Source organism: Numenius arquata, chromosome 12 (genome assembly GCF_964106895.1).
Source record: "Numenius arquata chromosome 12, bNumArq3.hap1.1, whole genome shotgun sequence".
Lineage (NCBI taxonomy): Eukaryota > Metazoa > Chordata > Aves > Charadriiformes > Scolopacidae > Numenius > Numenius arquata.
In genome coordinates, this window is record NC_133587.1 from 15,984,060 (window position 1) to 16,087,051 (window position 102,992).

Consider the following 102,992-nt stretch of genomic DNA (forward strand, 5'->3'; position numbering starts at 1 on the left):
TTCTTCATTCTCATTTATTCTGAGGAAATACGTGTATATTCACGAACAGGGTGAAAAAATTAGTAATACCATAAAGGTTATAGAAGAACAAAGGTGTGATATGAAGTGTGTGTGGTGTGATATGAAGCCTTATCCCCAGAACAGCCACCCAAGATGTTCTCCGCATCTCCATAGTGCTTCTCACAGCAAACAGCCTGAGGCCCAGCTCTTAAATATTAGCCAAACTCCGCTCTTCCCTAATACCTTTAGGAACTTCACATCAAAGGGAGAAGAAAGGGGCTCACACTGAGCATCTCCATGTTAGGTATGAGAAAACTTCCACAGTGAAAGACTGGAATGAGCTTCACATGGGAACTGGGAATCCCCTTATGGAAATTTTTAGGTGCAGGTCAGAGAAACATGCACCAGAGAGGTCTAAGTACATTCAGAGAAGAAGTGGAGGATGGTCTAGATGATCTTTTTAGCTAAATACCTGCAGGATTTGCAAGTGTCTGTAATTAATTATGCCAATCAAGGAATAATAAAACCACCCAGAATCAAAGTCTCAGTCTCTCCCATAGCCTAGAACACCTAGGTGAGGGCAAACCTTTTAAAACCAGCAAATCAGCTGAGCATCACAGCCGGCCTGGGACATTTTGACAATGCTTTGTCATGTAAACATCACAGTTACTCAAAACTGAATTTCTGAGGGTAGATAAATAGCCAGTTTTGACAAGGTGGGTTTCTGAGACCAGCACGGAATTGCTGGGGAAAATACAGAGCCTTTGTCCCACCCTTCTCGTGGGGAACAGCAGGTGACCGACGCTGGGGTACTTCTGTGCAATACTAGTCTTTGCCCTGATTAAGGGATTTTAATCAGAATTTTTCACACCAAGGGCAGTCATTGCAATTATGCTAGAGAGGCCTCTGCCTCTCTTCCAGTCTTTCTTGTGGCACTTTATATCACTAATTAGCAGTTCACTGAATCAGACAGTCAATTTCTGCCCTGCTAAATATTTCATTATCAGGTGTCCCAGTCTCCCAGTTGATAATATTCAACTCTTCCATTGCAATTCTTCCTTTCTTACATACACTGCAAATAGGCTGTGGTCTTGAGAACCAGTTAAGTCAGTAGAGGCCACCTTAGACTGGATCAAAATAGCAGTAAGAATAAGATAAAAATTCCCAAGCTGGTTTACACTTGCTAAACGGAATCAAAATTGCTAAAATGAAATGCTAGGCACAACTTGAATCTGTCAGTTGTTTGAAGAGCTTTTGCCAATCCACTTGATTTTGGTGTAGTATTTTAACACTGAAGAAATGCCTGTGTGATTTTAACCCCAGCCCTTCACTGCCAGTTCCCTCCTGATTTTGGGCTAAGTAAATCACAGTCCTTTGTTGTCTCCATGCTGGGTAATGAGGGGATTTGGAGCCTTATCCTGTCTTCACATATCTGGATAACAGGTGGATGTGGAATTTTCCTCTGTGAGTTTTTTCAAGTCTGGATAAGCTTCCCACTCACCCTTTGTGTTCGGATGCTTGCTGGACTGAGGCTTTAATGAATAGGCTACAACTGTATCCCCCTTCCTACTCTGCACAGCGCTTGACTTAGCAAAATGAAGCTTTGCAATCCACCACAACACCCTTAACCTAGACACAGCGTGCTCTAGAAAAGCTTATACTCTGCAGAGCCCAAGTGCTACCACAGCCACGGGAAGGACTCCTCCTTTCAACAAGTAGTAATTTTATCTGCTTAGTTCTATTGTCAAACTGTGTCCTCACTTCATCCACCAGCCCCATCCAGCCAGGCAGACAGGAGCAAAGGGAGGCCTTTCCCACCCCCTGTACGGACACAGCACCCAGGACTGCTCAGCATGGGCCCTGTCACCAGAAGCCACCATTTCTGCTGGCATCAGGCCTTTCCTCCACCACCCCTGTCCAAAAGAGAGGACTTTGTGGGTAGATCATAGAGAGTCATCTCTCCACCCAGCTTTCGTTTGCTTTCTGCACCCTGCTTCTCTGCCTTCAGTGCACAGCAGTCCTATATTCCTTCTTGGTCACACTTAAAAAATGGCAAACATCACCTATTTGGAGGATTCTGCAGTTCCTCACTCCCTCCCTTCTACACTCCTGCCCTCCCCTAAACCCCAAGTCTGTGCTTCTTGCTGCCTCCATGCACCGGTGCCTGACTGGTATTGCCTCTCGCTCTCCACACACACACTCATCCAGCCCCACCACTGCTGTTCTCCAGTGTGTTTTACCACATCCAGGGAAGGAAATTTCTCTGTCCCTCTTTGTTTTCTGTTTTTCCTTCACTTACACTGCTCTACACTACTTTCTCTCAGCCTGGAATTTGTGGCCCCTTATCTCCTCCAGCCTCTTGGAATGGCAAACTCGAGGCCAGCTGCCAGGCCTGCAAGAGAGAAAACGGGATTGAGGCCAAAGCAGGAGGCCCTTTAAATATAATCTTATAAATAAATTAATTAGTATAATAAAAGATGTGAAACATTTTATAATTCATTATATAAATTAAATATCATCATATCCTTTCTGATTCTTCTTTCCTGTTCAGTCAGTTGCCAACACACCTAAGGCCATCACTAATGTTCCCCTGCGTGTTTTAGCGCATTCACGGAAGCAAGCTTCTCTGTCATTGTTGATGGCCTCGGATGGAAGAACACCAGCAGTTAGACAGGAACCTTGCTGCCCTGTCTCTGGGACTTCTTGCTGGTTAAAATGCTCCCGCAGGAGCAGTTCCACACAGAAGATTCATTATGACTGAGGAGAGACTCACGCAGTCATGGAGCTGCCCACTGAGCAGAGCTGGATGGTAGGAACCTGAGGACAGCAATTCGGGTCACACCAACCCCATGGATGTTCCAGGCTGGGGGCAGAGTGGCTGGAGCTGCCTGGCAGAAAAGGACCTGGCAGTGTTGGTCGACTCTCGGCTGAACATGAGCCAGCAGTGTGCTCAGGTGGCCAAGAAGGCCAACAGAATCCTGGCCTGTGTCAGGAGCAGTGTGGTGAGTAGGACTGGGGCAGTGACCATCCCCCTGTACTGGGCACTGGGGAGGCCCATCTCTAGGGCTGTGTCCCGTTTTGGGCCCCTCACCACAAAAAAGACCTTGAGGTGCTGGAGCGTGTCCAGAGAAGGGCAACGGAGCTGGTGAGGGGTCTGGAGCACAAGTCTTGTGAGGAGCGACTGAGGGAGCTGGGGGTGTTCAGCCTGGAGAAAAGGAGGCTGAGGGGAGACCTTCTCGCTCTCTACAACTCCCTGAAAGGAGGGTGTAGCCAGGGGGGGTCGGTCTCCTCTCCCAAGTCACAAGTGATGGGACAAGAGGAAATGGCCCCAAGTTGCTCCAGGGGAGGTTCAGATTGGATATTAGGAACAATTTCTACACTGAAAAGGTTATGAAGCCTTGGAATGGGCTGCCCAGGGAAGCGGTTGAGGCACCATCCCTGGAGAGATTTAAAAGCTGGGTTGACATAGTGCTTAGAGACATAGTTTAGTGATGGTTTTTATCAGAGTTAGGCTGATGGTTGGACTCGATGATCTTTAAAGGTCCCTTCCAACCTGGACAATTCTATGATTCTGTGATTGTTTACACAAAGGGGAGCAAATTGCCAGTGCTCTGACTGAGGAAATTCCCTTAGGGTTGAAACTGAAATTCAGATCCACCTGCAATTCTTCTGTCTCTATGTTCCCGTTGGAGGCAGTCTGACATGCTGTTCTGTGCATACAAGGTAGCTGTGTTCAGCCAGACCAACGTGAAAGGGACTTAGTGTCACACAGAGAATGACAGAGCAGTGACAGGCAGAGGAATCCTAGGTAAGATGGTTAATTTTCTCCAACTGAAATGTGCCAAAATCCTCCTGTGCATCATTAGGTAAGACTAACACAAACCCAGGTGAGTGTCAGGAGCTGGCACACTCAGTGTATTTAACAGACACACAGCTCCGAGTTAGAAAGTGTCTGCTCTGGTGGAGAGACCACTATGCACCACTGTGAGACTCCTCTGCTATGGACAAAAGGCTTTCCTCTACAACTATACACTGTAGGGGTTCTCGAGCTACATTTTTAATGATTCTAACTCATTAATGGCAAAGAGAGGGCTTCAGAGAAGCTTAATTGTTCTCCATCGCCTTCTCACAAAAAATGTGCTGGCATGAATGGTATTTAATATTGCTTTGAGTCTAACACAAGGAGGCCAGCTCAGCAGAGCTAGCTCTAACCTTCCTCCCCAGAATTCGCCATAGACACAAAACCGAAACGAAATGTAGCATATTCCTCACATAGATCTACAGTTCCCCGTGTTGTTCAACACCCAGCCCCATGTCAAAACAATTCATTCATTAAACACATTGTCAGATACTGTTAAACTTATTCCAGCAGATAGCTGTGGTGAGTCAGAACATCTTGGAATAGACCAACTGCAGGCACAAGGACCTGGGATGCCTGTGGAAGAGAAGTCCAAGCAGGTGATTCCATTGGCCCCCTGAGGCCTGACATTTAAGAACATATGAAAAGATTTCTATGGACTACTGTGGAGTTTCAGGGCCATTAAAGCAGCTGCTACTGCCCTCTTGAGAAGCTGACATCCCAGTAAATACGCTGGGAAAGAGAGGGATAGAATATTATAGTTCCCCAAGCCCTTTAAGCCAGCCCTGCTGCTGACAAGCGCAGCCTCGCTCTCTTCCCCAGCTGCTCTTGCTCACATCTGCACCAGCCTCCTGTGTACCAGGACTAACATTTGTGAGGTGACGTGGATGGGAACCAGATTAAGGCTAACCTGGCAAAACAAGCCAGCTCATTTCAACCCGTCGGGCTGCTGCTCAGGTTCACTCCGCAGCCTCATGAAAGCTGGTGCCAGCAGAAGCAAGGAGTAGGGAATACGCACCAGGGACAGGTGGGATTGCTCCTGGCAGCAAGGTGCTGGCTGCGTGGCCTGTGGGGACGCTCGCATGGGGGGATCTGCCATGTTCTCCTGGTATTACCCCCGCAAAGTCCCTGCACTGGCACCTCACACAGGTGCTGGCACCTCACACAGACGCTGCCTCCTGCTTTGGACACCCAGAACGGCCAGATCAACCTCACGCAGAGGAAACTATCTCTGCTTTCGTGCTGCTCTCTCTGCTGCCAAGCAGCAATGAAAGCATGGCCACCCCCCTGCCATGGGCCGGGCCTTCCATAGGAGAGGCCCAACAACGAGGGGCAGACAGGGATTCGCCACCTTCCTCCCTTCCAAACCGAACCACAACCCCAAACTGAACCCTGAGAGGCATCCTCCTCTCCTTCCTACACCTCACGACGCCGCTTCCCCCCGGCGGCAGGGCCCCTCAACCGCGATCTCCCGCCCCGGGCCGGCAAGCGGGGTCGGCGCTCCAATTCTCTCCGCGTCCCTGTCGCCTCAGGCCCGCGCACGCGCAGCGGGCGGGGCGGAAGGGGCGGGGCCGGGCGCGCCGCCCCGCCGGAAGCGGCGCCGAGGACCCATGGCGGCGCTGGTGCGGGCCGTGGTGAGTGAAGGCGGTGGCTGGGGTCGCCTTCTCCGCCCCGGGAACACGAGCGGCGTGTGTGCGGCCGGGCGCGTCCCCGCGGGGTTGTCTCGGCGCCATCCCTGCGGTGGCTGTCCCGTCCCCTCCTGCCGGTTCCTGCGGCCCGGCCTCAGCTGCGGCTGAGGCGGTGTGTGAGAACCGCGGGGGGGTCCGCGGCACCCACCGGCTGTTCCCACCTCCCCGTGGCCCCCTTCCCCAGCAGCAGTCTCTGGTGAAGAAACGGGTCGAGCTTCTCCTTCAGAGTTTGTGTTTGCATGAGAATTATGAAAGCTCTAGTCCTCCCGACTGGAGCTTGAGAAATTATTATTTTTTCAGCCTGGTACTTCTCTTGCTGCTTTGGGCACAGTGTGTGTGTCCTTGGCGGGTAGGGGTTGCCATTCTTGGAGATTCCCATCTCACCTTAGAGGTGTTTGGTGGCAAGGATAATACAAAGATTCCAGTTTCTGTGTTAAGTGGAAGAGATTGGGTTCCTGTGAATGAATGAGGATGAATTACTAATGATGCAACTCCCTCTTTCTTATGCGTTTGTGTACTTTTTTTTTCTTTCTGTTAGCCTTTAAAGTCTTTGCAGTAGAGTACCACTTTTTAGCACGTGGTTCAGAAGTTTGTGCCTGGGTCTGATATTCTGTCACAACGTAAATACAAAGGATGGCCAGCACTGCGAGGTGGAGGTGGATTCATCAGGAAGATGAAAGGCCTTTAGTCAGAGGGCAATACCAATTTATGAAATTAATCCACTGTGTTCTTGGAACTGATGTCTCAGGGTGTGGTTTTTACAAGCAGGGTGAGCCCTGTCCTTTCTCCTCTCAAGGTGAGAGCAATTGAGAGCGAAGCTGCTGGAGAGCAACGGAAACTCCATGAGCTGGAGTTCCTGCTTCCTCCTCCTGTTCCTGCTCTTTCTCCTTGCTCATGTCTTTGCACTGCTGCCTAACCTTGTCGTCTCCAGCATTTTTCTTGGCCCCTCCAAAAGCTGGAGCAGTGGAACTGTGGCAACAAAAAAATAGTTTCCTGCAGTTTTAATGCGTTAAAAAGGCAAGCATTAGCAAAAAGGGAGGGGGAAGCCAGGCAGGAGGGGAGCAGGGAGGTGGGAGAGGAGCAGTGAGTCACCAGATGGGTTCAGCTCTCTGGGAGCTGTACCCCAGGGTGCCGTTTGCAATGAAAACCTGCTTCCAGAAGGTGAAGGACTTGTCTCCTGGCTTACCTGTTCCTGGGCAGCTCCTCCTCTCCCGGCTGTGTCTGGCATTCCTGTGGCAAAGTAAGCTGATCCAGCTTTTCAGCCTGGCCAGGAAACTTTCTGTTTGGAAGGGAAGAGATGTAGTTGTTTGCCATTTTTGTGATCTGAAGTGCTTTATAATCAGAGAAGCACCTGAACTGCAGAGTGCTGGGAGTACAGTTGGGAGGCTGGGGACTTCTGACAGCAGCAACGTGCTTCAGCTCAAGCTTTGCTGAACCTTGGCATTTCCCAGCATCTGCTTTTGCATTAGAATTTAATAGTTGCCTCATTGCATGAAAATAAGTGTTCTAACTTTCAGTGTCTCTTCTTTGTACTGGAAATAAACGAAATTTTTTTTTTTTCTTCTGTCTTCAAGCCTTCTCAGGAGCTCACAGCTTTTGATAGTCCTGATTACTGTCCAAACATTTCAGCTGTGCTAGTTAATACTGCTGTTATGATAAAGCTGTTCGTTACCTAAGAAAAGATCTTGTTGAACAGTTTGTCTGGTACCTAAGGGTCTCCTAATGGTTGCCTGGAGGATTTAGAAGACCATGGTGATATTCTTTCATCCATATCTTGACCAGTCAGCTGGCTGCAGAAGGTGCTTGCGCTGTCTACAGACTATTCCTGAGGTATCCTGCCCAGGTCATGCTTGGTACATTTTCTTTCAGCCAAATGGAAAAGTAAAAGTAGCACTTGAAAGGAAGGTTCTGTTCTGCAAGCAGTGATGCTGCCTCAGGGAAGATTCTGTAGCTCATCGTGTTCTGTTTCTGTTTCTTTGCTGCTTTCTGCTGTTGCCTTTTCTTTATTACTCGGTTGTTTATCACATCTCACCTTTTAAGTGTGTGTATGCTTATTTTATGTTTTCATAGGACAGTTAGAGTTGGAAGGGACCTTAAAGATCATCGAGTTCCAACCCCCTGCCCTGGGCAGGGACACCTCCCACCAGACCAGGCCAGTTTTGTTGTAGTAGTGCTTTTCAACAGCTGTAAAGCCCAGTATATTCAAGCTGTAGGACATACCATAACTTAGGCATGTTTTCCTTATTATCACAAAGGAAGAAGCCTCAAAAATTTTTGCCTTGGCATCTTGTAGTAATTATTTATAAAAAATGGTGAATTTTCTTTCTCACTGAAGTGTTTGTTAAACTGTTTATGTCAGAGCATTGGGTTACCTCAAGAAGTACTTTGTGGTACTCAGCTGAAATGTCTTTTTGAATAGAAGTGTATCATTTTCATAATTTTATTTGCTGGGTAGTGATGTTACGGAGGAAGAGCAGAAACTAAGTAGTCTCGCTACAGCAGAAGTGGGAAGGTGTAGTAGTAGTGCACACTAATCACATTTGCTATGGAAGTGCATCTCTCCCCTCGCAGGGGACCCAAGTCAGTCCCCTTAGATTAAAAACACTAAGGTCTGTGAGGAGTTGCAAAGGGACAGCCTGAGGGGACAATACGCTGCACCTGAGGGACAGCGGTGACTGTGCAGGTACAGGGAATGGGGAACAGGAGCTCAAGTGGGATTTGCATCTGTTCCTCCTAATTGTTGGGCAGATCTGCTGGTCTCAGAGTAGTCCTTTCACTGGGCACCCCTAAGGAGAGCTGGGCTGCTCACCCCGTCAGGTATTTATACAAATTCCTGAGATTTCTCTGGACTCATCTTTTCTCAAAGCTAGACCTCGCCTCATATGTTGGATGCTTCAATCTCTTAATCATCTTTATGGTCCTTTGAAAATGAAGCTATTTTTATTAGAAAAAAGCATATCCATTCTAATGTTATATACATTATTTCCAGTATTAATGTAGAACATGTATGAAGGAGGCAAATACTGTACTAACTGGGATTTTTGCAGAAGATAAAAAGTGCAAAGAAAGCGCAGGCAAAGAAAACCCTTCCTCTTTTCCATATTACCTGCCATTTTCATTACAGAAAATAATTCTCTACACCGAAATTTTCTGGGACAATATGTGCTTTTGAAATACAAAAATTCTTAGCTGTGCCTGAGTAAAGTAAGACAAAGATACCTAAACCCTGGGAGTTGGATGAGGGCTTTTTAGAGATTGCTCAGTTAATTGAAGAATGCTTCTTAAGTATTTGAGTTTATTGTATAGATAGAAAACCATGGTATAGTGTTATGATATAGACAGCCCTCCATTTCCTTTGACTGATCTGTTTCTGTCATCAAACTGGGGTTCTGTGCTTGTATTGGAGAGCAAGATTTTTTTTTTTTAATCAAAATTTATCCTTCTGTCAAGTGTGAGTTGGGAGTTTAATCTGAGGATTGTTGTATAATTGAATAAAGCTTGTGGATGCAGGAGGACATTGAACAGTTTCTGAATATTCAGGTCCTTTTCTTCATTGCTGGTCTCTCTGTTCCAGAGCTGCCAGACTGGAGTAACTCAGTGGACAGCAGCATGCGGTGGGTTATTACAGACAACCGCAGGCCAGGGCCAGTGCGGACGGATGCTTGGTGGTATTTTCCAGGTAGGATATCAGGTTTTTAAATAAAGAGGCTTCCAAAAGTGGTGTCTTCACTGTCTGTGTATTGTTGAAATATCAAGGCAACTTAAAAGCTTTCTGCTGCTCTAAGGGACAGCACCCAGTCTTTATTGCACAGTTGTTTTCGTTCCAGTTGTGTAGTCTTTTAATGGATCCAAATGATCTGTCGTGAGTAGATTAAATGCAGAAGTCCAAATGTAAGTGTCATTTTTTCCAAAGCAGCTATTACAAGCTAGTCACGATTTCATGTAATTTCCAGCACTTTATTTTCTAGAACAACTCCACCATAGAGTAGCCTTGGACTTTCTGGTGCTGCTAGTACAGTGACCTGGCATAGCACGACTTCAAGTGGTGGTGTTTGAGTGGGAAGCACTGCTTTGCAGCTTTCCTTCCAGTTCTGGAATAGCATGCAGTGTCAGATTGCGTCTATCCATAGTAAATTAACTAGAATATCATATAGTAGCAGTTAATAAAGAAGTGAAAAATGTGTAGGAAATGAGAATAGATGCACGCTATCTGAATAGAATTAGAGTATATCCCTTGCTGTTTCCGTCTCGCATACAGTGAAACGAGAGGAGATTAAGCCTCTTCTTTGTCCTGCTGTAGATTAGAGCTTCTATCAGAGAGCTGTGATTTACAGAATTAGAAACTTACCTGTAAGCCCTTTGGCTTGGATGTCTTTTCTCAGCTAAGACCTTCCAGTCCTGAGAAAATTGCCTGTGCTTCTGTGACACACCGTACTGTTCAAGCACCAGTCCATACCAAGTGACATATGGTGTGGGGAGCAGAGGGCAATGTGCAGTTGTGAAGCTGATTGATAAAGTTGGGCCTACTCTGAGCCACCAGTAAATTCAGTAGACTTCTGGGGATGACTACTCTGAACAAACCAACATATTTACTTTGAGTTTATTCGTGAACGAGTTACTGCTAATCTGGGTGTGCTGGGAGGCAACAATAGGTGTTCTGTTCAGCGTGCAGCTTCTTACCTGGACATCCCACTCACTCCTATGTGATAGTTTTCTCTGTGCAGTAGCTCTGTAACACAAATCACGTGCTGTGGAGTTACAGTGGTTGTAGTGATAGCTTTTACCCTCTAATTTGTTTTGCTCAAGTCCTGGCCACAAAGACAATTGAATGGAATATAAAGTTGTAGACAAAAATAGCACAAACTGTTTCTCTGCAAGGCCAGGAAAAAGAATTACTCTCTATTAAGAGACAAACCCCATAATTAGAAGTAGTGTGTGAGAAAATCAAAGCAGATGGTCTGTGGTTTTTGAGAACGGAGTGCTCTGCCAGTCCATTCAGTACATTTACACAACACTAGAAAATAGGTGGTGTGGAGCATTAAGCATGGACAACCAGTCTGTTTGTAATGGTTATGATTATAAATATGTGCTTTTTGTGATATAAATTTGTCAGGATTTTACTGAACTGTAACTGACTTGGAAGCAAACTATGTAATTGGTGTAAAGTTGAGTGTTTACTAGTCAACAGTGTCTTCATTTTTTCTTTTTTTCTTTTATTGTTTTTCCTAGAGACACAAGGCTGTCCAGTTCCCACTGTCTAAGTCCTGTGGTGGGTTGATTCAAGCCAATGGAGCCATTACGCAGCAAAACAGATCCTTTTACAACACAAATAAGGTTAGAAGAGTTTGATGTTTTTATTGTTGAAGGGCACATTGTGCTGGGGTTTATACAGACAACAGGTAACAAAACACTTATCAAAACATGTAGGAGATGATTCAACTTTTTATACGTTTTATTATAGTGTGAACAATGTGTCCAATCATTGGGGAGGTGCTCTCTGTTCCTCTCCAGGAAGCAAAGCGCTGGTGTAGGAGGGTGCAGTCACAGCTGGGTTATCTGGGGAGAAGGTTCCCATGATGATAAGCCTTAGGGCTTCTTTCCAGCAAGGGAAGAAACTGAGTGAAGCACGGTAGTTACTGGGGTGGGGGGAAGATGTTTCTTTCTTACCTTTAAAAAGGGAACCACAGAAGTTGCCCGAACACATCAGAAGTGAGAAGATGTTTCCTGGTGCTTTAGCTAGGGAATAATGTTTAACGAGAGTTTTGCTATCTGCTAAACACTCTACTAATAATGACTAATGATTGTGTGATAATTTATTTTCTGTTCATCTGTACTACTTTGTTAATTTGTTGTCTCTACATCTCTTACATTTATAGTCTTTTGTCTTGGAATAGAAATTTTCTGGAGCATGAATCATCTCCATAAGATTAATTTAACACTCAATCCAAGGGAGTGAGCGTCTCTCAACTAATAAATATCCTGATCCTCCTCTTGTTAACACAGTGTGAAGAAAATGGCAAAACGGAATGTGTGCATGAGAAATGAGAGGGCAAAAAGAAAAGGAAAGTTAGGGATTGATGGGTAAAACTTGGATAAAAGCACCGATCCCAGTTTATGATGTGCCTAATTGTGTATTTTGCTGGTGTAGAGTTCAAGGTAAATACTAAGAAGCATTTTAAATTGGTTATTTTGACATGGATAGGAAAAATGAAAGAAAACAAGATGTGTGGAAAGAAGGAACCTCTGGCTGCTGTTTACATCTAGTTCTTAGCTAGAAATTTTCCATTTTAGTCAATTTTTCACTGTTTTTCAGCTGGTGAGGTGAACCAAACATTTTGCATATTTTTTAAGCTTTCCCTATGTATTTTCTAGATCTGATTTTATACATGCTTATGGGACTGTTTAATTGCATTTGGCTGCAGTTCCAGCATTGGCAGGCTGAACCGTGTAGCTCTATCCGTAGGTTGAACCAAACACTCACTGCTTAGATCCCCTCTACATGTCCTGAGCCAGTCCAGGCAGACCTGCAGAAGAATGAAGTAAAATCATGGCATTTCTTAGAAAAAGACTGTTTTCCAGGCAATCACTTTTTTGGCTATGAGCTACCAATAGTTGAATCGGAATAATTTTGTTTTTTAACTTAACTTCTGCATAATGAAAAATCCATACTGAGGGAGACTTCATAATGCATTTGTAGATAAGAGGCACGTAGTAAAACGAATGTGCCTAGATTCACTAGGGGTTTATTATGATCTGAATTCCTGTGGAGGAGATGAAAGTTGATAGAGTGAGTTTGGTATGACAGTGGTTGTTGGGACACAGGTTCTGTATTGAGTATGTTCCATCATTGCCTGGCTGGAGGGGGCTTATCTTATGATGTAAGGGTAGGTGTCATTTTTAGTGTAGAGGAGGATTGCATGGGGTAATCTTGATGAGAAAGTACTAAAATTTGTTTTAAATATTCACATACATATCGGTAGACTCACTGTGCCCCTCAGATGTGGCAGAGGGTGGGGGAGAGGCTTTTGTTCTGGATGATAACAGGGGGCTCAGTGAACAGGTTTAATGGCCACCATTCAAAGCAAGGATGTGAGTAGTAAAGGAGGTCCTGGTGGGTGTTACGCTGTCTTACGAGGAGACTGATAGATACTAAAATAGCTCTGAGCATGTTTCTTCCTATATACTGGAATACTGGGCATGATGGGGTTCAAGACATGAATAGCCATCTATAGATAGTACACGAATGCAGAACATTTCATCTCAAATACTTGTGTGTGGATATATGTAGGGATTGATCATGTCTCAATGCTACAATTGTTGTCACCTTTACAGTTAGTTTTTAATTAAGCATGGCAACTTGTGCAGGATACGTGTCTGTATTCTAATATGTATTTATTTAGCATTCATGTCATTTAAATAATTACAATACTACTGTTAGGAAAGCAATAGAGAGTACAGCCAGAATGATCAAAAGGCTATTTTAGGACCCTTCTAAACTAAGGAGAGCTAACTGATGGGCATGTGTATGATACTGGTCTATAAATGTCATAAAAGATACCGAAAAAGGGGATAGGAAGTGGTTGGTTGTGGTTTCTCATAGGAATATTGGGAGCATCCAATGAAATGTCAAGGTTGGATTTAAAACAGGCGCAAGGGATTTTTTTTTTACATTGGTAAACTGTGAAACTCAGGTACCACAGCTCTGTGTTATGGAGGTGAAGTAGTTTCAAACACTGGGGTACTGAAAGCATATCCAGTTCCTTAAAAATGAAGGTGTGGATGCATTTTCCAGTGCAGGAGTGACTGTCAGAGGCTGGGCGGATTCCCAGGCGCCCGCGCTCTGTCCCCCCCTGTATTTCTCAGCTTTTGTGTCTCGTCCCAAGTGTTTGCTACTGGTCCTCGTTGGAGATGACATCCTGGTCTGTGTTCTGGCCACGTATGGCAGTCCTTGCGTTGTTAAATTGCTTCCCTACTAAGAAAATTCTTTCTTTAGTATGTTCATGCACTAGGAGGAAGTGTGTAGGGTAAAATTCCAGCAACGTAAAGCAATTTAACATTTCTTTGGTCAGGGAACTTTGTCTCAGACTATAATGGCTCTCAGCTGTATTCCTTGAGTATATGGAGGAGATTCACGTGTGTGAGATTTTGGTTAGAGGGGTTAAAAGTTAATTTGTTGGTAACAAAATGTTTACACTGCATACTTAATTCATTAGAAATTATTTGCTGGAGTACACATGGTAATTACTGCTGGCTGATTGCTTCTGCCAAGATGCTTCCAGGTAGAATGCCACGAAGACTTCTTATCAGTCCAGCGGTGTTTAAAGTGTGTAGTTAATCTGGAAGAGAACATTTATCTTCACAGTTGCAGACACTGCAAATCATTGAAGATTAAATACTTTCCTGATCTAGATTTTCTGCAAGTGCCATTTAGAGTAACTGGAAGCGGAATAACCATCTGGGGGAACTTTTCAGTAAGAACAGTGAGTTCCTGTAGCTTCATTTGTTTTAAGAAGGAGCTGATTGGTTTATCGAGTATATAATAACTCTAGAACTCTAGTATATAATAACTCTTACCTCCTGTAAGAGTAAGAGAGGCAATGTGAAAGGTTAGCTTTACTTAAATCACAAACAAATCATAGGAAGTATCTGCAAAAGATGGAAGCCCAAGTAAAGGCACACAGCTAGAAAGAAATATGGGAATCCACAATGGGAGCTGTATTCTGGAAAGCAGGTTTCTGCACAAACCATTTGAGTCTGAGCTTCCAATGGGATGCTTTTATCAAAACAGTTGTGCTGTGTTTGCATTCATAAACAGAAGAATGTCATGTAGGAAAAACAGTGTCATATTTTGCAGAGAAAACATAAATATGTGTTTGTTTTGTTCAACAAAGAGTAAACAAAAACCCTAAAATTCTCTATTAACTTTGTAGCTTTTTTTAACTGAAATGATTTGTCAGATTTAATTGCTAAGGCTGAAATATGCAATATTTCAATTTTACAGCATCTTTCTGCAAAAGATTCCTTGCAGCCATCTGAAGAGAAAGTGGGTGCTTTCACGAGGATAATAGAAGCGTTGGGTTTCACAGGGCCACTGAAGTATAGCAGATGGGTAAGGCATTCATTTAATTATTCTTTTGGTTGGTTGATACTTTGAGTTCTAAACAGCAAATGAAAAAAACCTCACTTTTTTTTCTTATGATAGGAGCAGTACTTAATGGAGAAGTTCTAATTATTACCCATGTGAATTCTTGTTTTGTGATGTGAAGAATGATATTCCATAGCTTGACCCATCTATGCATTGCCATCATTGACATAAGTGGGAACGTTCTATTTGGTTTGTAGAGTCTTAAGCCTTCTTGAATTTCTTCAGATATCTTATTTTTCACTTCATTTATGCACCGAAGAACACAATAGCAGCCTTAGTCAAACTCCCATGTAGACCATCACACTTTACTCAAATTTCCACCATCATCTGGTCTCTAACAATAACTGATCGCAGTTATCTAGAAAGAATTTAAATACAGAAAAAGCATATTATGATACTTGTCTCATAGAATCATAGAATAGTTAGAGTTGGAAGGGACCTTAAGGATCATCGAGTTCCAACCCCCCTGCTCCTCCAGCCTTAAAACATGTGTCTGTTTCAGGACTTCCTGCATGAAACTATGCATTTTTCTGTAGTATCTATGGATGGATTTTTCTTCTGTGAATTTGTCTGGTTGCACTTTGAACTCTTGTAATTTTATCACATCCACAACATTCAGTATCAGGGAGTTCCACAGCTTAAGTAGCCACTGAGGGAAGAAGAACAGTTGTTTTCAGTTGATGTCTTTTAATTTTGTGCTTTAAAAAAAAAAAAAAGGTGATTATTCTTTCCTTGGAGTGTATGTTCGCATTCTCCCTTCCCCTGATGATTTTATAGACTCATATATTCCATAATATCTTGGGCTTTCTCTGGACTGAGGAGACTTGGTCTGACTTGTTTCCGTTACTGAGGCTCTTTCGTGTTTTGATTTGTGTTGCCCTTCTCTGAAGCTCTTCCAGTGTTCTCCATCGCTGTGACAGGAGGGTCTCTCTCCCAGCCGGGCAGTAGTGCGATACCTTGTGGTTGCTGTTTGACTTGCTGGTCAGTGGTAGCACTAGGGCAGTCACAAATAGTTCCCCCTCTTCTTGTTTTTTAAATAGTCCTTTCATAAAGTAGTTGTTAACATTGACGAAATGAGAGCAGTTCTGTCAGAGACACCTTCAGTCCTTATGCAGAAGGAAAAAGAGATGAAATTCATGATTTCTTTGCTCTGAACTAAGTACGCAGGATAAAGGAGTGAGAAGAAAAGGCAGCTTGAAGGAAGGGTTGAGCCCAGCTCTGCAGGAATTTAAACCTACACGGTGCTTTGATTATCTGCAAAGCAGAGTGGAGCTCTGCCGAGACTGATCTGACACTTGCTGATTGCACCTTGCTCCTCAGAGAGAAAATGTAAAGGAAAGATAACTGGCACTTAAGGGGGTCAGGTATTTTGGTTAAAATCAGTTGCTTTTAATCAGGTGATGCTAAACCTGGTGAGAGGGTAGTTTCTCTCCCATGTGGATACATATTGTTGTAATAAAGATTCTTGTTAGCTCTAAGTGTTGATTCAGCGTTCTCCTTAATTGCTGCTCTTTACTGCCTGCTTTTGGCTGGGGAGCTTGGGTTTGGAGAGAGTTATTTTTGTGGTTAGGGCCCAAGAGACCTGAGTTCATTTTTGGCCTTGCCAGTGCTCCCTCTGAGATCCTAGGGAAGTTCCTTAATATTTCTCTGCTTTTTTCCATTTTCTTCTCCCTTCCCCCACACCTCTTCTACACCCTAAAATTTCCATGATTAAATTTCACCAGTTTCTCTTGTGTTACCTGCCTTATTTAAGGGCTGGATTGCAGGGACTGTTCTTTACAATATGTTTTTAATGTCTAGAAATGCCTGGTCTGGGTCATTGGCTTTCACTGGAGAGATCTGTACTCCCAGGCCAGGCAGCATTTCCTTTAAAAAGGAAACTTTCAGAACTCCAGTAAGCAATGTTAATTGTTGTACTGCAAGAAGTTTTGATGTATACTTGATTTTTGACAGAAACCTGAGACTATTGAATAAAAAAACGAATGTCTGGTGTTTGCTCAGCAGGGGGTCAGCTGCAACTTCCTTAGTTTTCTTTTGGTTGGAGGAGACACAAATAATTACTTTGGTAATTTGAAGTGCAGTTTGACAGGCATAGTGCTCCTCTCTGTAATATAGTGAGCACTGTGATGATCCCTGGTATGCATCACTAAAAATAAAAAAAATAAAAAAAATAAATAAAAAAAAAAAACCACCCAAACCCAGTTCTGCCTCCTGGCTTAGGTAAGGGAGTAGGCTCTGGAGTTTTCAAATTCTTTTCTTTTTCTCCCCTTGATGTTAGTAACCAGGAATGGCTGACAGCTCTTCTCTTTAACATCTTTGCTCTCAGTTACTGTGCTCTTTGAAGCTTCAGCACATTTATCTTTCTTACGGATGTAGCACTGAAGGTGTTTCTGGTGCAAAGGCAGGCCAAGAACAAAATTAGAACAAAATTAGAAGTGCCAAAGCACCTGAATGTACCTCATGTCATTCATCATTTGGGATTCCTTTCTCACTTCTGAAGCTTAGTTGGTCAATTTTCATTTTCCTAGGAAAAAAAGATATTTTTAGGACATGTCTGGTATGTCACTTCTTTAATCCTTAAATTATCCAAAGCGCTTTGAGTGGTATACATCAGTTAAAGTTATTGGAGGAAACCTGGAATTGTGAATTGAGATCTTTGGAGTCTCTGTAAGGAAAGTAATTTCATTTATTTTCCTGTAATGACAGTATTATATTAAACTTGATTTGGAAGGGTAATCAAGAAGCTATTTAACAATAAAGCCATTTACTAATTATTTTTATTGCCTCAAGGTATGATTGATTATACTTGTGTCATTCCTGGGAGATACAATAGCTTAATGTGCTCCTGAAAATCTCAAGTGGTGGTGATTCTGAAAGAAGTCTTTTTGGGAAATGATAGTGTATGTATTTAACAAAAATAGTAGTGTTTGCCATCTCTCATGAAGAATAAGTACTGTCTTTTCTTTTTCTTTAGAAAATTAAGGTAGCGGCGTTGCGCATGTACACATGCTGTGTGGAGAAAACCGACTACGAGGAATTTTTTAACAGTAAGTAATGGACTTGATGGTATCTGGACTACTGCCCTGAGGAAAGAACTTCTGATGAAAATTCATTAGATATAATTATATCAATAAATATGACAGCAAAAAGACTTGTCAGACCCTACAGCGTGCAGTCAACTGGAAGCTGACTGTACTGCAGCACTCCCTGAAGCTCTGCAAGTAGTGAGGGTTCAAGGGCAGACTCTGGAGTGGGATTGTTACATCTTGCAATGGAGAAGAAGAACAAGGGTGGGATAGGTAAACCCCAGAATATCCTGGACTTTGAAGGATATTGGCTTTTTTATTACTAAGGGTGGGATAAACTAAGAATCCACATATCACTTCCCTCTTTACTGTGGTCAGATGGCTTCTTTGTCCTACCTTGTTCCATGACCAGTTGTGAGACTGTCTGCTGTAACTGGGATGCAGTTATGAGAACCATACCTGTCCACTGATGCACAACTCTTACTATACAGGGTCAGTTAGATCACGGGGCCCTACCTGTCTCCCTTCCTCATGGCTGGGGCAGCTTTGGCTGGAACATAGAAGCGTTCTGCGTTTCGCTGACCATGACAGCATTAAATCAGGACACATCCCTTGACTGAGTAGAGAGTATGACTAGAGCAGAGACACTAGACTTAAAGTCCCTCCTTTAAGTATATGGGAATAATATTGGCTTGAATTGGGATGGCTTTTGCATGTTGTACACAGTTTTTTAGCTATTAGCTAAAAAAAAAATCTGTCATTGCTTTTATTAGTATCAAATCTGGCTGGTGAATGGGGAAGATGTGGCTTTGAGACTTACCTAAGCCTCAATAATAATTTATTCTTATGTGGATTATTTCCTCTGTCAGTGTGATTTAGCTGTGGTACACCCATTGTCTGGATCTGGCCTGTCACCTGAAATTCTGAGCTACCAAATTAGGGCTTTACAATGCACCAGCACAAGTTGGGGCTGCTGCCACCTCTGGAGAGATCAGCTGAAGGGACATCTTTGTGTGTTCATCTAGTGCAGAGCTTATTGAGGTTGGTTTGGTACATGGTGGTGCTGCTGCAAGATTTTCCAGAGGTTTTCAGAAGGTTTTCCAAAACTGTGATGTGGTTTCAGCGGCTGCAGCAGGGAGGGAACTCTCTGAGCAGTAGGATTCATCGTTAGCGATCAAAAAAAAATTTAGAAGCTCATTTTTCCTGTGCACACCTCTCCCCAGCTGTGTGCCCTCTCAGGCTTTCTCAGTTAAGTTCTCTTCTGTTTGTCATATTTGCCTCTCAAATAGAGGCTTTGCTATTTTTAACTGGTGTTTCACTATCTCTGCTTAACAGGTTAATTGTACAAAGGTATCTGAATGTTGTCCTACATTAAAATCTAAAGGAATTTCAAAACACCTGTGAAAAAGATACTGGCACAAATTTTCAGGCTCAATAATGAGTAAAATGACTTCAGTGGTATTCTTGATACTGTCTTACTGTTTTAAAGAGAAAATTCCCCGAGCTCCCCCTCACTTTAAACACATCACAGACAGCAGGCAGCTTTTCCTTCAAGTTTCTCCATTTTCTCCCAAATGTGCACTGGCAGCCCAGAAAGCCAACTGCATCCTGGGCTGCATCAAGAGAAGTGTGGCCAGCAGGTCGCGAGAGGTGATTCTACCCCTCTACTCTGCGCTCGTGAGACCCCACCTGGAATACTGTGTCCAGCTTTGGAGTCTTCAACACAGGAAGGACATGGACCTGTTGGAACGGGTCCAGCGGAGGGCCACGAAGATGATCAGAGGGATGGAGCACTTCCCCTGTGAAGACAGGCTGAGAGAGCTGGAGTTGTTCAGCCTGGAGAAGAGAAGGCTTCGGGAAGACCTCATAGCAGCCTTCCAATATCTGAAGGGAGCCTACAGGAGAGCTGGAGAGGGGCTCTTTGTCAAGAAACGTAGTGACAGGACAAGGGGTAATGGCTTTAAATTGGAAGAGGGGAGATTTAGACTAGATATTAGGGAGGAAATTCTTTACTGTGAGGGTGGTGAGGCACTGGAACAGGTTGCTCAGGGAAGTTGTGGCTGCCCCATCCCTGGAAGTGTTTAAGGCCAGGCTGTTAGTGTTGGGTTAGTGGTTGGACTTAGTGATCTGAAAGGTCCCTTCCAACCTGGACAATTCTATGATTCTGTGACTAGGACAGTGACAGCATTTCATGTCTTGAAATGCTGTCTTGCTACCTCCATGTGTTTCTGCTGATACTGTGACGAAACGGGAAAAAGGACTTCACTGAGAGGTTCAAATTAACAATTTATTTGGACTTCACTCACAGGTCCAATACGTCACTATTGTGAGTTCTATGTGTACAATGGCGATTACACTATTGCAATTTAAAATCAATTCGTGGAATACACTATTGCAACCTACAAGTGATCCCGAAAAGTAACAACACAAACCACAAGTGCGCTAGATATTAATACCTTAAAAGAGTGCACAAATCACGATCTTAATAGCATGCCATATACCATAAGTATGTTTCTTTATCACTTACCCCTTCTCTCAGGTAAGGTCGCTCAATCCCTGGGAAGTTACCCTGTACAGCGTCCTGGACAAGGGGGGGGACGAATCTCCTACAGGCCAGCTGTATCATTGGAAGATTACCCCCATTTTCATCCTCAAACCTTGCGGTTTATATTTCCTAATTCTGTGGGGGTGCAGGATTATGCCTGAGTGGATTACACTATCTGGGATGTTTACCTCTGGTGGTGCGATGGCCAAGTCTCTGTTGCCAATTTTGTGATGTCTAGCACTCAAAGTCATGGGACTAGTGGTGGGATGGGACTCAGGGCACTTTATTTGTTAAGGGAGTTAAGGCTCCATTCGGTTTCGGTTCTTATTGTGATGCAATCTTGAGACAACCCCGGGCTGAGCCGTTTTTGCAGCTCCCCCCAAGTTATCTCTGCATAGACAAGGCAAGGCGGAGATGAAGCTGAGTCAGATGACAACCCCCTGCATCTCACCTATTGTGCTCTGAAACCGGTTTGGCTGGGTGCTCCCATACAGATACCTAGTGAAATCTGTGAGATGTTCTGTTAGACAGTATGAGTCCTGTGAACTGCCTTTCTCTGTATTACGCCTTAAACAGTATTTTCAAAATATGGAGGGAGTTTCATGCCTAACCTTATTTTTGAAAGGTCAAAAGAGCTTTTCGAATCAGGTCGGTGGTGCCGAGAGCTGAGCTGAAGTTTGTCAGATGAACATGGAGTGTAGGGATCCCTTGAATTTGCGTTACCTTGAATTATCTCGAGCTGTTAATACTGTTAATTGCTGGACTCTCGTGCAACTGCCGGCGTAAAGAGCTGGCTCTATCAAAACAGCTTTTCAGATGGCCCCTAGTGAGGCTACTGAGCAGCTTGAAAGAGCTGGAGTTTACCTACAGGACTCTCGATTTTTCTGTCTATCTGACTATCTGTCATGCTTAGGGTAACATGGACATAGAGCACCTGTTTTTTTGCAGGATGTGGGGATATTATCCCATTGCGTCCTTCCTAAAATTGTGGTAGTGGCAAAGATGATCTGTCATGAGAGAAAGTCCGCGTTCAAGTTTTGCATCCCTTACCTGATGAATTTTAAGTGCAGAATATGACTGGAGGAAGAGGTATGTCTTCATCATCCTGAGTATTCACGTCTCTTATCGTATACAGACATATGAACAGGATGTGCAGAATATATTTATTCCCCAGCAGATAATAATCACAGTCATTTCATAGGTAACTTCACCATCGGGCATTTTCTCTGTATCTAACTCTATTCTGAAGGGAGTAATTTTCTCTTTGATTATTCTCCCCAGTTAGTTTCCCAGAACAAGGTGTTTCAAATCCCCAAATTTTCGAATTGCATTCTTTGTAAAAAGCCGATACCTGAGGGTAAGCGTGTTGCTTTAAAGGAGCCACCCCTCCTTTAAATTTATGATGTAGACAGTCCTAATATAGAAGTTAAAAAATGAATTATAAAAATAGAAGTGCAACACGTGGAAAGTTAGAGAAAAAATTCTTCCCTCCTGGGTACTGAATAGGTCTTTAAAAACTTTCCTTATTTCCAGTAGTAGAGGTGTGAGCTTTGCTTTCCACTGAGGAGTGATTTCTGTGGTGGGAGGCTGATACGTGGTAGCTTCTACCTCAGAAACCTCTGTCAGTTGAACTAAGTGTTTTACGCTGAATCTTGCCTGTGGAAAGATTTAATGAAATGGTTTGATTAATACAAGCATTGTGTACTCTTGCCCTGGTTGGAGGTGCCTTGGCATGCCTTTAGGTCAAAGTAGTCATTTCTAGGCACATGAACTATTTCTAATAGGAATGCGGGAGCCAAGAGGGGAGAAGGGTGAGGGAAACTTGTGTTTAATCTCCAAACATAGACTGTTGGTGTCTTTATACTGTCTTAGAGGTGGCATAGGTGATGGATGGGCACTGATGCTGCAGCTTGGCAGCTCCCAGGCGCTGATGGAGTCATCTCTCCAGGGAGGGAGGAACAGTGATGATTTGCTTGGTTCTTCTGGTGATTGCCTGACTGTAGTTGGCATATAAAAAGAAAGAGGCTGTGAAAAGTATTGCTTTGTGATCCAGGTGAATCTCCTTGGCAATACCTGAGAGCCAAGAAGTATAGGAGTCAGGAAGAAACATATTCAACACAGAAAAGATAAGGTTGACTCCCTTGGTGCACATCTGACTGGAGAGTCCATTTCTGAATACTCTCTGACCTTACCGCTAGGTTTGGACGGTCCCAGAGACAAGACCCAGTGCTGGGTTGGCCAAGGTGACTGTCAGATCCTTCTCACTAGGTACTCCTCTTAAAAGCTTCTCCAGGAAACAGGTGTAGAGGTGACTTCTTCTTAAGAGAAAGGTTCCAGATTGTTGGGAATTGAAGGACTTAATGTGTGCATAACCAATACGTCCATGTTTTTCAAGCACAAGGAAGAGAACTATGGTATCTGTGCCGCACAGCCTAAATCTCTGGCCTCACATCCTAATGACACACACAGATCACAGAATCATGGAGTGATATGGGGCTGGAAGGGACCTCTGGAGATCATCCAGTCCAGCCCCTCTGCCAGAGCAGGTCCACCCAGAGCAGGTTGTACAGGAACATGTCCAGGTGGGTTTGAATGTCTCCAGAGATGGAGACTCCACCACCTCTCTGGGCAGCCCATTCCAGGGCTCTGCCACCCTCACAGGAAAGAAGTTCCTCCTCATGTTTAGATGGAACTTCCTCTGTTCAAGTTTGTGCCCATTCCCTCTAGTCCTGTCACTGGGCACCACTGGAAAAAGACTGGCCCCATCCTCATCCGTCCCCATTCATGGCCCCTTACACTCATCCATAGTGTGAACATACCTATGGACAAACCATCTCTGGGAACCCCAGTGGCTATGGGATTAGTGCTAAATCTGGAAACGGAAATTGTTCCGATGGTTGGTTGGTGGCTCTAATGTTAACATGGAATGGCTGGAGGCCGGGAATGCTCAGAGTGCTGGGGTCCTACAGCCGTGTGGTCAATCAGAGCAGCAGAGCCGCAGCAGAGACTCTGGTAGCACCCAGTATCCTCTCCCCAGCAGGAGGCAACAGCAGCCGTTGATACTTCCCTTTTATTCTCTACTGGTTTGGGACTTCCAGAGCTAGAAGCCACATGTTTGCTTGATTCTCCATTTTGGGATTTTTCCCCCTATAAATGTTATTTATGTGAGTTCTAAACACATGAAATCTTTCAGAATTCACAGCATCCCATGCCTGCATGTTCTAGAGTTCAAGCACAAGTGTGACAGTAAATGATGTTTGCTTCTGCTATGTAGGTACTGTTTAGGGCCAGAAATTAAATTACTAAAATGTATTTACATTTTGGTGCAGTGAATTTCTGTTAGGCGCAAAACGTGATGAAACTCATATTAACATTTAGTTTTGGTTTTGTGTCTTTTTCCCCCCTTTCCATCAAGGGTGCCAAATGCCTGACACTTTGAATTCATGGTTTCTAGTGGCCCAGCTTCATGTCTGGTAAGTGAAAAGTAAAATAGTAATATAACTATTTTCAGGAAAACCAGTGATACATACCTTAATGTGAGAAAAAGTAGGCTCCATGGTTGTTGATAATAGTGTTTATACTCAATTTACTCATTACTGAGTTTTAGCAGTTTCCTACTAAAGCACGAGAAGTCCCACAGAGAAGCTGACATCTTTTACATCTCTGAATTCCTCAGTAATGGAATGATCTTGGCCGTGAGTTTTCTAAAAGCCTTGCTCAGCCTGTGTGAAAAAATCTTACTTGGGTGTTTTAGGAAAAGTTTAAATTTATGTAAAAGTGGTTTAAATTGGGAGAATTTGTGGTGATTGAAGTTGCTGCTCATCAGAAGCATTTAACAAATTATAGCATTGGCATTTATTCTTGCGCCTCTGAGATGTACAGGCGAGTTGGTGAATGCCAGCTTGGCTGCATGTGAAAATATTTAACACCTTAAACATTTAAGTTTTTTCCTTTTTTTCATTTGTGAAAATAGTAGCCAAAAAAATCAGGTTTTCATCTAGCATTACGTACTTGTAAAGGTCAGAGGGATGCACAAGGGAGCACAGTAATTTTTCTAAAGTGCCAGATCTTTCAGGAAAACTGAAATCCATAGACTGAGGCTCAGCTGCCCGAAGGCTGAGAGGAAGTTTTTACTGAAATAGCTGCACTTAAGCACAGGGCCCTTTTTTCTTGCCTCCTCTTTTTCCCTTCCCTCCTTTTAATTTCCTGTCTCCTCAATATATTGAAAGATGGGGCAGCTCATTTCACTAAAGCATTGAATAAATTAGAAGAACCATTGAAATTATAATCAGTTAATGAAATCAGTGGAATCAAGTAAAGATGACCCTTGGGGTTTGCAGTTTATTTATTCCTTACTGTGGAAAAAAGGCTGTAAAAAATTAATTAAGAAGCTAATAATTTATATCGTTATTTGGAAAACTACTGCAATAAATATTCAAAACCAAACTGTTTGTAAGTATCTAGGGAAAAACAAAGAGGGATAACATGAATCTGCAGAGAACACACTTCTTTCACATCATCTTGATTTCACGTTGACAGGAAAATGTACCCTGTGATACAGAGCATCAGATTCAAGATACATAATCTTCTTTCATGACAGGCATAAAAATAAACAAGGGGGCTGTGATGAAATGAGGCTAGTATGGGATAGACTCAGAAATTCTAAGATCACAGCTACGTTGGAGAAAGCCAAGAGTTGCCGCACTTTGAGCCAGCGATGTTAAAGAGACATTGAATGAGGGAAATTGAATTACTCTTACATTTAAGACATGGTGAGCAGGTTGACAGCACTGTGCTAAGGCAGGAAGGAACCAAATCCCTCTATTTGTATGATGGCAATGAAAAGTCGAGTGTGGAGGTTGGAACTAGAGGTTAATTTTCCCAAGGTTTATGTGCCTGGCTCCTCCGTGTTCCTTGCAGTTTCACCTGAAGAGTGCTGTCTTTCTGGACCACAAATGAGAGATCCAATTTGATGTTCCAGGATACAGAGAAGCCCGTGACAGGCCTTGCTCACCGCCTGCATCACTGGGAAATGCTGCAGGCTTTGCTTGTGGTGAGGTCGGTGACCAGCATCCTGCCATGACATAATTTTGCTTTCACAGCCGGGTTTATTGCTGTGTTCTCTGCGTTTGTCTTTCTTTAATCAGTTTGACCTCAATGAAGTGAGAGCAGAACGTTATTGATTTTGCCTGCTCTGGCAAGGTCAAGGATGTCCTACCCCTGTCTGAAGGCTGTGATAGCTTTGTCTTTCCTTTTGCCTCAGAGGCTACAAACCTTCCTGCTCTGGTGGCCAACGACCTGACTGTGTAGATTCTGATCACCATCTGTTAAAGCGTTCCTGTTCCCCCTTGCATTGCAGAATAGATCACGTTCTGGTGTATTTACTTCCTCCTCCTTCTTCAGAGTTTTAATTTCAACTGATTCAGAGTCTCTTCTGGAGCTGGAGAAGATGAGAATTTTTCCTAGTTTGGTAAATCCCGTCTCCTTTCTTGCTGTTGTCATTGCCATCAAGCTCTAATTGTCTTTCTGTGCTTTTTAAATCCCACCTTTTATAGCCTTAAGGTGCTTGTCGGAGCATTTGTTCTTGCCTTACAGATTCTGGTGAGTCTTCTGCTTGAATCTCTGCCTCTTATTTCTTCTTGTCTGCAAATAGAGTTTTCCTACTTACCTCCAGTCAGAAAGGGGGGAAGTTGAGTCTCTCGTGTTTAGCCCCTGCTCCTGCTGACTTCTTTCAAGATAATGTTCCTTTAGATCCACTCCAGCCCCTTCCAATGCACTGCTAAAATTATACTTTTATATTATACTTTAGAAAATCAACCTATCAATATTCTTTCCTGAATGTCATGTTTTATAGACAGTTTCAGTTACTTCAGACCTTTGATGTCTGGAGGACTCTATGTTTAGAAGTGCAGACCTTTTAGAAAATCTCCGGCTTTTCATCTCCGGTGCTGGGTTTGCCTTTTCCCATGCTGTGCTGGTCTAACTGGAGCATTGGGGGTGTCTGGAGCTGTTCTGAAACTGCCAAAGAGGTGACTTTGACTGTACTAAGATATGTCTCAGTTCAGGACGTATCACCTAGAGCTCCCTTCATGTCTTCACCACACCAAGCATGGTGACATCTCTAAAGTGTTTAGGATCAAAAAGGAGTGTTGCTACAATTCTTGTTCTGAAAGACTAAAAGATCTGTTGCAAGAATTCATCTGAGCATTGTTTTTCATGCTTGAGAAAGTGTTGATCAGTCTGAGAGACTGCAGAGGAGAACAAGAACCACCAAGGATGTAGGAAATAGTTCCTGCGGGAAAGGATTTCTCGGATTGGCACAGAGAATTTCACTGAATTTTTTTAGAGTTGGAAGGGACCATATAGATCATCTAGTCCAACTCCCCTGCTGAAGCAGGATTGCTTAGAGAATGCTACTCAGGACTGCATCCAGGCGAGTCTTGAAAATCTCCAAAGAAGGGGACTCCACAACCTCCCTGGGCAGCCTGTTCCAGGGCTCTGTCACCCTCACCGTGAAGAAATTCTTCCTCATATTCGAGTGGAACCTCCTATGTTCCAACTTGTGCCCGTTGCCCCTTGTCCTGTCACTGGGAACCACTGAAAAGAGTCTGGCTCCCTCCTCCTTCAACCCACCCTTGAGATACTTATAGGCATTAATAAGGTCTCCCCTCAGCCTTCTCTTCTCCAGACTAAAGAGTCCCAGCTCTCTTAGCCTTTCCTCATAAGGGAGATGCTCCAATCCCTTAATCATCTTTGTTGCCCTTCGCTGGACTCTTTCCAGTCCTTTTCAGTCCAGTCTGAGGACACTGTACCATTTTGAAATGTGCTGCTTCAGAAGAAAGGGAATAAACTCTCTGTGTTTTGTGGCAGAGAAGGCAGGGAGAAAGGGGTTTAAATTACATTGGAGGAGTCATGCTTGAAAGAGGTTTTAAGAACAAGCTTATCTGGATCTCCGGGGAGACCTCATAGCAGCCTTCCAATATCTGAAGGGAGCCTACAGGAGAGCTGGAGAGGGACTCTTTGTCAGGAAGTGTAGTGACAGGACAAGGAGTAATGGTTTTAAATTGGAAGAGGGGAGATTTAGATTAGATATTGGGAGGAAATTCTTTACTGTGAGGGTGGTGAGGCACTGGAACAGGTTGCTCAGGGAAGTTGTGGCTGCCCCATCCCTGGAAGTGTTTAAGGCCAGGCTGGATGGGGCTTTGAGCAACCTGCTCTAGTGGAGGTGTCCCTGCCCATGGCAGGGGGGTTGGAACTGGATGATCTTTAAGGTCCCTTCGAACTCTAACCATTCCATGATTCTATGATTCTGTGTCTTAGGCATTTATTTGATCCTGCCTTACCATGAGGGAATGGGCTACCTGGCCTAAGCACTGGGGAGAGGAAGGCTGCGGAGCCAGGCTGGGTTCTGTTAGTGTGTGCCCCAGCAAAGGCCTGTACCTGGCCGTAAATACAGTAGTTGGTGAATTTGCTAGGGTGGGGCACAGGATAACATCCACACCTAATTAGGAAGAGTTCGGAATTCTGCTCGTTACCATTAGTGATAGAAGTGTATGTCACAACACAGACATGATGACAAAGTCCATTCAGGAGCTTCCTTCTGTCCCCCAAGGTGCTGTTGATACTTGTGGTGTTGAGCCAGCGTAATTTCTTTGAACAAGTGTAAAGTAGCCCCAGAAATAGTTTCTTGGGAGCAACTGGGGAAGCAGGAATGAGGGGGCAGGACCAGGGGACAGCAGGAAGCTCTGGGTGGGCTTTGCCCTTAGCGGTATACATCACACCTTGATAGCACTGAGCCACCTCACAACAGTTGACAGGGTGGTGTCAGCTCCCACTTTCGGTGTTTGAGCCAGTCTGTTGGCACTTTGGGAATACTGACAGAAGCGGTTGTAGCTGAGGCTGTTGTGGGAAACTGCTACATCTCATCTAAGATGGGCCGACTTGTAGGTGCTCCTGTTCCTTTCCAGGCATCCTTTCATACAATCTTCTAACATAATCTTAAATACAGCATAAATTACCCAACACAACTAATGTCATCCAACTTTCATACTATTTTCTTCTAACATAGTCTGAAATATGGTGTAAATTAACCAACCCAAGCAATTTCAGGCAGACAGTTTTCTAAAGATAGTTTGAAATAATTTTGCTTTCGTGGTTTGAGGAAGATTAGTCAGTATTTGACTAAACTACAGAACAGATTCTGTAGTGAAACGATAAAATGTTTCACACTGTGTTGACCTAGTTAGAAGGTTTACAGTCTTTAAAGAGCCTGTGTCTTTTAAACCTCAGATGGCAGGTGTAGTAACAAACTACCAAATTTTCAAATAAACTGCAAAATTCCATGATCTCACTGGTGGTGCTGCAGAGCAGCTCTGTGACAGCACTATGCATCCAAACACAGAGCCGCCTTTTAGGCTCCCTGGGGAGCAGGTTTTGCTCCGAGCACGGCTCCAGCGCTGCTGGGCAGTGACCGATGCCGGGCTGTGCTCTGCTCTCTGCTCCTGCCCAACCGCCGCTCCCGGCAGACTGGGAACGAACCAGTACTTCTGCTTGGGAGGAGGTTTTCTTGCCAAGCTGCTCTTACTTTTTTTTTTGTTCCCCCTCCTGAGCTTGCGTACTCAGCAAGAGAAGTATAAAAATACTTAGCCCAAAATTTAAACTGAATCATTTTCTCTTTGACTTGTTAAGAGAGGGTAAAATTTTGAAATACAGTAACTCTAATTAACTTTTTCATACAGCTCAATTGTGTAAATGCACAAGAGGTCAAAGGTTTTGAAACTGGTGGAATTAAGACACAAAAATGTTAAGCTTTGTGCATTTGTTCTGTGGAAGGACAGGTACCTGGACAGCCGTTCTCTGAGTTCCGAGGCACTTCAGAAAACTGTCGTTTTTCTGTGAGAAGAGGAGGATTCATCTCTTGATACCATTTTAATTGCATTTATTTGCTGGGAGAGTGGTGCTGTTGGACAGACACCGAGTTCTCACTGCCACAGTATAAACCTTGAGAATCCTTCCACAGCTCTTTCCTGAGACAGAAATGGCTACAGGCTTCCCAACGCTCCCTTCCCCAGCTCCTGCCCTTCCCCTTCTCCACCCAGACTCTCTGGTTGCTCCACCCTTGGATCATTGCTCTCCTCGTCATGCCCCGGTCCCTCTCTCCTGTCTTCTCATCTCGTTCCACCTGGCTTGTGTTGGAGCTGTTTCTTCTACGGCCAGTGTTGTTTTTGGAAGTCTCTATCTAGAAATCAGATTCTGGTCCATGGGCTTTTCTTCTTCCAATTTTTGGTGTCTCAATTGAATGGCCCTTGTGTGGGACTTAATGTCTGGTTCTAATCAGAAGAAAGAACACGGGACTAATGCAGCGTTTGTTACCTTCAGTTTGTTTTGTCTCTGTGACTCATTGCTGACAGTAAGTTTTGCTTCCTTTGCAGGTTAAAAAATACCTTGCCTTTACTAATCAGTAGACAAGCTAGAACCCATCACAAAGATGGGCATCTGTCCTTCTGCAGGTCAGCTCAACAGACGAGCTTGGAGTGTTTGTGGTTCTCCCTGTGGAGCCAGCATTCACAGAGCACCAAATATTTCTAATGCCTGTAGGGAGGCACAGATCTCATGTCCACTGAAGAAATGGACAGATAAAAAGAATAATCATTATTTTTATCTCTTAACTCTTGTGGCACATTCACTATTGTCGATATGCAACAGCTTCAGAGCACCTCCCGCAGCTCTCTGCTGCTTTCACATTAGCTGTGAGCAGAATTCCCCGTGAGCAGTTCCCCACCTGTAGCATGTCTCTGTGCAAAGCAGTAACTTCTGTCAGCTCTGGGGTTCCAGCATCACCTCGTCTACAGTCACTCGGTCCCTGCACAGGCACTTCTGACCCATAACCCAGGAGCAGAGCTGGTTAGTGGGGCAGAGAAGGTGGGACTGGTGATGGGACTGGTCTCTCAGCTTACTGAGGGATTAGCCTGTATTTCAGTTCATGCTGTTTACAGATGTTGTAAAAGAGGCAAAATAAATTTGTTCTGATGATTTATTTTTGAGACACAACAGCAGCAATGAAGTTTAAGTGGCTTTAATGCTTTAAAAAAAAAAAAAAGTCAAACAACTCAAGCTGGTATTCTCATTAGGATCCCACAATGCACTTACAAACTTGTGAGTCCTTCCAGCATGTGCTGCCTGTGGGGGTTTTGCCAAGTGGTTGGACATGTATCTAAAGGCCCCTGTAGTTGAAATAATTTAGGACATTGCTAATGTGAATTTAGGTGAAGTCTGTAACTTGCTTAAGCTTTCACAGCTTGGCTGGTTGGGACTCGTACGGCACTTCGGTACAACCAAGCTGAATTACAGCTGGCTCATGGCCTAGGATTAGACAAGACATTTGTTCCTGCTCCAAAGGGTGAGATGTTCTTAAGGCAGAGGAATTTAGGTTGCAGTACTGCTTAATTAGATTACAGTACTGTCAGCCAGAGTAGAGTCAGCTGTCACTCTTCCATAGCTGGATTGGCCAAAATCCAGCAGATGCAGCTCTTGACTACAGAATAGAAAAGTGTGTGATCGTGTATTTAAAAAAAAATAAAATCTTTGTATGTGTTTTTTTCCTGATCACAAAACCACATACTGTAAGGAGAATCTTAAATGAGCTGAAATGTATTTAATTTACTCTTTACATTTGAAGAAGAACTCGAAGCTATGAATTTGGTGTTTATGTTCTTGCAGGATGTGTCTGGTCCGAATGAAGCAGGAGGGACGCACGGGAAAATACATGTGTCGCTATATAGTTCACTGCATGTGGGAGGATGTTGAGCAGCGCGGGAAGGTGATGGGGGTAAGTTGTCTTTGGTTTTGATAATGGTGGTGATTCCCATCTTTCGATGCTTTTGTAACTTTGTGTATCTTAGAAGAATGCCCAAGGATCAACCTGTAGCTGCTTGTTTATTTCTTTATTAGCTTAAGCTTCCTCCTGACGGTTCGTTCCCACGGCTATACTGCCCTCGTATTGAGCCACTCACCTTGTGTCTGAAACTGCACTAGGGCCTGGATGAAGAGATTGATGTGCCTGGAAGCAATTAATTTGCCATGTGATGGCAGAAACGGATGCTGCTCTAACAGAACGGGCATTTGTGGATAGGAATAAGCAGCCGAGGTAGGGAGAGACATGACTGGTGCCAAACATGTAACGGCAGCTTAAGTAATTCCAGCAGAGCTTTGAGTTGTCTCTGTATCTAGGATGGTGAGTAAAAGGAATGTTAAGGAACAGGTTTTTGTGTTAAGTTTCCGTACATGACTAATAACTAGTCATTAGTTTATTTTTCATTTTGGATTCTTAGTCTTTATCACAAAAGAAATGTTGTAAGGAGGGAGCAGCTCCAAGGATAGTTCATTGGTAAGTTTGAAGGAAGAACACGGTTGGATCTTTTTGGCCTGTTCTGAGAAAAGTAACCAGAATAACCTATAATGGTCATTTCTGGCCTTAAACTCTGTAAGGGTATTTCTCCAGCTTTGTGTTGGTGTAGTCTTCAGAGATGGCAGTGCAGAAGAAGTAGGAGATGGTTTTCATATCCCCAGTATCACAGCGGTGATAAGAGACCTGATAGAGTTGAGGATGCTTGTGTTCAGGGCACTTGTAGTGGGAGAATAGGGCTGGGAAAGAGCTCCTGTGTTGTGGAAAAAGAAAATAATAGTTCAGTGATTAAATAGAGGTTTGTCTGTGATTAAAATCAATTAGACTGTTAGAGAAGTGACAGTTCTTATATAGCAATAATGGCGTCACATAAACAATATGTCCGTCACATAAACAAGGGAGAGGCTGCTTGGGTATTCTGACTGGTGACGAACAAGGGAGTTAACCACGCAGTTAGGATTTGGTGTGTGATCACTCGTAATTCAAGAAGTTTCTCTCTGATCTTTTATTTTGTATGTGGTTTTAGAAAGTGTTGATTCTGGTGTAACTTCAGTTATTCCATCAGCAATGGCTTTTTTTTCCTAGTTGTTGGGAATTTCGTAGCTTTACTATGTTTCAGCTTGCTTTTACAGTCAAGTCATGCTCTTAAGCCTCCTTTGGATTGAATCTAAATTCAGGCATCTTAAAATTTCTTGCTACGTTAATAGGCTTACACAAATTCCAATGTGGGAATCTCCACTTTCCTGGTCAGATGCCATAAGGCAGTGTGAGTGAGCCTGGACAAATTAGATGATCACAGCAGAGAAAAAGATTGAATGAAATAGGTTATGTGTTTTTGTCCTTTCCCAGTGCCTCCCTTGTCATCCCAGTGGTCGATTCTGCTTTCTGTAGGGACTGGAGACAGCTCAGATCTTCATTCCCGGTGCAAATTTAAGGCTGCTCTTGAAAAGCAAAAAAAAAAACCCCACAACCCCAAACCTCAGCCAAACACGCCTCCTCCCATAGACCCCCAAAATCTCTTCTGGGATCTTTAGATTCCTTCTAGGATCTTTAGATTCCATCTGTGCACAGAGAGAATGCTGCTTGGGAACAGAAAATTATTTCTCTGTTCCTTTTGACCTTCATTTTGCCTTCTATGAACTAACCTCAAACACTGTCCCGTAGTTTTCCTTGCAGGATTTGAAGCAGCAGCAAAAAGAAGCAAAGCCAGCTGTTTGCTACCCTTACAGACACCCAGAACCCAAAAATGAAGCGTGGTGTAAGTTAGACCTGTATCGAGATTTTTTTTTTTTTCAATAAAATTTAAGGGAGAAAAAAAAAAAGATAGTGCTTGCAGTCAGTTCTTTGTAAAGGCAAGCACAGGGCTTCCATTTCTGCAAACTAAACTATTCCATTGCTCCCCAAAATTCCCCAAAGTGTTAGAAAAAAAAACAAAACCCAAACCACCTTATGTTTTTGTGCAGTCTAGTGCCTCAAATGTTAATAGATGCGTATTACACTGGTACGGTTGCTGTGTGATGCAACTGTGAGGAGATCTTAAGTGGTTTGAAGGCCATTCGCTCTCTGCCTTGGCAGGCTAGGCATCTTGTCAGTTTATCCTTGAATTTACATTTCACAATCTTTGTTTGTAATAAAGATCATGCGATGCAATAATGAACATGCTTAGTTTGCAATAATATGATTCCTATAATATACTTTTGACTGTAACCTAGTGTTAACGTAGCTTTTATGTGGCAATAGCTGATGCTTAAAGGGAGTAAGTACACATTTAAAGGGTTGATCTCAAAAACAGTTACATCTGTGTGTATATTTAATATAGTTTAGCTGCACAGAGGCCCATTGATTTTAATGAGACTCCTTGTTAGAGAACGTGAACTCTTGAGGTAAGAGCTGACTAGACCAAGTACTCAGGGTGTGTAAGAAATCATCGTGAGCTCTCCTGGACTGTAAACTGGGAAATTAGGGCTGTTCTCTCCCCTGTAGTGTGTGTGAAGGCATAGGGCTTTCATCATCTTTTAGTGAGGTTTTTTTCTTTCATCTTTTAATTATTCCTCATCTTTCAGACATTATTTTGGCAAGATGAATGAACTTTTTAGTCTCTTCTGGTAGTATTTATTGTATGGTAGATGAAAATAGTTTATGCATTGATGTTTGAAGAACTTAGCTGTTCCTCTGCTCCTTATCGTTGCTTTATTTTCCTTCCTCTGTGCTAGCGATCCAAGCTTTATATCCCACTTCAGCCGTGCCCCTGCGTGGGCAGTTCCTCCCTCTTCCATGCTTGCTCGCTCTTCTGCACTTATTTTTCTCCCTGTCACATGGATGGACCCTGATGGAACTCTTCCTCACATCTCTGCTTTAGTAAGTGCAACGAGTTTTCAGTGACACAGAAGCAAAGGACAGCTACCCAGGTGTTAGGTCCTACTTATTAATCTTCATGTATTTATCCCTAATAGTTCTTTTAAAACAAAGCAGAGGTAATGACAACAGGCTTGTGAGCTGATTGAAGAATATGTGTAACAGCTATTTATTTTCAGTAATTTAGTCCTGCAATCAGTATATAGTCTACCTCCAAAAGAAGAGAGTTAAACATTTTTTCATCTACTATTCTTGTCATGATATATGATGTTAATGTTCCTCTGTCGATGCGTTCAAATTTCAGAATCTGAGCCTTTCTTAAAAGTAAGAGAAATTAAAAGAAACTTTACTGAATACTTTTAGGGCACTAAGTTATCATCTGCATAGCTCCGAGGAAGTTAGGAAATTCCATTCCCTGCTTTTTCTCTCGTGCAGGGTATCAAAGGTGGGTATTTAACTCCGATTGGTACCTTCCCGTATTGCGGTATAAGTGACAGAGCACCTGTATGAAATTGCTGCTTGGATGCAATTAGTTTAACTCGTTGACAGACAAAGCTGCAGTTCTTCGCCTCATTTCCCTATCTAGCACCAATTCCAGCTCTTGATGACGAAAATGGATACTCTAGTCCTGAATGGATACTGATGGTTTATTAAAATATGCCATCTGCTCTTAAATATACAAGTTCATTGGAGCCAAAAGTGATAGAATGTAAGGCATTTTAACTACTAATTTACATCAGCTCCAACTCCAAATGGAGTTTGTATTATTTCAAAACCTGGTTGTTAAAATTGCTGAGATCTAAATCTCAGCTACAAGGTTTTGGGACCTGTTAGCCTGAGCTCCTTCAGCACTCCTGAATGTCGGCAAGAGTCAGAAACCAAAACTTGACACAGCTGTAAAAACACACGGAGAGCCTGTGGCCTCAGCAAATTCTACTGGTGCAGGCAGATTTCAGATATAAATTTTACTCTGCTGTCCCTACTACTAATGAACTCAGTTTCTTTTGGTGGGTTTGCACCCAGGTGTGTCCCGTTCTGTGGCTAACCAGTGCTCTTTACTTCATTTTTCCACTAGTGACATTTCTATCAAACTTTAAAAACAAACAGAAAAATTGGCTTGATGCAATGGCTCCAAGTGTTAATAGTAACATTAGGCTGGGTAGGAGACTTCCTCTGGCTCCTGCTTTGCCAGAGATCTCCACCTTGTGGCCTCAATGAACAGATTTATACCCTGCAAAGGGGCGACTGCCCCATCCCTTTGTGAGGGGAAGAGTCCTTTAGCAACCTGAATATTAACCTTACTGACCCGGGTACTGTGTTTTAGTGACTCTAGTGTATATAGAAGCAGTTTTTATAAGTTTAAGTGTATTTTAATACCCTTAGATGAAGCAGCAGAGTCGATCAGAAGGACTGGTAGGTGCTGGAGTTCCCTGGAACGGGATTTCAGCTGAGAATTGGACAATAGACATGAGGGTAAAAAAAAAAACCAAACAAAAAAAACAACAACAACAAAAAAAAAAACCCCAAAACCAAACCCAAAAAACCAAACACCAAAAAAATCGAACACCCCTTCTCCGCCCCACTGTGCTTCTGGGTGCAGATCACATCCTGCCTTCAAAATATCCATCAGGCTTTATTCAAATACCTGTCAATTGTTGTAGGCTCATTCTAACAGTGTTAGTCTTGTGGTGACTTCTGCTTCTGAAATTAATCTTTTTTTTTTTTTTTCAGTGCAAAATAACAATTCATTTTATAAAACCTTATGTGTTCTAAAGGCTCAAAAGAGATAAGCATAGGAGGGGCTGGCAAGCCGGTGTGCCAAACCTGGTTTAATTTATCTTAATCTCACTTTCCTGTTTTCCCACCAGGCCACTTAGACCCCTGCCCCCTTTTTTCTCCAGGAACACATCTAGGTGTCTTTTGAATTCGTTTATTGGCTCTGCTGTGCCTAGCACAATACAGTCTTTGTTACAGGTTCAGCTCGAGCTGTTTATATCCAGCGACCCCTGATTTGCTCTCGGTTACATTGCTGTACATCTGAAGTAACGCTGTCAGAATCAGTAACGTGGTTCACGTCAGTGTAACGGAGCAGAGTTCAGCTTTGTGAACTTGAACACCATTTTCTGTCTTGATACTTTCACAATTAGAAGACTTGAGATGATTGCAAATGCCATTTTGCCTTACAGTAGCTACAAACCTTCCTAAACTTAATACAATTCAGTTTAAGTTATTCTTTCTGTGGAGGACAAAAAGTCTGGCCTTCTGAAGACTCCAAAATCACGGTCAGAGTGAGACAAGGAAGATTCTAGAATGGCTTTAGGAGATGAGAGGACAAAATTAATAAAATTTTAAAATAGAACTTGATCTTTTTATGAATTGAACTATTGCAGTTGCTTCACTCCAGTGGGAAGCTGCTGTGCTTGAGTGCTCGGGGGGGCTTCTCAGGGCTGGCTCTGACATCTGATGGGAAATCGGGGAATCAGTTTGGGATGCACGGAACAGAAACTGCGTTATCATGGGAGAAGCGGGGCACAGGAGGTTTGGGCAGGGGGATGAGATTGAGGAACTGTAGGGAAGCAATAGTGGTTTTGTTTGAGGACCTGGATTGGGGTAGGAGACAGGATAGTGTTGAGTACAATTGAAAATGGTTTTTAAAAACCTATAAAACTAAAGAGGAACTTTTTTAGTTTCAAATGGTCTATGTATATTTTGAAATGTATAACTTTCCTAGGACATTTTAAGGAGAAAAATGTTGTGAGCTTTTTAATGACTATGTAGAAAACATAATATATAAAATCTTACCAATTCCTAGTTTTCATTTTTAAATTAAAAAAAAAAAAAAAAAAAACAAAACCAGAAAACAAAACCCAAACTTGCCAAAGTAGTGAGACACAAACTTGCTCTGGGGGAGTTTTTGTGCTTTTCTGTTTAATAGGGTAGCAGGCATTGAATGCTATATTTTAAGTGAACTTAGTGTTTTAAGAACATCACAAAAGAAATAGTTCACCAACCCTTGATCCTTTCTCAAAGAGCTCAAAAGTTCACAACGAGTTTCCAGTATTTTGTCATTTCATAAATGAATAATAGTATCAGGTACTGTTCCAGAGTAAATTCAGTAAATTTGATTCTCGAAATTATAATAACTTAGATATGCAGGAAAATGCATGTATATGGAATGTTACCTTGAAAATATCTCGACTGTGATGAGGTCTGGAGCAAACAGTACACATGGTGATGCAAATTTAGGTTTACCGGGTTACGGAGTTTTGAAATAGGGGTCTCTTGAACATGTTGTTTTTAATGTAGTTGTTCTAGAACCAGCACCATGGAGCTACCCCACCTGCCTGGCTGAAATACAGGCATGTTTGGGGCATGCCAAGGATACCTGATGTTGAAGTCAAGGTATAATATATGCTTGGGTTCCTTTCAACTTGGGCTCTTTTCTGTAGAGTCTGGCATAAAAAAATCAATTTAAATTTCCCAGCTGTGTTGGATCCTGTTACTGCAAGGTAGTGTCCTTGGTCTGTTTTGTGCCTCCCGCTGGTGCCTGCAAGAAGTTCACTGGAAGCTGCCTTATAGCACCTTTTCTCAAGATAACCTTTCTCATTGTTCCCCACGCTCTGCACCACTGGGACTCACATGCCAAAACCCACTTTACCACCCAGTGCCTTTAGGTGTTAAGTGCTGCCCTGTGTTCCTCAGACTCTCCAGAACACTGTGTAGTTGCCAAAATTCAAATGTTGAGCAATGAAATTACCACTCATCACAACTGCATAGTTTTTATGTTGACGGTGTAGAGAGGGTGGTGGAAAGGGGAAAACTATCCTTACAGATCCTGCTGCCATCTCCAGGCTCTGCAGGACGGGAAGCAGCGACTGCCAGAGCTTTGTCTGTCACTCACCATCCAGGCTGTGATTTGCTTGTGGTCTGCACAGGGTTAAGTAACATGTTGTTATGCTACATATTTTGGACATTTCCATTATCACTTTCCTATCCTTTTGGATTTTCCCCCAGAATTCCTCAATTCCTGGTCTGCTTGGCCAAGCCTTTTGAGCCTCCTGGGAGCAAGGTAACTCCTGTTGCCATTGTAATTCTTTTTTAACAGCTCTAAGCTGCTGTGGTGAAAACACAAATGTGCTTTCAAGCTCCTTCGTAAATACAGAGAAATACCAAAACCGGTGTCTCTTCTAAATCAGAGTAATGAAACGAGCTGTTGAGAGGTTCTGTGTTGTTCCCAGTACATTTTAATCATGTTGATGCTTGTGCTTTTCACTGCTGGTAGAACATCACTGATATCTGCTTCTTCCTCTTCAGGAATTAATAACTTCACTTTTCCTTATGTTTTTGGTGCCTGCCCTGTCTTGGATAGTACTGTAGGCATCACTGGAGCTTGGATCTGACTCCCTTTTCAGGGTGTGCACCTGGTTTCACATTTCCCCTCTGTCAGCGTGGCACATACTTTTCCCTTCCCAATCTTATAGAGACACTAGTTTCTCTCTCTACCTTTTCTTACCTCTCTTGTTAATTCCCTTTTTTTCCTTGCAGGACCCCTTTCTGTATCTCAGACTCTCTCTCCCTTCCCTTGTGTTCCCTCATGTTCAGCTGATCCTTTCACAACCGTCAGTGCCCGTTGTCCCTCTTTCCATCCCTCGTGTGCTGCTTCCCTGGTCCGGTGGCCACTGGGTGCCTTTATCCAACCTGCTCATCCAGCTGCCTCCTCTCTCTCAGCTCCACGATGGAAGCTCAGGATCTGTCCTCTTGTCTGCTGGCTTCAAACCCACCCTTGCGAGTTGAAGCCTCTTCATGACTTTGCCTCTTTCAACTCTAGATCTTCCTTTTCTTCTTCAATTCCTTTCTTTCTTTATTGGAACACTTGCTTTCCCATCCTAAATCCCAGCTGCATCTTTGCCATCGCTGACGCTTTCCTGTGCCTCATCTCTTTCTCTTCTGACCTAGACTTCACTCATATGTTGCAAAGATCATCTCTCTGGCTTGTTGCTCAGTAGGACATTACATCTCCTCACTGTCTCCACTAGTTTCTGGGGTTTTTTTTTATTCAATATGTTGTAGTACGTGCTGGGCAGTGGGTGGACAATCTGCTGGCGCTGGTGGTCTGGATGGGCTCCTCTGGCAACCAGCTCTGGGCCACCTGATTGTCAAAATCCCTCAAAGACCAATCTTAAATTCTGCCGCAGACACAATGTCTTCATGTTTACAGTGCACATGCTGCAGTGCCCTGGAGCCTGGCAAAAATGGTTGTATTTTCCTGTTAGAGCTCAAGTTTATTTTGTTCCTTCATTTTCTGACTTCTCTGGCCCATTTTATCCATTTATAAAACCAGCAGCTCTATGAAGCCCTTACTTTTGACTGCTTTTGCTAAAAACTCTCACAGTAGAATAAATGATAATGATCAGGAAGTACAAATGTAATACATTTAATAATTCCAATGCTCACTTTCATGCTTGCTTCCTTCTTTGATTTCTTTTACTACTTAGTATAAGCAATGGCATATGACACTTTTGTTCACATCTAAGCAAACTGGTGTGTTTTTCTGTGGCCCATTATGGTTTGGGAATCTCAATAGATTTTTTCTGTTCCCCTGTCTGTGTTGTGTTTGTGTTGTGTTTTCTGTTTCTGGCCATACACAGCTCTCACTGTATCACTATTGATATTAACTACTTAATTATCATTACACTTCTGTAAAAACTTGAATGTCATGGTTTCCATATTCAAAGGGCAGGAAATAATGCAAAAGGTTAAAAGATTTGACCAAAATACCAGCGTGTATCATCTTAGAGATCTGTTTGTTGCTACCAAAACACACCTCCTGTTAGTCAGGTGGCCTTGGGGCCACAGGAGTGACTGCGCATAGAAAGGGGATTCAGCTCATGGTATGGATATCATGGGTAGAAAATGGGGTCAACGCAGTCTTGGTATATGTGAAATGAACAGCACTGGTCTGAACTGGTTTTCAGATGGCCTGGGCATGGACTCCATAACTCCAAATACATTTGGTAGGCAGCAGAACGCTGGCCTGTCAAGGACCAGTAGTTTTAGGGGGTGTCACCTGAGCTCTAGTCATTTGTCTCACTCAGGCTAAAAGCGCTAGCAATTCCTTCTCTTTGTAGATGCTATCTGAAGACTTCATTTTTATTTATTTTTTTTCAAAGTGAGGAAATGGCAGAGCCCCCGTAGTTGATGGAAGTCCATGGCTAAAGCCCCAGAAGAGAGTGATGTACTGAGGGGCTTGAAAATTATGTGTCTCATCGAGAGCATCCTAAACTTGTCCTTTTGTAGTTCCTATTTTGTTATGTACTTGCAAGAGGGAAGATCACCCATATGTAGGTTTAATCTGTGTTATTCAGGAAACAGCGTGTAAGGAAATGTTTGGCTTCTTTAAAATCCTTGCTCATGCTCTTAGGATCTTCGGGAAGTTTATTTATTCAGAGCAGAATCAAGTCTGAATGAAATACAGAAGTAAGATGGAAAACTCACTCACAGTATCTTACCGTGCAGCTTTTTCATGGTTTGCTTTCCTCCTTTGCCTTTTACTTGAGGGCAGAACTAGGGTAGAGAAATAATTTTTGTTCGCTTCTGAAAGGTTACAGTAATAAAGAAACTCTTGTTAACATCAGAGTATATGGCAGGCAGGAGTTTTCACAGTCTGGCATTGTTTATTTTACCAGCAATTTGGAACCTTCTGCACTCTTAAAATATTGGCAAGAAAATATTTAACTGTTAACTATTCTGTGGCATGCGTGTATTTGAAGCCCTGGGGAGGAGGAGTGCTTGGGGAAATCGGTTTTTTCTCAGCTTGTGATTGAAACCAGAAGGTGCAGAGTATTGGTAGAAGGTGAAAGCAATGTGACTTCAAATTAGAATTGTACCCGAATGTGGAGCTGATGGGAGAATGTCAAACAGGTCACGTATGAACAGGGCTGTGCGAGGAAATAGCGGGAAGCCTGATGGAAAAAGCACAAACAAGCCAGTCTGCTAGGCACTACAAAAGGAACTTAAAGTGAAATAGTAAGAGCCTCAGTCACTGGGTACGGGTTGTAGCGGTACTAGGTGTTAGCATCGAGGGTTTGGCTGCTTAATTGTTTATTAATTGTGTGGACTCTAGCAATTGTCACTCCTTTTGGCGCAAAATAAACTTTTTTTTTGCGGAGAGTTTTTTAGGGGAGGAGATATGGCTTGCTTTTTTCTAGAGGAGATGGGCGACTTGCTGTTCCTATCCAATAGAAACTTGTTCTGGTCTCAAATTCTTGGAGGAAGAATGTCTTTTTATTATTTCCCCCCCCCCTCCCCCCCAGGGGAGGATGATCTGTTTGGTATGAGCAGGATCATTCTTTCTCTTATTTCTACATAAAATGTAACCTCTTCCCATGGGGTTACTAAAGGTTGTGGTAGAGGTAGCAAATTTTTTTAATTGCACTAGACTATTTCAGGTGAAATTCCTACCAAGTGGGAAGTGGCCTGGTGGCTATATCCAGGATGATCTCCTGAGCTGTGTCTGTCTGTCTCGCTGCAGGCCAGGGCGGGCAGGGACACACGGACAGAAGAGATGCCACTTGGTATCTGCAGAGATATCAAAAAATGAACTGAACAAACTTACTCAGAAGTCACTTTTGTAATGACAGATGAAAAAAGTATAAGAAACAGAACTATGTATTGGTATTTCTTCTGGTCTATTCTCTCAGCGTTTACTACCAAGTACCAGGAGGATCACACGGGAACCATCAGGTTCAGTCTCTGCTAACAAATCCTCTGGGAATGTGTTGTCCCATAGTTGTTGTTCTTTAATGTCCTGCAGCCATGACTTCTGCCACTTAGTTGTGTTGCATGAGAAAGTACTTTTAGTTTATTTTTAAAGTATTATTTGATCATTTCATCAGTTTCTTTTCTACATCTTTTTTATGAGAAACAATGAATAGTAATTTCTTGTTTACCTGCCCGATATCACTCATGATTTTACCTCTCTATCACCTTCCTCCTCATTTTGTCCTGAATATAACTAGTGTTTCCTCATATGTCTAATCACCTTGGTCTTTTCTGTGTGTTTTCTATTTCTTTTAGATCTGTTCTGAGATGAAAAGGTAATAAATGAGTGCAGCATTTTATATGTTGGCACACTATGGATTTATGGCAGATACAGTTCCTCTTTTGTTCTGTGATGCTTTTTTAGGAATAATAATTCCTAAAATTTATTTGTCTTTTTCTTCACTATTGAATTGTTGAACTGAATTTTTTGGGGGATTTGTCCCCAAGATCTCTTTTAGATCCATTTCTGGAATTGTAACTGCTGAATGTGTGCACATTGTTATAGAAATTTCTTAAATTTTTTTTTAAACACCTACTACCAGTATCTTTATCAGCACTGAGTATTACTGGTCATAATTATCTGTGATTGTTATTTCCATTTATTATTGTATTTTCCACTAATTTCTACTTACCTGGTTCTGCTGAAGTACTTCTCAGAACAGATGCCACCTTTCATGCTCTGCAGCCCTATTAAATGTTGTCCAATACATTTCATTTAGTTTAGTACTTTATGATCCCAGGGATTTTGTTGCTCTTGACTTACTAAGTTATCTTAACTCTTTTTATGGGCAGATCCCATCACAGGGCACATGATGGACTCTCAGAATCCTGAGTGCTATGAGAAGGTGGTGGAGCAATGTGCATTTGCTGTCTCATCCAGTGAAGAAACTGGGCCACCAGATGAAACTGGCAGGGAGCCACCAGCTGTGGTTCTCTTCACAGGCAGGAGACCAGGGTTCTTCTTGCTGAAACACGGTGTGGATGCAGAGAGTTTGCTGGACAAGTTGATTGAAATAGAGGCATTTTGAAGGTTACTATATAAACGCTTACCAAGGGTTGAGAGTTGTCCTGAGCTGAAGTTGGGTGGGAGAACACTTGGAGGAAGCGTATATCAGCTTGTAGTTGTCTTACTTTTCTCAGTGTCTGGCTGCTGTTGAAGGCAAGATCCCGTGTTAGGTGGACCCTTGGTCTGACCCAGTAGAGTATTTCTTGTGTGGGACTCTTCCTGAGGTTTGTCTCCATAAACAGATGGAGTTTTACAGGATCTCTGTAAGTGCTGGTGAATATCTACCTTATTTCCCTTCACTACTGTCTTCTCCAAGTGCCTCCCTTAAACTTGGTCATGTACTTCCTTTCAGTTTACCAGACTGAATTCTTGATTCTGGTGTGTTCAGAAACATGTTCATGATCAGGTTTAGGCTTTTAGCAAGTAGGTTTTTAAGAGGCATTACAGGAAAACCCCTCTACAGCTGCTCACCCTTAGAGAGAACCAGCACAACCAGCCAGAGTCCAGTGGTTTCACCTCTTCTTCCTCATCTTCTTCTTGAGAGGTTGTCAATGAGCTCTGCCAGCTGTCTCCTACAGAGATGAAGGAGCTCGGAATAAAACCCTACATATTGAATACAGTTAAGATTGTACCGTGATCTGCTGTGCATCTTTAGCTGTGACCGTGGCCAGGCTGCAAGACAGAAACGTACCTCCTTTCCCTGGCACTGGGCAGCTGAGGGCGACACCTGGTTTTGCTGAAATATGTAGATAATGTTGTATAACTTGCTTTTCTGTGTCTGCTTGAAATGAGCGTGCTGTAAGGAGTGTTATTGATGACAGGGCAGTTGTCAGGAAGGGAGCGGAGCAGGCAAAAGTCTTTCTCCATTAACATGTTGTTTTTATGGGTTGGAAATTTTGGCAGGAACCGGTTCTGATACAATCTGACATTGAGCTTTTGCCTGGGTTAATGCAATATTGAAGTAGGTTGTTGCTGAACATTGAAGAAGGCTTTAAAGACTATTCTCTGAAGTTAATTATCTACTGAGGCGCATTACAAAATTACTTACTTTTAATTAGAGAATTTATCAGAAAAGTTAATATTTTAAGGTATATGGGGACTCACAGCTGTAGCTAATTACAAGCCAGTAAGCTCATTTGCAGACAAAGTAACAGAGTGGTTAATAAAAGACTCAAAAAATGAAGATTGGAAAAATAATTTCTGCCATATCTTTGTCATTTCACAACTATGTGAAATTGCCTGAAGGAACTGGCCTTTTTGGCCCCTTGCTACAGAGATATTTTTAATCTGGTTTATTAATTTAATCTTTTTGATCCTAGCTACAGTGTCAGTCATTTTCAAAATTACTGTCCTAGAAGTAATAGTTATGTAATTGGAGGAAATAAAAGGGCTGTATGCAGGTTTTCCAATTTAATGGCATGTATGTTTATTAAAAGGGCAGCAAACACTTTAAAAGCCCATATATAACTATATGTGATTATATATTATTTATAACTAATGTAAACTATATATTCTAAGCTATTCTTTCCAAATGCAACTTGAGAGAAGGTGTGTAAAAAAGCCTAAATGTTTGAGGAGAGACTTTTTTTTTTATCATGACAGATTTGTCCTGTATCTCCCTCGGGAAGTTTTGCCGGTGTGGGATGCCCCAGCCATCCGGAGTCCCTGGGAGTGGGCCGATGGTTGCTCAGCGAGGCTGACACGAGTCCCCAGAGTGGGCTCACTCATAATGACACGTGTGCTCACACCTGCATAACTTGTTTTGCACAAGAGATGAATTAATTTTTACTGTATGGGCATAAACCACTGCTTTGCTGTTACGGCTGTGACCACTCCAGGAGCGTGCTGGTGATGCAGTGTATCAGCACACCCGGTGTAAACCTGCCCTTAAAGAGCCTGATCTGGGCTTGGGGAGATGACTGCGCTGACACATCAACTGGGTAGAGGTACAGGAGCAAACGCATTCGACGGGCGAGGCTTTTTATTCTAGCAGGAATGGTATAACGAGAATGAGGAGGTGGAAACTTAAGCCAGAAAATTCAAATATGAAATGAAATACACATGTTCGACTGTGCGGGTGATATGCTTTAGCCAAACACAACTTACTGAGCTTAGTACAGAGGGAACCCAGGGAAATGTAATGGTCTGTGATATGCAGAGGGTCGGGTTCTATGATCTAATCATTTCTTCTGGCTGAAATCTCTTCATAAAAAAATCTACTTCAACCATAACTTATGGCCTAAAGAGAGAGGAATTGCTGCATGAAACTCAATGACTAGCACTTGTACAAGGTGCAGTTGGAAGTGTCCCTTCTGGCTTTATAGTCTATGGATGGATTAATGTGTTAAAGTAGCTTAAGGGTGCAACACATGCTGGCAAAAGCTGTAACAGAAAGAAACTCCAGTTAAAAGTGCTTTCAAATAGTGTAGCCCATGGACACCACAGCACCTTCCCCAGTCTGTGCACCCTGAGACTCCTCTGCAGCGTAACCTACAGTGGGGTGAGTCGGAAGGTTGAGGGATTCATTAAAAAAGAATGCTCTCGACCCAACAAAAGATGTTAATTTGGACTAATCCTATGATAGCTTTCACTTTAAAAGCTGTACCCATACATAAGATGTCTTCATACATGTCCAACGTAGACAATAAAACACCATGCTCTTAATTTCCTAGAAATTTTGTTAGAATACAAAACCTTCACTGAGATTAACCTGGTCTGGTGGGAGGTGTCCCTGCCCAGGGCAGGGGGTTGGAACAAGATGGTCTTTAAGGTCCGTTCCAACCCAAACCATTCTATGGTTCTATGATTTGATGTTGTAAATTCTCTGATACAGCAGTAAGCCTCACCAGGGGGCAGTTGAATGGTGCATATTGAACTCGTTGAGGCTGAAGATGAGGTCTCTGCAATTAAATAACGCAAATGCAGTAGTGGAATGCTAGTAGTTTTCTTGCAGGCACAATGTGGGATCATGGAGTGTTTCAATGAAAAGTTGTGACATGGTAGGAAGGCATGTTGGCTGTACAGTTCCTTTTTTAAAAGGTCTTGTCAATGCGAGAGATGTACCAAAAACATATTCCGTGTTTTGAACTAAGATAGAACTATCTGTCACTTCAGGCGATGGGATATAAATTTATTCTGGTGACAGTTCTGCAATGGGTTGTTCCAAAGAAGGCAAAGGGGCTAAGTCCCTAGAAGAGCTCCAGATGTTACTGATTATTTTTTTTCTCATTATTAACAATTACTTACTTGGAATTGTCTGGCAGTTTTTCGCCTCAGTAACAAACTGTGGAAGAGGCAGCAGAATCTTGACCAAGCAGGCCATGAAACTTGCCAGTGGTAAGAACGTGTACAAGCTTAAAAAGAGGAAGCATTTCCAACAAATGCTGATTTGGATTTACTCATTTTTCTTGTTTTATAAAGGGTTTTTTCTTACAGTGTTTGTACTTAACCAGTGCTGGTTGTATTCTTCAGAAAGGGCAATATTTCTTTAAATGTAATTTTATTGCCTAAGATACCGCTCCATCCCTAAAGTCATATTTTATATTTTAAACTGTTTGTCTTTTAAGGTGTATTTATTGCCCTGTTTGTTTAACTTGGTTATCTCCTTCATCAATCTATTTCTTGTGAACTTAAAGCTGCTGCTCTTTGTTTTCAGTATAGAAAGCTGCTTCCCTGGGGATGTATAGTCCAGGACTCGTCTCTGTAATGGGACTATTTGTTTTCTTTGCCCCTTGCAGTTGCCTGCTGTAACATTTGTAGTATGTGTTAAGTAATCCTTGAGGTAACATTTTTATTATGTCATAAAAAGTGCGTGGCAAATATATAATAACTCGTGGAATTTGTTTGTTTAAAATGGAAGGATAATTTATTGAGTGTGTTACATGAGACCTGCTCCCCCTTATTAGAGCTGTAGAAGTGCAGCTTATTTAGAAGTATGTTCTATTGAGAAAAACCACGATCTCTGACATGCACAAAAAGTTTGAGCATGGTTGGGTAGAAATGACATCATAGTTTATGTACTCAATAAAAATTTAATTAAGTCATTACAGAAGTTGCAGTCATCATTTAACCCTCTGATTTCTTATGTTGAGTTCTTTTTTTAAACATTCAGTAATAACCAGTCTCCAAATCTTGATAGCCTATAAAATATCTGCATGAATTTTAATAGTTTATATTAATGGAAAAATATGAGTAACTGACATAAAAGGAATTTTCCTTGTGTTTGCACTCTATGAGTTTCTATAAAAATCAACAGATGAAAAAAGATAGTGGTTTAATGGAAGAATATTTAAACTGGAAATTTGCTGGCCTGGCAAAAACTTAATTCATATTGTGATAGAAAAGCTGTTGTATAATTAGAAGAAAAAAGAGTGAGTACTCGTAAGGATACTAAGAAGTGTTTAGGACGCATGGTTTGCAATGTCATAAGTATTAAGATTTGAGGTAGGTGAGTATTCACAGCTTTCTGTCAGCCTTGTGATGACCTGTACATCAGAGACAGCCCTGCTTGGTCCCTGACAGAACTGAGGGCCTGCCCCCTGATCCTGGTTTTACTCTCTTTTTGGCAAATCCTGTCTCCAAGGTGCAGTGTCTCCTCAGCACTCTGCTGATGTGCAGGGACAGAGAGAATTATCCCCGTCGTTTACACTGGGGTTGTGTGTGAGATCTGGAGAGGAGAAATGCTTGGCATCTCAGATCTCTCATGACATCATGAGAGATCTGATGTTTTGGGTCACACCAACCCCATGGATACTCTAGGCTGGGGGCAGAGTGGCTGGAGCTGCCTGGCAGAAAAGGATCTGGGGGTGTTGGTCGACTGTCAGCTGAACATGAGCCAGCAGTGTGCCCAGGTGGCCAAGAAGGCCAACAGCATCCTGGCCTGTGTCAGGAACAGCGTGGTGAGTAGGACTGGGGCAGTGACCATCCCCCTGTACTGGGCACTGGGGAGGTCCCACCTCAAGGGCTGTGTCCCGTTTTGGGCCCCTCATGACAAGAAAGACCTTGAGGTGCTGGAGCGTGTCCAGAGAAGGGCAACGGAGCTGGTGAGGGGTCTGGAGCACAAGTCTTGTGAGGAGCAGCTGAGGGAGCTGGGGGTGTTCAGCCTGGAGAAAAGGAGGCTGAGGAGAGACCTTCTCGCTCTCTACAACTCCCCGAAAGGAGGATGTGGCCGGGGGGGGTTGGTCTCTTCTCCCAAGGAACAGGCAATGGGACAAGAGGGAATGGCCTCAAGTTGCTCCAGGGGAGGTTCAGATTGGATATTAGGAAGAATTTTTACACAGAAAGGGTTCTTAAGCCTTGGAATGGGCTGCCCAGGGCAGTGGTTGAGGCACCATCCCTGGAGGGATTTAAAAGCCAGGTTGACATAGTGCTTAGAGACATAGTTTAGTGATGGTTTTTATCAGAGTTAGGTTGATGGTTGGACTCGATGATCCAGGACTTCCAATCTGGACAATTCTATGAGAGTCAATCCAAAGCAGCAGCTTCCCCGGTTGGAGCGGGGCTTAGCCCTCGGGAGAGGAACCATTTATTAAATCATTTTGTTGATAGAATTAAAAAGTACAGGCCAAAGGAATGGGCAGTTTGTGTGAGGGAGGAGCTCACGAGGTGTTTCAGCCATCACTCTGGCATCTCTTCTGGTTCAGTCTCAGCCTCACCTGGGTCAGTTCTGGAAGCCAAGGGGTGGCTTAGGCCAAACCAGCAGATATTTAAGCAACTGTTAAATTTAGTTAAAAGTCAGTGCAGGGCTCGGACTGAGTCACTCTTACAGCAGTGGGGGAAGTAGCTGGGTCATCACAAACTCGGAAAGAAATATAGTCATAGTCAGAAACTAGTAAAGTCTGAGTTTCTTGTGAGATGCTGTAGAGACAGGATTCATGTGATTCCTGCGTGAGAGAGTCAATAGCGACAAGTATGGACGGAGCAGTGGGAGCCATGGTGCCTCTGTCTTTGGCGTTACAGTGCTTTAACATCATGTCCCCCTCGGGAGTCCATGCTTCAGAAAAAGTGTTGAAAAACCTCCAAATTTCTCAAAGACCTGTGTGAATGAATCCAGGGCTGGAAAAACTGCTTAATAGTTGAAATACAGAGTCATCTTCGTTATCCTGGCCTGTGCTGCCACTGACAGGACGGCCCTGCCGTCGCTCGTTTCTCTGCTCGCGTAGCCCTACATCAGTGCTGGGGATTTTTCTGCCATTCGTGTATTCTGAGTAACACTGACTTCCGTTTGTTCACAGAATTAAGGAGCTGTATTGCGTGTTCTGTATCGTTCTGAAATGTTTGACTGCCCCAACATGGTTACTTCCAGCCAGACCCTCACCTCTGTGGGCCAGGGTGCTGCTGCTTCCTCGCCTGCTTGTGCTGAAACTGCTGGTGTTTCCTCATCAACGCCTCTTTTAGAGCCCACACTCATGGTTTTCTCTTTTATTCTTCAGATTAATTCTGTTGCTCTAAGGGAAGACTTGAGAAGTATGGTAGAAAATTTCTATGCAGCTCTATTTGGATATGATGAGGTAAGAGGGATGTTTTCAGAGAACGTGCAAGAACAAACAGACCATGTAATTCATGAACACAGAATACTTCAAACGGGTAAAATATTTGCAGTACATGTCTTTGGAGAAATGTTATGTTATGGAAGCAGACTTCTTAGTCATTGCGATCATCTTGTGCCTTGAATTAAAGTGCTTTTAAGAAAAAAGAAAGCAAGGAACATATTGAGTTAAACCACGGGACAAGGAAGGAGGGACATTCTTTGTACTGCTTCACCGTCCCCAACCGTCAATAAATCATTTCCTCCCTCTGAATCCCATTGAACTCAGCTGTACTTTGAAATCAGAGTATTTATAAGGAGTCTGTGTGAAAGGGTGTTTATGGGAAGCATCTAATATTACGGGGAGGCAGAAGCACCACTGTGCAGGACTGCAGGACTTGCAGTCCTTGCATCTGCAGGACTTTCAAGAAGAAAATACAATTACATCATCTCTTTCTAGTAGTTATTTTTTTTGCTCTAGTGGGTGTTCCTGTTCAGATGCTCTTTTTATTCACCTGGTGATACTATTTTTTGCATGGTGATTTGCGTTATTAATATCTTGTAAATATAAACTTCTTAGAGTTGTGGATGATGTTACGCGTGCAAGTCTTTACTCTAGTTTTAACACAGCCAGGATGTGTCTGCCTGGGACTGTTTTTTTTTTCTTTACTCTTTTTGGAAACAAAATGTCTAATTAAATTAAAGAAAAATGTTGACCTTTTTTATTTTTAACTGAATATTTTAAAGTCCTCTCTTGCTGTTGGCAAACGTGTCAGCAGAAGACAGGAGTTATGTGGTGATAACACCACGTAATCTAAAAAGACAATACAAGTGGGAGAGAACTTAGACAAAAAGAGCTCATGGATGTGATTCTTGTATAAGCCAAATTTAGTATTAGATTTAACTGGAAAAATATAGATAATTCTTGATGATGAAGAGTCCACTCTTTCTCATTTAGAATGAAAAATAGAAAAGCAAAGCAAAATGGCAAAGTCCTGACTACATTTCTGCAGCATTGTATTAAATATCCTTTAATTTTTCTTTTCCAAGTGCCATGGGCTTCACACAATTCTGTGTTGTCTTCTCTGTAAGGCCAAAAATTTTATGGTAAAGATTTCATCACGTAGAAATGCACTTATCAGCTCCTACATTAGGAATAGCCTGACCTGTTTTTTTTCCAAATTAACTTGCCGGAATATTTGTTAGAGGCTGCTCTGTAAATTGATTTCAGGCCAGGGTTGTTTTTCCATTCTGGGAAAGAGTGATGTTGATGCCTTTTCATATGTACCGTCCATGGCAGCTGTGGGCTTTGAGCCAGCCCATATTGCTGGCTGCTGAGCAGAGTAACCTGCTTATGCCCTGTTCAGACCCTCTTCACGTGCAGTTTTTAATCCCCCTCTGTTCTTCCTTTAGGGAATTTTGTCTGATGATCACGTTCTGGCAGCAGCTCTTTGGAGAAACCTTTTCAACAAGAACTGCGAGGACCCTCGGCACCTGGAGTTACTTGTGGAGTATGTGCGCAAACAGGTATGGTGCAGCTCATAGGGCAACTCCTCTTCATTCTTGTGTTAGAATATTAAATATTTATTTTTATTGCTTGCATACTGTGTAGCTCAGTTCCCTCAGTTCTCCTCATAAATATAACTGATTTTAATATTCAGTGATAAAAATGGGCTGATATTTATTGCAGTTTGATGAAAAATGACTGCAGAGAAATTAATGAAATATTGAAAGCAATTCTGCTCATCTTCTTCTGGACCTGTGCTATGGCGGGGGCATGACAAAACGTGTCAGAAATGGGCTGCAACTTGTTGTAGAATTGTAATTAGTGTTGCGGAGTTGGGATCCTCTTCATAATGAAATAACACACAGAGACTGAAAGTCTCCTGATGATCTTTGTGGGAAAGAAGTAAAAGGTTTTGTTTTCCAGAATTATTTCTATTTCTTTCGGTAATTACCCAGAGGAAACAATATCAAGTAGTGTTTGTCCTCCCAACCCTTACGAGGTTTGTGAACCAGGTTTCCAGGAACTGTTGGTAGGATGTAGTCCAGGTGGAGACCAAAGGCAGAAAAGGGGTGAGAGAGGTCCTGGAGGAGGAGTGTAGGCTGTTGGACAGGGAATTGCAGACCAGAACCTCCACAACAGCATTCTCGAATGGTTCCAGTGCTCTCTTCAGGACCAGAGAGAGATTCGGAGAGAGAATATTTCAGTGTGTGTCTGAGAAAATGGTGTGGGAAGGAAAGGGCTGAACTTTGTAAGGGACTGAGGACGCTTTTGGAATGCTGGAGGGCTTCTCAGGAGGGATAGACTTCAGTCAATGCTTAACATCAGTGAGGCTGCAGGAAAGTTTAAAACTGAAGATTGACAGGGAGCAAACACATATAAAAAGTATGTGATTTGGAACAATTTGCTGCCAAGTGGGGAATTTGTTGCGTTTCTGTATATTCAAGCAAAGGACAGGACAGAAGCCGTCAGCAGCTGGATAGGAAGCAGTGGTCACACCAATAAATGTGGCACGACAGGGAAGAACCGGCACAGCTTCTGCCAGGGCAGGCCGTTCCTGTAGAAAGCTCTGAGGTTTTGCACTTGGAAAAACAGTCCCAGCTTTTCATATATATTGATGAGTTTTAAACTTAGTCTGTTACCACAGAGGAAGTGAGTCCTTGGGATTATAATTGTATTATCAAAATGTCATCTTAACACTCTGTAGTGTATAAAAAAAGTAGAACAAACGCTCAGAACTACTAAGGAAGGAAGAGAGAATGAAATAGTGTTGTCGTGCCGCTTTTGAAATCCATGGTACCCTTGTGATCTTGAATAACGTGTATGGTTTGGGTTCCGACCTTCAAGATAAAAACCGAACTGAAGAAGGCTCAGAGAAAAGCAGTAAGGGCGACATGAAACAGCTCCTTTGTTAGCAATGAGTAGGATTCCCTGCCTGAAAAACAGCTGAGAGAGACTATGAGACAGCTCTGGGAAATCTTGAAGGCGTATGAGAGGTAAGCTGTTCACTGATAGAAGAACGTGGGGACATAAGGTGGTTGCCACAGGTTGTTTGGGATGCTACAATTGCACGTGTGGATCCCGAAGACACTGGCGAGGTTTATGGAAGAGAAGTCCGTCCAGGGCTATTAAATCCACAACCACCACTTCAGGCTCAAAATCCCCGAACCAACAAATTTTGAGAGGGAGGGAAAGTAAACAGGGAAAATAACACTATATGCATGCATTGTACTTAACTCCTCCTGGGGGATCTCCTGTTGATGACTGTCAGAAACAGCATCCTGTGCTTGGGTGGCTCTTTGGTCTGACCCTTTTGTGACCATTGGTGAAGTCTTTCCTCTGTTGAGAAACTCCTTGTCAAATTACCTTTTATTCCCAGTGATCATTGTGTACCAGGTCTTTCCCACAGTTTCTTGCTGATCCTGTCTTTAACAGTGGCTATTAGTGGATGCCGGAGAAGAATATAGTAACAGGGCAAGCATGTGTACTATTTCCCTGGTCAACTCTCCTGGCAGTCTTTGCTCACAGACTTCCTGAGCCAGAGGTGTGGCTTTTGTCTTTTACTGACCCTTGATGGAGCTTCTCCTGCTTTCCTTCCTCTTCCCCGATTTCATTTGATCCCAAGTATTTCTTGTATTGCGAGAATGAGTGTTCATTCCATGTTCATCTCCTCCAGCTCATGTGCTTTTGTATTACAAATCGCAGATGCTCCCTGCTGGTCAGGCTTTTTTTCTATAGTGAAAAGCCTTGGTCTGTGTGAAACCACTTTTATGAGGGCCCTTGGTGTGGATGATGGTACTACAGTGTGTCATCTGAATTAGCTGCCAGGAAGATAAAGTGACTCATGTTAGCATTGCGTGGCTCTTCTTTGTCCTGTTGCCAAACTTTCAGAGGAAGCATTAGCTAAGGTGGTAGTAGAAGACATTACACAGGTAACTCCAGTGGATTTGCAGATACTTATCTCCCAGCCTTCCCATGATGCTTAAGGAGCCCTCGATTATCTTTTTAGGTCTACCTCACACAAGTGGCAAAGTATGCTACAGTCTCCCTGTTCTGCTTGCTTTCTGGCTTGTGGAGCTCTTGAAGAGCTTGAATGGGTGATGGAACCCCTTCCACTAGCTCTTGAGGAACTTGAATGGGCGATGGGACCCCTTGCACTAGCTTTTGAGGAACCTGAATGGGTGATGGGACCCCTTGTGCTAACATCCTGTCCTTGCAGGTGCAGCACCTGGATGCGCTGAGTGGGGAGGACCTGCTGCTGACGGGTGAGGTGAGCTGGCGGCCGCTGGTGGAGAACGATGCCCGCAGCATCCTCAAGCCCCGCTCCCCTGTGTACAATGACGAAGGACTCTGAGCGTGCCAGTGCCTGACATCTCCATCAGTTTGTCAGATCAGCCTGGGGAGCGTGCCTGGAACTGAACTGGGCTGAGGCTCTAGGGTCAGGAAGGAAAAAATCTGCTGTTGAAAAGAAAATATTTCATTAGATGTCCTGTCCGTGGTGACTCAGTAGCAAATTGGACAGCCATACTCTTCTGAATATTCACCCGCAAATAAACGCTAGTTGGTTTAAGAACCTCTGTCCTTTTCATGGCACTGAGCGGTCCTTGCTGGCAAACTGAAAGGCCTGCCTTCTGTCTTTAGGAAACCAGAGATTTTACCGTGACTTAAAGTTATCTTGAGGAGACATCTCTGTCCTTTGCCTTGTTTGGAGCTGCTGCGTAGAGACACGGCGGTGTTCCTCTGCTCACTGAAGGGTTGTGAATGCAAATCTGAGCTTCGCGTATTCAATGTTAATGTATTTTAAAAGCCTGTTATCAAGATGGAACGGTCCATTTTTGCTTTAGTGGAGTTAAGAATTGCTTTAACAGAAGAGTTTTCTGTGAAAATCCTTTTCAGGAACTCTCTGCTCTGTTGCGCAGGGATAGGAGGATGCAAAGAGTAATGCACAGTCCCCACCAATCCCTTGTGGCTCTAGCCATTTTAGTGAGAATAAAGTCTAAAAGGTGGCTGTGCTGTCACTAAAAGCTGCCTCAAAGCACTGGGTATTTGGGTCTGCCTTGCTGATATTTCCGTATTCTATTTAGAGTTGGGCTCTAACAATTTCTTTATGACAAGAACATCCCTATTTTCTGCCCATGGCTCTCAGTGGGACAGGACCGTGCTGTCCTGTGTCCCCCACAGCACTGGTCCAGGGCTTTTGAACCAGACCTGTCAACCCCACTGGCAGCTGTCTAGGGCTGTGCAGGGGATGACGCCAGGGCAGTAATTAGGGGAGCAGGAGCTCCACTGATGAGGTCAGCAGAGGCCAAGGTGCCCTGCGTGGGTGGATGGGTCACTAGGCTGTTTCCAGGTCAGTGGCAAAAGCAGTTTTCATTTCTCTCCTGTCTAAAATCCTAGTCCATAATAAATGTCAGTCTGGGTAACATTGTGTATGTGTTTTCTGTGCCACGTGTGCTTTTGATAACGATGAGCCCTGTAATAGCAGGATTTATTCCTAATAAAACTATTAAATAAAAGTCAAAGGTGATAATGCTTAATTTGTGAAATTAATCCTTCATTTGTGACTCCTTAATCTGGTGAAAGTGTGACTGTGCCTGGCTGTGACTGCTCTTCTGTCTGAAGTTGCTTTCTTCATATTGTGTGGTTTTTTGGGGAGTATTTGACATCCCTTCCCTGTGTGAAGAGCAGTGGGATGCAGAGTATCGGCTCCCAAACACTGCCTTGCACATTATTTTTTTTTTTTTTTTTTTTAAAATCTTCACTTAGGGAGCCTTCTGTGGATAAAAAAGGCATTTTGTTATTTTTTTTCCGAGGCAAACTTCCTCAGTTTAACTTGTTATAAAGTGAGTCATGTAAAGAAACCCTCTATGTGTGAGGTGTATCCCTTCTCTGTGAAAACATTACAGACCAAACAACTTGCTTGCAGTTTATTTAAGATGCTTTTGTTGAAAGCTGAGCTAAGCAGAGAAACCTCTTATGTGTGAAGTATTATACAGTGTGTGTGAGATAATAACACCTTGTAATTCATTACAGCTGGGTTGTATTTACATAAAAGAAGACTGAGCTGTGTAGGAATTTGCTGATTAATTTATTTTTAATGAGAGTGAAGTATACCAAGTACCAAAATAAACTTTACTTTGTGTATCTTACTGCTCCTGAAATAGGTGGAAAAATTAATGGTAGATATTTTGGCTCAAAGCTACATACATTAATTCATATACAAAACAGTCATTTAAACTTTAACCCCTTTCCTGCTCTGTAATTTAAACCTGGGCTGGTGTTATCCATGCCATGGGAACAGGGGGCTGGGAGAACACCACCATCCACCCTGGTGCTGCTGGTCAAGTCGTGTCTGTGCTGCCGATGCCGTGAAGCCACCAGGATTCCTGGACCACGAGGCTGGAGATGACAATGTCTTTGGTACACTCAGTACAGGACAACAGCCCTGTGGCCAAAATCGAACCTTTTGCTATATTTATGGGCAGGAGGCTCCAGAACTCACGGTGCCAGATTCTGGTCATTGGCATCTGCTTTGGGGCTTTTTATTAATATGAGAATAAAGCTCTATAATCGTGGCTCTGCTTCTTCCACAGAACCCCTTCAGCCACCCCGCTGAGCCAGCAGTCGGGGGGTTTGGCCAGGAGTGTGTGGGGGCCTGCTGAGAGAATAAGGCAGAAACTGTCTATGAATTAAAAGGGTAATGTGTTAGAGAGTTAAAATACACTGGAGGCTACACAGGGCAAGAGAAGACTCTGCTTCCCAGCCGTGAGTTACCTGGAGATGGGGTTTGGGTGTAGAATATGACCCCTCTTACTCTTGAGGGTTGCATGCCAATAGGCTAGAAACGTGCCTTTGCCAACATCTTATGTATAAAACATCTTTACAACCAGAATTTAGAGTCTTTGAGAGAGACTGTATTTCCAGGAGCAAAATCAGCACCTTGTGAGCGTTGCAGCAGCCAGGATCAGCAGGTAAACATGATGCCTGTGTCCAGTGCAGCAGAACATGGGGGTTTGAGCCAAAGGTTGTAAAGTCCATCTTGTCCCATTTTCAAGGCTTTGCAGGGGGAATGATTCGTTATGCTGCTGGGTTTTTTGAAAGTGGTCTCAGTGTTGGCTCGAGGACACTCACTGTGTTTTAAGTGAATATATACACGTGTGTTTCTTCTGGAAGGAGCCATGTCGAGTGCTTTATCATCCAACCCAGCCTCCTATTTCATATGTGGAATTTGGGCATCACTCATTATTCCAAAGGACTTGTTCTCTCAGTTTTCCCAGGTGTCTTAAAATGAAGAGACATGAGCCTGTAGGAAGCTGTCACTATTTCAGCTCGGTCTTGGCTTTCTTGTTTCCATAAGCAGAAGAGAAGGGCCAGCGCTCGGTGTCTTCCCTCCCTTCTCTGCTGCTTTGCAGCGGTGGGAGAGGAGGTGCCCACAGGGTCAAACTTGGGAAGTCTCTTGCTTCAGACTGGTATTCTGAGACATGTTGGAGTCAGGGGGGATTCTTCTGGAACCCTTCGATGCCGGCTCTGTATTTTAGGTGGTCAGATGTTTTTCTGTGTCATCTCAGTGTGTTCACATGGCCTTTTGGTATTTATCTCTAATGGTTTTCTCCTGCTTCTTTAAAGAGCTGAAGTGCTGAGGGCACAGGCATCCTCCATGATCTCCACGTTCCCTGTGCTGTCCAGGTGCCCGAGCCCTGTCAAAGTGCGGTTACCTCTTCCCAGATTTCTGACTCCCATCCTCACCTTCCTTCCACAAAGTGAGGTTTGTGGTCACGCTTCTGCCCCACCGAGCCCTGGGGTCAGAACTGCTGCTCCTGACGTGGCAGTTGGACTTGCCCATGGACCTGTCTCACTTGGCCTTTGGCAAATAAGATGAGCAGAAACTGGAGACGGGAGTAAGAGCAAATTCCCTCCCCCCCCCCAAATTTAAATTGGTTGAATGTAGAGTGGGTGAAGAACAGCAAGGTCATGGGAAGGGATAGAGGCTGGCTCTGCAAGTGTGGTCCTTGCAATGTCTGCTGCTGTGTGACACTGGCATGAGGAGCAGTGGGAGCCACACCGTACCCTGTGACCCACTCTCATCGTTGCTCCACACTCTCCTACTTCCAAAACCCTGCAGAGAAAGCCTGCCTTCTTGAATTTCCTTCAGAAATTCAACATAGGTCTGGTACAGTCTACTTGTGGCATTTCCATGGGACCAGTTTAATCCTGAGCACGTAGCAAAGGTTCTCTGTGTCCCCACGGTGTGCTCCAGCACTGCTTGAGGGTTTGGAGGAGTTTAATCCCCTCTAAAGGTATGTCAAGCGATTCACTGCCCACCTTGAGCTCCACAGCTGGACTGAGTGTGCTTTCTTCCAGGAAGATGAAAATACCAGTGTTGGGAGTCACAAATGTTTACCTTAATACCTAGAAATTACTGAGTGTCTGTCTTCTGCTGTTAGAGTTGTGCCACGAGTACAGCGGTCGCCTGTCGTGATGTTCTCCAGCTTCTCAGGCCCCAGCGCAGGTATTTGGTTGTGACCTTGGCCCAGCACATGGAGGTGTTTTGGCTGGTGCTGGTGGCAGCTAATTTCTTAGTAGACACCACCCTGTAGAGGCTCCTGCCCTCCCCTTCGGCCTCTTCACATCTGCCCCTCTTTGTCTGATCTCTGTTGTCTTCTTGTATAATAGTATAATATAGTCTTGTATAATAATCGAGACTTTTTTTTCTCTTGTCTCCATGAGAGACTGCGTTAAACCCGTGCCCTGTTCCTTCTGCTGAACATCAGGCTTGGCTGGGCCCTTGGTGTCCTACGGCGAGATTAACACCTCTTCCAGCAGTCTGGGTGACGGTACCTCTGCCACTCTGCTGCGTGCCTTAGGGACAGATATCTCCATCTTTTGGGCATATTGTGCCTGCACAGCCTGCCCCTCAGTGCTCTCCGTCTTTTCCTGCAGGTCTGAGAAGTCAAGGGGAGGGCAGAAGCTTGTGCAGGAGCCTGGGAATGTTGGCAAGGACACGGGAAAGACCCTGAGGCTCAACAGGAGTGAGATGTAGGCTCTGCTGCTGGGACAATTGTGCTGTGCTTGTGAGGAACCCACCTCTCTGCCTGCAAAGGGGGTATCACCTATGGGTGCTGCCCCATCCTGTGCTGTGATGGGGCAGTCGCATATTAATAATCTCATGATCCCTCCCAGACTCCTGGTGAGCTTTTTTTTACTGCTGCCCCTTCTTCAGGTGTTTGGGGCTGCCCTGTGCATCGTACGTGTGTTCTTCCCGAAGTTGCTGAACATGTTGAGGGAGTACTTGTTTTGCTTGCAGTCATTCAACCTGCTTAGCAGCTTGCTCTGCGGGACAGAAGAGATATTTGAGCCTCGTCCTTCCACTGGGAAAGCAGAGCAGGAGCTCACACGAGCATGATTCCACCGTCTGCTGCTGCCTTTCGGTGGCTGCTCCAGGTGGGATGTGCTGGGAGCAGCCAGAGGGTTCAGGTCAAGTGGCAACAGATCTGCCTGAGGGGCCTGGGCCAGACTGGTGTAAACCATTTCCTGCACCCATGTGCAGGAACCAGAAACATCCACTGTCCTGTCGTGTGCAGGTACGTCTGTTTGTGCAGGAGGACCCTGCAAGCTGCTGCTGAGGCTGGATCCGGTTGGTGTTGGTGTGTTACTGCAGCTCTCCCGGGAGGGAAGAGCTCCCTCATGCTTTTTTAGGGAGTAAAGAGTCTCACGCGTGCAAAGCCTTCATTAACGATTATGTCAGTGACTAAAGGAGTGAGCTGGGCTCATTCGTGCCTCATCCCACCTGCCAGCCTCCTGGCGATCCACATCCTGCCGAAGAAGGCATCTTAGCAGGATTTGCTCATTGTCCCACATCCTTCCCTTCATACCCTCTTCCTGCTGGTAACAAGAGCCACTGGTGTGACAATGCCCAGTTGTATTTCTGGGTGTTTCCTTGGGAAGAAGAGAAGGAAGAAGGGTCTGAAAGGGCTTTCTCGTGTTCAATGCAAGGGAGCAGCCAAGAGAAGAGGCACACGATGGTCCTTCTCATGACAGATGTCGATCGGCACCCCAAGCAGCTCAGGACCTCGAAGGGCCACCAGAGCCACCCCACCTTGGCTTCCCTACATGGCACATGGGTGGTGGGAACTTCAGAGCGGCAACTGGAAAAACCTACATGCTGGGCACGGCATGGCACGGAGCAGGGAGCCAGTGGAGGAGGAAGGATTGTCCACCTTCCCTGCCATCACAAGCAGAGTGATCGTTTGGCTACAGCTGGCAACTGGTGCCCGGTGCCCTCCTTCTGCTGCGGGGGGGCAAAGCTGTCTCTGCCCTGATTTGGAAAAATCTGTCAGATCTCAGCGCAGTAACTAAAATTTGGACTTTTCCCATCCAGCTGTGCTTGCTGTTTACATCCAGCCAGTGAGGTCTGAATGTTGCTGTGCAGGTGCCTTCAAGAAACGTGCCTATAGATAAGTGTGTTTGAGCAGCATGATGTTTTGTGGTGGAAGACGTGGATTTCAGTCTGAAATAAAGAGAGGGGGTAAAAGCAAATCTGGCTTCTCGTGTCCCTGGATGAGTGTTCCCCAAGAACTGCGCTATGGTGAAACACGTTGGCAGGCTCCCTGCCACTTGGGCTTGAAGAAGAAGCAGCAGGTACGTTTTGTGGAAAGCCCAGGCAAGGTGTTTGTGTTTGGTGAGCTCCGTGAAGTGGAACACAGGGATGCAGTATTGCCTAACACTTGGATGCTGCCTGAGCTGGGGTCTCAGCCAGCATACAGCTGCTTGGGGACACTGACTTGGAAGTGGGACCTGGGGTGTGTGTTGAGCCAGAGGGAATTTTCCCCTTGTCTTTCTCTGCTGGTTGCCCAAGGTGCATAGACAACACTGCCAGATAAGATCCTCGCTATTCGCTGGCAAAACCCGGCTGATGCGATTCCCACATCCTGAGCTGGCAGTCCGTCTGGGGGGTGCCAGTTAGAGACACTTATCTCTTTGCCAGACGGCAGGGACAGGATACCTCTCCTCTCCTTTTAGACGTCTGTGTGGTGAACCTCTGCCACTGGCTGGGGCAGCCCGAGCTCTCCTGCTTCCTGGAGAGAGATAAGCCGTTTTGCAGCCCATTTCATCCGACCTATTTCAGGCGGCTGCTCCAGTGTGAGGCCACTGGCTCCCTAGAAATCTGCCTCTCCACACCAACGCTGGAGAGGCCCAGCCCGACGAGCTCGGCTGGGGATGTTTACATCGTTTGTGCTTTCATGTGCTGAGGTCCATGAGAAATTACTGGAGGGAGAGTAGATCATTACCAAACACCAGCTGGAGACAGCGGAGATCCCTTTGCTTTACAGAATCAGCAGCAGTTGATTATCTGGCAGAAAACACGCATTTGATGACTTTTTTAAAATTCGTGTTCTTTTCTGCTCTCCAGCAAGGCAAAAAGTAGGGTGATGTTACCCTTTTTTTATGTTATCACCGAGGTGATGTTACCACACTGGCAAAGCAGCTTCAGAAAAAGGCCCATCATGTTTTAGCCCCTTCCCTTTGTTTTTTTTCCCCAAATTTCCTTACATTGTGTTTGGCTGTTCGCCTCACATTTTAAGTTAGTGTTGTTCTTTAAGCTTCTGTAACACTGATTTACACCTGTAACACTTCTGTGCCAGCAGCTTTATTGTGAGATGTTTGTCCCATACCTCCTATCCATGGCTGCTGACTCTGCACTTGCTGCGTTTGCAGCACAGCTCTGGTGGGCAACTGAAATTCTCTGATTGAACGTACCTTTGCTTCTGTCCCTGCCGTTTGCACAGTCCCAGCAAGGGCTCGTTCTGACTTCAGGGATCTAAGGACAAGACAGCTCATCTAAACTGATCATCCTGCTCCATCTGTAGTCCGTGGAGAGGGACAGTCCCTTGGGGACATGACTCATCCCAGATGAGTTAGAAGTTGGTGTCTGAATGTGCCAGTTCACACCTGGCCATGGCTGTCTCTCTCCAGTGACTATCACCCAGTGACTATTAGAGAGCAAACACTTAGATTTGAGAGGACTTAATTTAGCCTGGATGAGTTTAATCTACACGGGGGTTGTAACTTGCAGATAAAAGGCTGGCTGATTAGATCCACTCTCCAGCCAGTTCTTCATTCCCTGGTTGGCCTCTGTGGCGCTGAGTAGCTCCAGGGTAAGGTCGGCGGTGCAGGCTGGGGACTCCCGAGTGCCTCCTCTGAACAATTTCTCATGTGCTGTGGTGCGTTCTGGGCGGCGCGTTCCAAACACGGCACTTTAAATCACATATTAACATCCGCCTGTATTGTTTCTCCAGAAATAGCTCTGTGGTGCTTTGGGGAAGCTGGAGGTGGCTCATCCCAGAATACACAGCACGTGGACAGGATCATCGCTCACACAGCACCAGGCTCCTGAGTCTGAATGTCCCTTCCCTGCAGGATTTCCAGGGGGACGCTAAAAGACCGGCTATTGCTCTTGCACCCTGTGGTATCGGAGCTGTGCTAAGATCCCTACTGTGCTTCAGACAACACTGTGACCCTGGGATATCAAAAAAAGATGGTGTTTTGGCTTTTTTTTTGCCAGGTGCCAGTCTAGCAAAGCCCGGGCTCCCAAGGAGGAGCGTTAGCTATGGCTCAGGGATGAATAAGTTTCTTGGCCGGGTCTGATTATCCACTTGGGATATTTGTTTTTCATTATAACTGACACTGAGAAGCGTGTTTGATTTGGAACAAATTTCAAGCAGGAACAAGTTTCAGCATCTGCATTTCCACTGTGAGCACAATGAGGGACAAAACAGGTTAGAGCCTGCTTGGCCAAGGGTGGGGACCTCTTGGGAGGGGAGGGCAGTCCGTGAATCAGTTACAGGGAAAGGGAAGGAGCAGCTTGAGGAGCTGATCTTCCTCCCCTTGCAAAAGGGATACTCTAAGCACCAAGTGTCAGGTGTGTTTCTGAGGAAGCCGAGTCCAGGAAAGCCAGCTCCTCCCCCGGAGTGGGAGGCTGTACCTGGTGATTAACTCTGGAGCGCAGGAGTGGAGCTCATGCTGAGTCCTGAGGGAACCTGTTGGGAGGAGCTCAGGAGTGCTAGAGGGCCAGCAAGGACCTGGAGTCGGACAGAGGACTAATCCAGCTGGAGAGGCACTTCTTGGCATCAGCAGCTCCGGTCATGTTCAACTACCTGGCAGTAGAGGTGAGACCCCAGTTCCACCGCACCTATGGGAGCCAGCAAGGGGTGTCCGGGCCACTGAAGAGCCGCCTGGAGCAGCTGAAGAAGCCATGGTGGAGGGAGGCCACCCCGCTGGTGCTCCAGCACAGTGAAACAGCCCGGCTGGCCATCGACGCCTTTCTTGAACAGGGGGAACGTGGCTACATGAGTGCCATCACTGAGGAGCGGGAGCTGCCTTTCCTTTCCACCCTGGACATGGAATATATCAGCCATCAGAGAAACCAAAGCGTTCCAGATCCCAGCACCATGAGAGACAAAGAGGCTGACCTTGGCGACACGGACACCGGAGACAGGTCCTCCCTCAACTCTGAACTAACCTCTGGCACCTACTTTCCTCTCATGTCTGACGTGCACCCTCCGGAGCTGGAGCTGGGGTGGCCAGGGACGCCGCTCCTCACAGTGTCCGGCCAGACTCAAGCCACTGTGATTTTCCAAAGAAACAAAGCCAACAGCATTAAGGATTTGCTCCGGTCTCTGATCAGCCGGGCACGGACGGTACGTATCGAGCTGTGTCCCTGGAGCGGGGTCTTGTGCCGCAGCACCTGAGTCCTGGTGGCTGGTCCCACAGCTTCTCACCACGGGCTCCAGGCTGTTGCTGCTCCCTAAATGTTACGGTGTGATTGCTGTTTCTCTAGCAGATCTGTAACTGTTCCAGCTCCTTTCCTTTCCTGTCATTTCTTTCTGCCTGGGAGAACGTCACCCAGGCAGTGCCCTGCGAGGTGCTCTGTCTGTGTTTGTGGGTACCACAGCCTGGAACGGGGCGGGCAGCATTAGGGCTTGTTTCCCCCAGCTGGCAAGTGCCCTCTGCCAGGAAGTCTGCACGGCCAGGGCTTTTCTTGAGCCCTGGGCATTATGTTAAGCAGAAGAAGAGGGTACCACTGGGTGGAGAGTGGGAGAACGCAGGACCCGAGTAAACTTGCCGGACTGAAAATCCCTGGCTGTGTTTTGCAGTGGGTTGGAACACATCATCGTATCCTCCAGACTCGGTGTCTGTGCCTCTCTGAGGATGAGTTAGATCATCCCGTTTCATCCCATCGCACAGTTTCTGCTGGGTAGAGATTGCCAACCCCCAGATGTAGTAAAAACTGGATGCCTACAGTTGTGCCTACCCAGCACAGTGCTGGCCTGGATTTAAGTTATGCTCCCTCTTGTTTCTTTTCACTTTGCCACTCCACTGTGTACTAAAGCCACAGCTCAGACAACTGTATCTCAGGCACATTTTCAGCTTTTATTTTCTTTGTCCTTTCTATGGTTATTTCCATCTGTTCCATGTTAATTTTCTGTAGTATTTCATTTCAATAGCGTGGAGATACTGAGTGAACATTTAGTGCAAAGTTCACTTTTAACCAGTCAGCTTCTAGGCAGTGTCTCTTATCATCGCTCCTGTAGTTTCTCATTTAACTTTACTGACACACCTTAAATCCATGACTGCCAAGTGCAGAAGGTGGGAGATACCGAATGGTTAAGCCTGGATTTCAGCTGTGTCTGGAACACAAGCTGCTCTGGGCAGATGGAGCTGGAGTGATACCTTCTGTCACCATCTGCAGGGCTGAGCAAAGTTATGTTGTCCCCAGGAGAAGAGAGTGGGGCCATGCAGCAGCTCAGATTGCTCTGCAGCATCACAACAGCATCACAGAACCACACACCCTTGAAATCTGTGTGTGATATGAAGTAAGTGGGGAACTTTTTTTTCTTTTGTCCAAAAGAAGAGCATTTTGCCCCATGAGCTACTGCTGGGTTGGAAGCAGCCATTGCTTAATGCCTGAACTTCTCTTGCACCTTTGTAGGCAAATATAGGAAGTTTTGTCCAGGAAGTAAGTGACAAAAAGCTTTGTTTGTCCTTGCAGACAGCTGATTTATGATATCTTAAATGATGAGGAAAGTCCTGTGACACTTACTGTAAGTAATCCGTATTACTTTTCAGCAATGGGGATTAAGACGTAGTCGTGGCAGAATGCACAAAGTAAATGACTACCAAGAAAGGTCCCCTTGTCACTTAGCACGTGTCCCGGATCTCTGGTGATATTAGGATCCTTTAAACCACATGACAAACACCTTGCTGCTTTCTCAGTTCACAGGAGCTTCTCCGTTGCCGCAGGGAAGTGGCCCAGGCAGTAGGTGCTTTATTGGACTTTTATAAGTACATTTTGAGCTTTCTGTTTTTCTTTTTTTGGTTGGCTTGAAAAAGCGCTGACAATGGTCAGCCCTTGGTGTTCAAGCTGGGGATTTTCACGCAATGTTTTTGACTGTTGTATGAAATGTGAGAAGGAGTTTTCAACCATCTTATTGATTTATTACTGGTGTTTTGCAGGCTTCTAGGTTAGCAGCTCTGGCCAGTGCTTCCCATGATTAACTCTATCACTGACGGCAGTTTGAGCTCATTCACAACCACACTTACACGTCTTTAAGTAGTTACTGAGTCATTTTGCTCATCAAACCATCCAAAAGGATGTTCCGTGTATGCCTTTTAGTGACTAAAGACCAATCAGAGGTAAAAACATCTTTTCTTGAAGTGCCAGTAGCAGCTGTGTGGAGAACCGCTTGCTTTTTAGCTTTTCAGCTGCTGTTTCTGTATTTCAAATGTTTTCCCCACTAGACTTCAAGCTCTTGTCGTACATCCCCCCTGCAGCGCCTTCCTCCTGAACGCTGACAGCTAACACGGGAGGGGGATGGATGCTGGTGGGACGCGGGAAAGGTGTTGAGATCCCTGAATGCTTTTCCTGGGCCCTGTGGACAGGAAGGCATGCAGCTCGAAATGCTGTATGGCTGTTTTCTCCTGTACAGTCATACAGAACAACATCAGCTGACATGTTTTGCAACAGCGTATTTGTACTGACAAATCAGCAAAAAGCTGCCTTTGCTTTATTGGTACCTTTTGCTGGCACGGTTCGTCTTTCTACTTCAGCCGTATTTAACCAGCTGTCTTTGAAGATGTATTTTCAGATTTGAGCTTTTCTCTTTGCAGACATAAGGAGATGCAGCGCAGCCACACCTTAGCCTTCATTTGATAATAGTATTGCAATTTTACTGTTGTTGGATGAGCTCCAATCTATTTTCAACTGTCCATGCTGCTCCTTTTGCCCCTCTCATACAACTCTGACGCTGCCTGCGTTTACGTGCCATGGCAGAAGGGTCGCCCATGGTCCCCCAGAGAAGCAGTGTGTCACTTCAAATGGCAACACTACGGTAATGACCAAAACCACACTGCTATTGGCAAATACCAGTAAAACCAGCTGTGCTGGTTAGAAACCAGACAGATGGCAACCCCAGTGGGTGCTGGTAAATGCTGCAATTCCCAAAGTGATGACTGCAGTAATTGCCGAATTGTGAGTTTGCAGAAGTGGATTTAGAAATGTCATGCTTTAACCCTGCCATGGCCAGAGGTGAGCTTTCTGGAGCCTGTGGGGCGGCTGTGTCTTTGCAGTGGCCTGACCCACCAAGGCTGTGCCGTGGGCTTGGAGGCCGTGATCAGTGTGGTGAGGAACGGGGATGCTCTGAGCCAGCCCCAGCCTTGCAGCTCCCACCATTGACTTAAATGCCCAAGGCTTTTAAATGTGAGACATGAGCTGTCAGGAGCCTGAATTGGAGATGGTACTGCTGGAAAATTATCCTTGGAATGCTGTTGGAAATTGTCTTTGAGGATTTAGACCTCACTTTTGTGACAATAGGTTCTTAGGAGGCTGCAAGGGGAGGACTTTCAGGGTCTTTTTTCCCCAAAAAACTTCTTGGCTTTGGGGTGCAGCTGATGTTATTGTAAGAGCTGCCTGCTTTGTTTACTGGGAGGATACAGTGATCTGAGTGGCTCCTAGAGTTGTCCTGGGGCACCCGTGCTTGGAATGTCCGGCCCCACCGTGGGCGCCTGCATCTCCAGCGTGAGAGGCCGTGGCAGGGCACAGCCTCCCCTCTCTCCCCACTGCAGTGCCCGTGGGGCTGCCAGCCTTCTCGCCTGTCATCAGCTGTGGGTGCTTGCCCACCAGAAGCAACTCTAACCAAATCCCTCCTGTGAAGGGATCGCATGCGAGGGAGGCTGCGAGTAGAGCTATAGCCTGTTCCACCTCCTGATGCCAAGCGAAGACCCGCTTCGGAAAACATGAGTCTGACTGCCACGCCAGGCTCCACCTGGCTTGCACAAGCTGGCGTCCCGCTGCCTGGGGCGCCTGCTCCGACGCCGAGCCCTGCCACCAGGCTGCCAGGAGGTGCAGGTCTGCCTGGCAGCCAGCAGCAGCCAGCCCAAGGCACTGGGTGGCACGGGTGACTCTGTGCCACCTCCTGCCATGCGCAGCTGTGGCTACTACCTGCCCAGCCTCTGACAGCCAGCACCACAGACTGGCAGTGCCATTGTGGGGCAGGCAACAGCCCCAAACTCTGCTGAAGCCTGTGAGCACTGGTAGAGGAAAGTGAGATGGTGTGGACCTTCTGTGCACATTGGCACAAGCAGTGCCTCTGAGCATGTGGGGTCTGGGGACAAAGGAGCATCCGTCTCTCTTGACTCCATCGTATTGACTTCCCAAGCCAAGTTTAGATTGTCTCCAGGGCCAAGCTGGCCTCAGACCTACGCCTGAGATGAGCGGGAGTATCGTGAGGCAAGTGTGGCTGAGAGGGACTTGCCTGAGGCCTTACACGAGGTTCAGGCTATAGATTTTTCTTGGTGCTTCATCATTAGAGAATGGGTGACCCATCAAGGTCATTTGGCTGAATTGCCTTTGGTTTTTGGCCGGAGGCCAACGTGGAAAGACGTGGTGAAGTCCTGCTTTTTTGTGTGGGTCTCAGTGGTACCTAACACCGATAGCCCAGCAGCAACATGAATTTGGGAAGTTAAAAGTGCTTCTCACTGCTTCCAGAGCTCTTCCAGGGCTGATTCTGCTGTCCATGCCAGATGGGTGCCTTTCAGGAGGGGAGAAGAGTTTGCCAGAGTCTCATAAGGCTTCTGGGAAGACACCACTCATGAACAATACAAAAGAGGTGCCTTTAGGAGTCAAACTCTGAGGCCTGTATCTCGCAGGGCCAGGGTGAGAGGGTAGAGATGTGGTTTTGGCCTGGACAGTAGGAATGACTTTTAGCTCTTGATGACAGCTGCCTTGTGTCCCACGTGGATGCCTGGAATCACACCAGCCTCCAGGAAGGTTTTCCCCAAACCCTGCTGTGGTGGCCTGGGCCAGGAATCTTCTGCAAGGTGCTGAGGACCACTGACAGTGTGTAAGGCACCATCACAGAGATGCTCCTTGGGGACAAATCATAAGAGCCAAGAAATATTGTCCATTTGCATTTCCCCCAACTCGTTGTTCAGGTTGCAGGTCATACTGTACTTTGACTTTTCTAGTTCTGGGTCAACTCACTTGTAGTAGGTACTTGTCATGACCTACCTTCCATTTTCTGTATTTTCCTGCCAATTTTTGGAGAATTCACTTAGCCAAGAAGGTCTGCTGCCTCCCATCCCCTCTCCACAGTGGGATGGGTTGCCATGGCCTCCCTCAATCTCATTGTCTAAAGAACTGGCAGTTCTCTTTAGAATTATTTTTCTTTTTAAACCCCCTCCCTTGGAGACCTCATCTTGCAAATCTTCATTTTTCTGAGCTAGATTTTATTGATTTTTTTTTTTTTTTAAATAATGTTAGCGTTGTTCCTTCTCCCTACTGTTAGGTTTCATAACTATCACTTGCACGCTGGGCTGTGTTAGCAGGAGCGCTGCCAGCAGGGAAAGGGAAGGGATCCTTCCCACACACGTTATTCTGTGATTTTGTCTAGTTGCCCTTGGGATGTAATCTTGGAACAAGGACATGTACATACTTGACTAAGATGCCTTTTCCCTTACCTGGCACCGTGTCCTTCCTGAAAAATGTGATACTTCTTTATATTAATATGCTAGTCATCTGGGGAGTCACTCATACCAACTGAATAACGATTTTGGTCAGTCTGGGCTCTTCTGTTTATATGCTGTATTTCTGGCATATTTGCTTAAGGCAACACATAGTTGTTGCACCAGTGATATTCAGAGTTTGTGCACGTGCATTACCCTTTCAGCTATTTCTTTCTGTGAATAACAGAGGAGACAGGAGGGAGCTGGGTGGGGAGTGTCTTCATAGTTAATAAAAGTGATTTTTTTTTTTCTGCCGTGCTGGGGTAAAGGCTGTGGAACACAAAGGTTCAGAAGCTGCGTCCACTCGTGTGGCCACAGACAATCAGTAACTCAGGAGGTTTGAATCCTTAATTCATAGTTTAATGCACAATTCACTTGGGCTTAGATTTCAACAGTTTCTTCCCCCCCCCCCCCCCCCTCTTTTCTCCTGCCCAGGTGATAGCAATTGTGATGGATCTGTTCACAGACATGGAGATACTGTGTGACCTGCTGGAGGCCTCCAGCAGACGGCATGTCCCTGTTTACCTGATCCTGGATGAAGAGTACTTGAAGCATTTTGTGGAAATGTGCAATAAAATGGCTCTTACTCAAGACAGCTTCCCAGTAAGTTTTCAGTCCCACACTGGATATGATAAACAGGTCTTGGAATTGGTAAAAACCATGTACCCTTTGTTCTGTTTCCTCTGCCTGGTCCTGGGGACCTTCTCCCACTGCCCCAGGTTAAGAGACCATGGGTGTTTGGTCTAGGAAATCGAGATCTGTCTGGAAGCACAGGGGAAGGACTGGAGGAGCCTCCCAGTCCCATATCTTCATGTTTTGTGGTCCTCATTTCAGTTTCACACAAGAGCAGTGTGCAGGAGAGGCCGATAAGATGCAGTGCGTCACAGAACGCTTTGCTGGGCTGGGGCAGACGGACAGAGGTCAAAAATTTATGTTCATGTGGACCTGTATCATTTCCTTTTCTTTTCCCTTCAGCCCCTGCTCTAGGACACAAAATTGCACATAGTTCAGATCCCTGAGCCCAGTTTAGAGTGTGGCCAGAGCTGGTGTCGGGCAGTAGCTGGGTGGGGAAGGGAAGCAGTGAGTCCCCTCAGGCGTCCCGATGCCAAACCTACCGTTTCCCCCAGCCCAGCTGCACTGCCTCGGTGTGGGACCACGTGTTTAAAATGGCACGTTAAGATCTGCTTTTCAGCTCTGCGATTCAGTTGTGGGTTCACGAAGGGTTTCTGAAGAGCCTGATTCCCCACGCTGTGGGGTGCCCAGAGCAGGCAAACCATAAAAATTAATATGTGGGTGCGACAAGCTCTCTTGGGAACTTCCAGACTCAGAAATATACCCCAGTATCTTGCTGCTCCCCGTGTAGTCTTTTTTGGCTACCACCTATCAATGGAAGTTGGTGTTTTTGTTGTCTTTTGTGAGTCCTGCAAGGCCAGCAGTCCTGGCTGTGCCCCTGCACTGGGTGCATGGGATTCCTTGGGGGGGACCAACTCTCTTCCAGCCACCAATTTCATGGGTTTTCCCTTCCTCTCAGTGTGCTTGCTGCTGCCTGCTTCCAAGCAGGGGAATGCTTGGAAGTTATCCAGTTACCTCAAAACCATTCTTAACTAAAAACAAGCTGGGGAAAATGCAAAAATAGTGTTTTACAGCATTCAAAATAGATGCAGCTACAAATGTCTTAATTTCCCCTCATTTTTAACCTGTCTACACAAATAGGGGCTTCCTTTTACTCCCGTGTTGGTGGTGCTCTCTCCTTTCTTGCTTCTCACAAGCCAGACCCATTTCATCCTGCCTCTTGAGATGGCAACTGTTAGGGAAAACCGCTTCATGCTGGAGCATGTTTGCTTTCACAAACAACTGCATCGCTGAAGTCACCTGGTGGGCCCAGATAAATTCCATCTCTCCAAAATGTATTTTATTTGCTGCTTATCCAAGAGCCTGGCCATTGTTTTTAATTAAAATTAGAATGAGTTTACAACTATGGAGATGTCTATGTCCCTTTGTTAGACCTGATGTCATGTCTTGTGCTTTAATGGCTAATTAACACTTGCCTCCCCCATCCAGTGACTCAGCAGCAGGTCTCAATGTGAAGTGCCCCTTAAGCGGATTTATCTCAAGCGGTACATTAACATAAGTGCTTGATATCCACATCTAAGTGGAGTGAGTGTACGTATTTTATTCCTGGCTCTGAGTTGTGACAGGATGCGATGGTAAATCTCCATTTGGAATAATTGGTGACAATTTGGGGTTTAATGGGGAGTTTGGGGCAATTGGCCCTCCAGCATCTTACTTCGAAGAACGTTTGTGTGAGCCTGCTGGTGTCAAACCCTGGTGCTGAGTGTCTGCAAATCCCACAGTGCCACATCGAGCAGCGGTCACTGAGAATGGATTTTTTTCAAAAGGCCACCTTCTGAACCTAAAACTACTGTCTAAATTGAGTGAGAGTGGTTCCTGGCAGCCTCCTTTCCTGCAACATGGCAGGATTCTCGTCTTGTTTGGACAACTCAGGGCCTGCATTGCCAAGAGTAAGAAGAGGATGGAAGAAATGAGCCAGATAGATACCAGAAACACACCCAGCCTTGGAAAGGATAGAGGGAGTGAAGAAATACTGTGGTGACAAGTCTATGGGATATCCCTTACTTTAAGTGATTTTAACTTCCCTGGGGAGGAGAGGAGGCTCCTCCTAGTGAGAATGAGAACGAAGATTACTAAAACCTCAGCACTGGAAGAAAAAAATCCCTGTGTTGATTGGCAAGAGGATTATGTGAACAACTCCCCAAGCACCCAGCGTATTTTGCTCTATATCAGGAACTTGTGGTGGCATTTCAGAGGATCACAGATTAATGCAAGTTAGCAGGGACCTCAGGAAGTCATCAAGGCCAACCTCCTGCTCAAAGCAGCATCCCCTGTGAGGTCAGACATGTTCTCAGGGCCTTAATTGGTCTAGTCTTGAAAATCTCCAAGCGTGGAGACTGCACAACCTCTCTGGGCAACTTGTTCCAATGCATAACTGCCCTTATGGGGAAAAAGTTTCTCCCTTCTCACAGGTGACAGATGAGGATGTGTTCTGGGACACAAGAAGGCAACAAGGAAGAGCCGCAGTGCAAAGATTGTGAAGCTTCAGCTCTGTCCCTACTAAAAGTTTCCATGACCTCAAGAGAAGACTGGACAAGTACTTGGAGAACAGGTCTGGGGGGGTTCCCACTAAGGCAAACCACAAGAGGCACAAGAAATCCCCTGGACATAAAACAGTCAGCAGGAATATTAGGGGGCAGCATCATAAATGAATGCCTTCTTCCTGCTCTTCCGCAGCTGCCATTGCCCACTGCGAGAGATAAACTGTTGGGTCAGATGGACCCTGGTCTGGAGGAGATTTGCTGCTGTTCTGATGCCCTGAAGGCAATGGTGCTCCTTGGGTGGGCAGTCAGACTTCCTCAGCATGACGTGAGAGTCGAGCCTTTCCCACCCCGCCGCCACGGCTCATGGCAGATGTTTCCGGGAAGCCCACCTCCTGCCTGCAGGGCTCTGACGGAGGAACAGAGCTGTCAGGAATGGAGTCACCCTGCCACAGGGTGACTGCCTCCTGCTCCTCACCCCCAAGGCATGACTTCCGCGCCCTGAACCCCATGTGAGGCTGGAGACCGGGCGAGCTGGTCTCTGGCTGTGCAGGGGCAGCCTGGCGAGGTCAGGCATGCTCAGCCTGCCGGGGAGGAGGAGGGCACGCAGCGATGGAGGGGTCTGCGCCCTGCAGAGAACATCTGTAGGCAAATCACAACTATTTATGCTCGTCTTTCATGCTGGCTGTTACAAACCGCTGGGGTGGGCCAGGCTGAGGTCTGCTGCATGGCGGAGGGGACGCTGCCACCTCCACCAAGTGCCCACCATGGGCAGCACCACCTCCGCCAAGGGGCACAATGGCCCCTACAGCCTGTGCGGCCCGACCCAACTGCTGTGGGCCTTCATCTTCTGTGGGGCTGGCGCTAAGCTGGGACCAGCCACCCACAGAGGGATCTGCCGGGCCACAGGCAGGTGGCGACAGTTTGTGACAGCTCCTGGTGCACCAAAGACACTGCCGGTGTCCTAGGAGGTGGCCTGGAGGGGCAGCCAGGGAAGGCCTGGCGGGACAGCCAAGGTACAGCCTCGGGGATGTTCATTTACACATGAGATATTTTCTTTGGCACTGGGTCGTATAGACCAGGCCAGTAGCTGTTTCCAGTGACTGTTCTCCTCTTCTGTCTTCCCCAGCTGAGGTGCAAGTAACTTTTATTATGGGCAAAACCCTTGCATTACAAGAATGGCTCCTGGTGGATACTGAGAGCGAGTTCTGATTTTGTACTGGGCTGTCGGTTTTACAGCCAAAGGGGTATCAGAGAAGCTCTTTGCAGTCTTTAAAATAGATGAGGATTGGGCCTGTCGCACTGGAGTACAGCAGCTGAAAATTTTAATATCACTTTTAAAATGTAATTCTTAAATTCTAAAAACGTTGACATACCTTTCTGTAAATCCTTTTTATTGAGAGATATTTTGGTTTTAAGAAGCCTGTCACTGTATGAAATCAGAACAGCACATTCGATTGATAAGAAACTGGCTAGCTGTTATGGGTCAAAATTCCATTTAAATTAAGAACCATCTGCTAGTGGGATTCGTTGAATATTATCAATAATCTGGAAGAAATTGCATAGTCTTATATACTTCAGCAATGATCTGTTGGCTCATAGGATTCTCCAAATTTTTTTTCAAACCAGCATTTGTACCTAAGTGCAACTTGTTAATATTTGCTGGTATTTTTATCTTACAGAAGCAGACAGTGCGACAAAATATTTGGTACATAGAAGCCAAGAAACACTTAATGCCTTGCTGCTTTCCGCCTCGGGGAGCAGGGCTCCCGCCCGAGGGAGTCCATCAGTGATGCCTAAGGGAACATTTTGGTTTAGTTCAATGCGTGTCCCCTTACCGACTCTGCTTCCTTTGGTTTCAGAACATGCGTGTAAGATGTCTGAGTGGAGACACATACTACAGCAAAGCAGGCAAGAAATTTGCAGGCCAGGTTCTGGAGAAGTTTATCCTGATTGATTGTGACCAAGTTCTTGCTGGTACATACAGGTAAGAAAAAGTAGCAACTATTGTGACAAAGGCTGGTGACACTGAGAAAAGATTCATTACCAAAATAGTGAATAATGTAGCTGGGGTTTGGTTCTTTTTTTTTTTTTCATGATAATGATACACTACTTTTCCTCTTCGTTTCCTCTTAAGAATGTCAGGTTTTATTTTTGTGCTTTACCTTCTTCTACTCCATCCTCTTGCCTCTTACCTTGCTGTTTAGCCTTCAGATAGCATTAACTGCTTCTCTGCCAACATTGATGCTTCCTGGACACATCTGCCCATGAGTATCTCTTTCAGGTCTTAAAAATGTAAGAAATGTTCTACCAGGTCAGATGATGCTCCACCTAGCCTAGATTCTGCTTCCAGCTGATGCTGTTTAGTGAGAAAGGCCAAACGGCCATCTGAAGTCCATCCCTCTTGTCCTCCCACAGCACGTGCAGTCGTTGCATACAGCCCTACGTATTCCCTTCACTACCTATTGTCTGTTAATTTGCCCTAACTCATTGTCTGTTTTAAACCAATCTCCTACTAATTTGATAAAGTGCTTCTAGTTCTAGTGCTGCAGGTTGGTAAAACAGCCGTCCTGCATTCATCCACCTTCCCTGCCCTTCTCTTATCCAAAGTGAAGGCCTCGGCTTTTCCAGTCTTTCCTCCTACAGCAGCTGCTGCATCCCTCACTCATTTTAATCATCTTCTCCACATCCTCTCTAACCTCACCATGTCCTTCTTGAGATGCAGAGACCAGAACTGCACACAGCCCCCAGGATGTGGTTGCACCAAGGTGTTACAGAAGGTCAAAATGATGCCCTCTGCTTTGTTATTATCACCTTGTTGACAGCGGCCAACATTTGTTGAATTTTTTAGCTGCCACTGCACACTGAGCTGATGATTTCAGAGAACTGATGATGATGATTCTGAGCTCCTTCCTGAGCTGTTCCAGGTTCAGCTTCATGCAGACCTGATAGAAATAATTTTTCCTGTTGGGTACACTACATTTTCCTACACTGAAGTTCATCTGCCACATATCTGTCCACTTGCTCAGTTCTGTGAGGTCCTTCTGGATTTCCTCACCTTCAGTGTGGTACTCAACCACCTGAAGGAACTGAGGATCCTCTGCAAACCTGGGGATTTCACTGCAACCCTCCATGCCTGAAGTCACCCATAGGATGGAAACCAGTTCCAGGACCAGTCTCTGGGTCCTCACTGCTGTCTCCTACCCGTGTTCAAAAATGACCATTAAGCCCTACCCTTTGCATCCTATGCTTTCACCAGCTCCTGGTCCATAACAAGACCCTTCTGCTGTAGCAGCTTAGTTTCTTAAAAGGATTTGGTGTAGAACCTGTCAAACGCAGTTTGAAAACCCCAAAATCCATAGTTGACTGTCCCCTTTATCCATGCGCTCGCTGGCTCCCTCACCAAACTCCAGCAGGCCTGTGAGGCAAGGGCTTGCTTTTACAGTGGCCCTGTGGACCTTCTTCCATAAGACTGTGCCATCAGTGATCTTGTTCCTCGCAGCACACTCTGCCATATCCCAGGATGGAGATCAGCTCCAGTGCTATGTGGGCCTCAAGATTACATCCAGAGCCCTCTCTGTAGGTGGGATCACATTGGAAACCTCCCAGTCCCTCAGCAAAGCAGTCTTTGCAGTGGCCCTGGTACACAGGAGTGAAACATGGCTCAGTGTCACCAGCATTAGCAACGGATGCAAAAAATTCACTGAGGTTCTCTGCTACAGTCTTGCCATCACTGAATGCCCCTTTTGACCCATAGGTCTCAAATGGGCCCACCAATTTCTGAACTGCCAGTACAGCGTTTTTGAACAACCTACAAGCTGTAGTCATCTTGGGATTTTTGGACTGCTTCTTTTCAGCTCTTTTTGACTAATTGCTGCATTTTTACATAATTACCTTTCTTGGAAATTGAGTATCCAGGTGCTGCATTTATTTAGATTGTGCTTTCTCACTGCAGCGTTAAAATTGTGTGTGAGCATCATTGGGCTCTACCACTTCTGCCTCTGGAACCAAGTCTTATGCATCATTCCAGACCACATCCTGAATAGCATCTTTTTCTTGTGGGTCAAACAATTTAGACTAATTAATTCTAGCAAGTAATCGTTTATTGCTTCCAAAAAGTTTTTCTCCACAGCTCATCCCAGTGAAGCATTAACCTAGTATGTGTATGAGTGGACAAAAATCTCTCATTGCTACTGCCTGCCCTAATTTTGCAGCCTCTGTAATCTCATTTAACATTGTCTGGTCACCATCACTCTTCTGGTCAGAACGTCAGGAGTACTGACCTTGTACTAGATTTTTATTACTAGACTCTTGAGTTTTCCACCTACAGATCTTTCCCACGGGATTTTCATAGAATCATAGAATGGTTAGAGTTGGAAGGGACCTTAAAGATCATTGAGTTCCAACCCCCCTGCCCTGGGCAGGGACACCTCCCACCAGACCAGGTTGCTCAAAGCCCCATCCAACCTGGTCTTGAACCCCTCCAGGGATGGGGCAACCACAGCTTCTCTGGGCAACCTGGGCCAGGGTCGCACCACCCTCACAGCAAGAATTTCTTCCTGAGATCTCATCTCAATCTCCCCTCTTTCAGTTTAAAAACATTGCCCCTCATTCTATCACTACACTCCCTAATAAAGAGTCCCTGCCTTCACGCTGTTGCACATCATACTACCCTTCACAAACAGTGCAATTCCCCAGGACAGACTGTTCTGATATTTCTGTGAATTTGGTGCCCTGGCAACACTTTCTTCTCCTTCCACCAGGTCTCCTTGAACACTGCTCTCCCTCTCCTTTCTCTCTCTTTTCCATCTCCCAGTCAGCATGTGCTGGACCCTCAGTCCACCAGTGTCATCACCACTGTCGCTCCAAGCTGCTCCTTCTCCTCTGCTTCTGACTTCGTCATCTCCAAGGGTGGAGGTCTCACCCTATCAAACTCTGGCAGTGAAAAATGGAAGTACCTGGTTGAAACTGGTTATGTAGAGTCTCTACATAAACAATATGGAGAGCAGTGTCTGGTGGCTTTTTGACCACCCTGAGACACATATCTAAGAACAACAGAGTGGATCCCTGCCTGAAAACATCTGTCCATCTCCATTGACTGCAGGGGCAGGGATTAGAAAACTGGGACCACTCATTTTTGAGTGGCTGAAACAGAGTATGTGTCAGCTGGATGGAACTCCACATCTTAATTCCCCAGAGTCAGGATATTGCTTAAAACGCAGATTTGGTTCTCTGTTCCTCCCTCTGATATTCTGGGGCAGGGATCTGGGTCTGTGATGTGCTCTCTTTCTATAGATCTCTGTATAGTTGAAACTTCTTGAGTTCTGGAAGATAATTATTCCATTGAACAGGGCCTTATATCTGATTCTCTGCTCTCCCAGTAAGCACATGATGTTCTGGACTAAAAGAAACAGTCTCTCTTTGTGGAATTTGCTCATTGGTGGTCAGAAACGCTTCCACAGGAGAAAATCAGGAGGTCTGCCACTGGGTGTACTGCAGCCTGGTACTATACCTAGTGTAGTAGGTGTTTAGGTTACTCTCCCTGCAGATGGGAAAGCTACATTCAAGCGATAAGAATAGTTATCGAGTAAAGCCAAAGACCCAGGGGGGTCTCGGGATGACACAGGAAAGAGGGTGTGTTCTTACCCAGTGGCAGGTTTTACAGTTCAACAGGCTTGTGTGCAAGGATCAGAGGTTTCAGAACCTCTGGGGCTATATGCTGTAGGTGCTTCTTCGTGTTCAATTTGCCATAAGAGACTTTGTCCCACCATGGTTGGGCTTCAGATATCCTCTAGCAATGGGTTTGCAGTTTAATTTATGTTTTGTGTGGAGAAATGATCCGTTGTATTTACATTAGACCCACTGCTAGATAGTTATATTTGATGCCCCCAAAGTCCCATAACCTGGGCACAGTAAATCACTGTTTCCTCTTCACTTTCTTGACTGCACCCGTGATTTTGTCCTCCTCTAGTATAATCCCTCATGCAAATCATCTCTTCTGCAGCTGAAGTATCCTTGGCTGTTCAGTCATTTTTTGTGCAGGAGAACTCCCAGACCTTTAGCTATAATGTCTGTCTTTTGTGAGACGAATTGACCAGAACTGCATGAAGTGGTGGGGATATTCCCACCCACGACACTTTAGCACTGTAGCATAATGGTGACTTCTGTCTTTTCCTCTGTCCCCGTTCCTAGGCTGCTCTTTGCCTTCTTGACTAGTGCTAAACATTGAAGTGATCATTTTTTTTAACTGTCTGTGGGAATGCTGACCTCTTTCCTAAGTGTTGATATCTGAGAACTCATCAATGTACAGAGACCATCGGGGGTTTTACAATAGTTTGAATTTATTGACATTGAATTTTGTCTATCGTTTTGTCACGTATTTACCCCATACCACAAGATCCTCTTGCAGCTTCTGATTATTCCATTTCCTTTTGACCACCCACAATAATTTTGTCATGAGCTCTGTCATGGACTGTTTCTACCATTTTTCAGAACTTTTCTGAATATGTTGAACAGCAGCGATCCCAGCACAAAACTTGTGGGATTCTAGTGGGTAAATTCAAACTATTGCTAGCATTTGTATCCCACCTTTAATCAGCTGTTATTCCTCAGGAAGACCTTCCTTTGTACTGCACAATCACTTTATTTTTCTAAGAGTCCCTGCTGAATGACCACGTCAAAATCTCTTTGAAAATTCAAGTTGCCAACATCAAGCAGATCATATGCGTCTGTGTGCTTGCTGCCTCCTTCAAAGAACTGCAAGAGGCTTTTGAGGCATGGCTTCTTTCCACAAACTGTGCTGAGTCTTCAGCATTATGATTATAGTTATTTATGCATCTAATCATTTTACTCTGTATTTGCTTCTACCAGTTTGTTCAGTATGGAAATAAGACTGGATGGTTTGTAGTTTTCCAGGAGCTCTTTAAAAGGTTCACATTTACTACTTTCCATTCCTTGCTACTATGTTCAAATTAAATGATAGGTTATTCCCTGGTTAATAATTGGAAAATTGCTGACTTCCAGTTTTTGAAGGCTGTTTGCTTTAATATTTTTCTTTAATGCGCCTTTTAACTATGGTGACTTTTTGGATGTTTTAAAATATCTTTATTTTGATAGGTACATTTTCTCTGAGACTCTAATATAGCATCTTTAAACAATCTTCATGCTGCCTCAAGCATTTAACCTTTTTGGTTACTCTTTTAAATTTCTTTTTAATAGCATTCCTCACTTTCTCTTTTAAGTTAAGTATTACTGTTGTGGATTATTTCAGTCCTGAAAAAATATTTGATATGGGTACGTCATGAGTTTTTTTTTTTTGCCGAGTGGCCCTTCCAAAGCAGCTTTCTGAACTGGTAATGTTATTTCTCCTTTTGTTGGTTTTCTCGTTAGTTTCCCCAAAAAGCAGCCATTTATATTGTCTAAAATGCAGCTTCTGCAACTATCCCAGTAATGGTCCCCACTCAGTGTGCCTATAACTGAATCTCCCTTTATTCCTCTGCTTTCTGCCTTCTCAGCCTCTCAGCACATCCTTAGCATGGCATATTCACCATCAGCACTCAGAAAGTTCACAGTTAGCCCTAGTACTGTGTTTTTCCTGCTTGGGTGTGGAATTTTAATCCATTATAGATTTCATTTGTTGAGATACCACTTACCGTATTTGAATTTTTTAATGTATTGTGCCATTGCCCCAGCAACATCCTCTCTTTATCCTTTCTGTATAATTTCTACCCTGGCAGTTATACTGTTTCTTTATTTTCTTCTACCCAGTACGTTTCTGAGATGCCTGCTGTGTCAGAGTCATCATTTCAGCTCAGGTATTTCACAACATCTCTCTGTTTCTTTAGCTCATAAAATTTGTGTGTGCATGTAAACATTTCTATCTGATCTGGCTGTTCAGCACCGTGCACTTTTCTAAACACAGTTTTATTTGTTCCGGTGTTCTTCATCGATTCTAATTCCTTAGCTAAGTGTCATTGATTTCCATCCTATCCTTATATCAGAAGACAGTTTTCTTGCTTTTATTCCTAAGGTAAAGTGGGCAATCTCAAACTGTGTGGCCTTGTACACATCACAGCTTCACTCCAGATTCTAATTTGAAGCCTCCCTGTATCTTCTGCATTATATTGCACAGCAGCCAGGTTTCATTTAGGTTAAGATGGAATCCAGCTTGATTTAGAGTCACTATGTTCCTGCAGTTTTCCATTTCCTTATGATTCTACCATCCTTTCCCTAACATAATGTCCATAACCATGTCCTGAAATGCTCTTTTACTTCACTGTCCCATTCTAAGCATGGAAGAGGGAGCATTTTATAAGGCTGCCAATAAAATCCTGATCTTTTTTAGCTTCCTACTTTGGTGCTTTTATTTTACCCCCAAGACTATCCTATTTGTTTTTATGTTAATGGGGCCTATACAGACATTGACTAGTGGCTTCTCTGTAGTGCTCCATAACTCAGATCCAGGCATCTCTACTGTCCTTCATTCCAGTGAGCAAATTGCTCATGGTTCTTTGCTGTTATCCTGCCTGAGCACCGAGTCATGGAGGACCACATCTGTGTGCTGTCTGTCTCCTGTGGACACCAACACCATCTGTACCTTCCATATGGCTTGGTTTGTACAGCCTGAGGACAGTTACCACGCTGACCGTCAGGTGTCTCCTTTCCAGACTTGACATCTCCTGTTCCTCAGAGGATTCTAGTGGAGTGAAAGGGTTACACATCTTGTAGGCCACAGTGTAGTTCATACACCCCCAGGATGTTCGCTCTTTTTCCCAACCTTGTGACACTGCAGACACATGTTTTCCTTAAGACATACTCCAACCCCCAGAGCTGCTGCAGACTCATTCCCCAGCCTGTATTTGTGCACCTGATCATGACTGCCTGCAGTGTATTTTCTTTGAATATTTTCCTGTTGAAAATCCCTTTTTTTCAGAACCTTTTTCAAACTCATATCTGTGCAGTTCCTCTCCCCTGGATGTGATTTGTGAATTTAATGAGTGTACACTCGTCCATTACTTAGACTGCTTGTGAAGATACTGGAGAGCAGCAGAGCTGAGATGCTAGACCCTCTAGAGATTCAACATATCCTTCTACGCTGACAGTGAATCCTGACGTCTAGTCTTTCTGCAGTCTCTCTGCAGAGGGGTATTTTCCTACTCTGTTCTTGACTATTCAGGTATTCAGTGTCTTTTCATTCTTCGGCTGTAAGAAGAGACTCTTCTCTCCTCAACTGCATGCTCAAATCATGGCTGAAAGCCATTTTTACTCTCTAGTTACATCTCTAGCCATTAGATTCTCTCTCCTGTGAGCCCCATATGCAGTATTACACGCATGCAGCAAGAGTCATATACATATTGATATTTTCATATTGAACCCTGTATGTCGATACTGTTATTCTCTGTGCTGACACCTTCCTTAATAGTCTTGTAAAAGCCTTTCTTATTTTCCAAAATACCCTTGGCCAGCTGAACTCATTCTGATATATTACTGCTTATTGGTATGAATCAGGCATGTTTTTGGAGAGTTTTCTAAATATGAGAACCAAGCTCACTGCTCTTATCTTAAACAACCGTAGGCAAATTAGTTTAGACCCCTCAAATCTTATGTGTTTATTGATTAAATACTTCCCTGTGTTTTCCATCTTTAATATTATACTTCCTCTAAATGAAGACAAGGAGAAAACAGGGTTCCTTAAGATGCCTAGGAAAAGCAATAATCTAAAATCCTAAATAGAATTCTATATCTAGTGATTTAGTATTATTCTAGGCACCAAAAGAAATAGTATATTTCTTTGAGCACTTATTTAATATAACAGAGTGAAGGATATGAAGATATTTACTAATGCAGCAGATGAGAGGAGCCAAAGGGCAAATGGGGCTAGAGCTAAACAGGATCTTGAACAGGAAAATTAGGGTAAATATTTGCTAGGTTAGGACCAGAGAAAAGAAGTGGTATTGCCAGCCTGAAAGGGAGTTACGTGGCTGTTTGTGTTGCCTTAGAGGAGATTGAATTTCTCAGCTCAAAATAGAAGACGGTCAAAGTATCGGTAGGTGCCCTGCCACTGGCACGGGGAGTGAGGAGCTTGTTGTTTGCTATATTGTAGTGAAAGAAACTCCAGATTTGGGGTTGAAGGCAACGCGACATCTGATGCTAAAAAATGAGAGGAGGAAGTTGAGAGGATTACAACAGCTCTGGCTTCAGTACACAAGTGTTTGCAATGGACAGGTAAAGCTACAGGGGTTTGAACCTGGAGGAGGCTTGGGATTTCTTTAAAAGGAAGGTGTTTATACTCTCAGGTATCCACGCCCAAGCAAGAGGAAAGAGATTTAAGAGTGAGTTCCAGACCTAACTCAATGAACAGTCACCTCAAGAAAGAAATTATAATTAAGCAGGAAGTGAGTGTGTAAGGAATGGAAGGCATAGAGTTATCAGAAAGGAAACCCCAGGCTGGTATGTAGAGCAATAAAGTGAGCATTGTCAGAAGATAAGTTATATATAACCTTGAGGAGAACACCAAAGCAAAGAGGAGGAAGTCCTCAGGTGTATAAATAAAAAGTGAATCCAGAAGAGAGAGACAAGGCATGCTGCTGTAAGGATGAATAAGAAGTAAGAGAGAACTGAGATGGAAGGCCCAAATTAACTGAATACACGGCACTCTTTTTAATCAAAACAAAGATGAAAAATGAGGAGTGGAAATAATTCCAAGTGCATTGGAAACAAGTTTAAAGAGCTTACTACAATAAAGTCAGATTATTGTCATCTTATCAAAGAAAATGTCGCTTGAAATCAAAGGTCTAGTAATGAGTGCTATGTAGTATCTAGATTTAGCAATAAGCAAAAATGATACAGGTTAGTTTGTATTGGCATAGACAAAGAGAAGAATGCCTTTGACCGCCAAAGTGACAGAAAAGCAATAAAGATGAGTAAGAGAAACTACTGAAAGAAGCAAAAAAACCCTCTGCTGCAAATTGGTATCTCATCAGTCGGAAATAGCTGAAGCAGAGAAGCCTAGTGTGGAGAACTGGGAGCCACCTGTAGAATACAGCCATAGCAAGTCCACTGAGACCTGAGACTGGATCGCGGTTTTACAGAGGGGCTCACAGAACTAACCCTGCTGTCGAAAGCGCTGCTGAGACCCTGACCTTGGTCAAAATGCCACAGGGTGCTCTCGCCACTGGTGCCCGACCGAAGGCAGACACCAGGGCAGGGGATCTGCGGCGGGACAGGGAGGTGTCCCCCACCCCCGGAGGTGATGCTGCAACTCCATCTCCTGGCCGAGGACCGAGCTGCACGGGTTCCTGGAGGGTTCCTGCTCCGGGAGTGTCTCAGAGCAAGGCAGGGAAGGGATCCTGTCCCACAGCCATCCCTTCCCAGACTCCTGTCACTTGTGCCGCAGGGTGATTGGGAACTGGATACGGGATCTCTGTGTGCAGCAGTTTGTTATGGGAAAAATAAGAGTAGGAGAATCCTATCCCTTTCAGAAACTCACATGAACTTTCAGCATCCACAGTGCCCTGCAGTGAGGAGCTCCACAGCTTGCCTGTATGTTGTTTTCCAAGGAAGTACCTCTTCTTTTCTGTATTCAATTTGTAATCTGTTAACTGTATCCAGTGCCTCATTTTTGTACCAGAAGAGACCAAGAATGAACATTCCCTGGCTATTTCCTCCATGCCATTCATGGAGGAAAAGACCTTTATCTGTTTGTAGTGATGGGAATAGCCATGGCGGGCAAGGCCACATCATCCTGTACTATGGCAAGGAGGGTGGCTGTGCCAGGTCCTCTGGTGACACAGAGTGGGCAGGCCCCCATTGGATCGGCATGGGAAACTGGGACACAGTAATGCCTGGACCGGGAAAGGAACTGTAAGAAGCATCAGTGGCAGGGACAGTCATAGAATCATAGAATTTTACAGGTTGGAAGGGACCTGTCAGATCATTGAGTCCAACCATCAACCTAACACTGCCAAAACCACCACTAATCTATGTCCCTCAGCACCACATCTGCCCAGCTTTTAAATACCTCCAGGGATGGTGACTCCACCACTACCCTGGGCAGTCCATTCCAAGGCTTGACAACCCTTTTGGTGAAGAAATTTTTCCTAATATCCAATCTGAACCTCCCCTGGTGCAACTTGAGGCCATTCCCTCTTGTCCCATCGCCTGTACCTTGGGAGAAGAAACCAACCACCCCCCCCCGGCTACACCCTCCTTTAAGGGAGTTGTAGAGAGCGAGAAGGTCTCCCCTCAGCCTCCTTTTCTCCAGGCTGAACACCCCCAGCTCCCTCAGCTGCTCCTCACAAGACTTGTGCTCCAGACCCCTCACCAGCTCCATTGACCTTCTCTGGACAGGTCATAAGGCCAGGGGACTGTATGGCTGGGTCCAAGGCTGCTCCCCTCACAGGGGAAAGGATGGTCCATGTGTTTGAGAGGAGATGGCCGACTGTATCTATCTCGGGTGTTTCTACCAGGAGGCAGTACTTGGGTCAGAGAGTGCTGGGAGAAGACAGAAGGTGGAGGTCACTTTGTCTGTGGTGGGAAGGAAAATATAAGCAAGACCTGTTGTTTGCCTCCTGGTAGGGTGAGGCCGGAGGCCTGGATGGGTAGCTGTGGTGATGTTCCTGCTAGACCATTTGAGTCTGAGACATGGGACCTCCTGGCCAGAATGAGGAGGGCAAACATGACCGCTGGCACAGCTCTGTTTCTAGGTCTGCTGGCAGCAGCGGTGCCAGGCTGGGTGAACAGGGATGGCAGGCATCATCCTCCACCTGGCTGACCGGGGTCCTCTTGCAGTTCATGTGTGTTATGGTTCAAGAAACCTCCAACAATTTATTGTCATTTAGACAATTATTGTGTTACCTGATGACCCCTCCACACCACGAAGGGGAACCAGGGAAAAAACAAGGAAACCTGAGGGTTGAAATATAAGCAGATTTAATAGAATAAGACTAAATAATTAACGTTAATAACACTAAAGAACCAGTATTGATCCTGATGCCAATATAAAATACCCAAGGACTATCCCCAGCCCATTCCCCAGCAGGAAGCCGTGCACTCCCAGCAGGGACAGCAAATGCAGGACCCTGCAAGTGCTGCATCTTTGGGAGGAAGGGAAGGGCTCAGGGCTCTGGCACCGGGGAAGGAAGTTCTCAGTATCGCAGCCATTGAGGGAGAGAGAAACTACTCTGCAAACTTTCTAATTTATATTGAATGTGATGTTCATGGTATGAAACAATCCTGTTGGCAGCCTCGGTCAAGTGCCCAGGTCTCACTCCTCCTCATCCTTGCTCCTGGAGAGGCTTGAAAACACTGAGACCTTGAATCCCACAGAGCCCAGCTGGCTATGAAGGAAGTATTTTCACAAATTCAGACACTAGTGCAGTTTTCCCAAGCATTAGAAGATAAATTAATCCTGTGTGGCTCAACCCAGGACATGGGGACAATGCGAGGGGTGCCAGCCCCCAGAGGAGCGGGTACTCAGCCCCCGGAACGCATTCATGAGTTTGAGGAGTTCAAGTGAACACAAGTGTGTGTGTGAGTGGAGCAGGTCGTGAGTCAGGGTACGTCTGAGCCCTGTGCTGTGCAGACACAGTGCTCTTGTGTGGACGGGTAATAGCTGTGGTGGGAAGGTGGACGGGAACAGCAGCACCCCCGGGACAGACACCTGTGACAGTGGCAGTACAGACTACATGAAATCTCCCGTCTGGACTCTTGGATTTCTTCAAAGAACTCTCACAGCTTTGTGAGAGATAACTTTCCTTTGCAAAAGCCACCTTTCCTATGATATCATATTTGCCTATATGGACATTAATTGTATTCTTTAGAAGAGTCTCTACTAATTTGTGCTGTGCAGTTATGAGACTTAATGGTCTGGAACATTACAAAAATTATATCACACTAGCAACATTCCACTCTTCTGATAACCAAGGCACTTTCAAGTGAGAGATAAGAAATCCTGGTTAGTAGTTGAGCTATTTCATCCTTGCGTTCCTTTGGCGCTCTTGGGTTGATGTAACCTGGTCCTGCCAATTTGTTACTCTCTGCTTTGTTGATGTGTTTTCTAATCTCTTCTACAGAGATTTCAACCTGAGACTGATCCTCCCTTATGCTCTGTATGAAGGTGGGTTGATGGCAGCAATCATCCTGAGCTCCTGTGCAGTAAACACTGATGCAGAGGAATTAACTGAGCACTCCTATGGCCCGTGGACCGTGTGCTAGTCCCACAGAGCGCTCAATATTGTTTCTTACCCCTTTTGCAATGTGTGACCCAACCTTTTTGATAGTTTGGCTTTCTGGTCTTAAGAGCGTCTCTTCTGTCATTTACCCATCTCACCTATTTTCTGTTTTTTTTTTCTCATTTCTCTCTGTGAAGTTGCATCCGTTTACTTTGAGCCTCCTGAGTATGGAGTATACTGAGTATACTGAGTATACTCCATATATTCCATACTGAGTATGGAATTTCTGAATACTCTTCATGCCACCCACAAAGGTTTTTCACTCTTTTACTACATCTTCATTCTGGTTTAATTCACCTGTTTTGATATTAAGCCGAAGAGTATTGATCTTTTCATTGTATGTTGCTCTTTGGGGGTGTGTGTGTGCTGAGCGTAAGCATACTGCTTTCTTCAAAACAACACTATGGACCATAACAGCTGCATACTGAAATTAAATGACCATTTTAAGGTTGTTCTTTTGTAATGATGGAACGAGTACATTCAAGCAATCTCAGACTTCAGAGAAATTTCATACTTCAGAGAAATTTTTACTGACATAAACTGGGTAGCAATACATCACTGGAATGTTAAAATCATTGCTAGGTAACTTGGAACTCTGTGAACTAACGTTACACATGGTTTTTTTCCTTTTTTTTGCAGTTTCACCTGGCTTTGCAGCCAAGTCCACACCGGCCTGGTGACCCACTTCCGTGGTCAAATAGTTGCCGAGTTTGACAAGGAATTCCGGTACTTGTACGCAGAGTCCCGCGCAGTGACCAGCTTCTGTGTGCCAGACCCTGGAACGTGCCCCTCTTCTCAGAATACCTCAAAAGTTGCCAACTCCCTTTTAAAACCCCCCCAGGTGAATGATGCTGAAACCTTGAGTCCCTCCAGCAGCCTCTCCAACGTAAGCATCAGAAGCATAAAAATGTCTCCCTTTCTAAAAAACTCCAGCTGCAACGTACACCAGGAGAAGCAAGATTCAAGCTCTGATTCTGGGAATAAGAAGGGGAAGGAAGACACATCTCTGAAGCTGGCTTGCCCTAAGCAGCAAGGAGAACCACCAGACTCACCAAACAATAAACCCACCCCAGCTTTGTACCACAAACCAAATTTCATGACAGCAAGGACATTCTTGCAGCCGGAGCCTTCCCCTGCCTCAAGCTCCAATAAACCTAATTATCAAGGGGACAATGAGGCGAACAGCAGCCACTGCTCCCCCCAGGAGCAGACGTTGCAGTCCCTTTCCGATGGTGCCAGTAGCAATGGGATGAGCATGCAGCAGAAAGGGCCTGGTGCTACCTCCAGGGAACCAACCGCAGAAAATGACAACAGTTTTTACGGGATGGAAAAAAGACCGAGTGCCAGACAAGGGAAGCTGGACCTGCTGTCCCCATACAGCCAGCTAAAACGAGATAAAAAGCCTGTAGTTCCTTGCTATGACAAACTCACTGAGGATATGCTGATGGAAAAGAACAGCACGTACGGGGCTGAGAAAAGAATGACTCTCGGGCACAGTAAGCTGGACCTGATCACCAAGTACAACAAGTTAAAATCTAAACATATACACAGTCGGTTTGAACTCTGACCCGGGCCTCGAGGTGTCCTTTGGTCTTATTTTCAAGTGGCTGCTTTTCCCCACCAGTTGTCATACCTGGGGCTTGAAATCAAAATACGGCTGGCAAATTAGTCCGGTTCCTATTAAAAGGTGTCTGTGCTGTTTCTAATATATGCAGATGACTGATTCAGGTGAGATTAGCAAGTACAGTTCACATTTTCAATTGCAAGATCATAGAATCGTCTGGGTGGGAAGGGACCTTTAAGATCATCGAGTCCAACCATCAACCTAACTCTGATAAAAACCATCACTAAACCATTTCTCTAAGCACTATGTCAACCCGACTTTTAAATCCCTCCAGGGATGGTGCCTCAACCACTTCCCTGGGCAGCCCATTCCAAGGCTTAATAAACCTTTCTGTGTAAACATTTTTCCTAATATCCAATCTGAACCTCCCCTGGTGCAACTTGAGGCCGTTTCCTCTTGTCCCATCGCCTGTGACTTGGGAGAAGAGACCGACCCCCCTGGCTACACCTTCCTTTCAGGGAGTTGTAGAGAGCAAGAAGGTCTCCCCTCAGCCTCCTTTTCTCCAGGCTGAACACCCCCAGCTCCCTCAGCTGCTCCTCACAAGACTTGTGCTCCAGATCCCTCACCAGCACCCTTCTGGCAACGAATCATGGCAGGAGAGAGAAAATTACGTAAACATAATCCACATTTCTATGTTCTTTTTAAACATTTGTGAAAGAACTTTTCTTTCCCAAGGAACATTTCCCTCAAACTTACAGTAAGGCTAGTGCTGCAGCTGGAAGCTGTTCAGCCACTGAGTTCTTCAGGGTGAACCCAGGTTCTCTTTGTACTGAGCGATTCCTCACTGTGTATCCACCTGCTGGAAATTAAATGGTCAAAGGCAGGGTAACGTTGTTAGAAATAAAGGAGCTTTTTGCTGGACAGAGCTGTGTTGGGTCCCTCGTGGGGAGGTGAGGACCCCGAGCTCAGCCAGGGCCCCTCTGTGCTGAGCTGTGCCATGCCAGTGATACAGTTGGCATGTCTGGGCACATGGTTGGCATCTGCACATGGCTGATGTTGGCATTTAAGTGGTGTCTGCACATGGGTGGAATCACCACATGGGTGCTTATCTGCACATGGATGATGTCTGCACATGGGTGGGATCATCCCATGGGTGGAATCACCACATGTATGCTGTCCGCGCAGGTGTGGGATCACTGTACAGGTCGTGTCTGCACATGGATGGTGTCTGCACACGGGTGGGATCACCATGTGGATGGTGTCTGCACAGGTGTGGGATCACTACATGGGTTGTGTCTGCACATGGATGGTGGCTGCACAGGTGTGGGATCACCAATGGGTGGTGTCTGCATGCAGGTGGGATCACCACATGGGTGGTGTCTGCACAGGGGTGGGTCATATCTGAACACAGGTGGCAGCTGGCACAGGTCATGCCTGGACACGGGTGGCCCCTACACAGGAGTGACGTGCTGAGGCACTCGGGTGGCATCTGGATCCTGAGAGGCATGTCTGCAGGCGGGTGACACATCTGCAGGCAGGTGACACTGTACACAAACGGTGTTGGCACGAAGGCCATACCTCCAACAGGGATGGTGTGGCTGCACATGGGGACATCTGGACAGGGACCGTGGTGGTGGTGGCCCTCGGTGGGCACACAGACTGCAATAGCACACCTGGGCCATGGTGGCACCTTCGGGTGTAGGTGGCCTGTGCGGACACATGGGTGGCCTCAGCCTGTGGTGGTGTAGCCGGGCGCAGGCTGGCATGGCGGAGGCTGGGGTGCCGTGGGGTGCTCCGGGGCCGCCGTCGGGGCAGGGCCCTCCCGGGGGTGGGGGGAGGTCCCATTCGTGGCGGCGCCGGCGGGGGCAGCCGCACCTCCCGGACGCTGGAGGCGCTGTCCCCGCCGGGGCCGCTCTGCCCCGCGCCTCCCGCCCGCCGGAAGCGGAAGTGGCGGCGCCTCGTGCGTCCGGTAGAGGCTGCGGTAGCGGTCGCCCGTCCCCGTTCCGGCCATGGCTGTCCGCGCCAGCTTCGAGAATAACAACGAGTTGGGCTGCTTCGCTAAGCTCACCAACGCCTACTGCCTCGTGGCCATCGGCGGCTCCGAGAACTTCTACAGGTGAGGGAGCCCCGAGGGCCCGGCCCGGCCGCCGCCTCGGCGAGCCCCGTGGCTGTACCCTAACAGCGCTTTCTCCTTGCAGCGTCTTCGAGGGGGAGCTGTTCGGGACCATCCCGGTGGTGCACGCTTCCATCGCCGGCTGTCGCATCATCGGCAGAATGTGTGTGGGTAGGTGGCGGGGCGGCCCTTCGCCGGGACGCGGCCCGGCCGGGCCTGGGGGGAGAGGAGCCCTGGGGGGGCTCCGGTGGAAACGGGAGGGCAGTCCCGTGTTCGGTTGGTGCGCACAGGGACATACCGTGGGTTTAACTGTGGCGGGGGGGGGTCCAACGGGCAGCACCCCCCATCCTCAGAGTTTCTATTTTAATGCTTCAAGTGTGTGAAAAGGAGGGAGTGAAAATGGAAAAACTAAAAGTCACCCAGTAACAAAGAGCTGGGGTAGTGGGGAGAGGTGGGCTTGTAGGGCTTAAAGGTGGGCTAAAGACACGTGTAACTCTGCTTTCTGGTAAACTGGGAAAAGTTTCATTTTTCTTAAGGTTAATGTTCCAGTGCCAGCACTGGAGGGACAGAGCCAAGGGAGGGGGGAGGCATTAAGAAGCATGAAAGTCAAGGAAGAGTCTTTCATCTGTCTTTGGCTAGTGAGACCCCAGTCAGTCAGATGAGCTTCTGGCTTGAGATTTGTTCCTGTGGAAAGAACGCCTTTGTCCATGTCGTGGTTTCGGCCGAATTTACCAAAACCCGACCGACAGATGGCCCTTCCCCCCCCTTTTCCGCCCCCCAAAAAGAGGAGAGAGGAGGAGAAAGAGATAAAGGAGATTCAGAAGTTTAGAGTGAACTAAACTACGTTAATGAAGAGTTAATATTAAAAATAAAGAAGAAAATAATGAAATAGATACAATATATACAAAACCGTATCAAGCTCCCAGGATGACAGTCACATCACTGGCAGGCACTGGGGAAGTCCCAGACTGGACTCAGTGACGAATGGGAACTGGATTCCAGCTCTGGAGCCAGGAACATACGGATCGGGATCAAAGGCAGATGAACAGACAGAGTCCTCTCTGGACGTCGGCCATTGCAGGAAGGGGCTGACCCTTTGATCCCTCAGCTTTTATACTGAGCATGGGGCAGATGGGATGGAATAGCCCAGTTAGTCAGGTTTGGGTCACCTGTCCTGTCCACTCCTCCCCACCGATGTGACCCCTCTACGTTTTTTCCGTTTCTGACCCTCTAAGGGGGCAAATAACGAAATTGGCTGCCCTTGGTTGTTACAGCAATAAGTATAAGCAAGGGCCTCCCTGCACACCATTCCTTGGCATGGAGCACAAACATTGGTCTTATCATTCTGAGAACGAGCAGTTTTCCCCACAATATACCGTTAACTTCAGAGAGTTAGAGGAGGCCTAGCTAGGATGTAAAGTTACAGAACAGAAAATTGGTTCGGTTTTACTTCAAACCAGGACAGTCCATCCTGTCGTACTGCTTTGCCGCATAGAGTAACACAAACAAGCAGCATCTGTACGTTTTGTGGGGCAATTGGCATCTACAGGGGAAATAACTAATCAGAGTGTTTCATTGAGGATCTCAGGCTTCCTTTGGCTCTGTTGAAAACGAGAGGCGATTAAAAATAGTGGCATTCACCCGTTTCTACTCTGAGACAAGTCTGTGCTTCGTCCTGGTTTTTCCCTTACCTGTGGTGCTGTGTTACTCTTAAATGGGAACGTTATTTCTCTTGGGCTGAATTCTGGGCTTGGGAGGAGTGGAGAGGGCAAGGGCAACTGAAGCCATTGGATGAACATCAGGAAAGCAGGAAGTCCTGTGGAAATGGTCTTTTTTCCTTTTTTTTTTTTTTATCATTCTAGGAAACAGACACGGGCTGTTGGTCCCAAGCAGTACGACAGACCAAGAGCTCCAACACATCCGCAATAGTCTTCCAGATTCTGTACGAATTCAACGAGTAGAAGAGCGTCTCTCAGCACTGGGCAATGTCACTACCTGCAATGACTATGTAGCTCTTGTTCATCCTGATCTTGACAGGGTACGTGGCTCTAGTTTTGAATTCATAGTGGATGCGTGTGAAATGATCACTGAGCTGCAGTTTGGGTTTGTAGTTGTTGAGGGTTGCTGTATGTAGCGTGGGGATCAGAAGACCTGTGCTGACAGCTGAGCTAGTGTCACAGAGGAGGCTGGGCTGCCTCATCTTGCATTTCTTAGGTTATCGTGAGTGGTCAGCATGGATTCACCAAGGGGAAGTTCATGCTTGACCAGTCTGATAGCCTTCTGTGATGGTGTGACTGGCTGGGTGAGTGAGGGGAGAGCAGTAGACATTGTCTGCCTTGACCTCAGCAAGGCTTTTGGCACTGTCTCCCATAACACCCTCACAGGTCAGCCTAGGCAGTGTGGGTTGGATGAGAGGAGAGTGGGGTGGATGGAGAACTGGCTGAGTGGCAGAGCTCAGAGGGTTGTGATCAGCAGCGCAGAGTCCAGTAGTCCAGGCCTGTAACTAGTGGTGTTCCCCAGGGGTCAGTACGGGGTTGGATCTTGTCCAATATATTCATCAATGACCTGGATGAGGGAAGAGAGTGTACCCTCAGCACATTCACTGATGGCACCAAACTGGGAGGGCTGGCCGACACACCAGAAGGCCGTGCTGCCATTCAACGAGACCTGGAGAGCTGGGCAGAAAGGAAGCTGATGAAATTCAACAAGGGCAAGCGCAAGGTGCTGCGCCTGGGGAGGAATAACTCCCTGCACCAGGACAGGTTGGGGCTGACCTGCTGGGGAGCAGCTCTGCAGAGAGGGACATGGGAGTCCTGGTGCACAACAAGTTGCCAATGAGCCAGCAACATGCCCTTGTGGCCAAGAAGGCAAATGGTCTCTTGGGGTGCATTAAAAAGAGTGTGGCCAGCAGGTGGAGGGAGGTCATCCTACCTCTGCTCTGCCCTGGTGAGGCCCCATCTGGAGCACTGGGTCCAGTTCTGGGCTGGACTGGGCTCCCCAGTTCAAGAAGGACAGGGATCTACTGGAGAGAGAGAGAGTCCAGTGGAGGGCTGTGAAGATGATGAGGCTCTGGAGCATCTCTCTGCTGAAGAAAGGCTGAGGGACCTGGGGGCTGTTCAGCTGGAGAAGAGCAGACTGAGAGGGGATCTCATTGACACTGAGCAGTATCTAAAGAACGGGTGGCAAGAGGATGGGGTCAGTCTTTTTTCAGTGGTGCCCGGTGACAGGACAAGGGGCAATGGGCACAAACTGGAACATGGGAAATTCCACCTGAACACGAGGAGAAACTTTTTTCCTGTGAGGGTGGCAGAGCCCTGGAACAGGCTGCCCAGAGAGGTGGTGGAGTCTCCTGCTCTGGAGATATTCCAGAGCATGGACTCCTGGACACATTCCTGTGCACCCTGCTCTGGCAGGGTCTTGGATGAGATGATCTCCAGAGGTTCCTTCCAACCCCTGCAGTTCTGTGATTCTTCTCAAGAGAGAAATCTCAAAATAGGATTTTGGAATTCTGACTCGGTTTCAGTTGATCTGCCTCTTTCCCTGTATTTTTCTTTATTTGTGGCTGTGGACCCTGCCCCAGGTACAGCGTGTGCCCTCTTGCTCAGTGTGCTCTAGTGAAGGGAAGGAGTGGGATATGGAAGTATATTGTTGGGGGCAATTTGCTTTGCGTATGTAACAGGGAGTGAGTAACAGAGTGTGTGTGTGTGTAACAGCGAGAGTACAAAGAGTTTAGTCAGGGCTACAACAGAAGTTACAGGGTACTGCTGAGGTGGGTGACATTGGTAGTAGTTGATAGAGACCATGGATGTGGTGATGTACATGTTGACGGGGGGGGAAGAAAAATAGAAGATTCTCTTATGAAAATTTAAAGTAAGGGCAGAGGATACAAGGTTGCTGCTACTTTGTTTGAGAACTGCTATCTTAATAGCATTAGAGAGAGGCGTGTGGTATGACTCCAGGCAGGGGAGGTCCTTACGGTGTTTGCTTTCAGTTTGTGCTGAAGGTGATGAAGATATGGGACTTGGTGTTAGGAGTGCAAAGGGGCGAAAAAAGGGGGATAGGGAGGATGTAACAGTCTTTGACAGTCTTTGCAGCATGTTATGTTTTAAATCAGTGTAAAAAGTAAGTTAAGATGGTCAGAGAGGGAGGAATCAAAATAATTCACAGTGAAAACCTGGAGGAAAAGGAAGTTCTTAGAGTTATACAGGAGGATATGACAAAGTGGCCTGGGACAAAGTGGAGTTACGTGTTTTATAGCGATGGAGTAAGCGTTCTATAATGACTGAACTGCCTTGGATTGTGCTAGCGTGGGCAGGCTTCCAAGGGGGAGCATCCCAGTTGATGGTTGCAGGCAGGAATAGCTTGACTTCAAGTCCTGCAATACCGCTTTGCTGAGGACTTCATTCTCTCTTTGTGTTTGCAGGAGACAGAAGAGATCTTGGCCGATGTACTGAAGGTTGAGGTTTTCAGACAAACGGTAGCGGATCAGGTGCTGGTAGGAAGTTACTGTGTTTTTAGTAATCAAGGAGGAATTGTGCACCCCAAAACTTCAATTGATGATCAGGATGAACTGTCTTCGTTGCTCCAGGTCCCGCTTGTGGTAAGGCATGTGTGGGTTTGTGTTTTCCCTTGCCACTCCCTTCCCACCCAGTTCTCAGTTTTTAATTTGTCTACGTCTTGTGGGCTCCTAGGTTGTGTTTTCTCTGCAGAGCTTTCCCAGTGGGAGACGAGAAGACTTGAACGGGGCAAGTTTTCTGAGACATTTCCCTGTCTCTTCTGAGCCTGGTTTTCTTCTGAAATGTGGCTCTGCTGGGATTGTCCTGATTGAATCATACAGAGTGCAAGAGTGTGGTTTGTCCAAAGGCAGTGTTTAAAAAAAAAAAATAGGTTAATAAAAGCCTGTGCCTGCTCAATTGGATTTGTGAGTGTCAGGATTGCTAGGCCTTTATGCTTCCTACTTGTTAGATTTTATTTCACCAAATGTCACACAATTCTCTCTCCAGAGATTAAAGGCTGTCCATTAGTCTTTTTATATGAAATTTTCATAACTTTGTTGATGACCGAAGCTTTAACATTTCCAGGAGTGGGAGTTGAGGCCCTCCACTAAAGAGCAGTGATGAGGAAACGCGTTGCTGTCAGTGTGCCCTGTTAACTCTTGCCTCTTGGGTTTTGCCAGGCTGGGACGGTGAATCGTGGGAGCGAGGTGATTGCGGCAGGGATGGTTGTGAATGACTGGTGTGCCTTCTGCGGTCTGGATACAACCAGCACCGAGCTCTCCGTCATCGAGAGCATCTTCAAGCTGAACGAAGCTCAGCCGAGTACCATCGCCACCAAGATGAGAGATTCCTTGATTGACAGGTGAGGAGGGTCCAGGGCTGTGTATAATCATGAGCAAAACAGGAAAGATTTTACTATAAAACAAGCTGTTTTCACAATTGATTTATCTTTTTTCTTAAATTATTTTATTTATTTTATTTTATTTTTCAGCTTCCTCTTTCCTTCTGTTGGGTTACAGGCAACAATGACCTCATTGCAGAAGGGTTTATTTCCTTGTGGCTGATGAGCCGGCTCAGTCCTGTAGGAAGACATAAGGGTTTTTATTGCAGTTATAATACTTCCTGTGGGAAATAGTATCCAACTTTCAGATACATTTTTTTTTTCTAGCTCTTCAGTGCTTAGCTAAGACATGAATGGATTTTTTTTTAAACAAATCTTGTTTTAAAAATTAAAATACCAGTGACTGCTTGACATCTTGGCTTTTGGTTGTTGGAACCCATAAAATTATTATTTCGAATGCCTGCTACAACCCTTTCTGGAGCTAAAAAGACTTTGGAGTTTGTTGGCTGCTGCCTTAATTTTTTTTTTTAATCCTTTTTGTCAAAGGCTTTATCCAAGTTACTTCATTTGGGCTTTCATCTGATTACAGCTCTTAGGGTCCTTGCTGTGGGGCTGGAGGTGTGTCTATCCTTGAGCTACTTGGGCCATCGTAACTTAGTGGCTGAGTTCTTCATTACCATAAGAATGTTTGGGAATGCTTTAAAGAAAGAATAAGGAATTCTTGAATAAAAAGCCCTTTGAAAGAGTTCTTTGCTGCCCCTTCACAGCTCCTGTATAAAGGCTGGATGTTTCTGAGCGTAATAGAGCCATAATTAAACTCGTTCAGAGCTTTTGATAGCGACCTAGGCCAGGCTGAGCGTCCATTCTGTGTGACAAGCCTGTTCTGTGGGTGGCTGTCAGCAGGGTCTGCTTCCCCCTTTCATAGACACTCAGGTTCTAGGACGGGAAATTTCTACTGGGCCTTTGTAACTGGAGGTTGGGAACTGACTGTACTGGTGTTTTGAAATGCTTTCTGCACTCCCTGCCGCTCATCTGCTAAATCTTCTTTCTGTTTTGTCTTTTTAGCTTGACATGAGCAGTGCTGGTTCCTGCTTTCCAGACAGCTCCAAAGGAGTGAAGCGTCCGGCTGCACTTTGCATTACAGACATCCAGCCCCTCTGATGTTGTTTCCGCAGGCCTGGCCCAAGGAAGAGGCTACAAACCCAACTTCTTGTAGTGTTTTGTAAACTAAGTATTATTACGAAACCTGACAAATAACACGCATAAGTTGCAATTAAGGAATGCTCTCTATCCCTTTGCTGACATTTTCTGGTTCTTCAGCCGTGCTTTTTCGTTTTGTGATGCTGCCTGAGCCCCTCAAATGAGCCCACGGTATTTACTCTTGTGGCTCTTGGGTATCCATCACTAGAGATGATTTTGCCTTAAATAACGCCTCAGTGTTCTGCTGCACACAGCCTGTTTCAGCACATACGTGGCACTGCCCTCTCTTTCCACACTCCTGCTAAAGCCCCTTGTATGACCAGCACCAAAAATACAGTAGTTTACTCGCCACAGAATCCTTCAGAAGCCATCACCTGCTCTCCTGCCCTGACTCGCAGCTATTCCCGCAGGGACGGTGATTTGCAGTGATTACCTCTGATTAAAACTGCGAGTTTCTCAGAGTCAGTCCAGGGGTTTCTGACAGCACTGGAGTGTCCCTGTCCCTGGAGCACTGGTATTGGATCTGTTTGAAGATGCCTGGTGGTGTATGTGCTGCTTCTCGGGCATCTGCAAGGCAGAGCCTAGAGAGAGCGTGCTATTGCCCAGGGGCTTAAATGTCTTCTTCAGCAGTTCCCCACCCACTCTGGGAAACGCTTACAAGTCAGCAAATCCAAAAAAAAAAAATTTAAACCACCTCGTCTTGAGTTACTTTGGAGACAAAGGTTAACTAACACAGTTCGAATGAGTTACTCCAGTCAGTCAGGTGTTATGGGAGCTTGCTAATGAAGAGTTCTGCCCTTGTCAGGGGGCGATGATGGCAAAAAGGAGCTGTAGATACTGCTTTCAGGTAGAGGATAGTCATTTGCTTCTAAACAGATCTCACTGATCTTATTTCAGTTGCTTTTCTTCTGCTTGCCCATGGAAGGGGTACTGAAAGCATAGAAATGCCTCCACTTCCCACCCTGAGGGTACCTGGAAGCTCCTCTCTTGCTCCTTCGCAGCTGCACTGCTCTCTGGGCTCTCTTGGGGAGAGAACTGTCTTGAAGACGGTGCGGGCAGAACTTTTTTTGGCCTTGGTGCTTCAGGCTTTGTAGAAAATAAAGTAAACTTCTGTATTTTTTATGGGTTTTTTTATTGCCTGGATGTTTAGGGAAGGTTTGGTTGATTAAAGGTTGCTCCTTAAACTTAAATAAAGATTGCCACAGGATCATGGTGGCCCTGTCATCTGGGCTGTCCAGAATGGTACCTGAGCTGGGGGCAGACAGCTCACCTTCCTCCTGCCTCTGGGGACACCCATAGCAAAGAGCAGCTCATGGCTCCTTTGGTGTTTATGGCCCCTATGATATTTTGGACCACCTTTCTTGGCGCTGACTCCAGGTCTCTTCCCCTTAGCGTGTCTCAGCATTCAGAGTGAGGAGCTGCTTTCCTTTGGCCGCCTCGCAGGGCTCTGTTGGGGGGGTACATGGCACAGTCGGGCGGTTGCTCTCGGTGTGCATTCGTAAAGTGTGAAACGAGTGAGGCTGAAGTTTTCATCTGCAACTTCTGTAACTCATTTTTTCTCATTCTGGTTGATGGGCAGGAGTCTTGGTTTATACTGGTGGTCTTGATGTGTGTTACGCGTTAAAAATTGCTCGGAGCTGAACAGGAAAAATAATCCAGTCTCTCTGTAATCCAAATCCTTAAATAGGAAAGATACCGGTACGGTGCTGGGGGTTGTGATACACCAAAGAGGATCAGAGACAGAGTATTAGAGATTGGGGTGTTGCTAACAGTGGTGTGGGATCTCTTGCAGAAGCTGCACTGAAGTGTGGGAACTGGAAGGTGACAAACATAATACCTGTTCTAAACAAGGGTTCCTGGGAATTCTGAACCAGTGAGATGGGCCTGTGTACGAGGAAAACAAACTATAATAAAGAATGGAATTAGTAGAAATATGGATCCATGAGAGAGCATAAACTTGTTTTAATGGCAAGTCGTGTCTTACAAGACCTGTGAGTTCTTTAAAGGAGTCCCCAGGGATAGGGGAAGGTCTGGTGACATTATTTGTATTTCTGAAAGATACTTGGCAGGCTTTTGTGCCAGAGGCTTTTAAGGACCCTGGGTGAAGGATCCCATGGGATGGGGGGGAATGCTTGAGGGTGGGGAAAAAGGTCAGAGTAAAAGGTTAGATTTTCCAGGCATTTCACAGGGAGCTCCTCTGGGACCCCCACATTCAGTGTTAGTGTCCCCTGCTCAGGAGAGGCAGGGGGTTAGTGCCGGGGGGGTGCCCACACTGGTGCACTCTGGTAGGGATGAGGACCGACTGGTGGGTTGATAGAAGGGTAAATTGGGTGCAGCTGAACGTGAAGTGAAGCACGTTGTGGTTAAGAATCCAAATTTCACACCTGGAGCGATGAGCTCTGAGCAGCCCAGGAGCAAATTCTTGGCCTGAAGGCAGATATTTTAACAAAGGTGTGTGCTCGGTCGTCAGCAACAGTCAAAAAGGCAAACGGAATGTTTGGAGTGAGTTAGGGAAAGAGAGCCCAAAGAAAGCATCCTTTTCTGTAAATCCATGGTGCATCTTTACCTTTGATTAGATGCAAGTCTTGCTCAGTGGTTGCCAAGCTTTTTTGCAAACACATATTTTGGGGTAATGCTCATCTCTTTTGTTGTTCCTTACATTTTGGTTCTTCTGCAAACTGAAACCTCCAAAGGCAGGCAGGGAGGAGGAGTGAGATTCTCCTGCTGGTGTCCATTCCTTCCCAGGAGAACCTGCCGAGCAGGGCTGGAGCTCACAGTGCGGGGCCGTGGGGATGGGATGGTGAGAACCACCGTGTGAACCAAAGAGGGGTAAGGGACAGCTCAGGCGAAGGGTGACGCCTGCAGCAGAGTGACAAGGGGATTCCACAGCTCCAGGCACTCAAAGCTTGGTGTTTGACAGACCCTTTTAATGGGCTTTACCTCAAAGGCGGCACTTCCCAGTGGTGAGGCCAAAAGAAGGTGTTAAAGAATACTCAGTAAAATCCAGTCATGTGTCCCCAGTGCTGGGTGTTGCTCCCATGGGTTCTCAGGATTCTTAAAAATCAAATTGCTGAACAAATTGCTAATAAAATTGCTGACAAAAGGCCTGGGTTACGCAGCACGGCTATGGGCCACCTTTGCTCTCGGGCAGCGGGAGGCAGCATGTGTTATGAAGGGCTGCAGGAACGAGCTGAGGAGCTGCAGCCGATTCCAGCTGCACTGGACAAATCAGTGTGGTACCATGAGAAAAGTGGGAATCAAGCCCCGGGAGGAATGTGAGGGGAGGGAGAGTTGTCCAGAGGTTTTGAGGGAGGAAAGAAGATCTCGCAGGTCACGGCTCAATGAGGAAGTCGCAGGGTGTGTAGCTTTGGCTGCTGGAGTGTGCTTTAGAATCATAGAATTGTCCAGGTTGGAAGGGACCTTTCAGATCATTAAGTCCAACCATCAACCTAACTCTGATAAAAACCATCACTAACCCATGTCTCTAAGCACTATGTCAACCTGGCTTTTAAATCCCTCCAGGGATGGTGCCTCAACCACTTCCCTGGGCAGCCCATTCCAAGGCTTAATAACCCTTTCTGTGTAAAAAATGTTCCCAATATCCAATCTGAACCTCCCCTGGCGCAGCTTGAGGCCATTTCCTCTTGTCCCATTGCCCGTTCCTTGGGAGAAGAGACCGACCGCCCCTGGCTACATCCTCCTTTCGGGGAGTTGTAGAGAGCGAGGAGGTCTCCCCTCAGCCTCCTTTTCTCCAGGCTGAACACCCCCAGCTCCCTCAGCTGCTCCTCACAAGACTTGTGCTCCAGACCCCTCACCAGCTCCGTTGCCCTTCTCTGGACACGCTCCAGCACCTCAAGGTCTTTTTTGTGGTGAGGGGCCCAAAACTGGGCACAGCCCTCGAGGTGGGGCCTCACCAGTGCCCAGTACTTCAATGGCCAAACACTTGTGTCAGGATCCTTCACAGAGGTTTTTAAAAAGCCTGAGTTCTCATGGTGTGAGATGAGCAAGCCCTTTGAGGTTTAATGACTAATTATGTCACAAACAACTAATTCCTCTTGTAGCCAAGGGTCACCTCTGTCCTGACTGTAGCCATTGTGTATCCCAGCACATTTCTTAACTTACCTGGAAGGATGACCCTACTTTACTGGTGATGAAATTATCTGAAACAGTCAAAAGCAAAGGCAGGATGCTGAGTGCAGTGTGTGTAGTGGGCTGCTCGCTGGTCAAGGTGACGTGCCACGGCTCCCCCAGGCTGTACAAGTGGCCCATGGTGTCTGGGGGTGTGTGTGGCGCTGGGAGAACACCAAGAGGAGCCTCCGGTTGGAGGTGAATAAGCCCTTCTGTTCCCTGCTGCCCTCGGGGGCAATATGTCCTGGTGCCCCATTTCTGGATGGGAACTGGGACGTGGCCACCAGTCCAAGGAGATGGGAGCTGAGCAGGTCCCTGCTCTGCCGGTCCGGGGCTGGGTTTCCAGAGCGTGACCCAGGATCCCAGCAATGAGCCCAGGTGTGGGGACAGTGAGGAACTACCCCTTACCCCAATCCTGGTGTTTGTGCCTGGATCCGGATCACCCCAGGGCTGCAGAGGTGTTCATCTTACCAAAAGGGAGATGATAGTGGGGTGGCTGGCGCTGTACTTGGGGAAGGGGGGGTCAACTGCTCACCTCCTGCCCCAACCCCCCCAGAGCCACCACCTGGAACCGCAGGGGGCTGTTCCCCGGCCCCTGAAACACCTACACAAATATCTCAACCCCCCCCCGGAAAGTCCCAACAGGTTGCATCTGCACCAGGAGCCAGTTCCAGAGCAGTGAGAAAAGGCACCAAACTCTTTCTCTGGCTGTTTGCGGCAGCAGTTCTTTGCGGCAGCAGTTCTTTGCGGGGGGGAGGGGGGGGCATTTCGGCAGCACAGGGTCTGCCTTATCGAGGAAAGGGCTCGGTGGGCTCCAGAGCCGGGCAGGGAGCCGCCTGCACAGCCCGCAACTCGGCACAGGGCTTGGAACAGACCATTAAAAAAAAAAATCCACCTTTGGGCAGGAAGGGAAAAACAAACAAACAAACAAAACCAAACATTTCTCCAGGTTGTAAATTTTTTTTCTTTTTTTTTCTTTTTTTTTTTTTAATGATGGCTGTTGGAAGTTGCTCAAAGGTTTGGGCTGTCACAGTCCCAGCGAGATGGCAGCGTACAGATGAGGTGGATGTGCCATGTGGCTGTGGTGCTCGTGGTGTGCATTCTACCACATCTACAGTACACACAGCAACGGACAGAGTAGCACGTGGGGGGGTGTCTAATTAGTAGCTCCGATTTCATTTGGTCCTTTGCACACCTTCACCCATCATGGGACATTATCACATTGTTTCACTACAATCAAAGTTTTGCATCTACTAGCTTCTCACTTACTTTGTAATATGTTTATAATATTATTTTTTTTTTTAATGTTTAAACACAATAAACAGCTTGGCTACGGAAATCAATTATGATGGACAAAATACAGTTTGAGACCATGTGTTGCGCAGTCCTGGTGGGCGTCACGAGAAGTAGCTATTTGTCTGTCCTGCTTCACCACAGCAACATCTGAGCACTAGTTAGAAATTCAGAATGCTGACAATCTTTCTGCTTCTTCATTCCTCATCAGTGCAATTAGGAGTATTTTTAGCATGTCCTTCACCCTTGGGTTTTGGTTTTCTTTTTCACAGCTGATGTTTTAAAGGTGGATTTTTTTCCTCTACTAACTGGACGTTCTGTGCATTTAATTGTGCACTGGCACTTAATTGCACTGGATGAAATTCCGTTATAGGCAAAGGGCTTACACTAATCACCTGTTCCTCACAGTGAGTGTGCAAAGCATTTTGTGTGCTTGCGTGAATGGCACTTCTGTACAGGGCTGGCCCTCAATGCTGCTCTGCAGGACTCTCCTCCCGCTCTTATTTAACGCGGCAGAAATATCAGCATCAACAACAGAACGGACTGAGCTTGTGGTTAGGACCCAACACCCTCAGCCCTTCCCAGCTGTAGGAGGGATGAGCAGAAGCTACTGTTAGAGGCAGAGACTCGTGAAGAGCTACGAGCCCAAAGTTCAGGTATTTATCTAGAGTTTACCTGATTTTTTTTACCGCTGTCAAATGTGGCTAGTGATGGACTCGCTCTGCTGCGTGACGCGCTTCCCTCGGGCCTTGCCAAATATCTGCCTGTGAAGAAGTGAGCAAAAACCAAACAAAAACAAACCAAATTCCAAAGGCATACAATGTTTGTAACATCTACAGGGACTGCATTTAGTTTTATAAACAGGCCTAATTCTTACTGTATCTTGACTATTTCAGCAAAATAAAATGACGATCTCACTCCAAATAAACATTTCCATTCTCCTGAAACCCAACATACAAATTCCACAATCTAGTTAACACATGCCACGGAACAACAATTCACCTTTTCCCAGCATCTTATCGGGGGCAGTCTACGGCTATATAGGTTTTTCAGAGTATCGGTAACCATCGGTTCATCGTTTCTCGCTGATGGGAGCTTAAAACAACATCACATGACATTTTAAATATTTCTTTCATGAATGGCTCCCGAAACAAAAACATGTACTCCCATGGTTGTTGGTTTTTGTGGTTTTGTTTTGTTTTGTTTTTTAAGAACCAATTACTTTGTCTTCAGTTTGTCCCAATCTGGGGCTTGTTGTTGCCAGGTAACATTCCGGTGTCTGGTTTGGTGCTTCTCGAGCTTCTGCTCTGCACTCACGGACCTCTCTGAGTGCGTCGTGGTTCCTTGTGCATGGTCCTGAGTGGCAGCATCAATTAGTTATGAATGTACAAAACATCTGACCAGCAGGTATTGGAAAATTGTATCCAGGCAATTCCCTGGATCTTGTAATAAACTAAGAAGATCTTTTAGAATGGTTCAGCATCAGAATGTCTTCTGCTTATGATACTGAATCGTTCTTGTTCATAGATTTCATGATCTTAATTCGTTTATGAGACAGCTATTAAAAAAATGGTT

The 102,992-nt window shown here is 45.4% G+C and overlaps 3 protein-coding genes across 4 annotated transcripts; all 3 read left to right on the forward strand.

Moving 5' to 3' along the window:
* The first annotated feature begins 5,449 nt into the window (after nucleotides 1-5,449).
* On the forward strand, nucleotides 5,450-54,914 carry UQCC1 (ubiquinol-cytochrome c reductase complex assembly factor 1). Of its 2 annotated transcripts, XM_074157237.1 has the most exons (10): nucleotides 5,450-5,493; nucleotides 9,122-9,226; nucleotides 10,777-10,881; nucleotides 14,549-14,656; nucleotides 17,667-17,739; nucleotides 23,679-23,736; nucleotides 30,983-31,091; nucleotides 49,281-49,358; nucleotides 50,789-50,902; nucleotides 53,599-54,914. In XM_074157237.1, the coding sequence occupies exons 1-10, from the start codon at nucleotides 5,470-5,472 to the stop codon at nucleotides 53,731-53,733; spliced, it is 909 nt and encodes a 302-aa protein (XP_074013338.1). In that variant the 5' UTR covers nucleotides 5,450-5,469; the 3' UTR covers nucleotides 53,734-54,914. The 2 variants fall into 2 exon arrangements, with proteins under 2 accessions (XP_074013338.1, XP_074013340.1); XM_074157239.1 differs by lacking the exon at nucleotides 49,281-49,358 and having other exon boundaries at nucleotides 53,599-54,908.
* A 7,495-nt stretch (nucleotides 54,915-62,409) lies between these two features.
* FAM83C (family with sequence similarity 83 member C) lies at nucleotides 62,410-87,349 on the forward strand. Its single transcript, XM_074157663.1, has 4 exons — nucleotides 62,410-63,076; nucleotides 68,874-69,041; nucleotides 73,414-73,538; nucleotides 86,422-87,349. The coding sequence occupies exons 1-4, from the start codon at nucleotides 62,522-62,524 to the stop codon at nucleotides 87,347-87,349; spliced, it is 1,776 nt and encodes a 591-aa protein (XP_074013764.1). The 5' UTR covers nucleotides 62,410-62,521.
* A 1,935-nt stretch (nucleotides 87,350-89,284) lies between these two features.
* Nucleotides 89,285-97,116, forward strand: EIF6 (eukaryotic translation initiation factor 6). The gene is made up of 6 exons (XM_074157295.1): nucleotides 89,285-89,462; nucleotides 89,545-89,630; nucleotides 91,322-91,497; nucleotides 93,883-94,059; nucleotides 94,636-94,817; nucleotides 95,862-97,116. Exons 1-6 carry the CDS (start codon nucleotides 89,356-89,358, stop codon nucleotides 95,869-95,871), a joined length of 738 nt encoding a protein of 245 aa, XP_074013396.1. The 5' UTR covers nucleotides 89,285-89,355; the 3' UTR covers nucleotides 95,872-97,116.
* Nucleotides 97,117-102,992: the final 5,876 nt, after the last annotated feature.

Excerpts from the sequence above, each read along its gene's own strand:
- UQCC1 (XM_074157237.1), top strand. The coding sequence starts at position 5,470 with ATGGCGGCGCTGGTGCGGGCCGTG. Across the intron at positions 10,882-14,548 it reads CCTTTTACAACACAAATAAG|CATCTTTCTGCAAAAGATTC; the intron begins GTTAGAAGAGTT and ends TCAATTTTACAG. Across the intron at positions 31,092-49,280 it reads AGCGCGGGAAGGTGATGGGG|ATTAATTCTGTTGCTCTAAG; the intron begins GTAAGTTGTCTT and ends TTTATTCTTCAG.
- FAM83C (XM_074157663.1), top strand. The coding sequence starts at position 62,522 with ATGTTCAACTACCTGGCAGTAGAGGTGAGACCCCAGTTCCACCGCACC. Across the intron at positions 69,042-73,413 it reads TTACTCAAGACAGCTTCCCA|AACATGCGTGTAAGATGTCT; the intron begins GTAAGTTTTCAG and ends CTTTGGTTTCAG. Across the intron at positions 73,539-86,421 it reads GTTCTTGCTGGTACATACAG|TTTCACCTGGCTTTGCAGCC; the intron begins GTAAGAAAAAGT and ends TTTTTTTTGCAG.
- EIF6 (XM_074157295.1), top strand. The coding sequence starts at position 89,356 with ATGGCTGTCCGCGCCAGCTTCGAGAATAACAACGAGTTGGGCTGCTTC. Across the intron at positions 89,463-89,544 it reads GGCTCCGAGAACTTCTACAG|CGTCTTCGAGGGGGAGCTGT; the intron begins GTGAGGGAGCCC and ends TTCTCCTTGCAG. Across the intron at positions 94,060-94,635 it reads TGCTCCAGGTCCCGCTTGTG|GCTGGGACGGTGAATCGTGG; the intron begins GTAAGGCATGTG and ends GGGTTTTGCCAG.